Source organism: Melozone crissalis, unplaced genomic scaffold (assembly GCF_028551555.1).
Source record: "Melozone crissalis strain CALT ecotype California unplaced genomic scaffold, PUWL_Pcris_2 ptg000008l_1, whole genome shotgun sequence".
NCBI classification, from domain to species: Eukaryota; Metazoa; Chordata; class Aves; order Passeriformes; family Passerellidae; genus Melozone; species Melozone crissalis.
This window is the reverse complement of record NW_026535786.1, coordinates 10,986,433-11,127,476: the sequence shown is the minus strand read 5'-3', so window position 1 is coordinate 11,127,476 and position 141,044 is coordinate 10,986,433. Positions and strand designations below refer to the sequence as shown.

At 44.8% G+C, this 141,044-nt stretch overlaps 4 protein-coding genes and 1 long non-coding RNA gene across 8 annotated transcripts in view; 4 read left to right on the top strand and 1 right to left on the bottom strand.

The window, feature by feature from the left end:
- The window catches only part of RIMKLB (ribosomal modification protein rimK like family member B), a 40,454-nt gene extending 3,287 nt beyond the window's left edge, over window positions 1-37,167 (top strand). For 2 of the 4 annotated variants that reach the window (XM_054269966.1, XM_054269965.1), the window contains exons 3-7: window positions 4,617-4,837; window positions 28,889-29,119; window positions 31,038-31,124; window positions 34,032-34,235; window positions 35,698-37,167. In XM_054269966.1, coding sequence (XP_054125941.1) covers window positions 4,663-4,837; window positions 28,889-29,119; window positions 31,038-31,124; window positions 34,032-34,235; window positions 35,698-36,161 — 1,161 coding nt within the window. In that variant the 5' untranslated portion in view covers window positions 4,617-4,662 and the 3' untranslated portion in view covers window positions 36,162-37,167. Of the gene's footprint in view, window positions 1-4,616; window positions 4,838-19,021; window positions 19,087-28,888; window positions 29,120-31,037; window positions 31,125-34,031; window positions 34,236-35,697 lie in introns of those variants that run through there. The other 2 variants (XM_054269969.1, XM_054269967.1) reach the window with 2 other exon arrangements.
- A 383-nt stretch (window positions 37,168-37,550) lies between these two features.
- LOC128933098 (uncharacterized) lies at window positions 37,551-47,304 on the top strand. Its single transcript, XR_008482752.1, has 3 exons — window positions 37,551-42,669; window positions 46,786-46,851; window positions 47,103-47,304. It is a non-coding gene; the product is annotated as an uncharacterized LOC128933098 (long non-coding RNA).
- A 20,798-nt stretch (window positions 47,305-68,102) lies between these two features.
- LOC128933087 (alpha-2-macroglobulin-like protein 1) lies at window positions 68,103-89,506 on the top strand. The gene is made up of 35 exons (XM_054269959.1): window positions 68,103-68,153; window positions 69,143-69,305; window positions 69,661-69,713; window positions 70,583-70,600; window positions 71,128-71,287; window positions 71,883-71,967; window positions 72,747-72,861; window positions 73,194-73,308; window positions 73,714-73,823; window positions 74,059-74,226; window positions 74,540-74,770; window positions 75,163-75,226; window positions 75,964-76,109; window positions 77,087-77,236; window positions 77,600-77,716; window positions 78,247-78,394; window positions 78,826-78,937; window positions 80,145-80,370; window positions 80,859-80,985; window positions 81,272-81,393; window positions 81,881-81,935; window positions 82,654-82,737; window positions 83,130-83,306; window positions 83,468-83,549; window positions 83,900-84,056; window positions 84,254-84,328; window positions 85,649-85,811; window positions 86,450-86,667; window positions 86,850-87,065; window positions 87,523-87,647; window positions 88,009-88,099; window positions 88,542-88,610; window positions 88,831-88,933; window positions 89,021-89,062; window positions 89,430-89,506. Exons 1-34 carry the CDS (start codon window positions 68,103-68,105, stop codon window positions 89,059-89,061), a joined length of 4,137 nt encoding a protein of 1,378 aa, XP_054125934.1. The 3' UTR covers window position 89,062; window positions 89,430-89,506.
- A 4,159-nt stretch (window positions 89,507-93,665) lies between these two features.
- LOC128933088 (alpha-2-macroglobulin-like protein 1) lies at window positions 93,666-115,351 on the top strand. The gene is given in 34 exon segments (XM_054269960.1): window positions 93,666-93,724; window positions 94,324-94,507; window positions 95,426-95,588; window positions 96,121-96,173; window positions 98,214-98,234; window positions 98,718-98,889; window positions 99,288-99,372; window positions 100,624-100,735; window positions 101,048-101,162; window positions 101,545-101,654; window positions 102,156-102,323; window positions 103,429-103,496; window positions 103,818-104,013; window positions 104,295-104,444; window positions 104,686-104,838; window positions 105,408-105,492; window positions 106,268-106,382; window positions 106,892-107,117; window positions 107,230-107,356; window positions 107,921-108,042; window positions 108,506-108,560; window positions 109,189-109,272; window positions 110,233-110,409; window positions 110,549-110,630; window positions 111,397-111,553; window positions 111,766-111,840; window positions 112,217-112,379; window positions 112,761-112,975; window positions 113,103-113,318; window positions 113,423-113,547; window positions 113,852-113,942; window positions 114,670-114,738; window positions 115,082-115,184; window positions 115,311-115,351. Coding segments are annotated over 34 exon segments (4,137 nt in total).
- A 1,559-nt stretch (window positions 115,352-116,910) lies between these two features.
- Window positions 116,911-139,643, bottom strand: LOC128933085 (alpha-2-macroglobulin-like protein 1). The gene is made up of 35 exons (XM_054269956.1): window positions 139,573-139,643; window positions 137,142-137,328; window positions 136,641-136,803; window positions 135,860-135,912; window positions 135,537-135,557; window positions 134,696-134,849; window positions 134,176-134,260; window positions 133,502-133,622; window positions 133,273-133,390; window positions 132,300-132,409; window positions 131,781-131,951; window positions 131,107-131,331; window positions 130,917-130,980; window positions 130,272-130,417; window positions 129,967-130,116; window positions 128,950-129,147; window positions 128,186-128,273; window positions 127,415-127,568; window positions 126,400-126,628; window positions 125,920-126,043; window positions 125,619-125,740; window positions 125,150-125,201; window positions 124,671-124,754; window positions 124,136-124,312; window positions 123,743-123,824; window positions 122,734-122,890; window positions 122,069-122,143; window positions 121,742-121,913; window positions 121,051-121,265; window positions 120,554-120,769; window positions 120,061-120,176; window positions 119,323-119,413; window positions 118,971-119,039; window positions 117,650-117,752; window positions 116,911-116,951 (listed from the first exon to the last, which is right to left on the bottom strand). The coding sequence occupies exons 1-35, from the start codon at window positions 139,641-139,643 to the stop codon at window positions 116,911-116,913; spliced, it is 4,404 nt and encodes a 1,467-aa protein (XP_054125931.1).
- Window positions 139,644-141,044: the final 1,401 nt, after the last annotated feature.

The window sequence follows — 141,044 nt, the reverse complement described above, 5'->3', positions numbered from 1 at the left end:
GGTCTTCACTGTCTTGAAATGCATCCTTCCAGCCGTTCTAGAAAGTGCTGTAATGGTAGAGATGATTGGTTTCTTTGGAAATGTGTACTCAGTTGCAAGCCTTAGCTAATTTATGATGAAAAGGAAGTCAAAATACCTTTTCCAGCTTGAATAGCACTGTTCTGAAAATGAGTATTGAGGGATAAACATTAATGGTGTTGTTAATGTTACTCATAGTCAGGCGGGTGCTTGGAGCAATGTTTTTCCTAGTTCTCCTTTTCCCATGGTGGTTGTGACTGTCAGTCTTTTGCTCATTCCTTCTCAATTCCCTGAGATTTTTATTGTCAGTATCTCAGATGTAAGAATTAAACATGTCTAGAGGTATGCTAAAACTAAGGTTAGGTTTTACCTCTCTTTTAAACACTGAAAACTGTGGAGTTTGTGTTATCTGCACAGTGCTGTAACTGAGGGTCTGAGCCAAGCTCTAAAAAAGGGGTGATTCTGGGAGGGGCTGCTGGTGATAACTGTTCCACTAAAGTGTTTCCCAGATCCCACTGTAGGCAGTGGGTGTGTGCTGCAACATCAGATCACAGCTTGAGCAGGTGGAATAACTAGATCACATTGATCCTTGATGCTATAAACATCTGGGATTCCATTCATTATTCCCATAGGGAAGACACAACCCAGACTTTTTAATTTACAAAAGCATTGAGTAGTTGCATCGTGAACAAAAAGAATATTGAATTTTTTTTGCATACTAGATACCTTTTATCTTAAGCATTTATCAATAATACATGAATTAATCAGTATCTCCTAAAAATGGGTTTCTTGCTTCATCTTAAGGGAAATACATCACGGTGAAAAAGAAAAAGAAATGAGTCTATTTTTCTCCTGCTTTTGGGTTTTGAAGACAGGAGAACGAGTAAATGAGCCATGGAGACCAATCTCCCATTCCTGGAGGGAGAGGGAGGTCTCTAATCTTCTCTGAAGAGAACAGCTCCTTCAAGGCAAAAAGAGTGGTCTTCAGAGAAGATTTCCAGATCTCTCTAGACAGCTGATCTGACTGGCTGAATTCCCTGTTATTTCAATAAAACATATTCATACATGATGTAAAGTAGAAAAGAGCACAGTGAGTGCTTTTGTTAGAGCAGCTGCTAGAGGTGTACTGCAGATTGAAGGAATGTGGGAGGAAATAGGTTTGCATGTGCTGGGGAGGGAAGGAAGCTGCTGTGTGATTGCTGGAGTAAGGCCTGCCTTAAGCAGGATAAGGGGGCTACAGCTGAAAGTTGGGGTGAGCTTTCATTCCCTCTATAAATTGCAAGGAATCTGTTCCACGCAGTGTGTTCCTGAAGCAGTTGTGGCAGCATCTGCTTGGCTGGAGTGACACACAGTTTGATTTTTATCACAGACCTTTTACTTTGATACCACCCTTTTTCCTTCTCCCAGTCTGTTACACACAGTTAATTTTATGATTAATTTTTGCCTTCGAATTTCATAAATCTGTGAAGTAGTTATTGGAAGATTGTACTTACTTTGACTGTAGTAGCTTTGAGTGAAAAGTGCACTTCAAGTGGCCATCTTGAAGTTATTTAAACATCTGCTCTTCCCCTTATATATACCATAGTTACTTTGCAGTAGATGCTCTCATGGATTAGGAAGTATTCTTTGCACACCCAGCATTGTCTGAGGCTGTATCTTTTAGATTGAAATGGGTGGAGCTGATTTTCAGGGAAGAATTCTGGCAGTGATATCCAAATTCAGAGCATAATGCTTTTGTGCATCTGACTGCAGGGCCAGCTTTCCTCCTACAAACCATTTTCTTGAGAATGTGCAAGGGATTTTTAAGATGTTTGGGTTAATAGGGTAAATGCAAGTTTTTTTATGTGAGATTTCTTACACAATCAAAATAGATTAGTCGGTGGGACTGAAACTGATGAATATATTCTGGTTTTAGGAGCAGAATGTTAGAAAAAGAAATTCTTTTGGGTAGAAAAAAATATGCTGTTGGGTTGGAGGTGAAGGTTCAATGATTTAGGACTGCTAGTTTCTGTCTCTGCTGCTGGCTTGTTGCTTGTTCTAAAGTGAGCTTCTCAGTCATTACTTGCAGACTTGAGATGTTTACCTGCCTTTCTTATGATAAGATGGGAGCTTTTGTATATACATTTATAAAACCATTAAGATTTTGAGCAAATGAGATGTAGTATTAGGAGGGAGATGAATAGCCATACCCAAGGCATTTTTATACACCTGCTGGTTTAATATCCTCTTTGATATATGGACGACCCTTCTTGACAATGTTGTAAATTCTTTCAAAAGTAGAAGATGGAGGAAAGAGAAGGATATTAGCTGATTTTTAAGGAATTAAGTGCTGAAATGACAGTCAGGGAAAGGTAGTAGTGTATTTAAGGGGGTGGAGGGGGGGCCACGTAGAGAAGAGATTTGGGACAATTTGAAGCAGATTGGCAAAGAAAGCAAAAATGGGGACAAAGTACTTGATTCTTGTATTAGTGTTAGAACCAGTACTGAGGGGGAAAAAGCCTGAAACCACAAAAAGCCAAACTAAAACCCCAAGCAGGCAGAAATATGTGATGTTATCTGATTTATGTCTTTTTTCCTTGGCGCTGAGGAATCGTGTGCGGTGTTTCCCTGCCCGGGCGTTCTCCCGCGGGTGTGTGGGACGGGCCCGTCCGGGCCGGGGGCAGAGCGGCGCTGCCCGGCAGGGGCGGCAGGTGGCGCTGCTGGGCGCGGCCGGCCCCTGTGCGAATGGCGGCGCTGGGGGCAGTGCCGGGCCCCGGGCCGCGCCTGCGGCGGGGGCATTCCTGCCCAGAAACACTGCCTGTCCCGCCGCCCGGCGCTGGATGTTGCTGCAGGAAGTTCCCTGTAAACTACCGCGTCCAGACATCCATTGTTGAGGGAGATACAAGTGGGGCAGGGTCTGAGAGATGTCAGCCATTGCCAGCCCAAGCCTCATCTTGTCCTTTTCACTTCGAGCTGCTTTGAAGAACAAAGAGGTTCTTGAAGAGATCAAAAGATACTCCTTATAACCTCCCACACCCATTTTTCTGCAGGGAGCAAATGCTCTTTTTCCTGCTTTACCTTGAACATCTTGACTGCATTGAAGGGCTGGTCTGGATCTGTGATCGTGTTTCCATAGCTTCTGCCTTTTTCCAGTCTCTTAGTATGAAGAACTGTAGTTCTTGGCTTTATTGCTGCACCTCATTTACCAAATCAATGAAAAAAAAGTCACAGTCTTTATGTGTTGTTACTATGGTTCTCAGTACCAGGAATAAAAATGTCCATTTAAAATTTTATTTTCTTATTAAGAAAAGCTTGTTGTGGTAGAAAAAAAAAGTTTTTTAATACTAGAAAAACCTAGCTGTTTCTTAAGGTTATAACTAAACAATCCTTTGTCCTAAGACCTGCTGCAGAAACTAAAATTCTTTTTAATATCAAGTGATAGCAATTATATACTAAAGGTGGTTTTATATTTACATTGTGTGCTGGCAGCAGTCATTATGACTACCAGGCAAAATTCCTGTTTCTATCTCAGAATTCAGTTCTGCTAGGAGCTCATGTCAGTTACATTGGTGAAAGTAATGATTTTTTCATCTTTACTTTAATAAGAAAGTTTAAAGGTGGTACAGAAAACTGTTCTGGTTTGCTCCAGAATTCCTGTTCCCTACATCATGCTTGTTTTTCTTGAACACAAAGGAGTAGTCCATTTATGCACCTGTAACTGGTTTACAGCTTTAAAAATAATTCAGTAAAAATATATTCAGTCAAAAATAGTCCAAGTGCTCCAAAGCAAAAGGACCAGTACCTTGCTATTTTCTCTTCTAACCCTATTGAAATTCTTCAATTGGAGCTGTGTTTTCAGTTCTTGGGCTTGAATTCATTAGTGCTGTTTATGTATAAAGGTGATTTAAAAAATGCGATTTGAACCAAGAAAGGGCTACCACTGAAACTCTGGCCTAGATTTTGCTTTATTTTACATGTGTTAATGTTCTGACATTTTTTGGTGCTCCTTGTTCCATTGGTTTTTCCATTATTATGTGTTCTGGATACTACTTCATATAGTTCTAAGTATATCTCACAGCAGATGTGAAATATTTGTGAGAGCAGAACAGTCCTAAATAGTTACCTGGAACATTCTGTGGGAATGAATTTCTGTTCTTCTGGTCTGCTTTTTTAACATAAAGAGTTTATCAACACTCTACTGTTCTATATGTGAGGGAAAGAGACAACTCGAGTCTGTCACTGGGTATTTAGCAGTGCCTAGGAGAAGGGCAGAGTTAATAGAAGGAGTTATCCTAATCATGAAGCTGAAATTCTGGCCTTCAGACGTGACCATTCAAATTGTTTTCAGTTACATCTTTGTGTACTTCTTGAGGAGAAAGCTGGGATGAGGACCAAGACCTAATTTCTAGCATTTAGCGTTCATGGAATGTAAATGGATTTGTTTCTGTTGTTGGTACTTTTGTTTGCAGAGTAGGTGTAGACATTATTTTGCTTCTTGGAGGTTGGAAGTCTGTTGAAATGGACTGACTTGTGCAGAGGAAGTGGGACTTAGTAGAGCAGGGATCATGAAGATAAGAGCCTGTGTACTATAACAGAGTCTCACCTTCTCCTCTGTCTAGCAGTTCCACTGGAAGGAGGCCTTGAAGGTTGCAAGACAAGTCCAAGATGTGCAGTTCAGTTGCTCCCAGGCTGTGGTTCTTAACAGACCGCCGCATCAGAGAAGATTACCCTCAGCAGGAGATCCTGAGAGCCCTGAAGGCCAAGTGCTGTGAAGAGGAGCTGGATTTCCGGGCCTTGGTGATGGATGAGGTGGTGCTGACCATTGAGGATGGAAATCTTGGTGAGAATGAGCTAAGGCTGGGAGTGTGCTGAAAGGGTACTTGGAAAAAGATTGTAAAATGGAGCATCGGTACTATTTAATAACAAATCCCATGTATGCCAGACTGCCTGCCATTCATCATCTAAATCATCATGTAGATGTACATCATACAGGTTTTTTTAGAAAGTATTATGTTAATCAAATATAATTGTTCAGTTTGCTAATTTGCATTAGAACCACTGTTACCTTTCCTCTGCAGAAAAGAGAGGAGGATTGTGTAATTTTGGTGAGTTCAGGGTAAGGACTACAGAACCCCTGAATTAATAAGAAATCATGGAGCTTCAGTACTTGAACTTTGTGGGTCACATTTAAGAGTCTCAGAGGGACTTTTTTCTTCTGTTTGTGTTCTGGCTCCAAAATAGAAAACACTGCAAATAATCTAAAAGGAATTTTCAATGAGCAGTACAAAGTGTCACGGAACTAGGGGTTATAATGTGATGTAACTAAAGCATGCTGCTGTACGGATGTGGAGTTATGTGAATTCCAAAAACAGTGCTGATAAAGTATGTGCATCAAATAATTTGAGCTATTACTACAATTTACAGTGTTAAAAACTAAATGGTAAGATTTCTGTTCTATTTTTCTTCTAGCTTTTTTTTTTCCTGTGATGATTAAAAAGGAAAAGTAAAATGTTAAGTTGCATTAGAAATGTTAAGTAAAAGGATTATTACTATCTTATTACTTACTATCTATTACTGTAGATAGTAAGCTTATGTGATGGGAAGATACTAATACCACCAATGTCAAGCTGTGTAACACTTATAATTTATTTCTGTTTCAACATTTTTTAATTTGGATTTCCTAAAGCAAGGAGATTGCAGTGGGTTTTTTTTACCTTTAACTCTTTCATTCCTCTTCCCCATTTATCAGTCAAAAAACATGTATTGCTGGAGATCCAGGGAAGAATTACATTTCTGAAAGTTGTATTAGAGTAATTTTGTGCGGGAAGAAAACATGAAAGTCTCTCAGCTGTGAAGAAGAGGCTGCCATGTAGACCTTGTTCCTCTTTGGGTAATCATGTGTGGGAAGGGAATCATAAAACTGACTCTGGGGAAGAACTTTGGTCAGAATTTCTACCCTATTTTGGCATGAATCAATCAACTAAAAACACATGCATGGTAAATCCAGTATTTTTATTCTGGTATTTCTAAACTTCTGTTTACCTTTTTTGTCTTTTAATCTGAGGAGTCATATGATTTTTATCACAGATAGAAATTCTGTAGGATGTGTTCAAATCAAGGTAACTTCTTGTCAGAAAGTCTGAGCTCTGAGCGTGCTTTCCTTTGGACAGTGTGTGATGGGAACGTAGGCATTGTGGACTGTAGCTGCAGTCTCTGAGGTGCATAATTAGTCCTTCAGCATTTCAGAACTGTTTTTTATTTCTTGGTGATTTCTTCTTTTCTGTCTTCTGTCTATTTTTGGGGAACTAAATAGGGCAAGTGTGAATTGTGGACCTTTCTGCTCTCTTCTGTCTAATGTCTCCTAGCACTGTGTCTATTGCAAGGAAAACAATAAAAGAAATGAATGTTGGAAAACTAATACTGAAGAATGTGTAGTCCGAGAACAAGAAAAATTAAGAAAATTGCTAGAACAAAATACAAGAAAAGGGAAGTTATTCTCATACAGAGTGTTCATTCAATATGGTGTAAATAACTGACCATTTGAAAAAGAGTGAGATAAAAATGCTGAAAAATTGTGGATAGAATTTTTTTAATAAGTAGTCTGGTCTGTCTAATTGTGTTGTGGTTTTTTTTTTTTGAGGGGTGAGAATTGTCTTGTATCAAACAATTCTTTCTCTTGGAGAGCAATGAAAAATCTTCTCTCTTAATTTTCCAGTTGTGTTTTTTCTAGATCTTTTGCTTTGGTAAAGATTTCTGCTAGAGGACACAAGCAAAAGCTTTGTGTTTAATTTTCCTTTTTAAAAACCTCAGTTGGCCTAGAAAAAGGTGTCCTGTAACAAAATCCAGGAGGTAGTGCATTCTGTACCCTTTTTGTTATCTACTGTTGTGTGAGGGATCCAGGTTGAGTAAAATTTTCTATGAGATAGAGGAGTTGATGAAGAGAATGTACCTTCAGTGGATAATCATGTGCTTTTGCTTCCTTTTCTGTTATTATTTGTCTTGAAAGCTTGGCAATTCAAGGCTCAAACTCTGAAGGTAATGCGTGATATTGGAGGAAATAATAGTTGGGTTTTTTTCCATATATTCACACTTTGGAGCTTTTTTTATCCTTTAAAACCAAGAAAATTTCTTAAGTAAATTGTTAGAAGAATGTTAAATTTACACAGTCAAGTTGGATACTACAGGGTGCTATTTAAAACCTCAAAAATTTGGTATTTCTTTAGATGATAGAGTCGGTAATCCTTCTTGTGGACTTGCTGACTGTCAGGAACATGGCTGGAGACTTGAGAGACCAAAAGTTTAGTATAAGATATTTAAAGGCTTGAATTATTTACTTCACAGGGGTAGAGTGGAAAAGACACTTCTAGAATTAGGAAAATTGAGCAGAACCATGGGATATATACGTGTGAAAATTGTCCCTTCCACAAACCACATGGCTTGTACCTTAACAGTAGAGCACACTGATGCAGATATCACTGATGCTCAGGCCAAAGTCAGAAGCTTTTGTGATGCAGAGATTTACAAAACTTGTGTCTGTCAGACGTGATACTATTTGCTATAGCCAAAGAGAAAGGGGGAGGAGGGGCGTTGTTTCGCTCAGTGGATTCAGCAGCAGCCACTCCTTGGCGCAGGTCTCTGCTCTACTGCAGGGCAGGATGGGAAGTGTGGCTGGATTCCCAAAGCAAACCAACAGCGTAGGCCCAGCAATCCTTGCTAGTTCCTTTTCTTTCACAGCTGAAACTCAGGATGACCCAAAATCCCAAGCACCCCATACAAGCCCCGTATCAGCAGCCACATGGTGAACCTGTATGCAGCTCAAGATCCACATTAGATACCTCAACACTGCATGAGTCCAGAAGTGATTGTAAATCCAAGTTAAAAGATGTAGAATTCGTTTTTCTTTTTTAGTCTAAAAGGAGATTCTTAAACTGATTTATGCTTAAATGCTTTTGGAAATAAGTTCAACAAGTGTTTTTTGAAATTAACAGTGGTTTATGCCTTACTTGAATAGGAGTCTGCTTACCCAAGCCATGCACTCCTTTATCTTTTCCACAGTGGCCGTAGTACTCTGTAGATTTCCAAGGAAAAAGCTGAGAAAAAATAAGTGGAGGAGTAGAGCTGTATAAATTTCTGCTTCTCTGGTGGGTTGAGTGTGCTGAGATGGTTACTGAATCAGACATGCACAACATTGTTGCACAGGAGTGGACAAGAATGCATGTGTGGAAAAAAGTGGAGGGTGATACTGGGCTGGTTTGATTTAAACTTGTGCTGTGTAGCTGTAGCCCAAGTTTCCTAAGAGCTAAATTCTTGAAACTAAACCAGTCTAGGACAATCTAAAGTGGAGCATCTGTGTTCCTCTTGTCCTTTTCCAGCATTGCTGTTGCTGCTTGCCTTGTAAAGGACTTCATGTCTCTCTTGACTTGCTTTCATGTTGTACCTCAGATAATTAAAGAAAAAGCTTCTTCTCTGTCTGCTACTTTGCAAGATCTTGCATTTGTGTGAGTTGAGTTGGCCAATCCAATGGAAGATTACCTCCACCAAATAATTAACAGTTTTCTGTTGGATTAGATTGTTGCACTAACCCATTTTGTGGTCACACAGTTCCTAGTTCTGGTACACAGGCAAGGAAGAATGGGGTTGTTCTTTCAAGGAATGGCTTGTATTTATGTTGATTTAGGTATAGTTCCAGAAATACTTCAAAACAGGAATTTTCTTGTGGTTGAGATGTCTGATTGTGTCAGCTTTAGGATTATTTTGTTTGTGCATGGCATTTGGTATTTACCAGATGTAAGGATTACAAACTGAAATGTCTAGTTTTCTAATCTAGTTTGGCAATTCCTATATTTATTTGGAATACAAATAGCAAGCAATGCAACAAAACTCTGCAGGACATTTTTTAGACATTTATTTGAAGTCTTAGCAGTGAGTCCTGTCAAAATGTGTACTTTTAAACTATATGTCTAAGCTTGCTAATGCAGTGATGTAACAGGCTTGAGGAGTTTGCAGCTAAACAAATCACAGCTTGTGAGCAGGGGTGTGTAGTGTGAGATGAGGTGGAGGTGAGGGAAGCTGGTAGGAAAATCCCACCCTATAAGGGGACTTTGTGGACAAGAGACAAAACATACCCATGGGTCCTCTCTTCGTTCTGAATATTCTTTCTTTTTCCCTGTGTCTAGGATTGAGTAGTACCTTTCCCCATGGACTCCAGACCTTACCTGTAGGACAGCATGGTTAAAGAACTATTCTTCTGTGAAGAAAATGTTAGGGATATTTGGATCCTTCCCTCATTAAAATGATATATAGTAATGTTTTCATTAAATTGTTTTGCTACCAGAACAGCAGAAGTTGGAATTCACTGCGTCAGCAATTTACCAATATCTTTATTGTAGATTTTTGGAATCTCCATATTTTCTGATACTGTCCTGTGAAGGAAAATAGTTTTAAGGAAAGTAGCTTTGATGAACTTTGAACTGTTGAAGATGCTGGAGTGACTTAAGTACAAAACAAAGTATTAACTTTTCCTAAGACTTACTTGGCTTTTCCTTTGGGAATGTGAAACCAGATGGTCAGCTTAGGTGAGGAATAAAAAGGGCGTAAGAGTCGTGTATTCTAAAACAGTAATACATTGTGCACTGTCAGCTGACTTTTCTTCAGTCAGATGGGTAGCATATGGAAACAGATCTCTTACCTTCATTTTTTCTGCAGAGGAAGTATTAGAACATAGATTCTTTTAATTTGGTAAAGGTTGGTGTGCTGGTTTAGGCATGTGATTTAGGGTTTCCAGTGTGGGCCTGAACTTTGCAATAGAAGGCAGTGTCTTGTTTAAGTCTTTCATCTTGCAAGATGTGCTTTTGTTTCGTGTGATCTATCCTTCATTTCTTATTTAGTTTGAACTAGTAATGAGTAGTTGTGATCTCTGATTTTTTTCACACACTGGATTAGATGTAATTTGAAATAAACATGGAGGAATTGGCTTAGTTGAAAGATTTCTGTAAAGTATAGAAAGCTGGGGAGAAAAAGGTAAGGATGGATAACAAATTCTTGTGTTTCCATGTAATGGTAAGAAAAAACAAAAAAGCGCTTTGAATCAGCTAGATCCATGGCAAGAGAGGGCTTTTACGTATATGAAATGGTTTCCACATCAGAATATCAAAACTCTTAATATTTTTGTAAGACAGTCACCTAAAGACTGTCTTCTATCATACAAGAGGGAACATAGTCATGTCCTCTTCCTCTGGCTCTTTCAGTAGTCCCCTGGCACTTGTTAGTCCAGCAGTGCACCTTAATGTAAGAGCTTTTCCTGCAGCATGCAGCAGTGGCTTTGGGAATGATGGAACAGGAGCAGGCAGCCTTGGCAAGGTGCCTTTTTGAGCACTGCAGAGTTGGCCTGTTTCCTGCTATTAACTGCAGCCAGAGCAGCCATTACTTCCTCTGCAGAGTTGGGAAATTGGTTTGTGACTCAAGTGAGAGCAGGAGAAGGAACGGCATTGTGTGCAAAGGACTGCAAGTTGGTTAGACATGAGATGGATTTTGTGCTGTGGAAAGTGCTGGGCTTAGAATCACTTGAAACTTCATTTTTGATGTTCTTTCACTGTGGAAATTGATCACTTCCAGTCTGATTGATGCTAAAACAGTAAGGATTACTGTTAGGCAGCTATGGACTATATAGAGGAGATTTTGGAATGGTAGCTGTGTTTAGAGGTGGGTGTAACCTAGTATGTGACACCCCAGTATTACATACCCAAGACAAACACATCTCTACTAGAAAAAAAGTAACACTTGCTTTATTATCATGTTTTAATAACAGTGCCTTTCAACAGCTGCCATGTATGTTAAGAAGAATTGGTTTGGTTTTTTTCAGAACTCTGACACCAAAGACAACTTTCTTACAATGCATATAGAAAGAAAGGATTTGTACTCTGTAACCATCCTGGGTGTTCTTGCAGTTTTCTTCCTTCCTGTCAGGGATTTCTATTCTTATATGAATGATTGTCATCTTAAACTGATGCTAAAATAACAAAGGCTAACAGTGAATTTGATCTTCTCAAAATTGTTCTGTTTCTTCAGTATGTCACCAGTTGTAGATACAGGCTCAGTCCAAAGCCACCTTGGCAAGGTAGAGGGGTAGGAATGTTTCTGCAGGGAGGTATTTTATTATGTTAATTTCAAAGGGCTGTGTTAAGGTCTGAAGTTTTTCATTTGCATGTGTTCTAGAACAGCCAGCCAGGAAAATGAGACTTGTAGGGCACATCATCTTGAACATACGTGCATGTCATCATATCTGAAAATGCCAGAAAGCATTGCCAGATTTTTAATTGTTGTAAGAATTCTCAGGAGTGACCATCTGGATGATAAACAATGTAAAAAGGGACAAAAGCAAGATGAAAGAAGTGTTTCCATACATCCTAGATGAGAAATGAAAATTAGCCTAGCGTTTCACAAGGCAGTCTAACTGGTTGGGGGTTTCTGTGTCACTTTTCCAACAATCCCTGTTCCAGTGCTGGGTCACCTAAGCAAGTTTTGCTGGCACATTTGTCTGAGCAGTTGTATTGTGAACTGGGTCTGCATACTGATGTGGTTTTAAACCAGTGTGTTCTTGGTGGCAGGTGTTTTTTTTAGACTTCATCAGCTCTCCGAATCAGGGAACAGCGTGGCTGCACAAACAGTTCTTCAGCACGTAAATCAGAAGGGCAAACTGTGTGTTGGAGTGGGAGAGATTAGAAGATAGCCCAAGTATTGATGTGAAAAACTTTTTTTATGGAACTGACGGCTGTGCTTGCTCTCCCAGATTTGTGATCAGAGAAGTACCCTTATCACTTGTTCTTTAAGCAATTGACTTTGTCCACCTTTTCTCAAGTCTGGTAATTGTCCATTTGTGAATGATGGGTAGTTGATTCTCAGTGATTGTGAATGTGAGACAGACTGGTACTGCTGAACCTTGGCCAGTATTGAGATGGTCTTCCAGTGTGAGGCCTGTGTTTGGATTGATAGGGGCTTCTAGGAGTACCAGTGTCCATGGACAAGTCACTTTATTTTCATATTTTTATAAACTCTTATGTGTGAATTTTGGTGAAATACCAGTTTTAGGAATTACAGTTTCCTTTTGCATCTGCCCTTTACTGCATGGAAGGAGGGGAATGAAGAGCAGAACAACAACAAAAAGAATGTCACTACTGAAATGATCAATTATTTTTTATTTCCTTTTAGTATAAATTATTAACATTTACAATGTCATAAAAATCTGTAATGGTGTCCTTATAATGATTATTCTTTGAATGGTAGAGCTTATATGATTTCCATCTCTCTAAAAATCTAGTTCATTTTAGGATTAAAAGTGTGATAAAATGCCTTTTTATTTGTTAAAAGTAAAGCAAGTTGAAGCAGAATGTGTTAGAGCTCTGACAACTTGAGCAGAATACCTGACAGCAAAGATATCCTGCTTATGTTATGAGAGGAACCCTGCTTGAATTGCACTAATTAATTGTGTTAACTTGTAGGAAACCTTTCTTATTACACAGAAAAGTTTACTTGCTCTGTACTTCAACATAGGGCAGGAATTGAGCTGGGGGCTCTTACTGTGTTTGTTACCCATCTCGACACGTCTGTGAGTAAAGCATGGGAGAACAGATATTGGAAGAGACACACTAGTGATTTGATCCTTTTTGTTAAGATGTGAAGTAAAAAAGACTAGGTATGCCAGTGCTCTTGATTTTTCGGTGAGAAGGGGGTTGGACTCCACTGATACAGTTATTAGGGTCAAAGATTTTGTTTATTATAATAGTTGTAATGTAACACCCATGAAATTATATGCTCGAAATCCATGCTATCAAATCCTGTTTCTTGGCAGTTTCTGTCTAAAGAATAATTAGATCTGGTAGGGAAACACAGCAGTCAGAAGATCAATAAATATTTCCCTCGAGTTCTAAGAACTTGATTTGAAAGTATCCTCTAGGTGTCATGTCAGTTGTCTTGTTGTGTTGATACGATGCTGGGGAACTTTGAGGGGGATGATTTCCTTTTAATTGAAGTTTTTTCAAGGACAGAAGAAGAAGTCTTTTGTAAAAAGCTGTGTAAGTGTTCTCCTTAGTTCAAAATATACAGCTATGAATTGTTTGACAAGCAATTTAGAAATAGAGGGTAGACAGAGCTGTTGGAGCACAATGCAAAGGTGATTCTCATTACAGGTCCTTTTGATATGCTCTCTATCAAAACACTGGGCATTCCCCGTCCCTGGGATTTACAGGGGTTTAAGTCAACTTGAGCCCATTGCTCTCTTCAAAACTCTTTTGGCTAATCATTCTGTTTTTATCCTCTAGGTTGGGCTGAGCCCTGGATACACTCCCCCATGCTGGTTTAGTTACCTTGGGGAGACATTCAGGCTCTTGCTGCTCTCCTGGACAAACATTTACACATGCAATTGATTCACTCAACTGAGAGTCAGACAGTCTCCTAAGTGTTACAAACCTTTATCCTAAAAGCCACCTTCTGGTCTCTTTTGTCACAGAATGGTTTGAGTTGGAAGGGACCTTAAAGATCATCTCATTTCACCCTCCCTGCTATGGGCAGGGACACCTTCTGCTAGACCAGGCTTCTCAAAGCCCTGTCCAACCTGCCCTTAAACACTTCCAGGGATGAGGCAGCCACAAATTCTCTAGGCAGCCTGTGCCAGTGCTTCATCACCTCGTAATCAAGAATTGCCCCTAATATTGAAAGCAAACCTCTTTTTCAGTTTAAAGCCATTCGCCCTTATCCTGTCACTACGTGCCCTTGTAAATACTCACCATCTTTCTTGCCGTCAACTTTCAGGTACTGAAAGGCTGGAGTTTGGTCACCTGAAAGTCTTCTCCAGGCTGAACATTCCCAATTCTCTCAGCCTTTCCTTATGGAAGGGGTGCTCCACCCCTCTAGTCATCATATGATAAGGTCAACTTGCTTAGCCACAGCTGTGGTCAGTCGCTTCCCATATTTTCCTAGAGCTTCACAGGCACATCATGTTTGCTCATCTCTGCTGAGCCTTCCCAGGAGTTCACTGATCCATCGTGTGGAGAAAAGAGCTGTGAGTACATAGAATCTGGAGTTTGGGGCATTTGCCTCAATGTTAGACTTGTTTAGCCTCTGTCTTTGATTGAAGTAGTAAGTGCAAGTACATTTCTTCCCAGGTTCATGCCCTGACCTTAGAGATAGAATATTTTCATCTTTGACGTGCTAGCTGTATGCTTTATGTAACACAGAGTGATATGATACAGAGAGAGATCAGCCTAGGAGGGCTCTGTGGTCTGATGGCTGTGTCAGTATTTGGGTCCCATATCCAAGTAGCTGTCCTTGAGTGATGAGGTAAAAGGGTATCTTCACCACCAATTTGGCTTACTGTGAAAAGTGCCAGAATCCCTTTGTGAATCTAGTGTGAAAAGTCAAGCTGCTTCTTCCAAGGTTCTTGTCATGCTCCAGATAGTACTGTGAAGGTCTTGAATTAATGAATAGATTATTTTGGTTTCCCCACCCCCAATAAAAGTTATTTGCTTTGACATCTCAATGGTTGACCTAGCTGCTGAAATTGCTGATGTCCTGACATTATGCTTACTTCCTGGTGAAGTCAGGATTTATTTAAAAGTATAATTTGAGACACTCAAGATGGTAAAAGGATGACAGGTCCTAATTTATAATGCCTTCTTCCTTGCTTTCCAGTAAGAAGAGCATATTGTTTTGCTTTCTGTCTTATATATGAAACAAAATAAAAACATCTGTTGGCCAGACAGGTGACACTGGTACAAAACTGCTACTTCACCTAGTTTGGGCAAGGAAATTTTGAGTTTTAGTACTGATTATGTTTTAAGTGATGCATTTATGTCTGATAAAACATTGAATGAGGATTTTTTTGACATTGCAGATAGGTCTCACATCACCTATCTTAATATAAGAGTGGGCTAAACCTTTGCATCAGATTTTTATTGCTTAGAATTTGTCCTTCCTTATTAATAATATATCTGACTCTTAAATGGCTCTTTGAGGCTGTCTTGTGATTTTTTTTTTGCCAAGTCATGCAGTGGAAGGAGGACTCTTCAAGGAAAAAAGAATGTTTTACCCCAAATCTGTAAGGATCTTTTTGGATGGAAAGGCTTGGAACAGGAACTCAGTTTGGCTGAAGTGGCTTTTGCTAGTGAAAGTAGACATAAATTTGTCCCAAATTGTTACCATTTCAAAAAATAATCTGTTAAGTGTCTTAGAGACTTGTTTAAACTTTACAGCTAAACCATTTGAAACATAGCTGTGTATTATGGAAAAGAAAGATTCTCTGGTGTTGTGGCCTTCTGTCTGCAGTGAGATGGAGGATACAGTTTGGTCTGAGCACACAATTTAAAGTAGGGATCTTCTTTCATATTGGTTATACCTCTTCTCTCTGACACAAAGACCTGAATGGCCCATCCAAATATAATGGGGGCAAGATGATTGAAGTTGGTTTGGGGCTGGGGACTGAGGTGCCAGTGAAGAAAGATGTGGTGTGAAGGCAGTGTGCTTGGCAAACATGCTGGAACAAGAAACAGTAACAGGAAGTGATTGTGGAGAAACTCTTGCTAGATAAGGAGTTGCTTCCCTCATGAAGGAAATTGGAGACTGGAACTGGTGGGAACACAGGTTTTGTGATGAAACTTGCAAAATGAACTAGGAGACTCAAATGGGAAACAAGTTTGAAGGCAAAGCAGGCAAGTGAGTGGTTACAGTGGTGTTCAAAATTGCAGTCAGAGAAACTACGTGACAGTAGGAGAAATCCATGGTTTGGAAACTAACTGGAATGTCTAAGGGGATCAATTCTATGGGGAGGATGAATGGGAAGTGAGAATTTGGGGCAAAGCAAGCTGGTGTCACCCTCACATGCTATTCCACCATGTCAGGTGTTACTTAGGTGTCAAGGGATGAAGTTTGCTTTTGATTATCTGCAACTATGAAGATAAAATTCTCTTATGAGTAGCAGCAGCAAATGACCTAAACTTACAAACTGGCAAAATCGTATTTGGAATTTTGTCTTCTTTGTTGTGTATTTGTTTTCAGCTACTACATTTTAAATTACTTAATTGCTTGCTACTTTTTTGTCAGCCTCCTTAAAGTACATGGTGTTCTGCTCTGGAAATATTACTTGCAGTATGGTGGAGAGGACAATTTGTAGGATGCCTTTTTTGTGATTACAAAAATTTGTGACAATTGAAGCAGAACATTGCTGGAAGAAAAAATGTTAGTCTGGTGATTTAAATTGAACTGCTCAGAAATTGCCTTTAATTGCATGTTTTTGCATTTTCTGAGTGCCCAGACTTTGGATGATAGGATCAGCTTGATGAAAGAGCTGAATACTTAGATCCACAAATGAAGTCAATAAGAACGGCATGAGCAACTGAGAAATCATGATGCCTCAAATGTGGCATCTAGAATTCCTTTGTCAACACTTATCTCTGGGTTTCCCTCCCCCATATGGGGGTCAGTAGAATATTCACTGATTTCTTGTGGTGTTATCAAAATTAATTATGACTGTGAAGGACTTAGATATTACTGTGATAAGCACAATTCATAAAACTCAAGAAGAAACTAACAGTGATGTGTTTTATGCAAGGATTTCAGTATACCAATCCATGGATTATACACTAAACAATGTAAAAGAAAATACAGTCCTCAGTCACTACTTGTTAAATGAGTGCTGTACCTTCTATGCACATTAGGTACCTGCTGTGGGGAAAAATAATGTTTGTTTGTGTAATTGAAGACAGTATGTGTGTGGGGTAGTAGATCAGTGCTACAGACATCCTTAGTTATGGCTTTTTCTAACCTTTGTGGCTGCAATAGTTTTCTCTTAATGTAGCTTTTGAATGTAATATTGAATACCTACATTCTTAGTAAATAAAGTATGTGCACATAGGGACTGTGCTGGATGCATCAACACTATTTACTATCCAAGTTTTGAAAAATGTAGATGTAGGGGAAACCAGGAGTGCTGGAATGATAACTAATTACTTGGGTGACCTAATACTCATGTTTTTGAATAGTAGTCCATGGATAAATTTACCTTGAAGATAATGTGTATTCTGTCAGTGAGACCAAGGAATTTTACCTGAATACCTGGGAGAGTTGCTCTTATACTTTGTTCTCCCTTCTGCTTGTTTCATGAATATGTAAATTGGCATGTCCCCATTGTTATTGTACTCGACTACTCTGGAAATTGGCTTATTCCACTCTTGGAATTCAGTTTGCATTCTCTTGACAGCACTGCTTTCAGTGTTTATATTTCATATTTTATGAGGTGCCTTGCAGGCTTTTTTCATGGTTCAGGATATCTTCATAGATATAAAAAAAGTAATATATTACTTTTGGACATCAACATTAAGTGTTGGGCCTTCTGTTCCTGGATGAGGAACAGACTCACAGGGTGAACTACATTCTTAGTTCTGTGGTCAGGCAGGATGCCCTGCTTTGAGTTGAGATTTTTCTTAATATGTAGGAAGGGACCACTAGTGAGCCTGGCTGAGCCTGCAGTGACAGAGGCAGCTGGTTGTTATGATAATGAAATTATTTTTTGTGAGCTTCAGATTCCTTGCACCAACCACACTGTTCTAGAAAGCAGAGCCATGCAAATCTTGCCTCTCCGTGTTGTGGGGCAGCTTTCTTTCCTATGTCATGCCTTTTTCTTCAATGAATGTTGTTGTTAATAACAGGAGAGGCCATACCAAGTTCTCCTGCTAGTGTTACTATGTGTCCTTGTTCCCCTGACTCAGACAGCATTCAGGAATATCCTGTAGACTCGGAGTAAAAGTTTAACTCTCCTTTGTCTGGCGTGCAGTCTGTTGCTTCTTATTCCCAGTGAGACAAAGTTTTGGTAAGTGTATCTTAAAAATCCTTTTAAGGTTCGAAGTAGCTTTTTTTCCACAAAACTAGACTCAAACTCAACTCAGGTCCTAAAGGGTACTACCCTTTGTTTCCCTGACAGCTTTCTGCACCTGCATCTTTCTGTGAAGGCCTGTCTTGTTGGATGACTACATCCACCAGGAAAATGAAATGATGATGTGTGAGGCCCATTTTCAGTTGTTTCTTTAGAGCTTAAAAAAGAAAGCTTACAACTTCTTTCCCCACTTTGTTACTTTGCTTTCCAGACAGGATTTGCCTTTACCATATATTAAATTTCTTCTTTGATGTCTTTCCAAATTTCCTTGTGGTCAGAGAATCAGGCCTTTGGTCCTGTCTCTCCTCTACAACTGTCAAACCTATAAAAGCACTTTCCACTTCTAGCATGAAGAACTTGATCTTTAATTTTTAATGACTAAAAGAACTTGTCAGATGATCTTGATAATGCAAAAGAAAGGATGCTGCCCAGTGAACCCACATATCTAGTTTGAGATATGAAATAGGGCATTGTGGAGCAAGCATCCTACTGTTACAGCTGGGCATAACAATAAGTAACTTAAGAGCCCAGGCATACTGCAGGAGAAGGCCCCAGAGAGTCAGGGGGATAATTGAGTTTGAAAGGGACTTTTAAAAGACATCTGGACCAACCTTCTAGTTACAGAGGCCAACACGAAAGCTAGAGGCAGCTCTGAAGTTAGATCAGGTTGCTTGGGGTATATGAAGTCAGGTTTTGAATATCTCCAAGGATGAAGCTGCCACAGCCTCTCAGTGTGTCACAAAGTTAGACCACCCTCATGGAGTGGGTGGTCCAAATATATGGTCACAATGTGTTAGCGTGCTGTATCAGTTGCTGGGCTCTTGTCTAGCTCTGTGCACTCCAAAGCAGAGCTGCATGTGTGTGATCTGCTCCTTTGTGTGAGGCACAAACCCTTCTCATATTCACAGCCTGTCCTTCTAAAGGAATCTTTATCCATTCACCACAGTACCTCAGGCATGCAAACTATCCAGCTGCCAATTGAGGAGAGATTATGGGTTGAAGTCATGGTAAGTGCAGGTAGAAATAACTTGGTATTGACTGGCAATTTTTGAAATGTGCATGTTCATATCCTGCTTCCTTTTCTTTTTCTGTCAATCTTCCCAGGATCATTCTGGCCTAAGACTGAAATGGTTCTTTGTGCACTCCTCCTTACATGCTTGGGACTAAAGGTGAGGCAGGATTCTGAAAGTGCATGCCCTTTGTGGATGCTTTGAGTTGAATAAAGTTCAGTGGTTGCAGGCAGAAAGGATTCTGTACATGTAAACTGCATGTCTTGTTGCTTGTAATTGTTAGTCCTGCTCAAACAACTCTGGCCACTGGGTTTTTGTAGCAGTTTTGCTGCAAATTTTTCTTAACCTGAGAGCGTGGAAGCCGCTGGAGAATGTATTACCTGCATAGGACAGGAGTTGGAGAAACAGAAATCAGTCTGATTGGTTTGGTTTTACAAAGCTGGAGGCTGGGCTAGCATAGTGGCAATCGAGTTGTAAATGCAGAAAGAATACCCACCTCACTATAGATAATTCTAGTCTCAAAACAGCACTATCTTGACAATTTAAACTGTTGAGATCTTTGCTGTCCTTGCTGTGATCCAGGTTTCTCTGTTGCAGTTGACACCTGGATTCATCAGATCCTGCAGTGAGCTTGTTCAGCTTGAAACACCTGCAAGAAATTGAATTCCACAGAAGAACAGAAGAATTTCCTGCTGGTGTGGGAAGCTTACAAGCTCACCAGTGGGTCTGTGTATGAGTGATAGGGAGTGGGTGGTACTATATGCCACTCTAGGATTGCATGGAGCTGGAGAGTAAAACTGTTGGCAGCAACAGTATTTAAGTCAAAATTGTCTTAGAACCACAACCTTATGTGAGTGCTTTCTTCAGCACGGGAATTTCTAAAGAGGTGCTCATTTCTTCCCCTTTCTTGCTTAGGTCTTCCAAGGTTCACAGCATGCTGTCAGACCTTTTCCTTTCAGAGTTTTTAATCTTTTTAAGTCGTTAGAGGCAGAGTCTAGGAATGAATGTAAATTGCAATTCAGTAACTAAGAACAGATCAAGAGTGGCATTTGGTAGTGAAATTCCATGATTGTGTTGCTGTAAAATGGAAGAACTTGAAGAAAAATGTAATCTGCAGATATTTAAAGGCAATTCTTTGAGTAATCTGTGGAAGAGCTAAATGAGCTAAGGAGACTTAGCATACCTGAAGTGGTAAAGCTTTTGTTTCTCTTCTCTGCCATTGACTTGTGATGAGAGCTGTAGATCCTTAGTGGTTTTTATTTCTTTGTTAATTGGGCGGGTGATTATTTCAGACAAGAGAGCTTCAGATCTTGTAGTGTAGACGAAATGTTTATAAAGATACTTACCAGCTTGTAGGGATTGGTAAACACAGAATTACCCTTACAATCTAGAGATTAGTGGTAAATTGGCTGATCTCTTAAATGTGTTGCCTTCAAAAGTCAAAACAAGCTGACAGTGGGAGGGCTGTCCCATCTACTTGCTTTAGCATGGTGTCTGTGAGTAAGGTACTACCACAACATGATTTTTGTATTTGACTGGACTGGTTGGAAGGACTGTGTAATAATGAGGAACGTTTTCTTTCAAGAAGAACGTTATAGATTGTATGGAATGTATTAATTAGGGAGCATACTAAGTAAGTATCTTAATTATTAACATGTTTTTGTGACTAGCTGGAAGCTTCTGCATCCAGATCAGGTGCAAAATAATACTGCAGTGTTACATCTGTGTTGTCATTACAGTATGGGCATGGAGCATGTGTACAGCTATTGCAATGTAGTTTTAACCCTGTAAAGTCAGAAAGAGGAGGCAAGCTCAGTGAGTTTGCTTACAGAGGTGTAGGAAAAATGGATTTCTTGATTCTTCATTCATATACCTTTGATTTGTGTATGGTTCTATGTTAATGTCTGTCAAAACTAAGAAATTTTGGGTTATAGCTTTTTTAGAACAACTTTTTAGGGGACTGAAGGTGTTTGTGGAGGAAAATACTGTACTCACAATGACACTTCAACTGTTGTATACTGTATGTCCAAGTACCAGGTTTTCTCTGACACATTATAAAAACCCCACAAAACAACAGACTCTCCTAATTGACAGGAATTGATGTTATCTCTGCAAGCTTTAGAGTCAGTTTCAATGCAATTTTACCCAAAATACCAGAGCGAAATTCCTTCTTTTAAGAAGGATACATTTGTTTCCAAAACAAGTGCTTCCAATTCATAAATTGAATGCAGTTTTGATGAGGAGGGCTTTAGACTACAGTGACAGGTCAAAACAATAAACTGAGGGGATCTGTCCAGTCCCCAGAATTCAGGCTCAGCTAAATATATTTAGGAAAAATTGGAAAGGAGAGGGAGTTGGATAGAATTTATTAAAAGTTTTTGACAGTGTAGACATTGTTTTATAAGTATCTTTTCTGTTATGGGAGACAGATATGAAGGATCTGTGTCTTCATTACAAATTGAATCTCGCATTGCATGCTTCTCCACTTTGCTTCAGCACTTTGCTTAAGTAAATAAACGGCATCTCCTGGTGTCAGAAGGTATTGTTTGGTAGCAGACAGAGATGAGGTGCATTGTGGTAGGCATTTTAAAGGTATTTAGTAGGTTTTGATATTACAGGAGAAAAAATCTGATTAATCTCAGATGGGAGGAGAACCTGTTATGGGTGGCTTGAAATCTTCCTTGGGATTTCTGCTTTTGGAAAGACCTTTTCAATCAGCCTTTTTATTTCAGGTGTATCCTTAACTTTTTTTCTTCACCTGCTATTCAGAATGAGCAGAAACAGCACATGTTTGCTGTTTCTGCTCATTCTGAATAGCAGGGAATGGGAAAGACTGACTGAGTGTTAAGAGTGGAGTTAGTTTACAGTAATTTATGTATATTTAGCAATTCTGTGTTAATTGCTGGACTTGATTTTAGAGATTTTTTACAGCCTTAATGATTTTATGATTCTGTTCTTGTTCGGTAACACTGAATTAGGATGGGATTGTTTAGTGTTTGACTTTCTGCATTTGAGTTGGGGAAGAGATTCCAGAACTTGTTATTTCTAAGGCTCTCAGTATTGGTAGGCTCTGGATAGATGATACAGGACAGATACCTGCCACAAGTGGGTGTTCTTTCAGTTGAAGATGCCTTAGACTTCTAAAACTCTGTCAATAATGCTTATTTGACTCAGGAATGTTCTGAGATCACCTTGTGGAACTATTGTACAAAAGTCCTAATGAGATACAAGAGGCTCACCATGTAGAAACTAAAATATCATGTCTGGCTATTAAACAGATGTCTGCTTTTGAAGTGCAATCTGTGCTGAGCAGTGGGTTTAGGTAAAGGTTTCATCATAAGGGCTTGCTAAATCTACAGCTCCTGATTTCCAGAATACATTTTTTTCAGAATACTGAAAAAAAAGTATAGTACTGTTCTAGTACTGATCAGTTTTGTCTCTGCTCTGTGTGACTTCCTTGGTACTGCTGAGCTGTGGAAGTGTATCCTGGTGGGAAAGCCTTTCTGGCAAAGTTTTTGTGGAGAAGTAGGGTGAGGTCATATTAAATACATAGGGTTGAATGTTAATTTGGTTTGAAAAAACTAGTGAGCAGGATAGGAAAGGAGAGAATTTGGGCTTAAAATACCCAGCAGAGAACTGTTGGAGAAATCTGTTTCTGTGGACACTAGGATAAAAAATAGCTTGGTAATACTAGATACCAAAGAGGGTTTTACATGGCAGTGACATTTTGGAGGAATTGTGACAACTTAATGATCAGACTAATAAACTGTGGCTGTTAGGTGATAAGTGATAGAGGAAAAATTCCTGTGCAACTTCAAAGGGGGAAGTTCAGTTTGGTGTTAATAAATTTGTGGTTCTCTAAAATTTCAGTGCTTAGCTGCCTTTCAGAGGTTAAGTTCTGGTTCAAATAAAATTGCATTTGAAGTGTGATACTTTATCTAGCATACAACTGCCACAAGCAGCCACTTCTCAGAAGAGGAATTTAACTTCAGTGACTGCCTCTGTCTTTGGCAAAACCCCCAGGAATTGCCAATTGCTCCAAAATACTTATATATTTCAGTGAAATTGTGTTTTTCAAAGAAGGTTTGAAAAAAGAAGTTGGAAAAAAAAAGTTTATCACCCAATTTCTGGACATTTTATGTTGTTTATAGTTGGGTTATAAGATAGATACATAAAGTTAAATTAATATAGCAGCAAGCTTTTGAGATATAGAGTGGTATTTAATGGATATTAATTCTGCTTCTGTTAATTATTCCTTAATTCTGACACAGTCTTGGCAGAATGTATATTTGAAGTATGCTGAGTTTTGAAGATTTTAGAGATTTAGTTGTGAGGGAATGTATAACTTGTTATTGCAGTAATCTGGTATTTAGGTTTGGGATATCTCCCTTCTGAGCTTTAAGCTTGCTTTAACATCGCAATTAGGGTGAAACACATTTAATTCCCTGCAAGTAAACTGTAAGTAATTATTAAACACTTTATAATGATTTAATGCAAATATTATGCAGTGTCTTGTGGGTGACAGATATTGGGAGGACAAATAAAATAGGAATGCACTGATTTGAGAGCAGGAGTGAGTCCAGGCTTGTAGAAAAATTCAGTGATGTCTGTGAGAACAACTGATGAATTGTGAAGAGCAAGTAGCAGGACGTAATATCATCAAAATACGAGGAAAGGTTTGTGTGGTAGAAGGCTTGCCTGTTTCTCCCAGCTGACTGAGTTGAATTCATTATAGCCTGCTTGCTGAGTGACTGTTCATTTGGGAAACGTTAGCAGCTCCATGGATGGGTGGATGAATAAATTTGTATAACAAAGTTCTGAGAGCTAGAGAGTTTCAGGGTAGCCTACAGATCTCTGAGGAAAAATCTGGGTAATATATCTGGAAGTTCCCAGACCCTGCTAGCTCCTGTTGGAAATGGGGTTGGGAGCTGATGTACGTTTTATGCTAGTGAAATTTGATTCAGATTTTATTTTTTGTAGTGCTGCATGCATGATGACCAACCACTTATATGCTGTATGTCTGTTAGAAAAAGTATTCCACATACTGGATCTGTCTTAATACTGAAACACTTTTCCTGCTTTGTTTTACTTATGTATTTCCGAGAGCTGGTGTTCATTGGGGGTTTTGCTAAAGACAGAGGTAGGCACAGCTGAGGCCACAGAGTGAGGATTTTTTGCATAGTTATCCATGTTATACATGGAATTACATGTACATTAACTGTGTTGTCATGTTTGGGAACTTCTCATAGCCACACAGTTCTCAGACAAATTCTGTGAAGTACATACAGGAAGTCAAATGAAAGATGCACCTTTTGTGCCTCATTCCTGCTCTTTTGATCTGTTTGATCAGAAATGGATTTGATAGGTCATGAGCTTCTATGGGTAGCAAGGCAGTGTATCAGCTGTTTCCAGGCACAGTGAAAAGCTTAATCTTTTATAAATTTATTTAATATTACTAAGGTTTAATCTTTTGTTAAAAGTGCTTGATGTTTGCTAAATCATCATGAATATATTTTTAAGCATCTGAATATATTTTTGATGTCCTTGCAATCTTTGAGTTTTTAGACTTACATTCTGAAACTACATTCTTTCTGTGAAAGCATTTGCATTGTTTCAGCTAAAAGTACAGTTGTTTGTAGCATGCAAACTGGACATGAGCTATTGCTTTGCAGTAGTTACTAATCTGCTGATGAATGAGTCTTGTAGAGATTGGAAAGGATTTGTGTAGGTTGCAAATGGAATATAATGAGTTTCAAAAATGTAAGCAATTTAAAATACTGCTTGGATGTGAATTAAAATGCTCAGAAGCCACACACAGTTGCTTGAAATCTCAATCCTTTTTAGCCATCCATAATGGCATCATTGTGTGTTTTTTCCCAGAGTATGTTTGTCCACCCTAAAATTGTAATAAATCAGGTTTTTGAGAGACATCTATCATCCTGAGTATCTTACAATATGAATAAGCTCTGCTGTGCTGGAGGTTAGTGTCTCAGGAACTTTCTAAGAATGTAGATGCACATTTTCTGATCTCACAGGTAACATCAGTAGCTATCTCTGCCTCTTTCTTCTGTCTTTAGTACAGTTTAATGCTCTGTTTTCTGTGGTTTTCACAGGTTTATGTGATGGCTTCTACCTTTTGGGTCAAAATAATCCTTTTTAGCAGAGACCAGCTACTTTGCATTTTAAGCTTGCATACTGTTCTTTGGGAGTGAAAAGCAGGAGGAGTGGCTGGGCCAACTGATGAATAATCATGCATTTACCCACTCAGTTCTATCATGTGCTGCTTTGAGCTGTTTTTGAGAGAAACTTGAGGCTCTGACTTTGAGGTGTTGCTGGTGAGGTTTATTCCCAGGTGATTACAGTTCACATTGCAAAAATTCCTTTTGTACTTTGTCTGAATACTGTGATGATTGGTGTCTAATGTTATAGGTGTGCCACGTTCCAATTTGGAGAATTTTGTCTTGCAGAGGAAGAACAAAGATAGCTGGAACTGAGTGAAAGAATAGGTCTCGTTGAAGAGCAGGGTTTACATCTGTTTTTACTATGAGATATTCCAACCCATGAGTCTTTACGTCTTAGAACCAAAGAATACCCAAATATTTTGTGATAACCTAAAAATTGTTCCTCAGGCTCTGGTAAAGTGGTTGTTATATGATGAGTTATATGAAAGTTCACGGTATTGGATAAGCTTGAATTTTCCTTTCCTGGCTTATATTATTGGTGTTTCGAAGGACTGTATAGCTGTCTCTTTGCTGTGTCTGCAATGTCATGGGCAGCCACTGAAAATGTCAACGAATGGATTAACTTATTATTTGTCAAGGTATTTCTGTATGATCTGAGTGTCTGCCTTCTGTGTGTTTGTGAGGTCAGCTCATTGTCCACAGGCAACAGTGAGTGTAACCTGCTTTTCTGTTTTGGGATCAGGATGACCCGATAACTGCAAAGAAAAGAGGGTTCATCTCAGCTGTGTGCAGTTTTGTGTGCCACACCGTGAAAAAGGTCACTTGGTTTGTTCAGCCTGGAGAAGAGGAGGCTGAGGGAAGACCTTGAGTGGTCTGTAGCTTCCTCATGAGGGGAAGCAGAGCCGCAGGCACTGATCTCTTCTCTGTGCTCACCAGTGACAGGACTTGAGGGAGTGGCCTGAAGCTGAGTCAGGGGAGGTTTAGGTTGGGCATTAGAAGCAGGTTTTTCACACAGAGGGTGTTTGGGCACTGGAACAGGCTCCCCAGGAAAGTGGTCACGGCACCAAGCCTGACAGAGTTCAGGAAATATTTGGACGATGCTCTTGGGTACATGGTGTGGTTATTTGGGCTGTTCTGTGCAGTGACAGGAGTTGGACACGATGAGCCTTGTGGGTCCCTTTCAACTTAGTACAATCTATGATTAAAAAAAAAAAATTACCTCTAAACCACTATGTAACATCTCTGTAGTCTTTTTTTTTTGCCTTATTCTTCTTTACATTCATGAATCAGTTCTTTGGAAAAAAATTACCCCTACACATTAGTATCTGTGTTACAGCTTTCAGCACATTATAGTGAATAAATATTATTTTATCAGCCCACTTGGCAATAATGACCATTAACCTGATTCTTAACTTATGGGTCTCAGATGGAATGCTGAATGCATGCTTGTTCCAAAATGGCAGAATCTGCTTCTCCTTTTTACTGTAATACAGCTGCTTCTGTTTGCAGCACTGTGTTGCTGGGAGACTGCAGCTAATTTTTATGGTGCATATCAGTAGTAATGATTCAAATTATACATTTCATGTAGTAGCTCTTCTTTCTGTTTGTAAACTGCCTTCTGTAAGGGGAGAGAAATTTTGTTCTGGGGAGAACAGTATCCAGACCAGAGAATATGACTGAATCTGAAACAAAAGCTCAGACTGTTCTGTTGATAGCATCATTGTACTTCCAAAGTCACTTCAGGGGGGATGGTGACCTGGCTAAATTTACAGCAGTGTGATAGTCAGGTCTAACACAGGTACTCAGAAGAATTCCAGGTGAGACAAACACATCTCCTCAAACTGCTATTTTTCTTTTTCAGAATCCATGGTGCAAAACTTCAGCATGTGGCGTGACTTTAAAGCAAAAGAACAAAATAGACTGAGAGATTATGAATTGGAAAACTGTGTCGTTTTGGTTCACAACACAGATAACGGTGGCAATTTGGGGCTATGTAGAAAATGCAGTCCTTTTTAGAATGATTGTTGCACAGCTTGCATGTGGATCAGGATGTGCATGCAATTACATTGGCAAAAAGTGGATGTAATCGGGCATGCACCTAAATGGAAAAATACACGTGTAAGGTGGAATCTGACTAATAAGTAAAAAAAACCTCTGCTTGCTGAATCTGTACTCCTTTTCTGGCTAAAGGAGATGGTAGTCCATTTTGTGCTGTTCACAGTCTGCTTAGGTTTGTAGCCATGTCTTGTTTTTAATCTTGCTTGAGATGCCTCTCTAAAATGGGGTGTGTGTGTGTCTGGAGCCTGCTTGCTTAAACACGCGAGTCATGTCAGCTGCAATGCGGCAGTGCTTGGTGCTAATGAGGTGAGCAGCCAGAGCACCCGTCTGCTTATGTTTGCTCATCTCTGTGCAATTATGGCTGTGGGGATTGGAAAAAGGGATTTGTATTGGATGTGGCTCTGTTTTGGCCTTTCCAGAGTGTGGTTCTGTGTTCTCCTGAGGACTGGGCAGCACATTTCAACTTCCATTTTGGGAGTTAGGTGGTTGCTTCATTATGTTTAATGCAAGGTCTAAAATACATCCTGGCTGGGAGAAGAAAAGAAAAAAGGGAAGTACAGAGGGGGAAACCCCCCCCTTCTTCTCTCCCCCCTCCCTCCCAATTCTCCCCAATTAATTCTAATGCACCTTGAAATGAAATATATCGCTTGGCAATCAGTGCCTTCATGCAGAGTAGATACAAGTCTGTATTTGTAATGTAGCATCTTTGGAATACAGTAATCAGGTAATAAAATTTGGTTAGATCTCACAAGTTACAGGTGGCCTTTGGCAGGCACAAGATGCAGATGCACTGTGATTTCTCAGCTCATGTTTTTTGGTTGTTTTTTTTTTTAACCCTTAAGGTGCTGGTAGCAGTGTGAGCTGAGGTTTTTTTTGCTGAAGTCATAAATTTTTGCTTTGAACATAAGGCAAATAAATATCAAACCTTGTTTGTCTTTTCCCGTCCTCAGATGCCAGATTGTCTCCATTGAGCTTGATGCCTTCCTGTCCAATCCTGTCGTATGCCTATTCCCACAGCTCGTCTTTCAGTGTTTCTTTTTCAGAGAATTAGCCTGTAAAACTATAGGTCATGATTAAGTAATATATTGATCTTGGTGGCGAAGCTGGCTTTCCTTCTAGTTCCTGCCTTTGTCACAGGGTGCTTCCCTGTTAGCTGATAAAATTATTTCTGACTACTTAATTTAATATTATTCAGATTGTTGAAATGACCTGTTAAAAATACTGCTGGTTTTTTGTGTTTTTTTAAGGATCGTATCTAGTCTCTGTTATTTTGGCAATATGTTGTGTAACGTGGTGCCCCAAACAGAGGGATCAATACAGCTGGGACTGGGAAAGGTATGAACTGCATCCTGTAGGCAAGAACCAGCGGTGGGAGGCAGGAACCTCCTGAGCTGTTGATGCAGTAGTGTGCAGCTTACACCCATAGAAGAGGTGGAGTGTCAACCTGTAAACAAATGTCCATCACCCTGGGAAGGAGCCCAAGACTGTGTGCCCTAATTAAGTCTGGTTTTTGCTTGGTCCTAGTTTTAAGTGAGTTAAGAGTGACATGAGTGAAACAGCACAGCTGACAAGATGCGTGCTAGGGAGAGTTGTGCTGTTTTAACACTTACTGTTGAAGTCTGATATCTCTGATCACAGATAGTGCAGTATCTGTGCCTGTTTACCTTCTCCTGGAGACCTTATGACTTAAGACTGGGATGTTTTTCCTCTTCCTTCTTTAGGTCTCCGGGTGAAAGGGGAGCTCATTACTGCTTACCCACAAGTGGTGGTTGTGCGTGTGCCAACACCTTGGGTCCAGAGTGACAGCGACATCACAGTCCTTCGCCACCTAGAGAAGATGGGCTGTCGATTGATGAATCGTCCTCAAGCCATCCTCAACTGTGTCAACAAGTTCTGGACGTTTCAAGAACTTGCTGGCCATGGTGTGCCTCTTCCAGACACTTTTTCATATGGTAAGGCTGTTGGATCAAAGAGGTAGCATGGCTGCCTAGACAACTTGTGCTTTTGCAGTGCAAAAGATGTAAGTTTTGGAAATCCATAGAAATTTAGCCATGAGGCCAGTTCCACGGCTAAGTGTTGAGTAACCAAAAAGGAAGTTAAAGTCGTGACACCCAGATTCTGGTTTTGTCTTTGTTGATTAGCTTTTGATGCCTTGAAAAGAGTACTGGAACGGTACCTCAGCCTTCCAAGTAACTGACTTTGGCTGTTAGTGCTATAATACTTTCTGTTCTTTTCCAGTTGCCTAAAACAGCAGACAAGAGCTTGGGGTACTAATGTCATAAGTACTACAGAAAACTAGACTTACAACCTGAAAGTAGATTAAACTCCTATATGAATAAAAGTGTCTGCAAATACATTAGTTTTTGGGAAAGGACAAGAGTAGCAAGGAGTACGAGCCCTTGTGTTCACCTTTTAACGATAGTTTAGGCTTTGTTTCCCACCAAAACAGTTAATTATAGTTTATTGTGACTGCCTTTGGAATCTCTGGTATCTCTGGTTCCTGACAGAATGCTAGATTAGAGGAACCATTTGTCTGAGCTACCCTGATGCTGTTTCTGCTTTTAATTGCAATCTGTTAAAGAACTGTAGATACTTCTCAACCTCCTGTTCCTTCTGGGAATACCAGTGCTTTCCTCCCATTTGTGTGGTTGCATCAATAAGTTTTTATAATGGGAGTGTTACAAAATGAGAAAAAAGATTGACAAAACCATGGCTTTCTGTCACTTACTATGAATTACTATTTCCATCAATCACCATGAAAACAATTTGAGAAGAAACATACCCTTTCTTTATACATGTGGCTGCTCTAACTTGTTGAGAAAGGAATGAGTTTTTAATTTTTTTGGGGAAGGGGAGACCATGAATGATGCTTAATAATTGTAGAACATACCAGTTTGATCATAACTCCCTCCCACTTCTGTTGGTGGCTGCCTCTGGAATTTGACAGAAGGATGGCTTTCTTTTCATTTTTGTTTTTTTAAACCACAAGTGTCAAGTTATCAGTGAGAGCTGACTTGGCCAAGTAAAGCAGGGTGTGCTGGATGACATGTTACTACTCCATGACATGCATTAAACTCCATGGCAGGGTTGTGATGGCTGCTGCTGGCTTTGTGACTTTGTGTCTTGACTTGACTTCTGCACTTCACTGCATGATGTGTTAGAGGGGGCTCATACCTTTGTCTGCTGACTTTTCTCTTCTGTATTTCTTGTGCTGTGGTCAGCCTTCTTTGAACTGAACTCAAGTAACCTTGAAGTATCAACCATAATTGTGTGAATGGCCATTAAAAGCTACACTCTAAGGTCCTTAGAGATGCAATGAGATTAAAAGGCTGAAGTACTACTTCAGGATATAGAGAGAATGAGATACAGGAGACTTAAGCCTTCAGAAGGGGGGAGGTGAACTGACCAGGTCTGGGTTGTTGCAGCTCTGTGGATTATGCCTTGTCATCACGTTCTGTGTTGCTTTCCTGGTTAGTAGTTTGGATGGAACTGTTACTAGTGTTATGTGTCTGCTGCTTTCCTGTTAGACATTTGAAAAGATGGAATTTGATAAAGTAAAAGGAATAAAATGGAACAAGATGGTTGAATTGGGGCATTTGGATTTGGAAGATTAGATCGAGCCTTTTGGGATTGTGATCAAGAGGCCTTTGTCAATTTGTGTCTTCAGTTCAAAAGGAAGTAGGTCTTAATATCCCACACATCACAAACACCTTCAAAGTCTGATCGTGCTCCATGACCAAGGTCCTCCTAACTGATGATTTCTCTGCATTATCTAAGCTGTAAGGGTGGGAGGAATGTATGGCAATTACATCCCAAATTTGGCCACAGCAGACCGGTGGCACATAATGTTGTTGGTTTTCTTTTTGCCAGGTGGTCATGAGAATTTTTCCAAAATGATTGATGAGGCGGAAGTGCTGGAGTTCCCTATGGTGGTGAAGAACACGCGGGGTCATCGAGGTGGGTGTGAGGTCAGGGGTAAGGGCAAGGACTATTCTGAGCAGCACTCCAAGATTTTGTCTCATCAAGGAATAACAGTTAAGATCTGTTAGGTGTTGGACTTCTTTCCAATACATCTAAATTCTACCACCCATGAATGCTGAATGTTGAATAGGCTGCAGCACTGGGAAACAGTTTTAGTAGAACCCAGCCTTGGAAAGGCAGGGGGCAAAGCGTTCAAAATTATGGTGCATTGGTGACTTCTATGGGGAAAGCTTAGAACTGGAATAATGGGACGTCCGGAGTTTGTGAAGTTGAAAGAAGCCTACATGGATTTTAGGGATGTTTTTAAATAGGCCTAAAAAATGAAATCTCAGTTCATTCAGTGACTTCTTTCCTACTCAACTTCATCTATAATTAGGATTCCAATTTAATTAAAATCTTATGTATTGTTTGTAAAACTGAATCTCTGTTTTTCAGAAAAATACCTCTGACAGTGTCAGTGGTATTACTGCAGGTTCGGATTAAATTGCGCTGTTTTTAGTATTTTGTTTTAACTGTTGAATATAAAACAAACATCAACTTAATTTAGTGTTAAATAGTGGTTACTAAAGGGAAACCATCTTTAAATCAATTCCAGAGGTTATTTGCACAGGAAGTTGCTCTGTTTTTAATATATTTTAAAACAAATTTTATAAATATCAGATCTATAAAGAGACTAAAAATGAAGTTAAGGCACAAAACCAGGAGTTACTTCAAACAAAATCATAACTAGAGGACACCACTTCTTTCTTTCTGTCCGTCAGTTTGCTCTCACTCTCTGCTGCTCCTCTTCTACTGGCATGAGTGCTTCTGTAGCCATGTAGTAAATAGATTTAGGAACTGATGTCAAATGGATCTGGATAGGTTATTTTTACTCCAGTTAGTTTTTTACATGACTTAGCACTTCCTTGCACAAATGCTCGTGTTGACGTAATGGAAGGGAGCAAAATTCTGGGGCTGAGGAACATCAGACCTGCTGCTGATAGCAGCAATACCTGTTAGTGTGGTTTTAAAGTGTGAGTGGAGCTCCAAAGCCAAGGTGGAGAGTTTGATGTTGCAGCAAGGTGATTTTGACAGCTGTGGAATATCTAAGACAGTGGATTTGACTTAACACTGCCTTTAGTGGAGATCTACTAAATAATTTTAGAGTTTCAGCCATTGATTTTCCTCTCCCTTTTTCAGCCAAGATTCCTGTAAATCTGTTTATAAGTTTTGCTTTAGAGCACTTTAAATTCCAGGCATTTTAATGCAAATTTATGGAAAGTACATATCTTTTCACATTAAGAGAGCTGGGGAAACTTTTTCAAATTAATTGAAGAGCAGCCATTTGCAAATTATAAGTAAAATAAATAGGTAAACGTGGTCATAGGTACTGGTTGATGAATAAAGGTCACACTCTTCTAGCCAGTTTTTTGTGCAGCTTGCTGCTGCAGCAGATGGGCCAATCCTGGTTTTACCAAGATGTCATGATGGTGGATGATTTGCAAGAACTAAGTGGCTCCTCTCCAAGGCATCATTCTTCCTTTTCCATTTCAGGAATACAGTAGGATTATTAATTGTCTGTACAAGAGTTAAAGTTTGGAGTGGGAGATAGGACATGGAGGTTTTTACTTTTTGTGAATTTTAAGCTTACATTCTCATGTCTCTGTAGTGAGAAATTCCATGTTCCTCAAGCAGTCTTCTGTGTTATGGAGACCTTAAATCCTATCTAAACAGAGGCTGCTGTAGCAGGGTATAGGAACACTTGGTGGAATTCTTTACACATTATTTATCCTAGTACTGCTACTGCTGCATTTCTGTTCTCTTACTTAAGGAGGGCAGTTTATCAATTGATGTTTGTACTCTGTTAGCACCATAACAGAATTGATTGACAGTTCTGCTTCAAGATAAAGTGGGCACCTTATTGCAAAACATGAATCTAATATGACATAGAACCGTTAAGAAAGGGGAAAAGAAGTTGGGAAATGTAGGTAAAGATGGAAAGGGATGCAGTCTTGTGCGACTGGAAATTGGATAGAAAGCAGTTCAGGGATGACTTTAACCAGTATGAATACAACTGGAGAAGAACAAAGAAGTCTTTGGTGTAGTCTAAAAATAAAAGGGAATGAAATTATTTATTTTACGTTAAAAAATCCAAGTCCTAGAGATGTTTGCTTTCAGAAAACCTAGTGATTTGTCAAGAGGGTTTTTTTTCAGTTGTAGGATAATCCATTCATTTTATGTCTTGTGGAATCTTCTGCTAAATTATCTTGGATACTGTGGAGTGGAACATTTTCCTCTGACTGTAGTTGTTCCACTGCAGACCTCATTCTGGAGTTGTGAGTCCTTTTAAGTATTGGGAAGAGCAGCTCTCAGGAACTTCGTAACAGAGAAGTGGGTGGTTCTGCAGGGACACACTAGAGACTTCAGAGTTCTTAGATGCCCAGTGTTCAACAGTTTCATGTTGTTGGTTCTTGTGTGTCAAAGCTATAGACTGTGGGTCCTGTCCTCTTGGATGAACGAAATTGTTATGAATTACATGTTGGCTGCTCTTTAAGTATTTCTTCCTTTTATTTCCTCTCACTAAGGACTTGTACCAAAAGAAGTTGAAACTGCAAGACCATCTCCTTTATCTAAAGCTTTTTTCTTTTTCCGTGCTTCTTTCTTTCTCTCTCTATTTTTTTAAACTCATGTCTCCTCAGCTGTCAGTACTTGAACACTTAAAAGCACTGAATCAGTGGAACACTGTTGTCCATGGAGGAGTTTGTAAATGGATATAAGCTACAGATGGGGCCTCTGAGAATGGACAGTGTGCCGGTCAGAGGTTTTGCTTTCACGTGCTGAATCATTGATGCTGCTCAGATGGGCAGCTGCTTTCAACACCCTGATGTTCTTTCCTCCATACAGGTAAAGCTGTGTTCCTGGCACGAGACAAGCACCATTTGGCAGACCTAAGCCATTTGATCCGTCACGATGCCCCGTACTTGTTTCAAAAATACGTTAAGGAGTCTCATGGCAAGGATGTGCGCGTCATCGTAGTGGGAGGCCGTGTGGTGGGCACCATGCTCCGCTGCTCGACAGATGGGAGGATGCAGAGTAACTGCTCACTTGGTAGGAAAAGCATTGCTCATAGTTTTGATCAGAATATTTCAACCCAGTTGAAAAATCACAAAGCTGACTGAAGTAAGCTGCAGGTGTTATTTTGTGTTAATTGTGCTTGCTGCTGGGGGTTTAAAGGGGAAACATGAGAGTAAGGATTAAGTAAGAAGCATGTTGAGCAAACAGAGAAGGAGAGATGATCTTTGCTCAAAGTGTTTGATAGATGGGATGATGACAAGCATGGGAAAGTTCTAGAACACAAATGGAGCAACTGATGTGGTAATGGCATTTTGATGCTAATGCTATGTTATCATTTGTTTCATCCTGTTGAGAGCAACAGAAAATGAAGGAAGAGAGAAAGCAACACTTAAGGGAGGTGGAGGAGTCAGTCATTTGGCAAGAGAGTAGAAGAAAATGTTAAGTGAGAAAGCTGTTGAAGGCAATAAGCAACTGGAATGCACTGTTCATTTTCTATGCTGCCTTAAGTCTATCAGATTTCTACCTGCTACCTCTTCCCACAAAGACCATACCTGGGAGAAAGAGGAGGTTACTGCATTGATTGTAGCATGTTCAGAACCGAGATTCTGCATAGGTTTGGATGTTGGACTTGAGAGTTTCTGAGGGTAAAAGGAGGCAGGACGCTTGAGGGTGACTCGCTGAAACTGTACCGAACCTGAGCAGGGATGGGATAAAATGTGTTCATGTATAGTGCAGTTTTGGTTAGTCAAAATGCCTAAGAGATTTTAGTTACTACTTCATGCAGAGGAAATATAGCCTGAAAGATTTTTCTGCTAATTTTTTTTTTGTTTGTTTGTTTATTTGTTTGTTTGTTTCTTATTATTTGGGTTATTTTTCAATTTAACTATTGCGATAGATGAAGCTTGAGCCAGATAATACTTGAGTGATGGACTATGACCCTGACAGCTGAGGTTCAGACATAGATGTTCCCTAATTCTTGCTTTAGAGACAGTAACCTGTGATAGCAAGTAGAGAGGTATGTGAGCAGATGATGATGTCTTAATTCCCATTCCTCTCAATTATATCTACAGTTACAGTTGTAATCTTAACAAGAGCTCTAGATTTAATTTTGCTGAAATATTTCTTCTGATCACGTACAAACATGTAAGGAAAGCCTCTACCTTAGAAGGAACAAGGGTGGTTTGTTAGTTCATTTTTTTAATATCCTGGGGTCATAAAAATGTGTATTTTTTCTTGACTAAAAAGTCATTGCTTAACTGTTTTTAAACAAGTCATAATCTTGACCTGCCAAAGGCAGGTCAGAATCTTTTGAAATCCTGGTGTGGCATCAAGTTCATTAGTAGTCACTGTGGAAAGGAGGTCACTTTCTGAGTCATCAGCAGTGCGTTTGCAGGCTGACTTTGAAGCTTCCCAATCGAAAATCACGGCCGGTTGAGAAGGATGTCAGTCCCTTGTGACCTGAGTGCAGACAGCAAGTTCTTTTCCCTTTTTCCAGGTGGTGTAGGAATGATGTGCTCGCTGAGCGAACAAGGCAAGCAGTTGGCAGTCCAAGTGTCAAACATCCTGGGGATGGATGTGTGCGGCATTGACCTGCTGATGAAGGACGACGGCTCATTCTACGTCTGCGAGGCCAATGCAAATGTAGGTTTCATTGCCTTTGACAAGGCTTGTAATTTAGACGTAGCTGGTATCATAGCGGACTATGCCGCTTCCCTGCTGGCCCCCGGCCGCTTGACGCGGCGCATGTCCTTGCTCTCCGTGGTGTCCACGGCCAGCGAGACTAGCGAGCCAGAGCTGGGCCCTCCAGCTGGGGCCGCTGTCGACAACATGAGTGCTAGCTCCAGCTCTGTCGACAGCGACCCTGAGACCACGGAGAGAGAGTTGCTCACCAAGCTCCCGGGGGCTCTCTTCAACATGAACCAGCTACTAGCCAATGAGATCAAGCTCCTTGTGGAGTGATGCCACGTGTAAATAGGTGACCAACAGAACTCTCTCTTGTAAATTTTTTTTTTAAACCAACTTGCAATGCTGTTTATCAGAGACGCTCAGAGGAATGAGGAAAGGGGGGTGGGTGTGTCAGTTGAGAGAGCAAAAGTAAAAGGCACACGTGCTGTGAATGCTGTCCCTACTCATTTGCAGAACATTAAATTGTCTTCATTCTTAGTCAGTTTTACGGTGGAGATACTCAGTTAGTAACCAAGCAGCAATTTTATTTGGATGCTGCTTTGGTCCCCAGATATATTGCAGTTCATGTGTCTTCACAGGAAAGCATTGAAGCATGATTCACACTTGAAGATTTTCAGAAAGTTGTCTGGCAGCTCTCTAGAAACTTCTGTGAATTGCTGCACCAGTTAAGTCTCTTCTACCTCTGTAAGGCTTGATCCTGTAAATTGTTTAGTGCCTCAAATTCTTTATGTGAGTTGAAGGTGTTAAATACCAAGTATTTCAAAATTCTTTGACACCTACTGTTCCTACTCTTGCAGATGGGAGCTGTAAGTTCAGGATCCTTTTAAAGTCATCACTTTCTGACCTTGCAGGATATGGCCTTTCAAATGATGAGGCTGAGAGAAGTGTCAGTTGACTTAATGTGAACTTTCTGTAAAAATCTGTAAATTGTACCATCTTGATATTAAGTGGCAGCTTTGTGTCTAAATTCCTTTTTAAAGGAGGATACTTCTATTTTTCTCATTTCAAATCCTGATTTTGGAAGGTATATAGGGGAATTGGTCATATTCTATTTGTGGGCAGAAGTGGCACGTTTTTACCTACTTTTTGCATGGTTGGAGGAGATAAACAGCACTGTAATGTTTGGTATACAAAATGATGTTTAATCTGAAAATGTGAAAAAGAATTACACTAGTTTAAAGCAAACGTGCATCGACTTGTATTTGTTAGTGTTTTAGTCTTTCTGAGAGAGATCTGCAATGTTAATGTTCCTTTTTCTTTAATACATGCTAGTCCAACACTCCCTTCTCTATGCCTGCATCTTTAACAGTGGCCAAAGTGAAAACACCGCAGACTGTTTGTTAAGAAAACACTGAGTTATAGCCTGTACATTGGTGGGGGGTTGTTTGTTTGTTTTTGTTTGCTTTTTTTTGGAGGGAGGAATGTGTTAAGGTGTGGAGGAGGGAAGAGCTGGTTAAAAGTGATTAGTCATCCAGAGGAACTTTAGAATAAAGCTGCAGTTCATACAATACTTACCAGGCTTACTTTTTCCCCACTGAACATAAGAACTTGATGTTGGCATAAATCCAAAGAGTATAACTGGGGAGAAATATTCAGTTCTTAGCTTTGGAAAACGTGGCAGATTTGAAAAAGGCAAAAAAAAAAAAAAAATAGAAGGAAAAAGAAAAAAAAAGAGAGCTCAGCCAGAGTTTGAAAAAGAAACAAAAAAACACCCTAGGTCCACAAACAATTAAGGGATTGATCCTAGACCCTTACATGTGTGTGGTGTGAGTGCACACACTCGTGTGTGTTTGTGTGTGCACAATTGTTTTGCTTTATTTTTTTGAGAGTGTTGGCTGTTTAGCTCCTAATTTTTTTTCAGACTTCCTGATTTTCCTTAATCCTTCTGGCTGTGCGTTTTGTCATTGGCCTTGAGCTGGTTTGGAAAACAAATAACCAAAACAGATACTGAGTCCATCTTTCAGTCCCTGTCTTCCTCCTCCTTTTCCTCCTCCTTCTCCCTTTTCATTCCCCTCTTATTCTCGGGGTTCATAAAGCCCTGCAACTATATATATATATATATAAATATATATATAAAGATAAGCCTCTTTTTTAAAAACAAAAAGTAAAACGTTTACAATTGAAAAATCATCTTGTGAAAATAGGTTTGTTTGGAGGGGGGTTGTGTGTGTGCAATGCTGCTGTTTTCTGGATACTTTAATGGAGCATGTCCCATGTACCCTCTGAGGTTCTGCACTGCCCACCTCTGTGGCCCTTCCTCACCTCTCTGCTGCTCTGCTGTTTTACCTTCACTTGGACCTTAAACACAACTCACGGACACTATGCAGAGAGTCTTCAAGAGGCAATAAACAGAACAGTATTAACCTACTTTATGGAGGTTTGATCATGCTTCTTTGTACAGTTTGGTTTTTTTATTTTGAAAGGAATGTAATAAAATGACTTTTTTTTTTTTTTTTGTAGAATTAAATATTATTATTAAAATCAAGTGAAAGGTTGACTGTTGGTGTTAAGCAGGAGGGTGGACCTGCTGGTCCAGCAAAAAAAAGATCATCAGCAGTAAAGGTATTTTCAAATCCTTCTTACTGAGCCTTCAAGTGCACAGGTTATACCTGAAGAATATAAAGGTCTTCAGCTTCTGTGAAGAGTTACAGAATGACAGAACATGAAAGTAACCTAATTCTCTAGTCACTGAGCAGTAAATTGTCTCTTCCACGAGCTCTACTTCCCTTGCTTGTTTATCCAAGGGGAATTTGGGGTGGAGGGTGGCTCTTTTTTGTTGTTGTTATTTTTTCTTTTTTTGTCTCTTCCTTTTTACTGGTAGGTGCCTGCATTCCTTGACAGGCTGATAGGGTCAATCCTTCCCTTTCTAGCTGTGACATACATTGAGCACATGTGGAATAACAGCAGGGAGTAAACAGGTGCTAGTTGGTACACAAAGGGCTTTTCTATCACAGGAAACATCTTTTGGATGAAAGTTAACTGAATATTCTGGATTGTTTTTTTGAATCCCCATAGTATCTTGTAGTTCACAGGAACCTTACATTTCTAGCACCCTTTCAGAATGTCTGGGTTACACCTCACAGTTATAAAATTCGTGAAGTAAATATAAGATTTTTTAAAAAAAGACCAAGCCGGCTTAGAGATTTGCACTTTGACTCCCTTCTGATAAGTTGCTCCTCTGTTGGTGCTTCCATGACTAGTTTGGAGATAAGTCTATGCATAGTGGTCACAGAGGGAGACAGGATTTGAAACATCCTGTGCATGTGTTTATATATCGGGTACTGATGCCGAGTGAAAACCTTGCTTGAGGGTTCATTTGTACAAATGGGCACACTTGTCTCATGTATTACTCCCTGCTTAACCCATTGCTCCTGAAACAGTGAAATGCAAAGAATGGCCTGGAGGTGCAACGGGTGGTGTCTTGTTTTTACTCAAAGGGAAAAACACCAACTAAACTAGTCCATGGTAACCAGGCAGTGTTTCCCATTGAAGGTGAACTCCACAGATATCAGCTTTATACACTTTATTTTCTTCAATTCCATCTGCTGAAAATCACATGCTAAACTTCCATACAGTTGCACTAACACTACCTCCATGTGTGGGTTTGGAAGCATGGGCTGAAAAAATGGTCAACATAGTGGTGGATTACAGTGGTGCCAATACAGCTGATGGTGATACAACTATTTTTGTATATTTTAATGTTTGAAAGAGCCACTTAGAAATTTGTTTGCAGGAAAAAGTTTCTTAAACTACATCTGGTGAAATTTTGTTCTCTGTAACACTGGAGATTTTATTCTGTTCAGCTTACTGTGTTTGTAATTGATGTCTTGCTGTCAATGTATGAATTGTATCCTAATCCTTGTATTTAATGCTTTAATGTGTTTTATAAAATCTTTTCTTGTAATGTTACAACACCTTATCTGTAAAACAGTGTCAATGCTTGATGTTTACATTGACTGTTACATTTTTTGTTCTGAGCTGACGGTCAGTCTTGAAGCCTTTTCTCCCACTTCGTGTGCTATCTTTGCTGTGAGATATTTACTCGGGAAATAACCTCTGGAACATCTGGGTATGTCAGACGCAAAGGAGATACTTCTTCAGATGTTATACCCGACTACAAAATCCAACGAATGAAACCAGTGACGCTGGCCAAATTCCCTCATTGCAAAAATCTGTCAGTTAAATACATAAGGGACCATAAGGGCTTAGAGAGACTTTGAAAACAGATTGTACAGTATCTTTCTCATGGCTCACTCTTTTTGAGAAGGTTTATGGGCTTTATGGCTGGTGTGAGACACACGACCCACTCCTGTTCTCTCTATGGAATAGTAGGTGCTCGGACAGGTAACTTCTGTTGCTACTGTCTTTTTTAATTTTTAATTTTTTCACTGTTTTAGGAATTGTTTTAAACTGAACACTGCAGTATTTATAACCAGGTGTTTGCTGCCTTTTCCTTTGTTTTATTTATTTAAATCTTTCTTAACCTTTGAGGGTGACTTTTGGAGAATTCTGATAGTGGATCTGCTGTTGGAAGTCTCCAAGCCTCCCATGTTTCTAATTTGAGTTGAAAAGCTTTTGTTTTTTTTTTATTTGTTTAAAACAATGACACAAATTAACTGTGCGTATTTCGGGTGGGATTTGCTGTTGTGCTATTTTGGATGACTTATTCTCCCTTTTTTTACAGAAATGTGTTCTAACAGTTCACACTTTGTTACTGTTCTTTGCAAAACTTTTCAGGAGCCAAAAAAGTCAAACAATCCAGAGAAAACCCCTTCTCCCCTTTCCGATGGCAAGAGTGAGAACTTATGAAAAATCCTTGCGAATGTTCCTTCCTAAACTTTTCCCCCCAGTAATGCAAGCGGGTAAAATGGTAAATGCAGCAGTTTGGTGACATCCAAAACCGACCTGTTGTCAGGTAAATTGACACTTTTCTGCTCTTACTCTAACCTTGATAAGTTTGCTAACTTGTCTGCCTTCCTTTCTTCCCATCAGTTCATTTTGGTGATACTTGTTGAATGATTTCTTTAACCGGATTTAGAGAAAACCCTGCTTTACTTCCTTATTTCCCCTCCTTGTACTTGTTGACTTGTAAGAAAACTGTCATTGTGCTTTACTGAGGTGAGACAAAAGTGAGTCCCCCATGCAACTGTATGAGGAATAGTTTTGTAATACATTAATTCTCCTTCCTCTTTATCAATTTTAGGTTGTCTTCAAGTGTACTGTTTTAGCTTAGATTTTTGAAAGATATGTTGCTTTCCATTTGCTAAGTGAACATAAAATATAACTGCAGAAGTAAGTAGCTGATAGGAATGAATGAACTAGTACTAAGAATGTTAATTCTATTAAAATTCAATAGACAGGATCCTGTAAAGAGGACAGATGGACGAATATGTGTGCTGCAGAAAAAGACTGTTGAGCTGATGATTTCTGTTTGTGGAGGATGGGGTGACACATTTTATCTTGCCCTTACTGCTGTATTAAAGCACTTGTACATTTTATCCTTCTCTGGTAACTCTCTCCCTTCATCTCAAACAATGTAAAAGTACTGGGTACTTAATATTTTTTTACTTAATTTAAGGGGGAGAATGTTGTATTTTACTCAGAGGTAAAATGTCAGACAATTGGAATACCCTTCCAAGATGAAGAATATTAGCCTGCAAACAGGCTTCCAAGTTTCCTGATGCAGTATTATATTTCCCAGGACATCTGTAAAGAATTAGCACTTGTTTCAGATTATTTTTCTGTGTACATTAATTACTCCTCTATACCATCATAAAATAGTCAATGTTTCATAGTCTCAGTTTGTATTTTCCTGAAAGAAAGCAAACTTACCAGCAACATAATAAATTGTAGCTTCAAGTTAAGGTGGGAGGGAATAATTTTAGAGCCAAATTTTGCTCTCAATTACACTGAGATAAACCTGGAATCACTCTGTGAAAGTCATTGGAGTGATATCCGATTTCACTGGTATAATTGAGTGTATAATTTGTGTCTTTTAATTTTACTTGCAAGGTAATTTTACAAACCTGTTATACTTATGTTTCCAATGCTTTTTCCTTTCAGACATACCCACTTCTTGCGTCTCAGCATTGGGCAGGCCTATTCCTTTATTTGTGTATATTTTTGTGCATCAGCTGCTATAGGACACGGGTGTTACACTTTCAGGCATGTGGTTGGGTGTCTTTTTGGGGTTTGTAATAATGTCTAAAAATAAAAATTTCTTTTCCTCAGATTTATTCATTAATTCATGTTGGATCACAGTTTTGCATCTCTAACCTGATTTTAGATACATATTATGTGAAGATTTTCTTGAAAGAAATACAGTACTAGTTCTTTGCAGAGTCTGCAATTCATCTTTGGTGGGGAGAGTTTACCAAAGTTTACTACATTCTCTAATATTTCAAGTTTTAATATTTAATGTTGCTTGAAAGGTGGTTTTACAGATCATGCTCCTTCCTCTTTATGGAATGGCTTTCAAAGCCTTGTGTTGATCTTGGTTGTGCCCAGTGCTTTGCCTAGAGTATGGGGAAATGTAGAACTGGAATAGGCCATGACTTTTAGACAAGGGATGATGATTATCTGCATGCTGAACCAGAACTTCTTCTATATGCCCTTCTGCTGCAACAGAATAATAAAACTGGTAGGTGGCAGCAGCAGCAGAAGACACTCATGACTGTGACCTGAGAAACCTCCAGTACTGGGAGAAATGGATTGCAAAGTACTAACTGGAGTAAGGGGAATGGAGAAGAGAGGCAGAGTCCCTGAACTGTCCCTTTGAATGGTGAGTCTGATTTACAGAATTCTGACCATCAAAAAACTGCTTGTAATACAAGAGGCACATTGATCTATCTCAGTTGGTGTTTGTTCACCTGATGTCCTAATTCTCTTCTTTGACTGAACAATCCAGTTTCCCTTCTGCCTTTATAAGGCATAGTACTTGTCTTAAAAATTAAATTTCACCAAAATCATCACATTTATAGAGTACTGGAAAATAAGGCTGAAAAGAATGCATCTAGCCCAGTCATTCTCTGCTCCACAGAAGACTGTTCATATTTGTGCCATTGGTGAAATGTTCATTGTAACCTAGTTTAAAAACCAAGGAATAAATGAGGAAGATTCTGCAAAATACAGAATTTTATTTTATGAAGGTAAAAAACATCCTTACTATCAGCCAATTGTCAGCCTCATAGGCTGACAGTCTGACTGCTTTTTTTGCTACTTAAGATATATGTATGCCTTAGAAATGCCATGATAATAAAGAACAATGTTATTTTTGGAGATTTCCTAAATCTCAAGGTAGCAAAAAAAGATTTGAATCACCAACAGTTAACATTCTTTTTGGAAGTGGGAAATACAAATTATATAATGGTTCTGAGTTTGTGGTTAAGAGTTGGTAGTTTCAGCCATCTCTTCAGTTCTAAATGGCTCTGAAACTTCTTTGATTGCCTTTGATTTCCTATCAGGAAAAACATTTTGAGCATGTGCCCCAATCAGATGTTTTCCCAAGGTACATATGTGTATTACTACATATGTTGTAAAACTTCCATAAACCCAAGAAGTTAAAAAGGATGAGGTAAAGATTAAATAAAGACTATTTTGAAACATTTACTTAACTGTATTCATTAATGGTGAAAAAACCATTTTCACCCTGCAGCCTTACAGATTGTCTTGCAAAGCTTCCTGGGGAGTGTGGGCTCCTCTTTGGAGACCTCTGATGTAGACACCATAAATACTTACTGTTGCAGATGTCATCAGGATGTTCCACTGTTACAAAACCTCCATGCTAAGTAATTATCTTACTAGAGATTAAAATGCTGACTCTCTAGTAGGATGACTGCTCCTTCTGAAAAGAAAATAAGAGGAGAGAGCAGCACAGGAAACACTGATGAACTGCCTGACACAGGAGAAGTTTGTGTCTGGATCAGCTGATAATATGGAGAAACACTTCCAAGTGGATTGGGAAAAAGGAATTGGGTCAGAATATATACTAATACGAAGAATACAGCAGTAGCTTTTATATTTTCATACGTATTTCTACTTCATTTACAGCTAAGTATCAGTAGATAAATTCCAAATTCTGTTTTCTCTTGTTACCTAGAGTAGTCACACTAAAATCAGGAGCAACACTTATATACAGGAGCTAAGCTGGATCTGAATTTTGATATCCAGGCAGCTAAATAGTCTCCAGTGCACATCAGGTACCACTTAGGACCGTGGACAACTGATGTGCTTTTCTCATTAGCTTCTTAGCTGTCATACAGCCTTTGAAGGTATTCTGTGGGCCACAGGCTGGAAATCCCAGAACTGAATTTTTACAGAGTGAGATTGCATGTGCAAAATGGAAAATGTTTTGGATAGAGAATTGATTTGGATCTTGTTAAATATAATAATGAGCGAAGTCTGTATATGAGATGAAGCTCTTAGAGAAAGAGTTTTAAATCCAGTCAGGCTGGAGATGTGATGAAGAGAAATAATTTCTGATAGTAGAGGTAAAGGAATATGAAGCTCATGTCAGTGTGTCATCAGAGATAGAAATGAGGCAGGAAAATAGATTTTGCTGATCTTGAGCATTCCCAGCTGTTGCTGTAAGGAGGAATCTCACCAGACTTGCCATATGTAATATATGCCAGGCATACTGGCCCTTGGGAACTGGATCTTGGGGAGAAGAGCTGAAAGTTCCATTGATGCACAAACGAAATGTAGCACCTGCCTACTTGAATGGGTGTAAAGGTGTAACTGTAATGGGATTTAAGGTGTAACTGCACTGAGTTTACATGACAGTAGCATTTGGGAAGAAGGGTGTTCCTCTGGCCCTGGACATGGGTCTGTAACTGCTGCTTCTCAACTTAGTAGGAGAGAGAGGCACATAAAGATATGTCAGCTTTTTTGATGAGCAGAGACCAAGGTGACTTAGTCACTGGTCAGGAAAGAATTTTTTTTTTTTTTGTTATAAACAGGAAGGCATTTAGAACACTTTCAGATCCTCCACAGTTCTCCATGTGTCTGTCAGTACAAAAGAGTTCTGGTTTTGTTTTTTTTTCTTTTAGATGTGACATACCCCAAAGCATCCTGTTTTCTGCAGCTTTGATGTGGTAGAGATTTGAAGAAGACAGATTATTTTCCATTCTTGTCATAGACTTTCACAGGCAGGCAAGGGGTGATATTTGTGAAAAGAGGAAATAGATAGGTTCCTCATGCTGACTTAATAGTAGGTGATGGATTAGGCTGATAAAAAAGTTAAAATTCACATTGCACCCATGCAAGGCATTTTCAAGGTGTTTCTGCATCCCTCTTTTATTCTCTTTAGAAACAGTACAAGTGTTACTGAAATATACAGTCTGCATAGTAATATGTCTGTATTAAACTCTGCCAAGTCTGTACATGAAGGGCTTACAAAAGATTTATGGGAATTTCTGTGTCTGCTTTTTTATTTGGAGGCAGGTTGCAGCTATGTACATGCATGGTATGCAGCTATGTACAGTATTCTGTCTTAGGGTAATAGATATTTTTTGCTTATTTGGAAGGAGGAAACTGTGTTTGGACAGTTAAATATATAATACTGTTATCCATTTCTATAGGAAGCAGAACAGCTAAGAAAAAGCATTTTTGTGTTAGACAAATTGCAATATAAATGAGGGTTTTTTAATACAGGAACGAAAATTAAATGTTTCATTAAAAGGTCATTGGAATTTTTTTCAATAAAGTGTTCTAATAAGAAGAAACTAATTTCACAGAATCACAGTATTAGTTAGGTTGGAACAGACCTCTGAGACCATCAAGTCCTAGCCTTTGAACAAACACCATCTTGTCAGGTAGACCATGGCACTGAGTGCCACATCCAGTCTTTTCTTAAACACCTCCAGGGATGGTGACTTCATCACCTCCCTGGGCAGCCCATTCCAATGCTTGACAACCCTTCTGTGAACAGATTCCTCCTCATGCTCAATGTGAACCTTATTCACTGTTGTAATATCTAAAATTTAATAATAAATTAATTAATTTATCACAATTGCTAATTTCCAGAATTTATTAGGACAATCCCTCTTGTACAAATTACCATTTGTTGTTGGAGAGGGAGGGAAGATCCATGTTACAAAAGCCAGTAACTCAGTTGTTGCTACCTCTTTGGCCAGTCATGCATTTCTTCTGTGCAGATTTCCTGGAAACAGTGACAGTGCTGAGCTTCCTTGATGCTTAGTTTATCTGTGTTGTAAAACAGTTACATTTTGGGGAGAGAGAAACTGAAGAGGTGAAAACTGTCCATGGTGTTACATGTACTGAACGGGAAGTTGCTCTGAAGCAGAGAAAGAAGCCTAAGCAGTAGCTGTATGCAGTTACCCTTTTGGTTCTGTCATACCAATGTAGTGGGAGGCCAGGAGTCCAGATGAATGTTTCGGTTACACCTTGATGAGGAATGGGAATGTCACACTGACTGTGCAGCTGTATATATTTCATCTGTAAATATTTCATTTGCAAGAAGTGTGGTTTGTCCAAGAGGGTGTGTGCAGTTTCCCCTCCTGGCTGCTACTGTGCAGAGCACTGCCTGGTAGTCTTTATTCTCTGGATTCTTTCTGTTCAGTGGTATTGTGCATTAAACCTGAAACTTGCATTTTGTGAGTGTTAGGAGGAAACTCAGTGTGCTTGTGTATATATTTTCCCATGCATCTAACCAACACAAGGTGACAGAAACAACACCGACCTTTACAACATTGTATGGGAGGGGTAGTGCAGTTGTAGTGTCATGTAGGAATGCTTGTCCATGCCCAAATAGAAATGGATTTTTACTGGATGGCAAGTACTGAAGTTTTATCAGTGGGAGAACTAATGAGGAAAAGTCTGCAGTTTGACTTAGCTAAACTTTTACACAATTTTTCCTCCAAATGAAATATTTCCACAGGAATCTAAGACGTGTGGAAGATGCTGGATCACCAGGTGCAGAGATTGAACTCTACCCACTGGAAAGGTAACAGGAACTAGATTTTATCTTCAGAACACAGTCCACACTGCATCTCACTCCTGTATCTGGAAAGGCCTTTTCCAAGGTTAGAAGAGGAGTTTGGTACCCATGGCGTAGTTCTTGGTGTGTCTGTGTTCCAGCTATCAGGGAAGCCAGATAGGTGCTGGATACAGAGATTTCTGTATGATATCTGCTTGCATTTCTGATGTTCATATTTTGGAGCAAAGACTAACTTTTTCAATAATTTATTTCTTTAGGTTTTTCTACAGCAGCAGCAGGTCTTCTCCTGCCTCTCATGGGGACACATAGCCTTTTGATAATGCCTCCTTCACAGTGAAGGGAAGAAAGGATGGATCAGCAGGGATGTGCAATGGAGTGATGTCCACATGTGGTGTTAACAGTCATGATCCCTGTCCCACTAACTTGGAGAATTGAATAAAAAAGTTGAATTGTAATTAATGAGAGTGTGAGATTCTTTTTTGTACCTTTTCCACCATCTCCCCTTTTTTGAAGGGGTGGTTAACTTGAGAAATCTGTTGAGACTGTATCAAAGCTGCAGCTAAGCCAGAAGAGTAAAACCTATTGGGTATTCTTCACTTTATTAACCATTTTTTCCTTCCAGGAATTTCATTCCTAAGAGAATTTCATTCCAAATACTTTATATTGACATGAATAATCTTCCCAAATGCCTTAGATATTTTAGTATCAGGCCTTTGGCTTTATCAGTCATGTTATGAGTTCACCTAAGTCACTGAGGGTACAAGTCTCCTGAGTTTCAAAAGTGAAGTCACCATACTGATCATGCTGTACTTCATGGTCACTTTGGTGACTGCTAGAGAAAAAGAGAAGCAACTTGGTTAACCTACAGAGGTAATGTGCCTTTGGGTTTTGAAGCCACAGTGGCAGGGCTTGTTACAGACATGGGCATGGACATTCTTACTATCTGTTGTTTCTGAAGACAGCTAATCTTACCATGGGTTATAGATCTTGCACATGGCTCTCTTGGTTTGTTGTTAGTGAAGCACTGCAAAGGATTAGACACATAGTGATGGCATTTTCATGATGTGCCTACTTGAAATTTGTACAGAATTTACAAAAGTGAAGCAAAAAAAAAGTTATTTTTTCTCAAGATGCTGAGTTGGTACATTATCAGTAAACACCTCTTATCCTTGACATTCTTCCTGTTCCTTTCATTTCATGTATTCAGGATAATTATTTCATGTAAATTTTAATTCCTGCTTTCTGTGTGCTTGTTCTAGTAATTTACACATGAATGTACCTAGAAATGTGGCTGGTAGCCTGTCTGCAGCTATGCCTTTGCTCCAGTAGCTGCAGTTTATGGTTGGATTTTTTGCAAGTCTGTGTGTCACACCATTCCTCTGGCACTTCTGTGAGTGGGTGGAATGGCTGCCCCAACACAGTAATGGACATTTCATCTCTTGTGGTTCAGTGCCTGTTTGTGTGCTGATGCATATGCTGATGCTTCCTTAAGTGCTTTTCTGCCTTAATATTTCATGCCTAAAAAGTAGAACAGCTGAGAACTTTCTAAATTCCTTCTTAGTTTCATATATCCCATCTTGCTAAGCTTCTTCCAGGCCCTGTATGTATTTCAGTTCTCTTATTTTTTTGTGGGTGTTCAGCAGTGTTCTCTGTTCTGTTGCCTCAAGTTTGCTCCTCTTGCCTTTGTAGTCTTTTTTTTTCTTTTTTTTTTTCTTTTTTTTCCTTTTTCCCCCCCCTTGTCTTTTTTCTGCTTTTAACTGGCCCCACATGTTTTTATCCTTGTCCCAAGCACACACACACATATGGTAGCCTAAGAATATTTCTTACTCACTGTCTATCACTGATAACCATTCTTTGTACTACTCTAATAGTGTGTTTTCCTTTTTTCAGAGTGAGAAATGCTCTGTTACTACACATTTCCTTTCAGCATTTCACAACCCTAAATGTGTTAGAAGTAGAATAGAAATTAAAAGAAGTTTATCACTGTGTAATGTCTTAGTAGTGAGTGAAAGTTAGCAAATTGCAATACTGAGGAGAAAGTTCCTGGCTTTTGGACTCATTTATCTGTCTTTGTTGAGAGGGATTGGTCCTGCAATCCACTGGTCCTGCGATCCACTTAAAAGCTCAAATTCTAGATCTGTGGTCAAGAACCTGTTTGGTGTCATGTAGAGTTTTGCTTTCCTTTGTCTTTCTTGTCTTCCTTAGAATTTAAGTACTGGGTGTCAACAATTAAATAGTGATTGGATATTCATGATACAATATTCTGATATTACTTGTACAGCATAGTGAAAACAGAGTAATAACAGTTCAGTAGTGTTAATAGTGACCTGTGCTGAGATGATCAGGGTGTAAACAGTTCCTTTTGCACGTCTGCATTTCCTGTTAATTGGAATTGCACTGTTGTGCCAGCTACAGAAGTGGAGTACTTGTAAAACTCTGCTTTGCTTAGTGTGATGAGATCTTGGGGTGGGGTATATTTGTATTGAGGCCAGACTTGGAGAGAGGTTGTGATTTTGTTTAGCATTAGATCTGGAAAACCTCTGTAACTTGTCTGGACTGCATTCCCAGTTGTGCATGATGTAAACAGACAGCTATGTCTTGACCACTGTCTTTTATTTTTCTGGGTCATTTTCCTTATATTTTGCCTTATCACCTTGGTTGCTTCTCCAATCCACTCTTTCCCTGTCTAGACAACTTGGTTTATCACTGTGCATTTACCTCTAGGTGGTCTGCAAAATCTAGGTTTGGAATCAGACATTGCATCATCATCTCTCTGACCCTGTCATTCCATGCTGTCATCACTTCAGTGTTTTTCCAGACACAGCTTTGGAGGCTGCCCTGCTGCCATGGTAATGTTGAGAAGGGAGAGCGTGCAGTGCAACAACCAGGTCACCTCAAAGGCCCCAAGGGTGGAATCCTTGGGAGAGAGGCTGCCACTGTGTGCTTCTTTCCCCTGCACTGACCCCTTAGTTTAGCTGGTGGTGCACAGGCCAGTCTGATAAGCACAGGCTGATAAGCTCACCCCTACACTGCTTCCTGGCTTGGGCACTTCAGCCTAGACATGGGCTGGCTGTGGAGATCAGCCATCAGTGGGTCACTGCTGCTGTGCTCTTCTGTGCTTTGCACATGTGCCTGGTGCTGAGATGTGGGCAAACTCCTTGGTCTCCTGAATGCTGGCCCTCATCTGCTTTGGATCTACTATCCCAGTTGGTGGAAGGGAGTTGAGCAAGTTGTACTGGGCTCCAAAATCATGTTAAACACATTAGGAAGGGTTTCTGTCAGAGATGGAATACACCTCTATATTTTTATTAGCATTTTAATTCATATTTGTATGTTTTATAACAACAATTTTGAAGATTTCTAATGAAGGCAAAAGTCTTCCTTCTAGTTCTGCTCATCTTTTCCTTCCTGGAGGGCGTATATAGCAGCTGCTGGAGCTGTCTCTAGGGAAGAATCTGCTGCTTCTTCCCTACAGCCCCCAAGAATCAGGAGAAAAAGACAGGGATACAGTGATGTTCTTCCAAGGGAAAAGACTGGGAGGCTGCTCTCTAGCATTCCTGGTAACCATCCATGTTCAGTAGCTTAGCAGTAACAACAGTTGTACCTAGCAGTCTGATATAGGAAGCAGGGAAGGAAGGGACAGTATCCCTTACAGCTGTGATGTCACTAATGCACAAGAAGTCACATTCCTGTAGGGATGAGGGAGGGTGGAGAACTCAGGCTTTTGGAAAAATAAAAAACCAATCTCCACAGTTTTCTAGTGTCTTCTTTCCAGACTTGTGGACAGTGCTGTGTTAGAGGGAAGAATATCTGCCTAATCTTCCCTATAGCATCCCTCTGCGCAGCTTTCTGTGGTCCTATATGCAAGGTAAGACTGAGGGAAGAAGTGCTCTCAGAATCATTCAAAGTGCTCTCTGCAGCCTGAATACTTTTGTGTCTTGGATTGGGGATCTCTGGTCTTAGCCCAGTCTTAGTAACAGCTCATGTATTTTGAAAACAGCTGAATTTGTGAGCAGTGAATGGAAATGAAGAATTGCAGCCCAGTTATGAGACTTCACTCTGGAACAAGCAACCCTTGAAATAGGAGAGGAGGCCCAGTAGAGGGAAGGAAAGTGTTTTCAGTATCTAAATTTCCAGATTTAGTTAGGGGTATGTGTGCAACTTTCTGTTATAACACTGCTGGATCTGATACCATCAGTTGTCACATGGAGTCGCTTCAGGTGGGAGATGTTAAAGGAGTCCAGCCTTGGTTAGATGCAGGGGACTGTTTGGTGTAAGAGCAAAAGGGTAAGATGGGTTCCTAATGATGCTTTCCTGTTTAAACTCTACTCCTCCTATTGCTCCCATTGCTCTACTGAGATACCTTTTTGCATTGTGATTTGGTAGGAGGCTTTTTTGCTATAATTTCCAAGGTTGACAGTTTTTAACTGTTGCAGATTTCTCTCCTGCAACCAAATTAAGGTCTTGAGACTGGCCATTGTTTTAAAGATATTTATGTATCTGTTACCTCACCTGAAAGGATGGGGTTGGGGCACAGAATTACATATTTCTGCTCAGTTTTGTGGGCTGTGGTTAATGTCCCTTTGTGCAAGGCAGTTTTGCATCACTGGTGTGGAGCCCCTTCTGGCTTTTACACCATCTGAGTTAGCTGTGTTTCCTTGGAAGTTTAGTTACTCATTGAGGCGAAGCTGGCATTCAGCATGTGTTACTATAGACTGTACCAAAGATGAGCCTACTCTGGAAGGCAAATAGCCAAAGCAGATGACAAATGTGACAGGACACAGGAAGAGAGCATGTCGGGAGCTATGAGTTGTAACTCATCTGTGGTGCAGTGACAGATATCCATTATGCTGTAGAGCCCTTTGGATGGAAAGTGATGAAAAACAACCAAGATTCTGTCTGTTGGCTGGCCACTATGCTTTGCATGCATCCTGTTTTTCACCTTCCTATAGGGAATTACTGCCAGAGTCACACCACGCTTGCAGGTAGAAATGTTTGTTCTTGAGCAACTGTGCAGCGACAGGAAGGGCAGCAGGGACCCACCTGCCCAGGCTTAGGTGCAGTTTTCTGTCATGAGGGGAGCCCCCAGTGAGCTACCTGCAGCTGAAGATGCCAGCAACAAAAGCAAGGATGCAGCCCCAGGAATTTAGCACTGAGGACACTGCAGACCCATTTTTGAACATGTTTTTAAGGTATCCAAATCTTGCAAAATTACTAGTCACAGCCATCAACTTTTGATTAAACTTCCATCTCTTTCCTCTAGCTCACATGATTGGTGTTTAATGTCACTGCATTCAGTATCCCTTGGAGCAGAACACACTGTGGTGCATTGTTTTGTTTGTGTAGAGCTGGAAAGCAGGTCATAATGTGTTGCTTTCGTTGCCTGGAGGAGTTCAGCATCTTTTAATTATGTGGTTTTGGAAGTTTCCTTTAACAGATGTAACCCTTAGGAGCTGGAACAGTGAGGATGAGAAGCAAGCTGGTTTGGAGGGATTTGGAAGCAGCTGTTGTGAGCCCAGAATGGTGAAGTGCTTTCAGAGAGGTGAAATTCGTGCTCATATGCAATGCTACTCTTGGAAGCTTTTTCTGCAATTCCTGTCTTCCCCATTGGTTCTGGAAACCCTCCCAGAGTTTTGAATACACCTCCTCAGGCAGCAGTGCTCCCCTGTCACTGAACTTCTGATAAAACCTATCCTAACCCTGCACTTGTCTTTTGCATGGAGAGGGTGTGGGCCAGCAGGGTTTGTTTTTCTCACTGGCATGTCAGAAGAGCTGCCAATCGTGTCTGTTTCCAGCTGTGGTTTTGTCACAGGCACCTACCAAGGACTGGTGTTTAAATGGCATCTTCTGCGGTGAAAGAGGTGAATTCCAACATCCCTAAGTCACTTCTAACTGTGCTGGACTTGGATCTTGTTTTGCCAAGTGCACATTGGACCCATTAACTTAATGGAGAGTAGGAAACACAAACATGGAAAAAAAATCAAGCCCAAGATGTCTGAATCACATATTAACAGATACATCTTGAAGCAAAGATCTCTTTTACTTATTTCTGTTGGTGTCCTTAGTAAATACAGGAAACAAGACAGCATATCCTACTGCATCACAACAGGTTTAATTTATCCCTGCTTAATCAGTCCATTTCAGTGGATGTGATGGGTGAAAAACATCTCTCAAGAGGGCAAGTTAGTTTTCTTGAGGCTGTGTTTCCCTCTGCTGGTGTGGAGTTAATACTGCTGATAGTTTTTTTCCTCAAAACCAAGCTTCTGAAGCTACTTCTTTCTCATACTCCCAAGAAACATTTAAATTTGTCCCTCACCATAAAGATTTTATTCCTTATATGAAATAATGTGCAATTTAAATCTACTCTCTTTCAGTTTAAAACTTTGACCCTTGTCCTGTTCCAGTGTCTCACCATCCTCACAGTAAATAATTTCTACCTAATATCTGATCTAAACTGGATCTCTTTCAGTTTAAAACCATTTCCTCTCATGCTATCACTGCATGCTATCACTTGTGAAACGTGTTTCTCCAGACCTTCACCTCTTGTAGCATCACTACGTACTGGAAGGGACTCTAAGGCCTCACTGGAGCCTTCTCTTCTCCAGGTGGAACAATCCAAACCCTCTTGGCCTGTCTTCACAGCAGTGGCTCTCAAGCCTCCTGATCAGCTTTGTGGCATTCTCTGGACTCTGAACAACAGGTCCACATCCATCTTATGCTGGGGGTACCAGAGATGGATGCAGCACTCCAGGCAGGGTTTCATGAGAGTGGAGTAGAGGGGGACAATCTCCTCCTTTGACCTGCTGCCCACACTGCTTTTGGTGCAGCCCAGAATACAGCTGGCTCTCTGAAAAAAAAGAAAAAACACTGTATGTAAGAGCCTGGACTATCTGGCAGCATTAAGCAAGCACACTCTCTATTTAAGTTAGAGAGCTAATGTGTTTTGAGATCTGAATATCATAGATCCAGTAAATTCGCTGGCTATGCATCTCTGCAGGGAGGGCAAGCTGTTGGCAGAGATCATCTAAGCAAGGCAGCCTCTGTGTTCCACACAGGAATGATCTCTGCAGGTGTCTTTTGATCCTGAAGCACCTAGAGTGCCCTGGGTATTCCATAGATACCTACCTCCTCCAAGGTGGGCTTCTGACCTAAGATAATGCAGATTGTCTTCCTTTTGTTCTTAACAGAACAGCTCAATATCAATAGCAGGTAATTCAGAGATTTCCTTGGCTGTTACACAGCACCTCTCAGTGTAAGTGGGTTCAGGGAAGGAGTAGAGAGGACAGTGCTCAGTGGTATCAATGTCAGTTAAAGCCTGAGAGCTCTGGGGTTTGTATTCTCTGACACAATCAGCAGAAGTTATTACTGCCACTCAAAATCATAGTGTGGTGCAGAATTCAGAATTACTGTTCCATAAAGACTGGAATTCCTGAGCTTATAGTGTGGAGTATTTCTGAGGGACATCTGTGAAAACAAAATTGTTTTACAGATACCTAGACAATGCTACAGCAAAGCTCTTCTGTGCCAGAACTAAGTGGAAATATTTTTCAAAGCTGAAAATGAAAATGCTTTAGACAATCTTCACATTCAGTTGCTTCAGAGTGTTTGTCATTGTTAGAACTTATTTTGCTGTAGGAGAGAGTTACATTCAATAGCGATGTCTGCCTGCTACTTACCAGTGCAATAAAAATCCAGTGTCTCAGACCAAGCCGGGAAGATTTCATCCCTGTAGCACTTCAGGTCTTTCAACCCTTCACAAAAACATTGTTTGAACCACTATTTTCTTCTTCAGTTTATTATTTATTAACAAAGGTGACTTTTTAGTGGTTATTATTTCAGCTTGCAAAGACAAACTGTTTGTCAAAATCAAAGTTTCCAAAGTATTCTATTCAGAACCATGAAACATAATCCCATATTTATCTAAAAAAAGGGTGTCAGACTTTCGTAATGATCAAGACTTAGGAATGCCTTCGCTTTCAAGTTTGTTTTGTGTAGTTGAGTTTTTTCCCAGTGAGCCTAATCAATCTGAAATTGAGCAAAACTGTCACACCATTATGGATTGACATTCTAAGCCCTAAGACTCAAACAAAATGAGACCACTTAACAGGTTCTTTGATTGTACCTTCTTTGGACAGCACAGAACATTTGGATCAAAGGCCAGCAGACACATCCAGTTGGAACAGCTTGTTCCATGAACAAGTGGAATCTTCTGCTGCATGGTCTCCTAAGCAGTTTCCAGAGCTGCTGCAAGCGTTACCTGCCAGCTGTAGGGAGGGTAGTGTTCAGGTGAACTCCCAGCTCAGTGCACTGCCAAGACCAGGCTGTAGCTCATTACCATAAGTGGAATCCACAAAAAATTGGTTTGTTGTGAATTCCAAGACTTACTGTTCTATTACTGGTTTTCAGCAAGTGAAAATCCCATGACACATCTTGTACTTGGCCTATGACTTGAACATTCTAGAAAAATAAGAAATTAAGTGAAGACAGAAAGGGTTATTCTACTCCTTGTTGCTTGAGAGTGGGACACAGAAGTATGTTGGGTACACATTATCTTTGATGCAGAAATATTTCTAAGCTGCTGTGTGTGCAGCTCCTGTGTGTCTGCAGATGCTTGAGAAGTTGTAGCTGAACATAGAGGTGGTTCAGCACAATTGTTTCCCTGTTCCCACTGGTTTCTAGCTGAGAGCTCCTTGTTCCCCACCTTTGAACGGTTTTCTCTTTCTTAGCTTCTGGCTGTATACATAAACTTCCCAATAATTTATTTCCCTCTTTCCCTGTAGCCTCAGTCCTGCTGGTCCTGGTTCTTGGAGAGTTCTGTGGCCAAGTCTGGCAATTCACAGTCACTGCTTGCAGGCTGTCCTGCAGCCATCCACCCCTTGTGTGTGCCTCTGGGTGCTGCTTTTGACACTTCTGCAGCTGAGCATCATCTGCCTTTCACTTACTGAGTGGTGATGCAGAGAAGGAGGTGAAGGTTTTGAGCAGACAAAGTCAATACCTGTCTCAACACAAGCATTTGCTTCTTGCTGTTGAAGCAAAAATCTCTCCTCACTTTTGGACTGCTAAAAAGGGATTAGCCAAGTTGCTGTGTGGGGATGGTACATGTGGTGGGTTAGTCAGCACTGCAGGGAGGCTTCATCAACCTCTTAAACTCCAGCACATTCTGGAGAGCCTGTGCTTGTTTCCAAGCTGCAGTTCCAACGAGAGCCAGGTATAAGGAAGGATCTCTGGGAAATTTTGATGTTGAAATTCAGTGTTAGAGCTCAATACCTTCATACTTGGGAAAGCCTGCACTTTGTGGCAGAAGCTTTCAAAGTGTTTGCTGCAAGGAAAATGCAGCCCTGGAGAATGTGACCCAGAGCCAGTAACTGCAGCTGAAACCAGCTGGTTACATTGAGGTGAAGGAACCTTAATGAGGTGCTACAGTTGTGCTTAGAGTTAACCTGGACTCTCAAGTAATTTCTGACCTGTGTGAGAAACAGGTTTTGCATGGTCTACGTGTGTACAAACACACCCTGTGGTTACTGTGCACATGGAATGAACCCCAAATTTGCCCAGAAGTAAAAGTTGCAGCCGCAATCATGGAATCTCCTCAGGTAATCCCTTCTGGAGCAGCAACTGCTCAGCACTTGGGTAAAGAGGGCATGTTTGCCTGCAAGGCACAGCTATATTAGACATTCCTTTACTCTGGAAAGCAGATGTTTCCTGGGGAGCAAGCTGCCCAGCAGTTCCTGATTATCCACATTTCAGTATTTGAGTGGAGCCAGCTCTGGGCAGAAATCCCAAGTGCCAGGTATTTTGCTTATGCCATAGATGAGGAGAAAGAGGATTCTAAAAGCCCAGTAAAGATTTCTGTAGTAAAATGCTCCCTTGGTTTTTATTATCTGATGTTGTTGTCCGACTTCAAAAACATCTTTTGTTCTTGTTAATTGATTCAACATCTCATTATTTGTCTGCAGCTGATCTCATTTTGCTTTGAGGCAGAGAAGTGCTTTGCCTTCAGAGCTGTCTGTCTTCCAAGTCTGTTGTCTGCAATTTCTGAGCATGCCTTTGTAGTTTCTAAGTCCCAACTGAAATGAAACTGTAAAATTATCAATAGTTTGTTCCAGGCAAAGTCTTGAATGAAAAGCAATGGACTTAGGTTCTCTAAATTAAGGAAAACTACTCAAGAAATTCCCTGTCCTTAGGAATGTGCAGCTTTTAGACATCACAAGGGAAGACAGTGATGCCAGCTACAAGTACCATGTCAGCAATGAAACTCTATGTCTTGTACCCATGACTGGTGGCAGCAAAGTGTATATGAATGCTCTCTTAGAGGGGCCTGTGGGTCCTTTTTTCCTCTCCTTTTTGGGTGCCTTACTTTGTGGAGACAAGGTGTTCAGTGCAAACAGCCAATAGTTTAAGCACTTTCCACTCTCCCCTATGGCCATTACAGTGGCTGTGAGCAGTTTCAGAGCAAAGAGCACCTGGAGATGCTGGGGACAGGACATGTAAGACAAGATGGCCACAGTTCCCTGCATGTGGAAATTGATATCAAGTTCCCAGAGCTTATTTGCAGTCATTGTGGGACTCTTGCCTTAAACTATGAGGGTAAGTGCTCAGTGGAGGTTTCTTGGAATCCCAGTTTGTCAGAAACTTTATTCCACCTGCTGCCTGCTAGGTTTGTCTCCTAAGGAGATCTGAAGTGGGGGCAGAGAAGGCAAAGGACAAAACATTAGAGAATGAGGAAAGGCAGCTCAGGGAAAAAGATGTGCAAAGAGACACTGTGAGCAAAACATCCCATCTATTGCTCCAGGATTGTGGTCTTGGGGACCTGCCATAAAACACATGAAGGTCTTTGAGTGGACCACACTTTGACTCAAATGTTTTTAAAAAAACTTCAGGATAGGATCTCCTTCTCAAATAATGAAGGGGCAGTTTTCTTAATGGCTTTTATTGCTCTTACCAGGATTGCTGGGAAATCCTATTGCTAAATAGGATTTCTTGACATTCAGCCTGAATTTGCCATCACCCTTCAGCTTTACCTACTCTGCCTGTTCAGCTTTACTCTAAATATTTTTCTGCTGCCTTGATCTTAACAACTTTAATATAGTTTCTAGGTTGTGATTCTGCTTCCCTGTCTTGAAATTCATGCTCTTTTTATGAAGGTAAAACCAAGGCCAAAAAAAAGTGTTGTAAAAAGGTATAATCTTTATCTGCCCCTCTCTGGCCTTTCTGACTTTTATTGGTGTTTCTCACTGTCCTGCCTCACTTTCAACTGGAAATCCTCAGGGAGTTCTGCCAGAGCTGCTTGCATGCTAAAATAAATAAAATAGTGAAATGTGGCTTCATGGAAACTCTAATGTCCTAAAGCCTGAATGCCAAGTTCCGGTACACAAGTTGAAACAAAAGAGATTATTTAGGCTGGACAGACATTCTTGGTATTTTACAACATGCCTGGGGACACACTGGGAACACAGTATGGAATTAGGGTGCCAGTGAGACGAGTAGAACCATTTTCAGAGCCTCCAGTTTTGTTTAGCTGAGAGAATCAGGCAGAGGTAGTTAAAAAGTTAAGAGAAAGACTCATATATCTATTTGCAAGCTTTTTTTAAAGAAACCCAAAACCAAACAGCATCCAACAGCTGGTGGTAACTGTGTCTGTCAGCCTTGCAATGGGGTTTAAAACTTTCTTGAACTCTTCCCATAGTTCTTGAGATACTTCCAAGAAATCACTCTACCGATATGCAAGGACAGGAAAAATCAGAATATGCTGGTATGGACTTGTCAATACCCAGAAACAGAACTTATTTCTGAAACTTGTGTTCCTTGATTCATTAGCTGTGGCTGAAATGTGTTGAAAGAGGAACTTCCCTGTTATAAACTCCAACAACATCTTGATTTCCAAATATTTGTGACTGGAAAATTGCAGTAGTGGTCGTTCAAGTTACGGTGCTGTGCAAATATGCAAGAACACTTTAAAAAAGCCACAAAGGAAATCATAGGTCTAGGCATATGTGTACATTCAGCATGCAAAAAGAGGGATATAAGCAACTTTTGTTGGAATCCTGGAGCTTCCAGGCTACCATAACACCTACTAGAGGGCAGATGAATAGAAAATAACCTGCATACATCAATAAAACAGACTTTTACTTACACTATGTGAATCTCAGCAAGCAGTAGACCCTCCAAAATTTAAATCTGTAGATAATCTTCAGAAAAGGCTCATGCTGAGCAGTGGATAATTGTTTCCATTGTTCTCTCTCAACTTTTTGCAGCCTCCCCTTTGAACAGCCTCATTCCAGCAACTGCTTTCCTCTGGCTAAACGAGCAGTTCATCCAGCTGCTTAACTGTTTACTCATTTCTTTCCCAGTTATCTTGCTGTCTCTTTGGGAGTTATTAGCATCTGAAAAGGTTTCAGTCTGTCCCACCTGCCCCGTGCAGGGCCTAACAGTGACAAAACCTCAAACTGTGCCCTGGCTTCTCCAGCATCACACTGGCACACTTGAAAAGTCAGAGCTGTGAGGCCAGATGGAATTGATTCCTGGTGACACTCTGATTTCCCTCAAATCAAGGTATCTGTGAGAGATCCCAGGAAATTGTGCTCTGTGTGTCTTGGAATCATGTTTCCTAGGTGAGGCAATCTGTACCTTTGAGCTGTCTGCTAAATCTCACCGAAATGAGCCATCAAACGCCATACCTGTGATCTTCTGCCACTTCAGGCTCACTGGGAATAGCAGCCACAGCACAGAAGTTGTTCCGCTGTGCTGGTGAGTTTTAGACAGAGCTTGGTCTGCTGAGAGCACCTACCCAGTAATATCCAGGAATTTTTCCCACCTCAAGTGCTTTACAGCTTTGGATAAATGTTGGATGAAGGGTCTGATGGCAGAAACATAGTAAAGGCACAGGGAATACCGTGGGAAGAGGAAGGGAAGGAGACTGGCAGCTTGGTTTGAGTGTTCATATATTATTCTTCACTTAGGGGGCTGAGGATAATGGTAGGTGCCCAGTGGGTGTACATAGTTGGATTTAATGTGATATGGGAACCACAAAGAGCAGTTATGGGATTTTTTCCCCCACAGGTAGTGCAGCCAAAGGCCTAAAGGAGGGAGAAGCTGGACATTTTTGTGATTTAGCATAACTTTTTGGGGGGGATTGCAGCAGGGTTTTGAAAAGCGACTAGCAGTCTTGTGCTGAGAAATTTTTCATAGAGCTACTTGAGTAGATACAATTTTCCCTCTCCAGTTTCACCCTCTCTTTCCTGTTCTTTGTATGGTAGAAACAGAGGAGAGGGATAGCGAAAGCTTCCTTCTCTCATTCCACTTGCCATGGGATTTTCCCTACAAGGAATAGGCAGTCACTGCCATGGTGTCACAGAAGGCCTAAAGAATTAATTCAGATGTAGCTGCTTGAAGATGGCCAGGATGAATGTCACGCTCAGCAAGTCATGCTCTCTCTGCATAGCTGCTGTCTGTAGTTATTTCTTTTCCTCCATTTTCTTTTCAAGAGGAGTTTGCACGTTTGTTGCAGAATGAGCCATTTGTCGGGGATGAGCCATTTGTCGGGTGCAGGGAAAACTTGGGACGCTCAATATGAGATCAGCAAGCTCTGTTTATTGAAGAGAGCATCAGACACTTACACAGCAAGTAATAAGCTCATGAATATTCTGTAATTTACACCGTCCATTGGCTACACCACAACATCAGCTCTTCTCCATTCCTTAGGGGTTGCATTTCTCTTTTCTCATGTCTCTTTCACTATTTGTTATCATACTACAGCCAGGCCCAAGGACACGCTATCTTGCAGGTGCAGGACCTGGAATTAGCTATGGCCTTGTACTTTTCCAATTCCTAGCTACTCTCCCAACACACGTAGGAATCATGTGAATGAGCTGGGCACATACTGTCAGAGGGGCTGTTTACCCCTGCAGCCACAGTGCAGCACCCCAGGAGACTCCTCAAAGCCGGGGCGTGCTCTGGGTGCTGGCCTGTGCTGGAGCAGGGGCTCTGCATGATTGTGATCCTGACCCTGTGGATCACTTCTTCTCTGGGAGAGGTGGGAGGGGGACTTGTGCATGAGGCAGTGGTGGCCAAAGCCAAGATGCTGTGGGCAATGGCAAAAGTGGTCTTGACTGCAGCTCTTTGCTCTGTGCTTAGCTCAGACAGCCCTGGAGGGAGGTGGTTGTTGGAAACAGTCAGCTGTCCTATCCCACAGTGCCAACATCACAGCAGAAGATGGAGGCTAAGAAGAAGAAGAAGAAGAAGGAAAAAGGATAAGGCAGGTCCAAATTCCTCCATCTTGGGACCCCGAGCCCCCATTCTAAAAACCTCAAAAATCTATTTTTCACCCCATAAAAAATTCAGTATCATTCTACTTAAACTTTTGTGGCTTGTAATTCTCCATATAAGGTTGGTAATTGTTTTTTCCAAGGGCTAAATCAAAGGCACAGGGGTCTTGGGCTCTGTGCCAAGGTCTCTGATCCCCCTGGGCAGGAGCTCGAGCCCTCCAGGGCAGCCAGAGGAATTTCCTGGGTTCTGACACCACAGCATCTCTCCACCCCTTCGCGCTGTTGGTTCTCCTCTTCTTCCAGGCACAGTAACTAACTGTGACCTCTGCACTCATTGTGCAAAGATAGATAGTTTGGATATCCCCAAATATTCTTTGCAGCTGCACTTCTTGTTGTCTGATCTCGTTGTATTTTTCATGGCATCAATAGAGGATGAAGGAATGGGAAAGATTTTCAGAGAGGGGAGTTTTCAACTGGACATGCACTGCACTTCTTCCCCAGGTAGTGGGAATGACAGGCTTGTTGTGGATCTTCAGAGACTCCTTGACCATGAGAAGGATGTTGGAAGTATGGAAAGTTGCTTCTGAAGCGAAGGGCATCCTTTTGAATGCAGGAACACCTCTGAATTAGATGGCATAACTGAGGAAGGCGTGTCTTGGTGGGCTGGGGAAGGACTCTAGGAGGGGGGAATAGTGTTAGATCTGGCTGATTAGGCTCTGACTTCCACCTGTCTTTGTCCTAGCTCTGAAGTTATTTCTCTCCATCCCTCTTTCCTCCTCTGACTCTGTTCCCAGCCCCTCACCAATAGACAGCAGATTTCAGTGCTGGGAAAAGAGCTGGAGTCACAACTGCAATGTTTCTGAGGTCAACTGATGCCAATTGAAATGCTATAAATTATTTGATTAAATAGATTTCAATGAGCAAATAAGAAGCCTTTATTTAATCAATTTCATCCTCCTTTGAGCTGGTAACCAGTACACACTGAACAAATATTGTCAACGTTGCCTTTTAAACGTATTTTTGCTATCCAAAAGAGTGTGCTGTGGCTGTGCATGTTTGATCAACCCTGCTAAGTTAATGTTTTAGAGCATTCACTTTTGTAGTTTTTCATGGCAAGAATATAATGAGATAAATATAATTTTTTTTTCATTCCACAATTCATTCTGTACAACTTAATGGAATCTAGACTTCAATTACTGCACAAATCCCTCAGCACCTAAAATTCGTCATTAAATAAAGCTGCCTTAGATGTTTTGGATTCACTGAAAGTAAGCTTGTCTAAACATATTTGACATTTACATGGATTCAATTTAAACAAGGCAAGATTTATCTCTCAAAAAATAATTAACTGATTGTTTTTTTTTTTCTGGTCAATGTGTTCCTCAGTGTTTCAGAAATCATAGAGCTGAGCTCCTCACAACTAGTTCCTATTTGCAGATATGGAGGGCAAAAGAAATTTCCATGCTTTTGCAGTCCCCAAAGGCTTTTTCAGTTTGAATAAGCTAGTCAGTACTTTGAACCAGGTGAATAAACAGGGAAAAAAAAGGAAATATTCTGTGGAGGCATGAACAGACCTCTCTTGTTAAAAACTGGCTGAACACTTTTGTGAAGTGTTTTCTGGGCATTCACCACTGACTTTTGCTTACTCAATAGTCTGCCTTTAAGACATTGTAGGAAACGTGTAGAGCTTCATTAACTTTTTTACTGTAATTACTTGATTCTATTCTAAAACAAAACGGTGTCTCAACTGCCTCATGGCAAATAATTTATTCCTTATGTCCAAACTAAATCTGCCTTCTTTCAGTTTAAAATCTTGCCCCCTGTGCTGTCACTCCAGGCCCTGCTAAAAAGTCACTCTCCACCTTTCGTTATAAGCTCCAGTTAGGTGCTGGGAGGCTGCTCTAAGGTCTCTCTGGAGCCTTCCCTTCTCCAGGCTGAATAACCCCAGCTCTCTCAGCCTGTCCCCAGAGGAGAGGAGCTCCAGCCCTCTGATCAGCTTGGTGGCCTCCTCTGGACCTGCACCAGGAGGTGAATGTCATTCTTGTACCAGTGTCCCCAGGACTGGATGGAGCACTCCAGGTGGGGTGTCACTACAGCAGGGTAGTGAATAATGCAGGTGAACATGGAAAACTGGTTCTGAGGTCTGAACCTGAGCCTGTAAAATTGCATGATTTTTTGTTCTTTTAGTCCTGCAGGCCTTTATCCTGGGGTCTGGTTTCTTCTCTGCAATGTCTCAGGTCAGTTTGCTAGAACTATCCCCATAGAAGATGAGTTTTGTTAGGTTTTTCCACTGAGGAGTTCATTGGATGTAATCAAAGTTGCCAGTTAACTGAGAAAGTAAGTGGCCTGGTCAAAATTAAGAATCTAGCCTAAGACCTGACAAATCTTCCCACAAATTCATTACAAGTAGTTAAATCCTCACCACAGTTTTTCAAGGTGGAACTTGCTTTATGTAGGACCCCAAACTTTACCACTAGGGTCCATTTTGGGTTTTGATTCTTTGTTGAGACTAGAGATGATTCCTAAGCCACTGTGTTATGATCTGGAAATTGTTGTGGGCTTGGCTGAGCCAATTTATCAATTTGTAAACAATTTTCAATTTCTATAAGTGCATATCTTCTTGATGGCCAGATTTGAATTAACAAGTCAGGATGTTGTGGTTAAGAGAAGTCACCATGCCCAGAGTGCTGCTGAGATTTCCTCCCTTTGGTGGGGTGAGTGAGAGAGGTGAAGCAAGAGCCAGGGGTTTGGTGTTGGGCCAAGGAGGTTCAGAAGGGAACAGACTCTTTCAGTGGCATGTGTGGATTTTCTGAGTGTTAGCTGGTGCTCTAGTTACTGCTCCTTTTTGTGAGAAGTATGCAAAGTTGCAGGTCTCAGGGTTCACATGTGCTCTTTGGAGAGAGATCCATGCCTTGCCTGTGGTTTGAGCACATCTCATGACAGTTTCCAAAATCCCTTGGGCACAATTTGAAATTGTCCAAATTGAATTCCAACTAAAGAAATTAAAGCCTACAGTCTAAAAGCTGGGGGGAAAAAAAAAAAAAAAAGAAAGAAAAAAAATATTTGCAGCTCTTTGAATGATCTTAGTATAGAGGCCAAGCATTGAGAAAGGCATAGAACAGTTTACACTGTGTTGCCTTCAAGCTTTCTGACCCAGTCAGCTCCTGCTCCTTCTGCTGTGTTTGTCCAGGTGTGTTCTCAGCTCCTTGCTTGGTTTTGGTGCAATGGACAAATCTGCTGCCAAGGCAGCAGAAAGAGGGTGCAGCAGTCTACTTTGCCATTGTGGAGAGATTCTTTAGAGGGATTCCATTATGTCATGGATGCTAGTCAGGTTGCAGAAGCACTAAAGCCTGGCAGATTTTTATGAACCTTACATGAACTATGAAATATCCCTAATGCAAAAGTTTACTTCACTATCAGAACACAAGGATAACAAATCTCATTGTCTTTGCTACACAGCACTGATGGAGTGAGCATGTGTGTGTGTAAGAGGCGAGTTGGAAATGTCAGTCATGAGGAGCATGAAATTTGTGATTGGAAAGAAGGCAACAGCAGAGGAGGCCCAAGGCCTGTATGACATCGATGATAAGTGTCTAGAGGAGGATGTAGAGTGATTCAGTTGCTTTGATGAATTACTCTGCTCTACAGGCTCTCCAACAGATGTGCTTCTTCAAAGAAAGTGAGGACTTCCTCCCCTCTGCACAGTCTCCTATCAAAGTGCTTTGCAGATATGGGTACTTCTTCAGTACTCTCCTCATGCAGTTCATTGAGACCACTGCCTTTTTATTTTCTTCAAAGATATTAGAACACAGGAGTGATTTCCAAGGTCCTTTTCCTCATTCTGAACCATGGACAATGTTATCAATTTATCATATGTATGACCTTTCCTGAGACTTCCCTTCCTTTTCAGTTTTTGATTCAAGTTTTAACTGTAGAGAAGAGTTTATATGTGGTTTTGCATTGCCAGAATGGACTATGTTCTCTGCTCCCGCTGAAGTGTATTTTCAGGAGGAATAGATCCCTTACTCCCCATGGGAATCTTGGCTCAACACTTCTGTCACAAAGGCCTTCTTGGAGCCCATTTAGAGAAAGAAAATGAAGATCTAGAAAGGCCGCACAACCTTGCTTTGCTTTCTCTGTTGCAGAGACTTTGTCTGGGTTTGTGACACCTGTGCAGCTGTCAGTCACTGCCTTTGATGCAGATCCTTCAAATGTATGTTCATGTGACCAAAAGCCAGGTTTGCCAAAGCTAAACAAGGAATAGAGAGCACACCTGGGCAAACACGGTAGGAGGGCATGGTGGGACAGGGTCAGAGAGATCTCCTCAGTGCTGGCCCCAGTGGATGCAGCTCCTGCCAGAAATCTGACAGCATCTGGACCACTCTGGCTGTGATTTGTGATCGATCTGGCTCATGCTTTTTGTGGGAAAATTTGGTTTCAGACAAAAAATTTGTAAGTTTGCCTGGCAGACTGTTTTCAGAAGTGCTAAGCAATAGGAAAAGAGGCAATGGGCAGAAACTGATGCATGGGAAATTTCACACAAATATGAGGAAGAACTTCTTACTGTGCAGGTGACTGAGCACTGGAACAGATTGCCCAGAGAGGTTGTGGAGTCTCCCTCACTGGAGATCTTTGAAAACTGACTAGATGACATCTTGTGCAGTGTGCTCTGGGAGGAATCAGCTTCAGCAGAGGGGTTGAACCTGGTGACCCACTGTGGTGCCTTCCAACCTGACCCATTCTGTGACTGACACCCTCAGTAATGTGACCTCTTTCTTTGAGAAGGACACAAAGAGACAAGAATGGGGAGAATGTGTTCTTCAAAATAAAAAGTGTCCAGTCTCCCTTGCCAAGGAGCCTAACAGTGATTTAGACCAACTCAGAGTTGACTTCTATCAGCCTCTGGCCAGTTATCTCAATCAAGTGAAAGGTGAGATGTTCACTTGAGACAAAGGCAGTATTAGCTGGCACTAACATCCTGTACATAATGTGCAGCCCTCATGATGCATGCCACTCTTTTCAACTCCATCTGGGAAGAGACTGTGGAGAGCCTTGGGAGCAGGGCTCCCGAGTTAGCTGAACACTTCTGTGCATCCTGCTGTTTTTGCCAAGTGAAGAGATCGCAACTGATTGCTTGAATAACATCGTGTTGGGACACAGGTATGGAAAGCTTAGGCTGCATTGGCACTGTTAAACAGCACTGGGAAATATTTCCAGGCTGTCTGTATTATTAGGATAGTCCCTTGTACATCTCAGCTCAGGCTGTCTCACATAAGACTCTGATGTAGTTTGTGGACTGCTCACAGCAGGCATTTTATGTGGTGACTCTGCTTTTCTGGAGCAAAACTGGTTAACCAGGACAAATGACTACCCACTGTACAGGCTGCCATCAGTGCTTACAAGATGTCCCACATATTTAATTTGTGAGTTTTAACCCGACCGGCAGGTTCAAAAGCAGAACCAAAAGGCTGTATCCCTGGATGCCAGACCTTTCAGACCCAGGATAATGAAGAACTGGAAGCTGTTCCTGAGCCACCCCCCTTGCAGATGATGCCATGACTAATGGGTGTTGCAGGGCACTGGTGGAGACCTCTGTGGGCCGGGATTTGTTTCCATTTTCCTCGTGGTGTGCAGGGAAGGAAAAGTCATTAGCTCATTAGCTCATTAGTGGTTGGTGGCTGGTGGCAGTGCTGCTTCCTTATGCACATGGAAGGATGTGATCCATTCTCAAGCCAAAAGGCTGAGGAGATCCACACCCCTAATCTGGTCCAGGGCTCCTGAGCTCTGTCCCCAGTGAGGACACTGCATGTGCAGGGGGCAGCTCTTGCTGCAGGCTGCACAGCAGCAATCCATCTCCAGCTGAAACAAAGGGATGCAAGTGACAAGTGATCAGGACCTGGCCTGGGTCACTGGTCAGCAAAGTTCTCGCTGTTTTTTTGCCTGAGAAGTCCATTTGGTCAGGTGTCTCCACGGCAGCCTTGCAGGAGGGCATGTTCTGAACTGGTGGCTGGCAGCCAGGGTGGCTGCTATTGGCTAAGGGACACTTGGCACAGAGCACTCATCCTTGCAGCTGCTGTGTGGAATCTCAGGAGACAGGGAGAGGTGGGGAGAGGCTGGCTCCTCCCCACATCCCACCTCTTCATTTAGGCTGTGCTAGAAAAAAAATTGCCCCCCCTATAAACAGCCTCAGAGATTTCAGATGAAGAGAGCCACTTGAGACTGGGCAGCAAGAGCCCCCAGGATGAGGATAGCCATCCTCCTGAGCCTTCTGCTCCATGCTGCAGCTGCTTCTCACCAACTGTGAGTGATGCTGAACTCCTCTTTCAGTCTCTTTCATCAGTCTAGCTGGATGCACCACATCCCATGCCATCAGCTCTCATGCTTCCTGCTCTATCAGTCACCCCAAGGAGTAGCTGAGGCATACACCTTGCCTCCCATGCCTTAGTTTGACTCCTGCAGGTCAATACAAGCTTTTTGGGGGTCTTTCAGGTCAGTCCTTAGGCCCAGAGATGTTTGCTCTGCAATTGCAATGCAGATCAAATAACTGATGTCTAGACTGCAAGGTTATGAACCCACCTCTTCTGAAGACAGCATGGGATGTTTTTGGAGAGTTCAGGAGATTACTGGAATAAGGGGTTTGAAAAAGATTAAAGGGCTATACTTAAGCTAATCAAACAGAAACTATTTCTCAAGTTTCAGTGAAACAACTGCTTTGCTGGGCTCACTGTTGCTTTTGAATGTTGAGGGAAGCCATGGCACATTGCTGCAGGATTCTGCAGTAGTGGGCCACAGCAGAGCAGCTTTCTTACACCTCTTGAGACCTCAGACTGATACCACCTCTGCTGTCTGTCCCACCACAGACATTACCTGGTGGTGATCCCTGCAGCTCTCCGGTACCCATCCACCCAGGTTGCCTGCCTCCACATCACCTGCCATGAGGCAAAAATTCAGGTGAATCTGGCCTTGGAGCGCTCTGCAGGACGGGAGCTCTTAATGCAAGAAACCATCCAGAAGAAGAAGACTTTCCTGTGCACTAAGTTCTGGGTGAGCCACCCTAGGCAAATGCCATCACTGATTTTCCTTTCTGGAAATTGCTTGTGTTACTCCCAACCAGGGGTGACATGGCTGGGGTCTACTTTGTCCTAGTGTGAGCCTTTCAGGAAGGGAATGGGTGGTGTCCAGGGATGCACAGCTCAACACAGCCTGTTGGTTAGCACTGAATTTCCTTTCTGAATCGAATTTTGAAATGAAGTTTACATTCGTTAAAATCTGCCAGAGTTCTGGATACCACCTGTGTCCCTCTCCTCCATTACAGACCAGATGAAGCAGCTTTAGCCCGTTCTGAAGGACTTGTGCAGGTTCACAGCTAAAGCTTGGGGAAATGGTGTCTTGCAGGACATACTGCAGTTTCTGTAGCACCTGAAGTCAGGCAGCAACTCAGCTCTTGGGAGCTACTGAAGACTAGTTGGATGGAAATTAATATTCTTGTTTTTCTAAACAGTATCTTAGAGGTTATTTATTGTTGATGAGAACTTAGCAAAGGTCTGGGATAAAGCAGACATGTCTAAGCAATATCCCTTCTATTATACTGTATATTCTGTGCTGAGGCTGCTGGGGTCCTTGGCATCCAGAGTCTTTCTGGTTGTGTTTTCTACTTTGGATTTCTTGCTTGTAAGTGCTGGGTAGCTCTGAAAGCCTAGCATTTGAGGCTGTGCAACTGCTTGATCTCTCTCTTTTGATTATCTGCTACCATCTCTCACCTTTCTGTCATCTGCCCATCTTCCTGAGGAAGTCAAAAGACCGAAAACTGTCAGGTGCTTGCTTGTCACCAGTGGGAAAAAGGAGAGATTCCATGGCATGCAGGGCCTCCTGCTGTTCATGCAGGACTGTGTGAGATCTGGATGTGATCTGGTTTCAGAGGTTGTTGCTGATTGCTCCCTCCTGGCACAGTGGGAGGGAACCAGTGAGTTGTTCCTCTTTACTGTCAGAAGATCACCTGGGGCCTGTGTGCTCTCCTCTCTCTGTCTGTGCAGGTTGCCCCTCCAGCTGATGGCACAGAGGAGGTTGCCACTGTAAAACTGACCATCACAGGAGATGGGGTCAATGTTGAGGAGCAGAAAAAGGTCCTGATCTGCAAGTCCAGGAATGGCACCATCATCCAAACAGACAAGCCCATCTATGAACCAGGGGAGACAGGTGAGATGCAAATGGGAGCAGCTGAGGGTCCCAGGCTCTTTGCTGGTTGCACCATGTGGAAAGACTGTGATGCCCTGCAATGCATGAACTTCCCTAGCAGAAGGCTTTGGGACCACATCTCTTGCTGAATGGTGTTTTCAGTGTTTGTAATGTCTGGTTTGTGATGGCTGTGGAGTTGCAGGAGGCAGTAGATAATGATAACCATGTCCATGGAACCTTCCATGTGGGAATGTTCGTGTCAGACGTTACCACAAGTGTGTCTAGAATGGAGACAGGAGCTGGGGAAGCACAGGGAGCAGGGATCTGTAGGGAAAAACTGAGATCTGATAACATATTCCCTGATTTCCTTCTTCAGTGAAATTTCGCATTGTGACCCTGGATGAGGAATTCCGTGCACTCAACGATTCGGTAAGCGCGTCCTGGGGGCTGCAGGAGAGGCTGCCTTGTACCATGCATGCATCCTACCTCCCTTCCACCCTGCTCAGCTGCCAAAGCTCCAGCTTTTCCACATTCACCCCTGGCAGGCTTTATGAGAATGCAGAGGGCAACAGGAGCTGCCAGGGAGATGGCAGAGGTGTGCATGTCTCTTGCCCATCTTGGTAGAATGGTCAGGCAGCTGCAAGAATGGGACATTGATTCCTGATGTGATGGTGTCACAGGGGGAGTGAGCAGATTGTAAATCAGATTTTCCTTCTTGTGGGGAAGGGCGCTTTTAACCTGCACCCTACAAGATGGAATGTGGGAAGTGCTGCTTAGACATTTTTAGGACAAACTTTTTGATTGCAACAATGTGGAAATATGTCCAGAAAATGAATTTTCATCATTGGAGATGCTCAGAACTCAGCTGGAGAAGGCTATGAGCAATCTGCTCAGGAAGACATGTTTCAGCAGGATGTTGGATTAGGTGGCCTCCAGAGAGTCATTCCAAATTATGTGATCCTATACCTCTGTAATCCTCTTAAGACCACACCTGAACCAAAATTAGGTTTGTTTGGGTAGTGACTTCTGAGTTTTTCTGTCAGGAAGTCATTAGTAAGTACTGTGTGACCTCCAGATTAGTTTTTCCTTTCCCTTTCTTCACACCTTACTGTAATGAACTCACCTGGTATTTCTCCTTTTTTTGTGGCATTTGTTTTACTTTGTATTGTTGCCAATACTCTTGTGTTTCCAAATCACTTTGCACATCCTTCAGAGAGGGTCCTGAGTCTGAAGTACCTTGTGTGTGGTGCTGGCATATGTTTCTCTCTTCTAATGTTTTCGCATTTTTTCCTCCCCAGATTTCCCTGTTTCTCCTGGTAAGTGATGCTGAAATCTCATGTTAGAGTAATGGTGATGGCAGTAGTTTTACTGTGCTGTACACATTCAGTTTCTGGAAGATTTTACAGACCTCTGAGTGGAATAGTAGATCTTCTTTGTTTTTTTGTTGTTGTTGTATGTTAAACTTTTAAACTAACATCCTCCTTTCAGCTTCTTTTTTATGCCCCTCTTTGAGGTTATGCTCCCAGGCACTTCAGGAGAAATCTGTCGTTCTAGACTTGCAAGAGAATAAATAGAAAACTTAGAAGCTTATGAAAGAAAGTTAGAACTGCGAAGAATCTTTGCTTAAAATCAGAGTTTTAACAAGTGCAGAAGGAGGCTCAGATGCTGGGAGCAGAATCTGACCATTATGATGTCTTCAAATTTTCCAGATCAGTCTATACCAAACCTCATTTCCTTAGCTATAGAACCTGGTAGTCCACAACACTGAAATCCTGAAGATCAGTTTCTATGGGATGGGGATCAATGAGATGCTGGAACAACTCCCTCTTTCTTGTGGGTGCAGGACCCTAAGAACAACCAGATAGAGCAGTGGCAGAAGGTGGTCCCTCAGGATGGCATTGCAGACCTGTCTTTCCAGCTGAGTGAGGAGCCCCAGCTGGGAACATACGTCATCAACGTCACCAGCGCCAGCGCCTACGGCAGCTTCTCCGTCAAGGAGCGCGGTACGAGCACACGGGGCTTTGTCTGAGCTCCTGACAGCACCCTGCACTCCTGGCCCAGGAAGCAGGGTGTTTATTCCTCCAAACCATCCCAGGAGCAAAAGTGGTAGTCATAGAAAAGAGTCTGAGCTGAGGCTCAGGGGAGGAGATTGCGTTGGGACCTTGGCTTAGTGTGTGGGAGGAGTGTTGTGCATGGCCCCAGACCTTTGGCAGAGCTGATTCCTATGGATCTTGGAGTCAGATAAAACAAAGCAATTTAGGATGGACATTTCCAGAGCATATGAAGTCCAGTGGCCTTTCACTTCACTTTCATTCCCTAATCAGCTATATTGGGAGGCTAGCCTTCTCTCATTGAAAATATCTGTCAGAAATACCAGGGTCATGGGCGTGTTTGGTTTTAGTTTGGGAAGGAGCAAATCATCCAGGGCCTACACACAAATCTGTTAAAGATACATGGAAAATCTTTCCTTTCTCCTTCTCACCACCTTCCTTCTCCATTTCCTGTCCCTTATTGCGCCATTGTCTGCCTTTATGTTAATTCTTTGTGAAGGCTGTCACTGGCCCATGTTTCCTACAGTTCTCTGTTTTTCCCTTCCAGTGCTGCCAAAATTTGAAGTGATCTTTGAGGCCCCAAATCAGATTTATGCACTAGAGACAACCTTCCCGCTCCGGGTATGTGGCAGGTGAGGATCTGACTGGAGGGATGGCCCTGTGCTCATTTCTGGCCTGATGTGCACAAGCTGGATGGGAAACCATGAGGAGCTAAAGGGCAAGTTTACTACACTTCAGTCACAGGAAGCCAGAACCTTCCATGGCAGCTGTTTGCACCCTGAGGCAACACAAAACATTCCTGTAACTATCATTCTGATACTCTAATGCCTCTTTTCTAAAAACACTCCACAAATCTCCACACACAAAACCTGGGGGAACAGCCTGCCCTTTGATAAGCAACTGTTTGTGGGACAGGACATGACAGACATGTGGAGTTCATCTCCCTGAAGAATAAACTCATGGGAAATGATGGGAAGCTTTTCCAGATTATGCTCAAGTGGAAACTAGAGGGAGGAAAAAAGGAATTGCCCCAGGTATAATCCAAGGACAATGCTACATTTAGCCCCATGTAAAGGTAATTTTTTAATAGAAGACACTTTCTTAATCGCCCATGTTTCTGGCCATAAGATGATGAATAGCTTCAGCACATCCTGGGGTTATTGCAGGTGATGCTGATATATAGTTACAACACTCTAGTTACCCAAAATAATTTAGTTTGGTGCTAATTATATCATAAAGTCCTTGATCTCCTACCACTGCACAGACCTGTCCTGGGCGTGCTGTGTGGCTGCCCCTCTTATGCTAGAGTGTGAGTATCCAGCAGTGAGAGGTCTCTGGGGCTGTGCAAAGCAAGCTGTGTGTTCTCCCACTGTGTGTGACTGTCTCTACCTCTCCCTGCTCCCCCAAACAGATACACTCGTGGGAAAAGCGTCCAGGGGATGGTTCATGTGAGCCTGTGTCAGAAGATAGCCCCGTTCCTGCCCAGTGCTTCCAAACCTGATCTGTGTTACAAATTCAGCAACCAGGTGAGATGCTTAGGAAGAGCTGAGCTGTGTTCAGGGGCATTTGTGCTCAGCCTCAGGATAACACAAGGCTGCTGAGTCTTTTAGCTGAAGTAGCAGCAATGTTAATGCTTTGTTTTGGCTGCTTGTCCACTGCTACTGGTGCTGCCTCTCAGCAGCTGTGCCTGATGATTGTGACTGGGCTCGTTGTGTGCTTGCTCCACATCCTGGGCTGCAATGCCAAAAGGAAAAGCACCCTGAGAGCAGGGGTTCCATGCCACTGCTCCTCTGCCTCTTCCATAACTTCTAATGCAAGTGCCTCTCTCGGAGCTTGTTTCTCCTCCCTGTACCTTCAGACAGATGAGGCAGGCTGCTTCTCCACAAACGTGAGCCTGTCCCCCTTCAGCCGAGACTTCCGCTACTATCGGGACAGCATAGCTGCAGAGGCCTCGCTGGTGGAGGATGCCACAGGTAACTCTGGGATTTCTGCTGCTTGGGAGGAGGCAGGTGAAAATGTGCTAATCTGACCAAAAGCACTGGAGACTTTCAGGCTAGCAAGGGATCTGAGCCTTCTGAGCCCATTGGGGCCTGCTATGTAACCTCACCGATAGAGACAGAGATAGCCGCTCTTGATGGCGTGACACACTCACTCTGAGTGTGGTGTCAGGTGCTGAGGCTCTCTAAAAGCTAGGAATTAAATGGGAGAAAGACCAGATCCCCAGAATCTTGGGCAGATCACCAGCGGGATGTGAAATGTGTGTGCAGCTGAACATGTCCATCCCTATTACCAGTGGGTCACTCTGCAGGGAAATTGCTGAGGAGTGCTTGGCTTTCTTGTTCCCTCTCTCATGTTTCTGTCTTGCTGCTTTCATTCAGAGATACAGGTCAATGCCTCCCACAAATTACTCATCTCCAGGATTGGCGGGATGGCCTTGTTTTATGATGTGAATTCTTACTACCACCCTGGACAGGTGTACAGAGGAAAGGTAATTCCAAGTTTCAGTTCTTTGAAGGGGAAAGCGTGAGCAATATTTCTGTGAATAAACATGGTAGTGCAAGTGGTAATAAGACAGGAACAGTGGCAGTGTTGATGAAATTATTAGCGACTGAAAGAGTGATCTTGCTGTCTTTGGCAACACTGCTTCTGACTTGGGGAAACCAGAGATTCTGTCTGCTAATCAGATTCTTCTGCACTTCTTTTGCTCCCCATGTTATTCTCAGATTAAAGTAATGGATTACCAAGGCAAAGCACTGAAGAACAAAGAAGTTCTCCTTGTAGTAAACTGTGCTGAGCAGCAATTTAGGCAGAAGTACATCACAGGGGACTCTGGAACAGCTTCATTTAGCCTGGATACCTCTGCCTGGAACAGGACCTTGGCCTCCCTGGAGGTAAGTGAGGAAGGGTGGTCTTGTGGCAGGGCTACGTGCGCATGTCAGAGCTGTTTACTGTCCCACAAACATCTTCCTTGCTCCTTCCCAAGGGAGAGTAACTCAAACCTGAAACACCTCAGCATGCTCTAGATCTTGGCTGAGATCTTTGTTGTCCCTCTGAGAGCTTATTCTCCCGGTCCTGGTTGCTTTCATCATGACCTCTCCACAGAGAGACCTGTCATTGGCATTGCTCAGATTGTCTAACAAAGGTGATTTGCAGCCGAATTGTTTAACTAGAGAAACTAACTGGTTTGGGTTTTTGTCTCACCAGGCAAGTGTCCTGCATCAAGATTCAGACAGAGAGCCTGGGACAGCTGACCTGAGTTACCAACGAGCCTCTTATTTCATCCATCCATTCTACAGCACCAGCAGGAGCTTCCTCTCTATCATCCGTGTGCCAGAGACAATGCCCTGTGATAAAACACAGTCTATCCAGGTGGACTTCAAAATTTATGAGGAAGACCTGGAACATGGGCCCAAGCGTGTCATTTTCTCCTACTTTGTGAGTTTCTGGGGAAGCACTAGTGGGTGACAGCTGAAGGCCCAAGATCAGCATCTCTTAGAGGTTCAAGCCTGATATTTTATAGTCTTGGCTCAGGCCAGGACAGGGAGTTCCTCTAGTCATCATGGAACTGGTTCTGATTCTGGTACTGCAGAAACAAATAGCAACAAAGGCAGAACCTTTCTTTTAGGCTCTGCACAGGTGCAGGGCAGGTGTTGGCCTTACCTGTCCTGCCCCACTTCATCTCTGAGCTCTACTTACCAGCTGAGAGCAAATGAAGCTAAAATTCCTCCCCCAGCCCCCATTTAATATCCCAATGTAATTTCAGGATTTCTTAGTGATCTCAAAGGCTATGTGACTATGTGACCATCCCTTTCTGTGTTCTTCTCTAGGTCACAGGGAAAAGAGGCATAGTCCATGCAGGTCAGCAGACTGTTTGGGTTGGGCTGCCAAGAAGTAAGTGCACTCCCCAGTGTCATGACATAGCAAGCACTCAGGGGTCTGTGGCCTCCCCTCTTATCTGGACAAGTGGTGTAAGTCTCCCTGCAATGCAGGGGTGGCTCACCACTTGTGTGCTCTGTCAGAGCCCTGTGCCTTTCCAGATTTCATGTTCCCTTTGCCATCCTGCTTTGTACCAAGAGAATATTCAGCATTTCCCAGCCCATAGGCTCAGTCTCTGTTGTCTTCAAGTCTCCTTTTGCTGCTGCTCCTGCAAGCAGCACGAAACTGCATCTTACTCTCCATGGCAACAGTGTCTCCAAATAATCTGGATGATTAGGATGCCACATTTTAAAATTTTGATGGCTGTTGACCCACTGTTGCCTGTTTCTCCAGCTCTTGTTTTTTGATTCCTGAATTATAAGTATTCTGGGATAAGGTCATCTCTTTGTTGCTGATGGGATGGGAGATGTTGGGTGAGAGGAGGCTTTGAAAGATATCTGAGAATCTCACTCTTTGTGGAGCCAAGCTTGAACTCTAAAGTACTGTTTTGTGTCCCCAAGGCAATAAACAGAAAAGTCTTTTGCTGGTCTTGAATACCAGATCGAGAGATGTGCTGATTGTTTCAGCAGTCTCCAGAAATCTCTTTGGTCTTGAAAGACTTCAGTAAAGGAAGAAAGGGTTTAAACACATGCAGAATGGCAAAGATGATCAGACTCAATTTTCATTATCAATCTTCTCTCTTCTCCATCTAGTGCTGGAAGGCTCCTTCTCCATCCCTCTTACATTCAGCTTGACCTATGCCCCAGCTCCAAGACTTGTTGTTTATGTCATCTTCCCTAATGGAAAAATCATTGCTGATTCTGCCATCTTCAGTGTCTCCACGTGTTTCAGAAACAAGGTAGGGTTTGTGTCTGAGGCTGTGACTAAATGTGTGAGCAGGGATGTGTCTGCTGCCATGAAAGGAGAGCTGTGTTGCTGTGTGTGGCTGACACTGTGTGTGATGCTGTCACAGGAACTGCAGTTTGTGACTGGTGAGGTGTGCTGTGATGTTTGGAGAAAGTGTGTGCTCAGCATTGTAGGGGCTGCTGCAGTGTTTGGGAAAGGCAGAGAGTTGCTGTCTGTCTCCATGGGCAACTGCAGCCTGGCAGGATCATAGATAATCCAGCCCAGCACAGATCATTTGTGTGGATCTCAGGAGAGCTCAGGGCTGCTCTGCTGCTGCAGCAATTAGAATTGCTCATATGTAGTATTGGGATGGCGTCTGAAAGTGGATGATGGAAGAAGTGGATTTCACTGGCCATCCAGAAAGGGCTGAGTGCATCTGGTCATTGTGACATCCTTGGCAATCTGCTTTCTTGGCTGTGTCTTGCACTCCAAAGGTGAATTTCTGAGAGGGCATTTACCCCTGCTGCATAGCTCCACAGCTCCACAGCTGCTTGTCTGCCATAGAAAGTCAGATTCATTCAAGAGCAGGAAGAGTTTCAGGAAACTGAGGCCAATCCTACAAAGAGCCTGGATATAAGGACTAGGCTTATTTTTTATCTGGGGCCCCAGAAGAAGGGGCTTCATAAGACAGCTGTGAGGTGTGTGACCATGGCTGGCTGGTTTGCTGGGTAAAGAAGAGAGAGCTGTGCTCTGACACGGGAATACCTCCATGTGCATGCTGATGGCTCCCCCTCTGGCATCTTTCCTGTTAGAACCTCACTGTTGTCTTTCTAAAATACCTCCTGGGGGTCCCTGGGAGGTTCCTTGGCTGTCTATCCAAGGCAGGTCCTTGGAAACTCTCTTCATGTAGGTCCCTTCCCTGCTTGGGAAGTGGTGGGTGGCCACCCTTAGAAATGTCACTCACGCATTGCCTGCATTCTTCCCGTCCAGGTGGAGCTGAGCTTCTCCGTGCCAGAGACTCTTCCTGGCTCACAGGTTGGCCTCCGCCTGCAGGCAGCTCCTGGCTCCACGTGTGCAGTCTGGGCTGTGGATCCAAGCGCCTTTTGGATGAAGCCAGGAAAAGAACTGAGCAGCCACTCGGTGAGGGAGCCTGCCCTGACGTTTTCCCTTCCCTCCTGATGCCATGTGGGAGGGAGGCCACTGCACCTGTACAGAATTTACCTCCAGGAAACTGAAAGCCCGGCCTGGAGGGATCAGCAGTGCTCCCAGTGTGGATGGGTAGGGATTAGGGATTAAGGAAGATGTTGAGCATCACTCGGTGGTAAAACAGCTTCTGTGCTGGCACTCTCAGAGGAGAGCCCAGGAAGAGTGACAGCGATCCTGGGCTTTCTGGCACATGTTCATGTACAGTAGCCAGAAGCAACTCAAACAGGCCTTGGATGCGGGAGAAGAAGGGAATGCCAGGTTTAATTTGCACTGATTTTTTTCCCCTTGCTTTCTCAGATCTATGGGCTGTTCCCATCTGTTTATACTGCCAGGTATCCTCGCCAAGTGTCTGAAGATGATCGTTCATGTGGGCTCCCAAATTCCAATGAGCCTGATGTGTTTACAGCATTCAGGGTAAAAATGGTTGATTTGGTGGGTTGAGATAATTCATGAACTGAGGGAAATGGGGGCCCTGACTTTACCAATATCCAAGGGATGGTGCTGCAGATAGGACAGTGAACAGGTGCAGTTTAAGGCCTTGTTATTTGAATAGGTGATTTGAAATGCATAAGGAAAAATCATTGCGTGGTTGCCACACTTGGGTTGTGTGACTCAGGATGCCAAGGATTATTCATAACTTTAATTGGATTTCACACAATTTGTTTAATCTTCATAGCATGAGCAATTGCACCCTGCAGGCAGAGAAGGCATGGTACCCAAATGACCATATGTTTGAAAGGAATAAATTTGGCTGACTCAGGCCAGATGAATTTCCTTAGAAGAGCTTGTTTGCCCATTGCGGGGGATCTGAATTATTCCTTCTTAGAATGAAGCAAGAGAATACAGAGGACAGCCAAGCCCCACTGTGTGAGGGGACAGGAAGGCACAAGGGCAGAGGGCAGAGAAGAGAGGACAATCTTCTAAAGATTAATTTTTTCCTACAGGAAATGGGGTTGAAAATTATGTCCAACACCAATATCAAGAAACCCAGAGTATGCCCAACCACTCCATTGACAACTATGCTGCGGGGAAGAGGAATATCTATTTCCAGGCCCATGTTGACATTTGCCCAGCCCCATAAACTGTATAACAGTAAGCATTTGACAGCTTTTTCTTCTTACATGGGAGGCCTAGTCTTTCATGTGAAAGCAGTCCTGGACTTGAGCCAAGAGGCAGCACTTGTTGTAAGTGCAAATGGAGGAGGAAGAGGGTTTCCTGTCCCTAAACCTGTTGTGCTAATGTGAGGACTGTTAGTGGGATGTCTGATCCCAGGTTTTATCTCTGGAATGAGGGAAATGTTGCCTGTCCTATGGTGCCTCCATGTGCAAATAAGCCCTAAAGCACCTCTGACATTTGAAATGAGGCAAGGGATTTTAAAATTTGGGCCAGCACATTCTGTTCTGTTGCCATGCTTCCCAAGAGCTGACTGCAATTGCTGCAGCCTGAGGTGTGCTGGACTCCTCTGCTCTTAACCAGGACCTGAGGACCCTATGGTGACTATAGGTCTTTGTTCTTTCCAACAGAGCATCTGACATCAACCTACCAGCCCACTATGTTTCCACCTTTTTCTGCAGCTGAGGAGAAAGCACACAAGCATTTCCACCAAACCTGGCTGTGGGATTTGTATTCTGTGGGGTGAGTAAACTGAGCAGTGGGGGTTTAGCCTGGGTCATTTTGTGTGGCTGGGAGAGGCAGCAGATGCAGCTGAGTTTAGATCAGAGGCAGCTGTGCAAGACACTTAAGGACATACACCATGGGGCTCATACCTGTAGGCTGCTCATTGCTGGAGTCCGTGTATTCATTAAATGCATTTTCCTCTACTAGGAGTGCTGGTCATCCATGAGAGGTGGCTGGATAGAAAGATAGAAAAGCATGAGGTGCAGCAAACCAGCTTAGTTTACTGCCTATACTCTGCCTTTGGTAGTCCTGTGGGCTTGCATTTCCCAAAATGTGCTCACAGATGTATCCTGGAATCCCGGGGGAGCTGATGTCCATAGAAGTCTTTCACAGGACTGAAAATTGTGTCCTGTGAGAAAGGCTCAGTGTATACACAGGGTCTGCTGAGAGAGCTTTTGGAGATTTTTCATCTGAGACTTGAAGATTTTCTTGTGTGGCCTCTGAAGACTGAAATCCCGAGTATATTTCTTATCAACATCTGCCCTCTCCCACCTCCACTGTCCTTACAGATACATCTACCTCTTCACCCCTAGCAGCAGATATTTCCTCTGTGTCTTGTTCACCAACCTGATCCAAGCCACCAAAAGTTTCTGTGTTGTGTGTGTTGCCTTCCTGTACATGCACAGTGAAATAAGCTGAATAATACCAGTACCTTTAGCTGTATCTGCTTTTTGTGTTGGCTGTGGTGGCAGCTGCAGAACAGTCTGGTCCTCTCAAAAGCTGGGATGTGTGCACAGGACAAGTCTCTGCCCTGCCCTCATACTGGGCTTTAAGCTGTCAGTGTCTCACAGGACAGAGAATGGCTGGATCAACCTTATCTGCTAAGCCCTACTGCTGCTCTGTTGGTTTCTGGTTCTCCACTTCTAGGCCAGAAAAATAAGACTGCTGACATCTGTAAGTCATTTTTAGATGTGCAAAGAGCAAGTGCTGTCTGTGATTGATGGCATCTTGCAGCCATGTAACCTATGTGTTACAGTGCTCTGTCAATATAAGCACCTGAGGTGGGGTCCCCACTTCTACAAGGACTTGTAGCCCTGCAAGGGCTGCAAGTTCAGTAAGGGTTGGACTGAGGGGATGGGGTGCTCTGCAGAGAAGAGCACAGAGCAGGTCACCTGGCATGGCATCATTCAATTAAATGTTTCTTTTGTTGTCCACTTCTCCCCAGCCCCAGTGGGAACAAGAGCATCACTGTCACTGTGCCTGACGCCATCACAGAATGGAAAGCAGGAATGTTCTGCACAGGATGGAATGGCTTTGGGCTTGCTCCAGCCTCCTGGCTGATTGTTTCCAAGCCCTTTCTTGTGGAGCTGCCACTGCCATCTTCTGTGGTCCAGGGTGAGACCTTCAACTTGAAGGCCACAGTCTCCAACAACCTGCAGCAATGCATGAGGGTAGGTGAGCCCTGATAGCCTCTGCAAGGAAATCAGGACATGGCTGACACCTGTGGCCTGTGATCATAGACTCACAGGGGAAGGGACTTCAAAGATCATCCAGTTCCATATCCCCTTTGAGAAATCATGGCAATTCAGTGATGTTCCCTGACTGGAAAAGGCAAAACATTACTCTCACTTTTAAAAAGAGAAATAAGGAAGCATCCTTGACATGCTTGAGAGTTGTGTCTGTGCAAGCCCATGAAGTTCAGCAAGGCCAAGTGCAAGGTCCTGTGGGCTGGGGCAATCCCCAGCACAAACACAGACATTGCCCTTGATAACCCTGGCCAGGTTGCCAGGAATTTAGCTTTTCCAACCTGATCCCTGGCTAGTCAAACAATCTGTGTGTATTCCTCTCAGGCTGTGCCCTGCTTCTACCCTCTGTAGGCTTCCTTTTTGTGTTGTTGATGTTTATTTATTGCCACCTGCCATCCCTTCTGCCCCTTCAGATCCAAGTGACCCTGGAGGAGTCTGCACGCTTCCAGCTGAAGCCATGCAAAGGCTGTGCCTACAGCAGCTGTTTGTGCGCCGGGGAAGCCAAGACCTTTCAGTGGAGTGTCACAGCTGAGCAGCTGGGTGAGAAGCACAGGGAGGTGGGGTAATGGAATTGGGAAGGGATGGGACCAAGGTGGGGGTGTTTTGTAAGAGCTGACATAGAGTGAGGAGCTGTTTGCTCTGCTACCCAGAGTACTTATTTGCACTTATGCTATGGTCGTGGTTACTCACAAGGCTGTGTTAGGAGGTACAAAAACATATAGGACTCTGATCAATTTTTTTGTTGTCAGCAGGTGATGTCTATTGTATTAACAGGAAGTCTTTCCTCAGAAAGTGTCTTATGCACCTAAATGTGTGTTATTTTCAGGGCTTGTGAACATCACCCTCAGCACAGAGGCTGTGGCCTCCAAAGAGCTCTGTGGTGAGGAGATACCATTTGTCCCAAAGCAAGGACAGAAAGACACGATCACCAAGCTCATTCAAGTCCGGGTCAGTCAAGCTGCTCTGTTACCTAAGCCTCAAAGTAGGCTTTGTGCAATTCCCAGACTTTGCGCATGTTAATTTTGGGAGTTACTATTCAAAATGCTATTCAAAATGTGCAATTATCATCTCAGGGCCTGGGCTGGGCTCAGCTGTGAGGGCTGATGGATGTAGAAGGTAAAGGGATGTCCTCCACTTCATACCATGGGAAACTTTAAACACTCTTTTATGTCCTTGCCTCCTGAGTTCTCTGCTGAATCTTATGGCAACATTTTCACAGATATTCAGAATTTAGGATATTGTGAAAATGCAAGCTGGTTTCTGATCTGAAGTGAAAATGGTTGAAAGTAGTTTGTATTTTTGTGTGATAATGATGGTACTCCAGCTGACTGTCCACCCTGAACCAGAATTCTGAACATACCTTCTTCTAATCCACTTGTAATCCCGTTTCTCTCCTGGGTGCTCATTAAAATGCTACTTTTATGTGCTCCAACAGCCAGAGGGAGTGCTGGTAGAAAAGGCTCACAGCTCCATCCTGTGTCCCGAAAAAGGTAGATGGATTGCTTTCTTCTTTCACCCTCTTCATCCCCCTCTTTCTGTCCAACCACCTTCTGGGTATTCAACCCAGAATAGTTCAACAGGCGGAAACTTGTTGAACAATTTCCTCTGTCCGCATGATGAAGTTCCAGAAGCGTACTCTAATTGTGGTGCCAGCTAGGGCTTTCTCCTAGGCAGGGACGTGGGGAGGTCTGCTCTTTAACCATCAACATCCCTGGCACTATTGTGACAGCTTGAGGCCTTTTTCACCTGTGGAAATAAAACCACACGACTGAACATGGCGAGGCTGGAGGTCATGGCTTAGGATTGCTGTTCCTGTCTTGAATTTTATGGTGTATGATGGGGCCATCAGCTGATTTTGAGAGCATGAGGAGCATTGAGGAGACAAACCTGCAGCTGAAATCTTAAATGAGATGGAGTAACTTCTGTAGAGAAAAATAGGTGACTTTGACCCCTGAGGATTTTCAGGAGAAAATCCTCTCAACCTCTTTATAAAGAGGGGTGTTAGGACAGCACAGTTACCATGAGGTGGATGGAGGAAATTAAGGGTGGAATGTGACATATATTTTGGAAGTGATTTACAGCCTCTGTGACAGAAAAATGGGAAATTATCACAAGACAGCCTTGAACAGTTTCTGGGGTTTTGAAGGCTTTTTTTCATCAGAATCTGTTTCTTTTTGCTCTCCCCACAACTTACTGGACTGGTGTCAGGGAATCCAGCAGAGGAGTCTGTGTCCCTGGTGCTGCCTCTAAATGTGGTTGAAGGTTCAGTCAGAGCCACCGTCTCAGTCACTGGTAAGGAGTTAAGCTATGGTGGTACCCTTGCAAATCCCATATCTCTTTCCTTTAGCCCAAGGAAAGCCCAAATTTCCCCACACCCCACTTCTGAGGTTTCCAGGGCTCCACTGCCATGTTCTCACATGTGTGGCTGTGTTTTCTGATCACTGACAACCTAAAACATGCAGCAAGGGAGAGAGTGTTGTGTTGATGAGCTTCCCTGCCAGGGTGGGAATGTGTACAGCTCATATGAGGGGCACAGTGGAATTGATAAGGTGGCTGGACAGAGGTGTCCCCACACTGCTGTGCTGGGCCTGCCTTTCTTGGTGCACTGCTGGGAATGGTCACAGGTGGGAAGAGGTGAATCTTACTGCCTAGGAGGTGGTCAGGGCGCTTATGTTTTGTCTCAGGGGACCTCATGGGGTTGGCACTGCAGAACCTGGACCACCTGGTGCAGCTGCCCCACGGCTGTGGGGAGCAGAACATGGTGCTGTTTGCCCCCGTTGTCTATGTGCTGCAGTACCTGGAGAAGACGAGGCAGCTGAGCCCTGAGATCAAGGCCAGGGCAGCAGGATTCCTGCGCAATGGTGAGTGCAACAGAGCCACCCTGCCCCTCTGCTTTCCCCTGTGTCCAACAGTCCCAGGTTCCCACTCCCCTTCCACCTGGAGCACTCAACCACCCCATTCCTGCACAGTGACTTCATTGCAAATACCACTGTGAGCACTCATGTCCCATCCTGCTTCCCAGGGTACCAGATACAGCTGCAGTATCAGCACCCTGATGGCTCCTACAGTGAATTTGGTACCAAGGATGAGTATGGTAATACTTGGTAAGCCCTGGGCTCTCTCCCTGCTGTCTACCTGCTCTCTGACAGCCAGGAGGTGGGCAGCTTCTCGCTTCCAGCATGAAATCCTTGCTGTCCTATTGGATCCAAAGTGTTCTAGAAGCTTTGTAGACTAGGGCACCCCAGTCCTGGGGATGAACTGATCTTGAACCAGCACATTAGAAATCGCACAATAGGTGAAGAGAGATCCACCAATTTCAAACTCCCACTTTCCCCCCCAACTTCTGCTTAGATTCTTTCTTTCCATTCATTCTTCCTGCTCTTTCATGCACTCCACCTTTCTCTGATTCTCTCTTCCTTCTTTCATGCCTTTTTTTTCTGTTCTCCTCAATCAGGCTGACTGCATTTGTGGTTAAATGCTTTGTCCAAGCCAAGCCATACATTTACCTGGACAACCGGATTATCCAGGCTGCTCTCAGCTGGCTGGAATTCCACCAGCTTCCCAGTGGTTGCTTCAAAAATGTGGGACAACTTTTCCACACATTCATGAAGGTAGGAGCCAGTGTACCTTGAAGGACAGCACCAAGCAGTTCTTGCCATGTGTGCTGGTAATTGTTTAAATTCACTTGCCTGTGTTGTAGTGCTTTCTTGAGAGGGAGCAAGCTAGGGACAGATGAGACTTCTCCTTAAAATCTTCAGTATTTGCCTGTTAATTTTCCCAGCTTTTTGGATGTCTATGCTTTTTTTAGGGAGGTGTAGATGGGGAAGTCCCCTTGGCTGCCTACATCACTGCTGCATACTTGGAGGCAGGAGCAACACCAGAGGTAAATCCTGGGATTCTTTGCCATGCTCTTGTCTTAACATCTGAATCTTAAAGAGCTTAGTGGTAACATTGGGGCAGGCATCAGAGCACCTTGGAGGGACTTGTGGGCAAAGTAATTGAGTGGGTGAGGAGGATTTTACAGCTTCTCAGGAAAAACTCTCCCTTTGAGGATGACATCCTTGGCAGGGAGAACGTGAGGTTAAACTACTGGGAACCACTGGACTTCATGGCTAGATACCGTGTTGGCCATTTCCCAGGAATGAGTTACTAATTCCCACCACTCCTTCCATGCCCTTGCTGTTCCTACCCAGCTGAAGGCTGATCATGAGGTGGGTGGAGCTGCTCCCACAGTCAAGTAAATAGACATAATGTAATTCCTAATAGGGTTTAGCTTCACAAATAAAGCAGAAGTCTGGGAAGGGAGTGCTGTAGGGCAGCTGTAACTGCATGGTTAAGTAATGACAATAAGAGGGAGCTCTTACAAGTGCTAAGGATTGTAGCTAGTCACTAGGCTGTGGCACAGGCAAATAAAAAACCAATTAACTTGATGGAGAAACACAATTGAGAAATGAAGCTCTCTAGAAGTCAGAAAAGTAAATGAAAAAGCAATGCTTTTTAGTGGAACAGAAAGCAGTGGGCTTAGGCAAAAAAAGGGAAGACAGATGGAAATTATTCTTCTTTCTGGCAATAGATATCATTCAGGTCACCCCTTTTTCACCATCAGTACAATTATTCACTGTGAAGGTGAATTAAACACAGTCACCCTGCTCAGCAGGCTGTGTGTACTCATTGGCATATGGGGATGGTTTATCAACCTAGCTGTGGTTTATCAACCTAGTCACAAAACAACTAATAATACCCCTGGACAAAAAAGGACACAAATGAGCCCTAATTTTAACATCCCTCATAATCTTCCTCCTACTCATTAACCTTCTAGGACTGCTACCCTATACATTTACCCCAACCACCCAACTATCTATAAACTTAACCCTAGCCTTCCAACCAGTTCTGTGGTTTTGCTGTTGTTGTGTTTGGCCTGGGAAAGTAAGACATGGTGGTGTTACTCCCTCAAAAAAGGTGCTCATTTCATTGAGAGAGCACTGCTGAAGCCCAAACCAGCTCAGGGGGGAGGTCTGTCGAGCACCTTCCACTAAGGGCTGAAGACGCTGCTGCTGCTGATGGAGAGAGTGCAGGCCCAGGCACAGAGTCACCGCAGTGAATGAATGGGGTGCTTTCTGTGCTGGCACAGGAACGTGTGCATGCTCCTGCTTGTGTCCCAGGGGTTTGTGTGTGACCAGCAGCGTGTCCCTCTCCCCTGCAGAGCTCGGTGGTGCGCAGGGCTCTGGGCTGCATCACTCCTGCCCTGCCCAAGGCTGCCAGCCCTTACACCCAGGCCCTGCTGGCCTACACCTTTGCCCTGGCTAAGGACTCCCAGCGCACACAAGAGCTCCTCAACGTGCTTGACCAAAAGGCAATCAGAGCAGGTATGGGGGTCTCGGAGCCAGGGGAACGCCAGAGAAGGGACAGGTGACATTTCTGAGCCCTTGGTAAGGTGCAGATGGGGGGAGCACGGCCTCACCCTCCAGGCCCTTCACCAAGGAGAGCTTTTAGACATACACTGAATGAGCTCATGGCATGTGCTGCCAACACTGTGGTGTGGGTGCTGATTTCCTTCAGATCTCTTGCCCTTTTCTAAAGTGGAGGTTGGGGTTTGGGAGACTTGGGCATTCTTGTGCAGGACTGCAAAATGCCAGAGAGGAGAGCAAGGTGCCCCATGTCTTGTTAGTCCCTGACCCTCAGGGCTGGCCAGTGGACAGCTGGCCAGTACCAGGTTGTTAGTGGACCTAGCAAACAAGGCAATACAGAATTTGGACAACTGGGAGGTAATGCATATGCAGATTATTGCCATATTAGTTTTTGCATGCCACCTTGGTGTGGGATATGGAGTTTTTGGTATTGCAAAACACATTGATTTTCAGCTGCCCTGGTGATATGATGACCCAGTCTAAAGGTGTTTACCCAGTGGTCTCTGCAGACACAAGCCACTGTGTCTAGGAGGCTAGGCCACAAGAGTTGTTCCCTCATATCCCTTAGGAGTCCCTCTGCTACCTTCCTTTCCCAGATGGGCAGATCCACTGGAGTCAGGCCTCATCCAAGCCCAGAACCGATACCAGCCCTTGGTCACAGCCAGTGCCTGTGGATGTGGAGTTGACAGCCTACGTCCTCCTGGCCCTGCTCTCCAAGCCAAATGTCACAGAGTCCGACCTCACCATGGCCTCTGGCATTGTGGCCTGGCTCACCAGGCAGCAGAATGCCTATGGAGGCTTTGCCTCAACACAGGTAACTGATGGCCAGGAAAGGGGATGTTTCTTGAGAAAGAACTTCTGCAAGATATGTACACAATGTATGGAAGTGTAAATGCTTTGGGCAAAGGAGCCCTTGTATGTGGAGGTCCTCAGGACGCTGGTTTCAAGTGTCTCTGGATGTCAGAGACACAAATGTAATTGTGTTTTCCTTTTCAGGACACAGTGGTGGCCTTGCAGGCACTGGCCAAGTATGCAGCACTGACACACAGCACACAGGGGGATGCAGAGGTGAGGGTGAGGTCCCGTGGAGGCTTTGGGAAGAAGTTCCAAGTCTCCTACCAGAACCGGCTGCTGGTGCAGGAGGCGGCACTGACAGAGGTCCCGGGCAAGTTCTTGGTGCAGGCCCACGGCAGCTGCTGTGTCTTTACTCGGGTAGGTTCCCTCATCCCCTCATCTTGTCAAAACCAAAATCCTGCTGCACCTCTGTGGAAGGAAATGTGCACTGACTGTGCCTTAACCCCAGCCTGGTGCCAATGCAATAAACCTGTGTGTGGAAGGAAACAAAACCTGCCCAAATATGAGGACCATGATGCTTCCATGGCTCTCATGAGTACTGGAAGATGAAAATGCTTTATAGTGATCCCACTGCTGTGTGTCTGACTTGCACAGTCTCAACTTAAAGTTTGAGAAGGAGCCCATGGAAGGTTTCCAATCTGAGTGACCTTTATTTTGGGTACTGGGACAAGTGTGCTTACTGCATATCATTTATCCATTTACTGTCTGGGGTTGAATCTTGAGGAGTTGAGTAGCCAGTGTTAAAAAAAGGTGTCATAGATGACATAAAGATAATTATCAATGTTTTAGTTTGTCTTTTTGTCTCTCCCTGCAGCTGGTGCTGAGGTACAACACACCCTCCCCACAAGACTCCACATCCTTTGCCTTGCAAGTGAAAACCGAGCCTGTCAATTGCACCAAGGACAATACACGCTCTGTTACTGTCCATGTCAATGTCAGGTGACTCTCAACATCTCATCCCACTTGGGAAGGAAAGCTGGGCATGGCTGGAGAGCTGAGGGATGCTTCTTGGCTGCAGTGGAGGCACCAGGCAGTTTCAGCAGGAGGGAGGATGCAGAGCCTTGCCTCTTGCTTAGAGATGTGTGCAGTATCAGCTCAGACTGGGGATGCTCAGAGCAGTGCAGCCCCATCCTCTGCACCCTGTGAGAGGGAGCAGTGACTGCCTGTCCCCAGCCCTGGCTGGGCTGCCTGGCTCAGGGCACTGCACACAGGGTCTGCTGGTAAAGGGAAGGGAAAGCTGGGAGAGATTCTCTTTTTAATGTTCTCCCCCAGAGACACTCTTTTTCATCTTCTCCCCAAGGTACAATGGGAAGAAATCCACTTCAAACATGGTGATTCTGGAGGTGTCCCTACCGACTGGATTTGCCCTGGCCCCAGGATCTGGGATGTCTGTAAGATGTGTGGAATCAGGGTGGGGAAGTGGTGTCAGTGGGACCATCTGTGCCCAAGGAGAGGGGAAGGCTCTATGGGAAGGTTGTATTGGAAGGTGTTGCCTGTCTCTTCCGTGAGCAATCTCACCATCCCTTCCTCTCTGCCACACAATGAACTTGAACACATACTGTTGCCTGTTTCTGTGAGTCTTGAGGATGGTGATACTTCTGACCCAATCAGCTCAGCATTCCCCTGTCAGCTAAGTGCCCTAGGCTCTTGTACTTGGGGTTTGCAGGAGCTGAGTGGCCCTGCAGGGAGATCAGCCTGAAGAGATAAGAGTCCAAAATACATTTGGAAATGAGTGAATGAGAATCTGCCAACTCAGATAAACCTTGTTGGGATGTCTCACACTTTGCTTTCAAAAGATTAAACTTAATTGCTTTCTGCTCTCTCCTGTCCTAGCTGCAGCATGGACACTCAGTGAGAAGAACTGAGAAAACACAAGGAGGTGTTGCCATCTACTTGGACAAGGTAATGTCTGTGCTGCTAGAGAACCTGAAGGAGTGGAGGGCAATGCCAGAATTTTTGGGAGAATCCAGGACTGGGACTAGCAGATCAGTATACTCAAGATTCATCTTGAAGTCCAATGTTTGAGTCTACAGAGTTGTTATTGTCAGTTAGGAGGATCAAATTCAGGTGAGGAATAAAAAGAACAGCTCATAAGTGAACTGTAATTTATTTTCTTCCCCAGCTGAGCCATATCTCTGACACATATATCCTGCATTTGGAGCAGGAGATTGAGGTGATCAACCTGAAGCCAGGCCATGTCAGGGTCTATGACTACTACAGCCCAGGTCAGTGTGCAACCATGGGGTGCCAGGGCTGCCTGGGTGTCTGCACCTGGCTCTGTGCAAGGATAACTTAGGTCTCTTCGGTTGCAGAGGAGCAGGCCCTGGCTGACTACAATGTCTTCTGCATCTGAGGTAGGTGCAAATCCCCTCCTCAGTCCCCTGTGCAGACCTTCCTGTGCACCCCATCCACTTCTCTGTGTCCGGCTGGAGCCCTGTGTATCTCTGGTTCAGCATGTTCCCTTCATCCAGGACTGTATCTGAAACTCCCTAAGCAGAATTTATGGTACTAGTTTCAGCTTATTATATTTGGGTGTGGAGAGTTTGTCTTACTGGGGAGGGGCTGAAGTGACACAAAGATAGTGGATCAAACAGAAAACTCCTTTCCTTTAGAGTCCTTAGTGAGAGTCTGTGCTCCCTAGCTATTACATCCCAAAGTCAATAATCTGGGTCATATTATTTGCTCTCTGGGTTACTCTCTCTTCTGCTCTCATTTCTCCAGGGACTTGGACTGCTTCCTTACTGTCCACTGCTTCAGCTCCCAGGGATCCCACTCGTGCAAGATGACTTAGGAGAGTGGGGCTGCTGCATTATTGCTCCTGGTATAATGAGACACCTGGAAAGTCACATCTCAGGCTTGGGATTTTGGTGCTGGGACACATCTCAGGCTGGATTTCAGGACTAACTCCAGCCTAAGCTATGCTGCTCATCCTGACAGGCATTACCTGGTGCATTTTTTGGGGTGTCTGATTAATTCTGATTGTTTTAATCCAGGGATCTTCTTGCTTGCAAAAAGAATGAAAATAAAATACAAATCACAAATCTGGCTACTGTGGTGTGTGTTTGGACTTCGTGACAGCCTTTACCTGGGAAGAATGAGCAAACTCTGTATCTCAGCTGTGTCACTGGCATTAATTTCCTCCAGCACTGGATTCTCCTCCAGCAGTGTTATGCAGTTATCAGTATGGGGTGAGGACTCCTAGTCTTGCATGGAGACTGATCACACTGGGCATCATCTCCTGCACACATATGTAGCTGAGCCATAAAGTCTAGGCTGCTGGTGCACTTTATGTGGATGTAAACCTACCCTTCTGTGTATGAAAAAAATAGAAAGCAGAGAGGGAGTGATTTTAGTTTCTGCACCTCCTGTGGAGCTGGATCCTGCACAGGACAAGTCAAACATGAATTGTCAGGAAGGAGTGGTGCCCTGGGGCTGAACCCCCTGCTAATGAGGGAGGAAAGTGAGCAGGGTCTTTGCCCCATTACAAGGAGCTGGACAGGCAATTCAACAGGCAAAGAGTAAATGAAAATTCAACATCTATCCCCGCTTTTTAAAATCAAACCTCACTATTTAAGTGCTGGTGATCACAGATCTTTGAGGTTGAAAGTGACAATTCTCTGTATAAACAGGTGAATCTCCACAGACCTTCCCTAGAGCTGGCTGTAAGAGTGTGATGGTTAAGTGCAAAGGCAGGCTTAAGAGTGGAAGGCCTGGAAGACAGGTGAGGGTTGAGGGTCAGGATTTGGTTACAGCCCTGAAAGCTCTCCCTACCATGCAGCAAGGCTGGGATTTGTGGTGCTTTAATGGGAGGGATTTGGAAAGCGTTTTTAAATTTTAACTATGATGCTCCAGAGTAATCCTGAAGATTCAGCAAGTCCTGTCTGTGAGACAAAGACATGAGCATTGCAAGTTTGTTTGTTTGAGAGTGAACACACTGAGGAGATGTGCCAGCAAGGCAGGCTGCTGACAGCCTGCTCTGTGCTTCGTGTGCACTTTAACAGGGCTAGAATGAAAGCAGCAGCAGCTGGATGGTAGCAATACCTTGTGCAGCACCAGAAGTGGCTGAGCTGATGTTGCACCTTTGTTTAAACAGGTGCTTTTCCTCCTCTCTTTATTCAATTTCTTCAGTAGTCCATGAGCAATGCAGATCTCAACTCTGCAGAAGAGATTTTTTACTTACTTTCTTTGAAACTTTTAAAAAACACTTTGCAAATATTTCTGCTTTCTTTGCAAATGTCTTCTCTCTCCTTTGCCTTTACCACTGGCAAACTCTGTCCTTGCTGATACCAAAGAGCAGAACTGGAGCCAGCCAGGCCTACAGCTGTTACTGGTATTTGGAGAGTGCACTGCCTAGAGTTTGGAGTCTTGCAGAGAGGGAGGAACTCCACCTACCACTGCCAATGCCACCACGTCCTTACAATCTGTTTTGCAGAGCTTAGCAAAGCACAGTCTGAGAAAAATCTCTAGTACAGAGGATTATTGGGAAAACAACTCCTGTGGTGGTTATACACACACAGGGATCCAACCTACCCCTTGCTGACACCATGAGGGGTAGCTCATGCAGGAGCCCTTTACTGCATAAGGAGGTCACACACACACAACCCCCAACTCCTATGCCTATGTGTACACACACTCTGGGTAGAAATGACACATACTGTCACTTTTGACTCAATATCCACTGTTATTTTTATTCCACTTTCTTAACAACTCTTCTGTTCCTTTAAAATGTTCTTTATGAGATTTAAACAGTAATACCTGTGATGGTATTACAGACAGTAATACCTGTCTGGCTACTAGAGAGCATTTGGAAGGAGGTGGCTGTCTTCCAAGAGAATTTAGACAGGAAAAAAACCCACTTTTCTACAAAACACATCTATTTATTATTTATCTCTCTGGCTTAAACATCCCCTTCTCTGCTTGGAGCAGCAGATGTCAAAGGTCCCAGTCATTTTTTTTTTTTCTTCACAAAATGGAGGGGTAGTGGTTATTCAGGCTGGAGCTTGGTGGTGTGCATCCTTCCGTTTAGCTTGTGATCAGCTCACTGCTTGAGCACTGAGAACTGCTGGCTTCCAGGGACACAAATCACCTCTGGATGTGCCTCTTGCCTGTCTCTGGGCCAGCTGATGAGTGGATCTGTGGGCTGGGGAAAGATCTCAACACAGGACAGCACCCAGATACTGTGTGCCTTGTCACCAAGTCCTGGGGGCTGCAGAGCCCTGCGAAGAGGTGCTCCCTTCCCCAGTGCCTCCTGCCCACCGGCAGCTGGTCACTGTGCTGGCAGTAGGAGATGGAGATAGGACTGAGGCAGGTGAATCACACACACCAAGCCTGCCACTTTGTTTTTGTGGCTCCTACATTTATTTAATTCTGTTTCACTGGGAGTTAGACTGGATTGGGTGCTCAAGTGTAGCTTTCCAATCAGTGCCAAGCCCAGAACCTCAGAGGTGTTTACATGCCTGCTTTCACAAAACAGCTGCTGGAGGCAGTAGGAGTCAGGACACCCTTTGTCATTGTGAGCCCCTGTGCTGTTCTGAGGGATCTGGCTGTCCCCTGGAACTGCTGTGGATCTGCTGTGAACAAACAAATGTCAGCTGGGATTGTTCAACAGGCACTGCCTGTACTTTTTGAGACCCATGGAAAGAAATGAACGGCAGCTCAGTGCCAGAATGATTCACATTCTTGCTCCAGCTCTTGTTTGCTTGTTTGTCCAGGTGCATTTATGCATTTTTCTCAACTGCTGGCACCAGCAGCTCTGACCTGAACAAAGCCCACAGAGAGGGAAGGGAGAGAGAGGAGTTGTATCTGCCCATTACATGTGTGTGCATGAGAGGGTAAAAGAAAGCCCCAAAACTGTTTCCTTGTCATGGTCAGCCTGTACTAAAGCGAAGGAAGATATTACCAGGCTCTACATGTTTAAGAGCTCAGTTAGGTACTGAAGAATTTTGATATGAAATTACCTTGATACTAAAATTGAAAAACTCCTTATTTTGAGAATGAATAATTTCAAGAACCAAGTTCTCCTTTCAATTATGGTAAGATACTCAGGGAAAAGTTCAGTACAATCAGTGGACTAACATACATAAAAATAGCATGTGGAAAGAAGGCCCCAAACCAGATAGTGTGTGTTCCCATCACCCAGGGCTCGAGCACAGCCTTTTGGTAGCTAGGCAAGACCCTGTAGGACTTCAGCCATGCAGATTTTCACCTGTCTGACCAATACTTAACCCTCATTTCCTCCGCTGGTGAGGGTGTGAGTAGGTTGGCCTTGAACTGTAGCACAGAGCAATGTGATACAGCTGGGGTGAGTTGCAGCTGTTCAATTTTCTCTTCAAACTGAAATGTCTGTAGGGTAGAGGCAAAGTGAGGAGTCCAGCTCTGCCTGCTCCCTGTGCTTTCCTCTTCTGTGAGGGAGCAGTGAGCTATGCAAATATACTGAATTTGTACAAAGCCTGGTCTCCATTTCAGGACTGAGACCTGCCTTGGGTGCTAGAGACTTAGCAAGCCTGGGGACAGTATTACCACAAGGGCTCACAGTGAGCTCCAGCTGGGTGCACATGCCAAGGGGTCATGGGACAATCCAGCTGGGGGCCAAACAATGGGACTTGGGCTGCAACTGGCCCAGGGAGCAGGGGCAGTGCAGTGAGCAGGAAACAAGCTGCTGGTTGGCAAAATAAAAGGCACATTTGTCTGAATGACGCTGCTCCATCCACAGGGGAGTAGGAGAGCAGTGAGGCCAGAGAATCCAGAAGGACTTGGATTGGCTGGGGAGCATCCTGGATGGTACAACCCTGTGCCTGCAGCACTATAAATCCAGGAAAGAGGTGGAGGGAAGGAAACCTTGGGGCTTTGTGTCTGCTTCCTGGGAGAAACAGCAACAACAGCAGGTGTTCTGGAGACTTTGGAAGGAGAGGAGCAGCCCTCCCAAGGAAGCCACTCCTTTGGGGTTCTCCCATGAAAATGTGGACTCCCTTCCTCCTGAGCTGCCTGCTCTACACCCTGGGGATAGTGGCACAACCGTAAGTGCCAGTTAAAAATCTAGTGATTGATAAGAATGCTGAGGGAGGGGCTAAGATAACAGGGAGAGAGTGTGGGACCCTGTGAGCTCCTGGAAGGAGGGTGGGGTGCAGAGCCTTGTTATGAATGCAGGGCCCTCCTGAAGGTGGGAACCTCTCCCATGGACATCTCTGCAGTACAAGAACTAGGTGAGCACTGGTGGTGGGAACAAGAGTGAAGGAGTGCAGGATGAGGTGGGGTGAAGGGAAATATATAGATTAAAGTGAAGGGCAAATGAAATCGGCTGCAAGGCAGGGGATGGATAAGCAGGAACCAATCTGCTGTCAGGGTAGTGGAGGAGCCATGTCAAAGCAATAAGGGCAAATTCTGTTCTGTCACCTGAAAGTATTCATCTTGTGTTTATCTGAAATGAACTCTATACTTTCCATCCCCGTGTGCAAGGTTCTCACTCTGGCAATCTGTCCCAGTCTCCCCAGCAGAGCAGCACCTCCTAGACTCAGAGAGATGGCAAACTCTCCTGTTTCCTCAGGCCAGCCTTGTAGTGCCAAGAGTGGGCGAGAGGGCTCCCGAGATGTGATGATATCTTGTTTCCCCACTGCAGGAGGTACCTGATCATCATTCCAGCTGCCCTGCCCTACCCCTCATTCCAGAGGGCATGCTTGGACCTTCGTGGGGCTGAAAAGCCTATTCGTGTGGCTTTAACCCTTGTGCACCCATCTGGCAACCTCAGCCTCTACCGCAAGGTCGTCCGGAACAACTGGATCTTCGAGTGCACCAGATTCCAGGTCAGAGACATACTTGGCAGGGACCCCTTGCTGGCAGCTCACAGCCTCCTCATTTGCCTCTCACCAAAGAGAGAGAGAATGAGGAAGACAGAAGATAAGGGGACATGGAGAGAAGTGAATGCAAAATCACAGGGAGGGTTTAGTGGCAGCCTGGTGGCTTTGCTCCTTGCCTTTGTCCGTCTGCATGGCACTCTTCCTGTGGGATATCCTGCTGGCACACTGGGGAAAGGCTGCCTGGCCAGGGAGCAAAGGTCTGAGGAGGGTGGATAGCTTAGAAGCACCCAAGTGGCAGTCGTGCAGCTTATTGTCTCCCCTGAGGAGCATGCAATGTCACAGCGTGTTGTTTGTGAATCTGTGATGCAGAAAGAGTCACACCTCTCATCTCAGACAGCTTCCCTCATGTCTGCTTCTTTCCAAGCTTCTCTTTCTGGGCTTGAAAGTGTACTGGAGGATTAGGAAAGACATGGGAGGGTGTACACACAAGTTCAGCATAAATCTTTCTTATTTGCCAAACTCATGATCCTTATTTTCTTAGTTTGCACTGATAATAAGATGGGATTTCAGTCTCTCTGCCCCTCACACTCTAGAAAATGGAATTCTCATCACCATAGATGTTTTCTTCCCTTGAGTTAAATCTTTTCCATCTTGCTCCATGCAGATTCTAACAGTGGTCCCACGAAGGAGTAAACAATTTTCTGTGTCAGAACAGACTCCTTTTTCTCTTGTTCAAGATCCATCCCAGCTGCTAAGCCCTGTTCTCTGTGCTTCCACAGACACAGCCTTTGGCCACTGAGGGGACACCATGTGCTGGCCTCCAGAGTAAGAGGGCAAAGAGTCTGGCCTTGCAGTGCAGCTGAAGCCAGAAGAGCACTGCTCTGATGCCTGCTAACCTCATGGCTCTCCTGTTCTGTGTCCCAGGTGCCTCGACCTGCAGGCAGCCAGGAGGTGGCCACTGTGCACCTGCACATCTCCAATGGCCACTACTTCAGTGCAAGTGAAGAGAAAAGGGTCCTGATCCGCAGGGCTGAACCAGGCACCTTCATTCAGATGGATAAGCCCATCTACAATCCAGGACAGACAGGTGAGCAAAGCACAGAGCACCCTGACAGTGGTCCTGCCTTGACCTCCCAGGCTTGGTTCCCAATTTCCCGTCAGTGGAGTGCTAAGCACTTTGTGCCATGTGGCCTCCATGGGGACAGAGCTGCAGTGAGGGATCCCATGTTTTGGCAGCAGGAGGGGCCTGGGAGGGGAGGCCTGACATGCTCTAGGAGCAGAGCTGGCTTGGAAAAGGGAGCAGACTTGAACATGGTCTCCTTGGCCAGGGCTAGGTGGGACTGGTGTGCCTACACTGCAGACAAGGAAATGTAAGGGTAACTCTGGCTGTAGCCCATGGAAAACCCCTCAATTGTGAAGCAGCTGTGCTGCTGCCACGTGCTTGGGGCAAGCAGAGGTGAGTGGGGCTGAGCAAAGGGTGAGAGGGGCTGCAGGGCAGGCATGGGGCTGCCACTAGGGCTGGGTGTGAGCTGTGGTTCTGGGGTGAGACAAGAGTGGGGCAAGTCCATTCCCATGTACACTCTGTCTGTAATGTGCTTTACTCAATTTTCTCCCTCCAGTGAAATTCAGGATTGTGACACTGACTGAAGATTTTGTTCCTGTTAACAGCAAGGTAAAGCCTGTCTAAGTGGAGGCAAGGAAGTCTCCAGGCTTCAGGTGGTTCTGCTTCCTCTACCAACCCCATGCCAGGGAGAAACAGCAACAACAGCAGGTGTCCTGGAGACTTTGGAAGGCGAGGAGAGGCACCCTACTTTCTGGGACAGTCCCAGCACCCAGGGTGGTCAATGCCAACCCTTGAGTAAACCAAATTTGAACAGCAATTCCTGTTGGCTGATGGCTCTGCTGTTGCTGTTGTAGGATTGCTGCTGGTTGATGGGAGGGTTGGATGGTGTTTGGGGAGTGTGCCAGCATTCCCAGCTAGCTGAGCTACCTGAGTGCACCTGCCCTTGCCAAAAAAGCAGGCAGGGCTTCTGGGGAGCAGTCTGTGGGTTGCTGACTGTGGGCATAATTATCAGACAAAGTTGTGCACAGACATCACAAGACTCAAAGATCCCCTCCCACAGCTCTGGAAAGCTCAGTGATTTGTGCAGTGTGTGGCACCTGAGGGTGGCAGGAGAGCCTGAAGCAAACTGCAACATTTTAAGAAAAACTAATTAATATGGGGAAGGATTCACAGGAAGTGATCATTGAAAAAATGAGAGAAAACAGTATAACCAAATTATACTGACGTGCTGCTGGCAGCAGCTCATTGTCCCCTTGTCAAGGGAGTGAAAGGTTGCCAGAGACTTACATATGTGGTGGCCAGGAAACTGCAAGGCTAGCGCCATTCCTCAGTAAGCAATTATATCTGCAGCCAGCAGCTATAGCCATTTCACTCCTCAGTCCTCAAGCAATTTAGGGAGAGCCAACAGGAATTCATGCCATGACAATTAAAATACTGAAGGGCACACATTAGGGGAGTTGGACCAAATCCTTCTAGACTAAAATAAAGGGAGAGATCCTTCCAGCTTCTTTATTACTGACTTAATTTCCTCTTTCTTGGGCTATTGGTGAGGTTCTAGGATCAAACACTCTTTTCTTCTCCCCAAAGGGAAGGCATATACCTTATATTAATAAGATAATGAAGTATAAACAATACATTTGCTTCCATGCCTACAATTGGCTCATGTACATATTTGACTGTAAAGGCTTGATGTCTGTGTGTGAGTACAAACAAATTAACATTGTAACTGTTAATTATGCTGTGATGGAAATTCAAAGAGATTGTGTTTAGCCAAAGCTATTATAAAGGCTTGAGTGCACTGCAGCACTGAAGCTATAATATCTAGTTTGTAAAATAGATGAGTTGAAGTTAATATGGGTGGTGTTCACCAGAAAGGTAATCTGCACTTTTTTTTTATTTCAGTGAAAACAGAGCTGCCTCTGATAACTTGTATCAGAGTTCTCTGATACGCTTTCTATCAGAGTGGAAAGCTTAGAATGATGAATAATATGAATTACATGTCAATTGCATGTTTACAGTCTGGTTACTCTCCCGAGCCCTGCTCCTCCCTCTTAATGTGTTGTGATCCCAAACTCTTCACCAATACTGCCTCTTGGATAATAGATGCAGTGATATAAGGACAAACAGAGAATTAATGGCCCTAGAAGGGCTGAAGGGTATCCTCTCTTGTCTCTGCCTGTTACTGTCAGCTGCAGTCAGCATTAATTCATAACTTCCAGCTTTACCTCCTATGCCAGGGATTTTAAAGGAAGATTTTCTGAGTATTCTTCCTATAGGTGATGCAGTTTTGCTAATTATTGGGATATATTACAAAACTGGGGCCATTTAATATTTGTGAACTTGGGATGATGATATTTAAAAGTCTTCTAACTCTTCCCCATTTTATTAGAGCAAATTCTAGATTTCATCATTGTCAAATACCTACCAAAATGCATCTTAAATATTCAGGAATCAAAAAGCAAATCTGAAGAATACCATAGATTTTTTACTATTCCTTACTATTGCAAAGTAGCTGCCCTGCTTTCCGTAGGATCAAGCTTCTTGTACCATAATGTTGGTCATAGCACAGGGACTGGGTGGGTAAGAGAAATTTATGTGCAGGTTGCTGTGTCATGACAGTTTTTGATGTGCTGTCTGTTTGCTTTGCAGTACTCCATGGTGGAAATCAAGGTGGGTGTTCCAGACTCCTCGGGTGTTATGAGGGAAGGTATTTCAGTATGGATAGTGGCTAGGATGCTGTCTTACTGGTTCAAGTTGCTTTTCTTAGGCTCTATGCATGCACATTTTCTGTCCAAATGCTTCTTGTTAACAAGACTTGATGATACAAATGGTTTGACGTCATCCATTTCTACATTCAGGAATGTAGGCCAGGCTTTAGCTAAATTTTTATAGTCCATCTTTACTGGAGGCTGGAGGGTCTAAATGTCAGAACCTTCCATACCTTCTTTTTCCATGGCTGTGCAGAGCAGAGCAAACCTGGGTGGGTTGGGTTCACCTCTGTTGGTGCTCCAGCATCACCATCTGGGCTAAAACCAGCAGGAGCCTGTGAAAGCCTCTGAAATGTCTGACATGCCTTTGAATCCAGTGGGCTCTGGGTGGAGAACAGCCAGCATTGCTGATGACTGCCTCTTCTTTCCTTCCCTCGCACTGCAGGACCCGAACCAAAACCGCATCGGCCAGTGGCTGGATGTGAGACCAAAACAGGGCATTGCAGATCTCTCTTTCCAGTTAGCTGATGAACTCTCCCTGGGGACTTACACCATCAGTGCTCAGTCCTTTAAGTCCAGCTCAGTCCAGTCCAGCACCTTTCAGGTGAAGGAACGTGGTAAGGAGAATGAAGAAAGGGATGGAAGAAGTTTGATGCTTGTTTGTTGCTTGTCTGTCTGTATAACAATGTAAAGCCACATGTTGTAAAATGGGATTTACTGACTGAGAGCTATGACTGAACACAAATTTATGGGCAATATAGAAATGAACACAAGGGAGATTGTGCTGGAGATTTCTGGAGAAGGTACCTTCTGGCAGATTGAGAATACACTAAAGACCTCTGCAAGACTGTTGGGGGAAAAAAAAGGATTCTTTCTTTGGTTTCCCTGTTTTTAATTAATACTTGCTTTTACCTCATTAGCATGTTCCTTCATGGGAACATACTCTTCTCTTTTGTGATCCTGTGCCCAGGTAGTCTTCTGCCCTTGTGGAATAACTCTGAGGTTTTTGTTCCAGTGTTGCAAAAGTTCGATGTTTTCTTTGAGGGACCAGCTCAGATTTATGCTTCAGATAAAACCATCCCACTGCAAGTGTGTGGCAGGTAAGGAGAATGTTCAGGGGAAAGATTCCATCAAAACTGTGTCTCTCCTTCCATATGTCTCCTGTCTCTTCAGTCCATCAAAGACAGGCGGCTCAAGAAGGGTCAAACAGAGCCATTCCTTTAGAAGAATCCCAAATAGTTCAAGAGTTAAGCTACACAGGAGAGAGAACATCCAGCTATAGGGAGACTTGCCCTAGGCCACAGATACCCTCCTCTGGAGGATGTGTCTGTCCAGCATTGAAAGATCTCATGTGGGAAAAACACTTACCAGATAAGGGACAGACATGTGGAGGTAAAGGAGCAGGAGCTGGCATTTCTTTAGGAGTTTATGCCTTTCCTTCTCACTTATATGCTAGTGAACTTGTTACCTTAGAAGCAGTAGATAAATTTCCCTAGTTATGTGGTTATCAGCAAAAAGGGAGCAGATGAGGGTGGGAAGGAGGGCAGAACCTCTGACACAAAGTATAAACACAAAGAAGGGAGGACAGTGAGCTCAAAATCTGGTGAGCTCATTTGTATTTGGGGCTGCATTGTCTGGAGACTTTTGGTGTCTCTTTTGCCACTGACTGGTCTGACATAATTTCTCATTAATTGGGACAGTTACAATCAGGTCATATGAGGCTGTAGTAGTAAATAGTGCACACCACTCCACATCACCAGGATGGGTCACAGACATCAAGTTTTTACTGATACTGTTGGGAGCATTGCTCCTAAGGGCAAGTCAGAGAGGAGTCAAAGCAAGAAAAGGCAGCAAAGCAGGCAGAGGAAATACCTAAAAGTCTAAATCAGCAGGGCAGGTCTGACGATGGAAACAAGAGCCCTGATCATGAGATAAACCCATAGTGAGGCTAGTCTGAGGTCACTCTGTGGCTCTATTACTGCAGTTTGCTGTCTGCAGGGACACCCATTTCTGCTGCTTTCCCCTCCAAACTAATATCTTCACTGGGTGGATAAATCAGGTCCACCACTGTGTCTGCCTGCAATTCCAGGACAGCAAGTGCCCGGAAGTGGGAGAGGCTGTGGGTCTGCTCCTGCCTGTTTCTGCATCTATTCCTTTACTCCTGCATCTGTTGGATGACAGACCACACTATTGCACCCCCAAAGTACTCAAAGTGCTTTATTTTAATTTGTGCCTGCCTGCTTGCCAGCTGCAGTAAGACCTTCATCACTAAAGGCACATGTGTGGAGTGATGTGCTGGACAGAGCAGGCAGTGCCTCTGCCCAGAAGCTCCTGTGGCCTTCTCCCTGCAGGTACAGTTTTGGGAAAGCAGTGCGAGGGACCGTGCGCGTGGCTCTGTGCCAGAAAGTGAGGAGGTGGCCCCAGAGTGCCAGCAAGGACATCTGCAGGGAATACCGTGGTGCCGTGAGTAAAACCCTGGAGGCATATGGGCTCTAAAGAAGCACCACAGAGGATGCAGTGCCAAGGGCTGAGTGAACAGAATGAACTGCTCAGAGCAGTCTGACCTTGAATGAGCTGAACTGCTCCAGTCTGACCTTGAATGTTTCTGGGAATGAAGCATCCACCACCTCCCTGGGGAACATGTTCCAGTGTTTCACGAGTTCTGCATTATTATTTGTTGCAGTTGATAGTTATGACAGAATGACTAATCCCTTGTACTTCTGGCCCCTTCTCTTCTCCCCAGCCCCAAATAATAGCTGTCATTCCCTATTGCAGACAGCAAGCAATGGGTGCTTCACCCCTTCTGTCAGCACATCAATCTTCAATCTGACTCCCAGCGAGGAAGACAGCAAACTTTATGCAGAAGCCTCTCTCATGGAGATGGGCACAGGTACCCAGGGGCTCAGCAGGGAAAGAACAGGGGCAAGAGGACCCATTCTGGGGGTTTGAGGATTAGAGAGGGCACACATCCCCCTCTCCTCTTCCCTGCTGTTGGGATCATCATGGGACGTGGAGAGCTACTCTGCCAGCAGCAGGAGGATGAGGAGTGGCTGGGAGCTGGATGAGTGGTGTGGGTCCACGAGGCTTGCAGACAGCGTAACTAAAGAAGGAGCTGCCACAGGAGGAGCCTCCAACCATGAAGTATGCTGGTTTTGGGGAGGAAGTTACAGACACTGCTAAGAAGGTTGGGAATAACAAAGTGAGATTAAACTACAGTGCAGTAGTCACCTCTGGTGCTGATCCTGCTTCCCTTGCACTCTGCATTTCAACAGGGGTGCAGATCAACACCTCCAGGCAAATCCTCATCTCCAGGACAGCTGCCAGGGCAGTATTTGAGACACCCAATGAATATTACATCCCTGGAGTACCGTACAGGGGAAAGGTGATTTTCTTCCCTTGCTTTTTTGCTCCCTTTCATTTGCCAAGGAATATGGCATGTGGTAAATCTAACTGGCCCAAAGCATTTCCTGCTCCTCAGACAGAGTACTTTACCTTGCACTGTGTCTCATTGCTTCACAGTGTAGCTACAGCTGCTGCACTTCAGGTTCCCTGTTGTGTTTGCACCTCCCGTGTCTGCTGAGAGCAATGAGTGGTGTCTCAGCAGGGATGCTGGGATGCAAGGATGTCTCAGCTGTAGGCTAGGAGAGAAACTCCTCATGTTCTAGCCACACACACCTTTTGGAGCAGACAGATGTGAGCCACGCTCAGCTTCATATCAGAGATGAGGGAGTTGTACAATTCTCCTGTCTTGTTGGGGCCAGACCGAAGTCTGTAGGTGACCTACACAGGAAGGTCTATGCTTGTCAGAGATAGGAAGGTTTTGGGTATGACTTTGGAAGAAACATCTGACTTTGGCTTTCCTGCCTCACCCTGTTGTCACCAGATTAAGGTTCAGGATCACTATGGAACTGGTATGAAGAACAGGAAAGTTTTTCTTGTGATAAGGTTCATGAGGCGTCGATTTATCAAAACGTACATCACAGATGACAGTGGAATAGCATCGTTCAACCTTGACACTACTGCCTGGAACAGCTCATCAGTCTCTCTGGAGGTAAACACCACCTCTCCATATGGGACAGTGAGAGTCCCTGAGCTCTCCCTGTGCTCCCCCCTCTGCCCTGCAGCCCCCCTGCCAGCTCAGCCTGGGCTCACCACACAGCTCTGCAGAGAGCCAGCTGGAAGGCACCAAGCCAACAGCGTTTGCAAACCAAGCTGATGGCAGCCTAACAAAGCACTGAAGCATGAACTCCTCATTTCTGTGTGTCTCTGTGCCCTTCCAGGGGAGGTTCACTCTGGAGGAGTTCATGCGCGCTCCTCGAAGGCCTGACTTCCCTTACACGAATGCTTACCATCACCTGCAGCCCTTCCATGTCACAACCAAGAGCTTCCTGGACATACACCCACCCATGGAAACACTGCCCTGTGGGCTGAAGCACAATGTCCAGGTGACCTTCACACTCATCAGGGATGACCTGGGAGAAGACACCAGCCGTATAAGTTTTGCATATTATGTGAGTAAGGGTGGTAGACTACCTGGGGGGAAAGGCGGCACTGACAGGACCGGACCTCAATGGAAAGCTGAGGATGTAATTTAGATCATCCATGGAGGGAGAGGCTAAACCTTGTTCTCAGGGGACTGGGTGAATGCTACCTCTGGTAGGGCTCAGCCTGGTCACACTGTGATCCTGGTGCTGGGGTTCCAGTCACCTCCGTGGATAGGAGGAGGTTTCTGTCTTTGTAACCCATCACCCCCTTAGCCTCTGCCAAGGCTGCAGCTGGAAGTTTATTCTCCCTTTAAAACAGGTGCAGTATCCCTTTTCCACTCTGGTTATCAAACAGCTGCTCAGTGGATTTTGGTGTGTTCCAGAGGCCAGCCTACCAGAGGAGAAGCACTTTAGTTATCACTCACCAATCTGCAGTGAACCCACTACCCATACATTGTCCTCACTGAACAGACTTGACCAGAGACTCCTGTGTTAAAGCCTCTCCTCCCAGCTGTGATGTCTGCAAATCTCCTCAAGTCTGGGATTGGACTGACCCCACAGTTAATTTTGGGGGCTTTATTTTGCTTTTGAGAACCAGAGGCATGTAGGTAAGTGTGGATGCACTCTGGTGGCAAACAGCAATCTGCTCATCCTATGTCCCTCCTCCTGCAGGTCACTGGCAAGTCTGGAATTGTTGTCAGGGGCCAGAGGATTATCCAGATGGGGAAACTGAACAGTAAGTCATGGCAGGGAAGTGGAAATGGTTGCACCCAGTTGGTTTCTAGGTTGGTCATGAGAATTGCTGGAGTTTCTCCCAAATTTCTTCAATCTATAGTTCTGGAGCAGTCAGCAAAGAGGACAGAGGCAGGCTGAAGAAGCAATTGTGTCAAATGTGAAAGAGGGCAAAAAGACAGAATGAAAAAATGATGGGAAGAGAGACTTGGGAGGATGTAGGGGAAGATGGAATACATAGGGTCAGAGAATGGAGGGAGAGGGCAGACAGTGCAGCAGCATGAATTGATTTGACATTTTGAGAGTATATAGCACAAAAAGAAGGGAAGAGAGGTCTCAGTGGGCCTATGGTGAAAATATTCTGCCTTTCCTTCTTCAGTGCTGAAGGGCTCGTTCTCCATCCCTTTGACCTTCACTGCCGATTTGTCCCCGTCACCTTCCTTAGTGGTGTACTCCATCTTCCCCAACGGAGGGGTCACAGCTGACAGCATCCGCTTGGATGTTGCCTTGTGCTTCCAAAACCAGGTGAGACTCACCTCTGTGGCTTGGGGAGAGCTGGTGAACAGAGTCAGGAGGCTTGAGGGAAGGAGACCCTCAGATCCTTCCAAGAGAGAACTGGGCAGAAGAGATGGAAGGGGTATCTGCAGCACAGTGCCCAGAGACCAGGAAAGCTTCAGCAGCGACTTCTGATAGCAGTGGCTGAGCAGGGGAGATGCCAGTCTTCCTCTTTCTGCCTGTGCCATCTGTCTGTCATCCTCCTCACTCCTCTTTCTTTTTCATATTCCTTTCCTGGTGTGTTGCTCCAGGTCAAGGTAGGATTCCCAGGTAAAGAAGCCCAGGCAGGGTCAGCAGTGCAGCTCCAGCTGCAGGCAGCGCCTGGCTCCTTGTGTGCAGTCCAGGCAGTGGATGAAAACATGTTCTCCACCAGACCAGACCATGAGCTGACCAGCCAAATGGTGAGTGTCAGTGCAACCAGGCAAAACCTCAGGAGTGATGGATGAGCTGGGCGAGGCAGGCAGGGGCTGTGGCAAGGGGAGCTGGAGGCCAATGAATGAGGAGGTCTGTGTGTGAAGGAGAAAGCAGGGCCTGCCTGGGAAGAAGGACAGGAACTGATGTGCATGCTAGGGGAGGATGGAGTGAAGCATCTGGAGGTATCTGCTCCTTGCCCAATCCTTCCCTGCCTGTGAGTTTGCCTAGGTCTATAGTTTGTTCCCTGCTGCCTACCGACATGGATACCCTGCCCAAGTAGAAGAGCATCCAGATCGCTGTGCGCAGCCTCAGTCCTTGTCGTCTCTGCTAGGAGGAAGGCCACAGCATTCCTTTCAGCCTGACATCTTCAACCTCTTCCGGGTAATCACCTCATGATGTTTCCCAGAGCTGGTGCAATTATGAACATCAGAGGTATTTTCTCCCCAAGCAGTCTGAGAGGCTTTTCCTCCTCTAGACTGACCCTGCTGTCTGCCCTGACTGAACTGTGTTGTCTCAAAAGGTGTACAACCCCATTGAGTAGGAATATCCATATTTCCCTCCACATGTGCACAAAGCAAGGTGATGAAATCTTGGACCATCAAACTCCATTTTTTTTTACTTGAATGGGAATGAGGAATGAGTTCCTGGGCTGTGTACTGTTAGTCTACAGTATTAGAAAAAAGAGAGACAGGGACCAATCCCAAGCATTAGACCATGGGTTGTTGCCATGGCTTAGTTGTTAGCGGCTTTTTGCCACTATTTTGGGCAGGTCCCAGGCAGATCTCCTTCATGCTTCCCTCAGCACTGTGTCTGCTTGGGCCAGTGCTGCTCTGGGCTGCCTGGGCACTGCATTGTCTCTGTTTTTCCAGAGTAATTTGAAGAGCAGCAGTCAGTCTTCCCCACTCACAGATGCTTTTTTGCCTCCCCTGCTCTTCCTCTTTTCCTAATAGAACATGGGACTGAAAGTCTTCTCAAACCTTGTAATCAAGAAGCCCTCTCAATGCTCCCGTCGGATGGATAGGAGGCCAATCATAGGTGAGCTGCACTTTGAGCCTACCTGGGACATGAGCTCTTTGGGGTTTGTTGGTAGTGAATATTGTCTCTCTTAGGAGTACTGGGTGCTGCTGCCACAGTCCACCAGACTTAGTAGGAGTGACCCAGTCCCCATAAAAAAGGGCTCTGAAGAACATCACTACCTGGATGATCCCTGACACTAAAGGATGACACTCCTTTTCCTCACAGACAAACCCAAGCAGGGCCCAGGATCTGTTTCCCAGTGTCTATTCCCAATCCTCAGGCTGTACTGAGACCCAGCTTCTGTCCCCATTGGTAGCCACAGAGACAGCCTCATGTTCTTCCTCTGTGTCTTAGTTTGCACTTGATAACTGTACTAAGCTGGCTCATGTGCCTGCCTCTGTTTAAACCATTGCTTGCTTTGCATTGAGCTTTGTGCAGCAAGCAAACAGTTCTAGTACTCACAGAATTATAGAAGTGTTGGTTAAAATGGCTCTCTGGAGGTTCTCAGTCTCTTAAGCAAAATCTCTGGGTCACATCAGGAAAGGACTTTGTCTAACCAAGTCTTGGAAATCTTGCAATCAGCTCACTGCAAGCTGCTTCTCCTGCTATCACTCTTTTCCCTTCATTTCTAATCTCTCCCATGAAGTCAGTCCAGTCCCTTGTGCTTTCCTCTGCCAGACTCTCCCATGTCTCTCTTACTGCTTGCTTTGCCTCCAGCCCCACTGCAAGACTGTCTATGGTTGGCAGGATTCACCTCTCCCACTCTGGTGGGACTCTTTGCTCTTTCCTTCAGGGGTGCCTTCTACAGAAGACCAAAGAATCAATGAGGAACAACCCCAATTTACGGCTCACAGAAGATCTCACCACTATTTTCCTGAAACTTGGATCTGGAATCTGTACTCTGTTGGGTAAGTGATTTCTGACTTTACAAATGGACAGAAGGATGACCCTTTGCTGTGGAGACTTGGTTGCCTTGAGTTTGTGTAAAAGAGGTGCAAAGAGACCTCTGCATGCAAATTATGGGGCTCTTCCCTGCATTTGTAGAGTGTCAAACTAGTAGACTTTGAGGTGCAGAACTGAAGTGTACACAGATTTAAGGAACAGGAGTACACTTCCACACCAAACCACCATGAGTGTACAGAGCTGGAACGCTTGGGCAGTGTCTTGCTCAGAAGAAGGACATAAAGCCTTTACTGATGGCATTTAAAGAGGGTTTATGGCTCTGGGGAAAAAATTGCTGAGAAGTGCCTTGCTGTGAGCCACTGGAGCAAAAGTTATTGGCAATACAGCAGAAGTTGATCCAAGCATGAGGACCTGTGTCACCTCCCTTAGCAGGGCCATGAGCACTCCTCATTGCACCTCCTTCCCTCTCCCATAGCAGATAAATCTCTTCAGGCAAGTTCTCTCTTCCTCCCAGCTCCAATGGCAGCAGGAATGTCTCAGTCACAGCACCTGCTGCTGCTGCAGAGTGGAAAGTCAAGATGTTCTGCTTGGCTGGGAGGGGGTTTGGCCTTGCCCCAGCCATGAGCCTCAGAACAGTTCAGCCCTTCTTTGTGGACATGACGCTGCCATATTCCGTCATCCGTGGAGAGACCTTCCTGATGAAAGCCACTGTCTTCAGCTACCTGCAGCAGTGCATGCAGGTGTGTCACTGTGTGGGACAGGCCTACTCTGCCCTCCAGTTTCAGAACTCATGGTGCCAAGCCATGTCATCTGAGCTGCCCAGTCACTCACCTGCATCTGTCATTCCCGCAGATCCAGGTGGCCCTGGCTAAATCCTCAGACTTCCAGGTGGAGCCATGTCTGACTTGCAGGGACAAGGAGTGTCTGTGTGCAGAGGAGTCCAAGACCTTCACGTGGAATGTGACAGCAGTCCAACTGGGTATAGCAGCAAAAAGGGACTGGTGATGGGGAACCCTAAAACTGAAAGAGTGTGGGAGGCCCAGAGAAGCTGGCAGAGCCAGGTCTCCTCTGGATCCTGAAGTCTGTCCTTAATGGTGCAAACATGCAATCCATTCTGTTTGCTTTCTTTCTCTCTTCTTAGACAGACTCATGAGAGAGGGCAGAAACTCCTGAAGAGAGGGATGTGGGGCCAGCTGGGGAGGAGGAGGCTGTGTGGATGTGGGTGGGGGAATTTTGTATTGCTGGTCCTGTGCTTCATATGCAATGGGAAGGGCATGCTGGGCTCTGAGGGTTGCTGGACCCTCTGTTGTTCAAATCATATTGCAGTGCAGTGAAGTCACTGCTGGGGAGATATTACTGAGTTTCCTCATGCTCAGGGTGTCTAAACAAGCTGTCAGCACTGGCTGGCTCACCTTTACTGGCCAAACCACCGAGGCCATGAAGCCCAACAACCCAAAGCATTTCAGGTCACTATGGGTTAAAGAAAGTTTACTCCATTTGGCCGCAGGTATAAGAAAAGGACTCTGTTGAATTTATTTGCTAGGGACTCTGAACATCTCAGTGAGGACAGAGGTGCTGGACCCCACGTCACGGTGTGGGGGCAGGAAGCCCTTGCCAGCTGCCGTGAGGGGGAGACACACACTGACCAAACACTTGCTGGTCCAGGTCAGTACAAGAATAGCTGCATTTCTGTCTATGATATCCCTGCCCAAGGGGGAAGGCAGCCTGACGTGGGCTAAATAGTTTTATCACCTCAGATTTTGGCCAGCAATAGCATACCAAAGCTGTGTCTTAGTTCACTTTATTTCTCCCAGGACCTAGCCAAGCCTGTTCTTGCAGTACTCTTTCTTGAGCTGCATTCCCATGTCTGTGTTCTCCCTGTACCTTTCCCTGCTTTTCATGCTGTACCTGAGCTTTTGTATGTGCTCACTGGCCAGAGAGCCCTGTCCCTCGGGCTAGCTTTTGATCCTTTGAGCAGTGAAGCAGGCAGACCTGCCAAAAAGGAGGAGGGTGGAGTCCCTGACCTCTGAATTCAGACTTGAACTTTCTCTGAAATGTTGGTGTCATTTGGGAATTTTATGTGTATTTTTGTTTCTCCTGTCCCACATGCATGTTTGTGCCCTGGCAGCCAGAGGGTGTGTTAGTGGAGAAGTCCTACAGCTCCCTTCTGTGCCCAAGAGGAGGTATGTGCCTGAGACGAGGTATGTGCACAGCCTCAATGGCTTCTGCAGCCTGAAATAAATATACCTGAAAGTAGAACTAAACTGTGGGAGGGCTCATGACAGAATGTTTTGAAATTATTTTTCACATAGGAAATTTCACTTCCTATCAGCCACGAATGAATAAGAAATATTACTCCCACATGCACTGTCCTACATGTATTTGCTGCTGAGTATAAGTGGCAAAATCCTGCTCTGTAGTCTCCTTCCCACAGTGCGACTCTGAGATGTTCCTGGGGCTTGAGGAACACCAGTGAGAGGTGCTCCAACCCTCCCAGCCCAGCCCTGCAGCACTGTGCTTCTTGCCAGGATGTCCTCCCTTGAGTGATGTCCAGCTGTGATTTGTCTGAGCCTCCTGAAGTGCAGTGAATTGAGCTGAAGTGAAGCTTGGTGGGCCCTTGGCCCCACCAGCAGCTCTCATGTATGGCCTAATCTGAAAAGATTCCAGGCAATGCACTCGGTGCAAAGACCAGGACAGTCAGTGTGAGCAGGATGTAGGCAGTGTCCCACTTAGTTGGGCAAGTCTTGTCTCTCCAGTTAGGGGCTTTTGGCTTGGTTTTTCATGCTACACCTTTTATCCTGCTCTTCTCAGGAAACGTGGCTGAAGAACCCGTGTCCCTTCGCCTCCCTGACAATGTAGTCAAGGCTTCTGCCAGGGCTTCCATTTCCATCACAGGTGAGTGACTTCTACTGTGGGCTCACAGAGTGCTGGTCTGTGTCAGAGCAAGGCTTAACTTGGTGTCAGAGGATCCACTTGGCATGAAACTGCCCAGAAGAGAGGATGCTGTGTTTCTATTCCCTGTAAACACCAAGCTTTCAGATTTTTGGCTTTAATGGAAGAGTAATCTGCACAGGAGAATAATCCTTCTTTTTCTAGCTAGGATTTTGGAGCAGAGACTTTGGACCTTGGCTATTTCTGTGTAGATACAAACAGTAAAGCTCAAAACCATGCTACAGCAGAAGGTCCTGGAGAGAAGAAATCTTTCTTAGCATTATAAAGCTGCAAATGAGCACTTTGGAGAGGGTACTGGGACTGGCCATACCTACCATTAAATACATCTATTTGTTTTGCAGGCCAGACTGGTATGAAGCCAGGCCTGGCATAAGTAGCCATAAATACTGTGCAACAGAACTCCAACAGAGGAAAACACAAGGCTTTTCTGACTGGCTGGAGGATGTATGGACACCCTCACACTATCTGACTAGCACCCCTGCTGGCTTCTTCACATTTTCATGCTTGACATATGGCCAGGTAGAACAGGCCTGGCTAAAGACCTGGCATTTCAGCCTTTCCCTGAGTGCTGCTACATTTGCTTGTCTATATGACACAGACTGAGCAGGTGCAGCTTGCTGACAGCCCTTTACAAACAGTATTTGTTATAGCTGGAGCTCTTCAGAATGCAAAAGCTGATAAGGGGAACTTATCTCTGGGGACTCCATAGAGTTGTCATGATGCCAAGCTGGAAAGAGGCAAAACAGTCACCACTCTCCATCTTGCACTCAGTTGTTTACTTCTCTTTCCTCCTTTCTCCGGTGCTTTCTCCCTGCTGAGATAAAGCACTGTTACCCCTGGCCTGGCTGAAAAGGCACCTCAAATAATATTTACACTGTCTTTGTTTTTTGCACCCTTGGATAGGTGACCTCATGGGGTTGGCACTGCAGAACCTGGACCACCTGGTGCAGCTGCCCCGCGGCTGTGGGGAGCAGAACATGGTGCTGTTTGCCCCCGTTGTCTATGTGCTGCAGTACCTGGAGAGGACGAGGCAGCTGAGCCCTGAGATCAAGGCCAGGGCAGCAGGATTCCTGCGCAATGGTGAGTGCAACAGAGCCACCCTGCCCCTCTGTCTTCCCCTGTGTCCAGCACACCAGGAACTCTTGCCCTTCGCCCACTCTGTCAGCACTGTCCCCTCTGTGTTACTGTGCCACATTAATCACTGTTCCCATCTCCCCAGGGTATCAGACACAACTTCTGTACAAGCACAGGGATGGCTCCTACAGCTTCTTTGGGCAGAAGGATGGAGAAGGAAACACTTGGTAAGCGCTGCAAACATCCCTCACTTCTGATGGGTTAGAGCACCTCATGGATCTGAGGAAGCTGACAAGATGTTCCTTCTTTGGGATGGAGACAGAAGGAACTCTCTGACAGGGACAGTCTGAGGCACCTGAGCCACTTGAAAAAGCAGTCAGGAAGGGCAGCAGAGTTTTTGGGAAAGTGGAACAGCAAAGATGTGGTCCCAGGGAATGAAAGATCTTTTTCTTTGTCTCTATGCCCCTGCTGTTGGCCCACAGACAACATCAGGTCATGCTGCTGATGACCTGGCAGCCAAGAGGGGTACACATGTCTGGAAAAAAATCAGGTGAGATCTATAAAAAATCCTCTCCTCAGTGAGTGGAGGGGAGCTGCCTTGGCACAACTTACACCTATGGTGCTTAGCTAAGATGAATGGAGAAAAGAAGGGAGGAAGAAAAGGGAGAATTCCAGATTGTCTCAGTGATTTGGAGGACATGAAGTGGAACAGGTAAAAGTAGAAGGAGTGGGAGGGTGAAATTACTGGGTAAAGTACTAAGTAGTATGCAAGTAATATATCTGTGGAGACAGAAGCAGGGAGAGGAGCCATTGGGGTGAGTCCTGTGGACCATTTACACTTTTAGATTGACTTTCTTTTTGAAAATTACTCTTTTTTTGTACCCCCACTATGTCACTAGTTCAGGGGCAAGTGCCAGGAGACCTCTGACTTTCTCTTTGCTTTTTTTTTTTTGTTTGCTTGCCTCTTTTTCTCACAACTCATCCTCTTCCTAGGTTGACAGCTTTTGTACTCAAGAATTTTGGCCAAGCCAGAAAATACATCTACGTAGATGACAAGAACATCCAGGATGCCCTGCGCTGGCTAGAGCAAAACCAGCTCCCCAGTGGCTGCTTTGCCACCAAAGGGAACTTTTTCCACTCCTCCCTAAAGGTAATGGTGGGCCAGGGCAGGTAGCACTGCTGGGAAATGCCTGGAGAGATTTTTGACAGCAGAAGATTGTGGGATCCCAAAGGATCCTAGAAAGTAATTCTGCAACCTGTGCAAGCCCTAAAGAGAGGGGAAACATGAGAGGAATGCTTTTCCTTCTGAGGAGTGGGCCCTCCTAACACCCTGTAAGAGTGAAAGATGTGTTCCCCTCACAGGGCAGCATGGATGATGAAGTCTCTCTGGGGGCCTATGTCGCTGCAGCACTGCTGGAAATGGGTCTGCCCCTGCAGGTGAGCATGCTCTGCTCCCTCCTGCTCCCTCCTGCTCCCTCCTGCTCTCCTGGGCAACACCACGGGGGTGTGCCAGCTGGTGATTCTGGTCTTCTCCAGGCCATGAACTGGGAGGGAGCTTCTGGGAATGAGTCAATGTTTGGTCAAATGAAGTCATTCCTCAAAAGAGCCAGTGAGTGTTGTGAAACTGGCCTGATGCAGTATAGTGCTTGGTGGGAATGGCTCCCAGTGCACATCAGGGCTGCACTGCCTGTTTTCTGAAACAGTCTGTAAATTATTTGTTTTCTTTGGAGCTATGTTGGGAAGACATAGTGTGGCTCCTAGCCCCCTATTTCACCCCTGTCAGAGTTTGGCACGTTGTCTCCTCCCAACACAGGCCAAGCTGATGCAGACTACTCTCCGCTGCCTGCAGAAGGTGGTTCACAACATCACCAACATCTACACAGAAGCCTTGCTGGCCTATGCTTTTGCCCTGGCTGGGGACTATGAGACAACCCAGGAGCTGCTGTACAAACTGGAGGAACAGGCCATCAAATCAGGTGCTGCCTGCTGGGATTCCGGACCAATGTGTGCCCAGCTACAGCAGTTGAAAATTATACATGTATTTATAGATACTCCTTGTATTTGTGCAGTAACTGCATTGTGTTACTGAAAATACAGTAAGGTATTTCACAAACTGTGAGAATGACTTAGAAATAGTTTCCTCAAACTGGAGGATTTCAGGATCCCTTTGAGGGAGGAGGTAGAAGTCTGTCAGCTAAAATGAGGTGAAGCCTTAGAGAATAAATTCAAGAAAGCAATCCTGGCCTGAGTATAGGGAATGTACTGAAGGAGCCCTGAAAGCACTGTGGGGTTTGTTTCCTCCAAAACCCAAATTATGCCCTCCCTCAATAGCCTTCATAATCCTTTTCCTTCTGCAGGAGGACAAATCCACTGGAGCCCCAAGCCAAGCTCTCCAGCCTCCACAGACTTCTGGCCTGGCACGCAGTCAGTGGACATAGAGCTGACAGCCTACGTGCTCCTGGCGTACCTGTCCAAGGCCCGCGTGCACGCCGGTGACATGACAACTGCAGCTGCCATTGTGGCCTGGCTGACCCGGCAGCAAAATGCCCACGGGGGCTTTGCCTCCACCCAGGTAACAGCAGCTCCTGTGGAGCCTTTTATGGCCTAGCCTGGCAGCACAAGTCCTGTCGAGGAATTCCTGTTCCAAGCCGGTGCCATTACGGCTGGTGCCTTCAGAGGAGCCGTCTCTCCCTCTGCAGGACACGGCTGTTGCCTTGCAAGCCTTAGCGAAGTACGCAGCGAGGGCGTTCAGCACCTCGGGGCAGGCCGTGCTGAGGGTGCGGTCCCAGAGGGCCTTTGGGAAGGCGTTCCCGGTGAGCCGGCAGAGGCGGCTGCTGGTGCAGCAGGCGGCCCTGGTGGAGATCCCGGGGCAGCTCCTGCTGCAGGCCCACGGCAGCGGCTGCGTCTTGGCTCAGGTGAGCAGGTGGGATGAGCGTGGGGAAGGGAGGACTCTGCCTCTTTTCTCCTGCATGAGATCATGCCTGGCCTGTGTTTTCTGCTCCTGGCCCTTATCCTGCAGACAGTGCTGAGGTACCACGAGCTTTCCCCACGGACTCCCGTGACCTTCACGCTGCGTGTCAGCACGGAGCTGAACAACTGCAGCCAGGCGAACCCGCGCCTCCTCACCGTCCGCATCCTCACCAGGTGACTCCAAGGGCTGCTTCCTGCTCCGGCAAGATGGAGTGAGCCTGGGGACTGCAGCCAGGAGGGTCTCAGGGCTCTGATGGAGAGACCCGGCCCTTGGGGTGAACAGGATGGAGGGAGAATCGGACAGGTGGAAGGCTTGGAGGGGAAGGTGCTGGCTAACTCCTGTGAGAGGGAGTAGTGGCTGCCATGGCCCCAGTCCCACATGGGACACCTGGCTCAGGGCGTGATACTGGAGGGAAGAGGGGCTGGGAGGGCACTGTCCTCACAGAGTCAGACCCTCTGTCTGCTTTTTCTTCTCCAGCTACATCGGGAGCAGAGTCACATCCAACATGGTGATCATAGAGGTCTCCCTGCTATCCGGATTCATCGTGACTTCCAGATCCAGAATGTTGGTAAGAACTTTGGAATAAAAAAACCCAGCTGTGGTAAATGGATCCTGCCTGCTTGCTGCTGTTGAGAATTGTTCATTTCGGGCCAGGCAGTAGCTAAACTTGTAGCTAATTTTGGTGCAATTGCAACCTTTGCTGTTGCAATTGCACCAAAACTTCCTGTTTTCCTACAGCCCCCACAAGGGAGATCATCGGTGGTTCAGCTTCTCCCACTGGCAGTATTTGGACTTGGGCCAGAAACAAGGTGTACTGCTGGGTGTGCTGACACCAGGATCTGTTTGTCAGAAAGTCTAAGACAGGATTTCTCAGAGATACTCTAGCTCTAGCTAAAAAGATTCTTTTGTTTTCCAATTAAATCATAAATTAAATCACAGCCCTCATGCAGGTCTTTAAAAGCAGTTGAAGACTCAGTGAGATGAAATAAGAACCTCTACTGGTGCCTGCACCCATCTGCTCACCAACCTAACAGTCGTACATACTACTCACACAGCCTTTGGTCTCCAGAGGGGGAGATTTCTCTGCCCTGGGCAGGGTCAATGGGGTTCACACATGAGATGCTCACAAGGGATGTCCAAGAGAGACTAGCAAAGATAAAACCACTGAAAAATGCACAGTTCCACACAGAGTCCAGAGTCTATACCTTCCCTCCGTAAAACACTGGCTCTCTCAGGTCAGGAATGCCTAAGGAAAATGCTCACAAATTTCATTCCTTTGTTGTTTCCTATCCTAGCTGGAGAACAGAACCATTGTTAAGAAAATAGAAGTGAAAGCTAATGTGGTCTACATTTATCTGGAGAAGGTAAGTGAGAACAAAAGCGTTTGGTGAGAGCAAAAGGTCAGAGGACAAGGAGCTGTGTGAGAAGCCTGAGGCTGGTCTAGGTAAGAAAAAGAGCACTGGTAGAATTGGGGGCAGAGGAAGTTGGCCCAATTTCATTGTCATTGGATTAGAATATTCCTACACAATACTGTGAAAACTCCTAGCACAATACTGTGTGCTATCCCTCACACAATACTCCATTTTAAAGTCTAGAGTCTCTAATGGATTGGAGAAATGTGGTGCAGGAAAACATTCAAATCAGGGAAGATGAAGATGCTGTGACTTTTCTCCCCATTCCTTGCTAATTTCCTTCCATCTCCACTAGCTCAATGATGAATCTCAGACTTTCACTCTGCAACTGGAACAAGTAATTCAGGTGAAGAACTTGAAACCAGCCAGCATCAAAATCTATGATTACTACCAGCCAGGTGCGTTGCAGATTTCCTATTATTTGGGGGTGGGGAGGTGGGTTCCTGATTCTCTGGCTGGGAAGAGACATGCAGCCTTCTCTGTGTGCATCCATGTGTAATCACCTTCCTCATTTCCTTTTGCAGAGGAGCGAGCCTTGGCTGAATACAGGGCTGTCTGTAGTTGAGGTAGGCAGCAAGTTCCTGTGTGACACCAACAGTGGCATGAGGAAATGGTGGGTCTTGGGCAGGAAACATGGAATATAAGCAAAGACAGGAAGGGGAATGGTAAGCAGTGGGGAATATGTACCCAGCTAGAAACATGAAGTATCTGTTTCTAGGTCTATGGATCAGGTTATTTTAATGCTCTATCTCCTCCTGTGCATGTCTGCACCTGGAGGGGCAGAGTTTTGTACATGAGCAGAGGTAGAGAATTTATTTTTCCCTGCTGCTCTTAAATGTAATTTTCCTGGCTTGGGAGAAAAACAGTAAACCTGAATAATCATTCAATCAGACAGTTCTAGTCTTCTACTTTTAATAAGATGCCACACACAGTCTGAGCCTTCCAGGAACTAACTGCTCAGCAGGAAATTCCAAGCATTTTCTCTTTTCTTCGTATCTCCATGAGGTGACAGTTGGCAGGGGTGGCAAAGGACTGATGGGAGAGTCTGCAGAGGAGGGATCTATCCTTGTTCCTGTGAAGACAATAGAGGACAAAAAAAAAAAAAGAGTTCATGAAGTATTAAAACTAACTACTGGGAACTTAGGGGCCTTTTTTGTACCTTGTGGCTGAATGGCACTGTCAGGCCAATAAGGACAGAGCTCTTATCACCCAGAGGGTGTTTGGGCACTGGAATAGGTTTCCCTGGGAAGCAGTTACAGCACCAAAACTGATGGAGTTCAAGAAGCATTTGGACAACGCTGTGAGGCACATGGTGTGACTCTTGGGGCTGTCCTGTGCAGAGACAGGAGCTGGGTGATCCTTGTGGGTCCCTTCCACCTCAGAATGTTTTATGACCTAAGATTCTCTCTCACTTTATCTATACAAAGCTTATGTCACAATCTCTGGTAAGGGTGTGAAACCTGTGGCAGACATCCCAGGACAGGGCTGTGTGCCTCCCTACAGGTGATTCATGCAGCAGGTGGTTTTCCCTCTCTTGTGGGCTGTGGGCAGGAAAGCACACAGGTGCAAGTGAAAGTTTAGAGCAGGGGTAGGCATTGGTCAAGCTTATGCTTTGTCTTTGCTCAGCCTGGAAAGAGGATGGGCAGGTGTCCATTCCCTAGTGTGGATCAGAAGCCAGGCTGAGATGGAAAAAGGCTTGGCACTGAAACCTGGCCTGGCCCTGCAGTAAAGATGAGCATGGCACGCTGTGTGCACAGGGCTGGAGGGATGTGAAACTACAGGGAAAGTGCCAGAAAGGGAACAGTGGTGGCTTGAATAAAGTGTATGTGATGCAAAAGGCCAGGACTGGTGACAGTACTTGGTATATGCAGTCCTTGTTTTCTTGAACATATCTCCAGCTTTGTCATGATCTTGTCACATCAAATCATCTACTTCAGTTCTCTTCCCTCAGTTTAACCACTGGGGTACAGGAACTCACCCGTACTTGGCATTGCAAATTGCTTTCTACCCTGGACCTGCAGTCTGGCAAGTTTCTTGAGCAAGGGCCTTTGCCTGCATCTCCCTCCCCCTCCATATTCTTCAGGACCGTGCCTGTGATAACAAAAGAGGTGTTGGGCCCTCACCTCACTTGCATGGAACACTGTAGCTCATCACTGCAGTTTCTTCTGAAAGACAAGAAAGAAAATACTGGTGAGACACACTGTCAAAAACCCACAAAAGGAATCCAGCATTGAGCCACTGTTCCTAGGAGAGGTGTTCCCTCTGTTTACAGGCTACAACTCCCCTCCATGTGATATGTGAAACCACGGGTGTGTGCCCCTGACTCTGCAGCTGGTCAGGATTCACCCAAGGCAGGAGGCTGCAAGTCCCAAAGAGTTCCATCACCGTTATGAATGCTATGCAGTTATGAATGCTTCACTTTCTGGAGGAATAGCAATCCCTGACACATTTCTAGCTTTTCTTCCCACTAGGAACCTCACAGAACAGAGGACAAGCTGGTTTTGGTTTTATTCTCCTAAGGGGGCCCTTACTCTTCTGAGTCATCCCCCCAGTATGGTCCCTCTGCTTTTTCTGTCTCCCACAAAGCAAGTGCTCAAAAGCACAGCTCCTTGCTCCACTCTTGTTGGGAGAGCCAGACCCTCAGTGGTTCTACACACCAGCTTCAGGCTGCAAGTTCTGGAGCCAGAGGGAGGAGGACCTACCGTTTTGAACACCAACAGGTTAAGTTCATGCCTAGAGAGCTTCTAAGGGACAGTCAGATAACAAGGTGAGAGATGGTATTGTCTTAGACTCAACAAAATTCAGAAATTGTCTTTCCCGAAGTACATTTGGGTCGTTTTTGCAGTACAGCATCTGAGCTCACCTGGCATGTAGTAATCATAGATCTTGATATTGGCTGGTTTATGATCCTTCACTTGCATGTCCTGCTCCACCAGGAAAGTGTAGGTTTGAGGCTGTCTAGTCAGCTAAAACCAAAAAATGCAAGGATTAAAAACAGAAAAGGACAGAAAACTCCTGTAGGACAACCCCTTTTACGTACTTGCACTCAGGCTCTGTAGAGACCTCACCACTGTAACACTGTTCTGCTTTCTAATCCATCTCAGAAATATCTTTTACTTCCCATTCTGTGACTTTTGGGTCACCAAATTTAACTCAGCTCATGGGGAACATAAAAAGCCTACAGAGTCAGTGTGCACTACCTATATGGTGTGCTAGTGTTCCCCACCAATCCCACCTTCCCATCCAGCTCTACTCTGAGCTCCTTCATGCACCTGGCCTCAGTGGCTACTTTCTTATTCACAGTGACATCAGCTCTTATTCTCCAGTCTCACATAACCCTCATCATTAAGCAGACAAATACAAGCTGTGTAGGGTAATAGTTACATCTGCTGTAGGGTTGTAGTTACATGATCTGCTGTTGATTGCAGTGCACCTTGTGTTACCTGGCAGCTTGAGCTGAAATATTTCTCTGCATTTTCTGCTCTGTGCTGTAGATGTAACGAAAGCAGCAGCTCTGCAAGCCTAATGCATCCATGTGACACTAACCCACCTCCTATGGGGCCAGCTTAGCTTGTCCTACTCACAGAAACTGAGGATGAAGGATCATAGAAATGCTCCTTAGAAATGCTGGAGTTTTAAATATATGCCAGGTCTCATTTCTGGTGCTGTTTAGGTATTCATGGAGCTAGAAAAAGGCTGGAGTGGCTTTTAATCTGTTGATTCATGAGGCTGTGGAGCGAGCACTTCTGTTCACACAACCATCTGGTTTAGTTTCAAAGGATCTTGGCAAAATCCATGAGCAATCTTGCATGCTCTCTGCTGCATTCAGGTTGCTTAAGAGCTTTCTAAGATTTCAGGCTTGCTTGGATTTGCTAGATGGATCTTACTACTACTCCTCAGTCCTACTCAGGCACCATATATATGGACTATCAATAGTCACTTAACAGTGCCAACAGATGTAGGCTTAACATAAGAGTTTGCTGTGTTTCACTCAAGTTAAGTAGCCCTGTAAGTGGCTCTACAGATGAACAACTGCCAACTAACACTTTTCCAGATCAACAAATGTGGCGGGTATGCAGGAACAACAGCTCTGGACGGTTAAAATAGTAATGAAACCGGTAAACGAGTAAAAGCTGTCAGTCCATAGCCCCTTTAATGATGATGTTAGCCCAAATTACACTCACTTCCTCCAGGTAGAGAACGACTTGGTCAGCTTTGCTTTCAACTTTCTTCACTAAAGGCATTTTCTTTAGCTGAAAATAGGGGGAAAATATCAGAAAGGCTTTAATAAAAAGCAGAAATATTTAGGGGTGTTTGTCCTTGTGATAGTACGGGCAAATATTTACATGGCCAGGGAAGCTGTTCATGTAGGGAAAGGCAAGGTGCAGCTTGGAAGAGACTTTGAGTATAAGGATTTCTTAGGAAGAAAATAACTTGTTTCTCTGCCCACAGGAATGATCACATTTCAGCATACAGTCCTGCATGATGGTCATCCATCACTGTTCCCATCCCAGCTGGACACAAATTCAGTCTCACCTCTTCCAGTGAACCTGCCACGGGGCTGTATCCAGACAGCAGCTCCACTTGGATCAGGACCATGTTGGTGGACACACGGTTCCCTGTGTAGCTGCAGCAGGAACCCAGAGGACAGCACTAATGTTACTTTCTGAGCCATGATCTCCAGATACTCCAGCCCAGCTTTGGTACTCAGGTGGAGGAATGTGCCTTTCTTTCCAGTGTTTCTCCTGGAAGCATACCTGTTTCTACACTGTAATAAATCTTTGTGCTTCCCTTGTTCTTGCTTTTAATTGTGCCAAGGAGAAAAAGTTCCTTGGAAGCCTTATGGTATTACCTTCTTTAGGCATGGCAAGGAATATCACATCCTATGCCTGTTCTCTTGGCAGTTCTGTCCCAAGCCATGTGGGAGTACAGCAGAGGAGAGTGGTGTGACAGCCAGGAGCAGAGGAGGGAACACTTAGGAGTATGTGGCAGTCCCACAGTCCCCCATCATTAGTGTTTTGAGACCTAATCCTCGACAGGGATGAGACCCACAGACCTTGGGAGGATTGTGTGAGGGGCAGGGGACAAGACAGGACTACAGCCTGAGCCACCCCTCTGGGGCCTTGTGCCTCTCATCCAGCTGGGGAGAGCACGGTGGGGTCACCGCAGCACTTGGACCCCAGGAGTGAAGGGGAACCCTGCCAGCAAGAGACTGGTGTGGTGCCAGAAGCCTCTCAGCACGGGGGAGGGAAGGGGCAGCTGAGTGTCTCCTACCGAGCACGGATGGTGACAGGGAAGCGCGTGGCGTCGGGCACGGCGCACTCCGTCTGCACGGACACGGCAAAGGTGGCCTCGCTCCTCCGGAGAGGGATGTGGTACCTCAGGATGGCCTGCCAGGACAGAAAGAAGCTGCATGGCAGAGAACAGCAGGGTTTTCTTTGCTAGAGTGTATTCTTGGCTAGACTCGTATTGGTGTAAGAGAAAACCATGTGGCAGAAGCAGAGGTTCTGCTGGTAGTGCACTGCTCCTGGTGGATTTCTTGGAGGAGAAGAGCTGCTCTGGCTGGATGGAGATGATCCAGATTTCATTTGGGGAGTAGATGTTACCTTCCTGCTGGATCACGGTTACCCCAACCAGCCTTGAAGGCCAGATTCTTTCAAGTTACTACAGCAGTTTGTGTTCATGGTTGGCTAAGTAGCAAAGTAAGATATTCTCTGGCTTTCAAGGCTTTTCACCAGACAGAATTTTTTTTCCTGGCTGGGCTTACCTGCAGGAAAAGACACCCATGGCCCTGCACACGCAAGGTATAATCTTGGGGAATGGCTGGCAGCTCCACTGTCTGTAGCAGGAGGCGATTGCTTTTGTCTACTCGGAAGTTTTGGCTGAACTCCTTGGAAGTGAGAGAAACCTGAAGATCAGGACTATCCTTGCTGAAGACGTTGGTTGCATACAGGGCTAGGGCTTCCAGAGCAGCAACTGTGTCCTGAGGAAAAAGAAAAACATCAGGAAAAGTGGGATTCCTGCTTTCTATGCATGTCCAGACCTTAGCCTTTTCCTCTCTCATACTGCAGCCATAGCACAATAAGGGTTGAGCTTTTCCCTTTGGCTTTTAGCATGGGATTATCCATAACGCCCAGGATCTGTAAAACCATACACCCTTTTGAAATTTATTAATTTTTCTTTTTTTACTATGGGCTGTTAGAACCCATTGCTTTCAAAAAAATTGCATCAAATCTGATGATGATGATGGCTCAAGGGGATTACCTGGGTTGAAGCAAAGCCTCCATATGGGTTTTGCTGCTTGGTGAGCCAAGACACAATCTTGGATGCCTTTTTGATTTCATCTGATGACAAACTTGACTTTGTAAGGTGAGCCATGAGGATACTAGATGTCAATTCCACATCAACAGATGGAGCCCGATACCAAGATAGGGAATCTTCTTCCTGTTTGGACTGTTGACTCCAGAATATTTGGTCATCTAGAGGTGGAATGGGAACATTTATGGAGTGTGTAGATGCATCTAGTGACCCTGGGGTTCTACTTAGCCCCTGTACATAGGTACTAAACAAACACGTACATTGGGCATAATAGAGTTGGACAAGATATATGTGCATAACTCCCTGTTTGCTGCCCACACCCAGTATTTTCCCAGTAACACCTTAGGCCTGCAGGCTGAGGAGGAGCTCCACAATATCCTTGAAGCTCCCCTGGTTTGGGTGACTGGGAGGCCAGGACTGTGAGATGATCCATAGAGACAATGTGTCTCACAGTGTGGATATAACCTGGGACAGCTTGGCAAATTGAGGCTTGGATAGACAAGCCCTGGACTCCCCACAAAGCTCTGGCAGTACCCACCCCCCCTACTCATTCCCTCCATTCCAGTGGTGGTTTAACCCAAGGATTTCCACACAGTTCTGCCAGTGGCCCTCCCTCCTGCCCCAGAGTCCGTGGTACCTGATATTGTGGCAGCCTTATCCAGTCTTTTGAGGATTTTCTGCCTGAGGGCCTTGTCCCCGGCCACTGCGAAGGCGTTTGCAGCCAGTGCCAGGCTGTAGAGGTTGGGACTGCCAGTGTCAGCATGGACCAGGTCCCTTATACACTTCAGAGCTTTCCCCACAACTGGGTCCTAGGATACAATTGAAAGCACTCTCGTTATGGGCAGGGTGTTTGGGAAGGGAATGCAGATTCCAGTGTGCAGAAGAGGGTGGAATCCAAAGGCAGAGCCCAGGCATTGCCTGTGAGAGGCTGCGCACACAGCCCGCTCCTGCTGCGGATACTCACGGAGTGAGGCATCCCCGAGCGGATGAGAGCTATCACAATCACAGAGCTCAGCCCCAGGCCTTCCTCCACCGCACCCTGCAGACACCACAAAACACAGATGAGGGATGCTATGAGAAGGGAGAAGGGAAAGATTTTCAGTGCCTTCTGGCCCCCTAGCAAATGCCAGCACAGGAAACAGTGCTGGCCCTATTCCTTCTCCTATGGAAGAGACATGAATGGTATCCACTTTTAAAGGTCCTGCTTACCAGAGCACTTCTCTGCAAGGGTGCCCCAATCTCCTCTGGGCAGCTGATTCCCTCCCTCTGCTGAGCACACTTCCCTTTCTCCTCCCAAATGTAAGATTTTCAGTAGCAGATTTCAATGCCAGGAGGAAGTGATGTTCCCACAACCCCGCTGCAAGGTGGCGAGTCTTAACCCTTGATATGGAGGCAGGGCAGGGCACTGTTTCAGTTCCCAAGTGCACATCATCAGATGCAAACCTTCATCATTCATAACTTGAAAAAGTGCCACAGTGACTAGGCAACCCTGAGTGCCACCCAAGGGTGACCCTGGTCACTTCAGAGCCTTCCTCCTGCAAGAGTTCATTTGTTCTTGGCACCCAAACTGGACTAGAAAGTGAAGGAGCTCTGAAATACCTAATGAACCACCATTGACACACGTCATACCATCAGACCATTGTTGAAGAGCTTCCCCACACTCTTGAAGCAGCCAGATGGAGTCTGACTTTTAATCAGGGCACTGGCAGCATCCTTTATGTTTTGTTCATCTATGTGGATGAAGTCCCGGGCTTGGCTGAAGGTCTTCAGGACAAGAGCAGTAAGCCTAGAGCCAAGGAAGGAAGGAGGATATCGTCACTTGATGCACGTCTCTAAGAGGAGACAGGAGTCTTTGTGTCTTCTACTACATTCTCCCTGTAGAAATACCAGCAGACCAAAGCCCCTGTGCAGATGGAAAACTGGAAGCAGTGCACATGAGCTCAAGAAGCTTGAGGTCAGAGCCATGTGCAGCAAGAGAGAAAAATTTCAGTTCTTCAGACCTTCAGAGCTTTGCTAATTCCAACAGGGTGCTTTGCTGCCCTGGAGGGCTGACATTTAGTGAGCTCACTCAGACCCATTCCCAATCCTGTTTGGGCACCAAGCATTCTGAAAACCTGTAAAAAAGGTGCCTTTTCTGCCAAGTTTTCAGAATCAGTCTTGTTTGGGGTGCTCAAGAACAAACAATCCAACAGGGGTACTTCAGGTTAGCTCATTGTCACATTTGACAGAGATGTCCCATAGACTAAGAGGAAGATTTTGTATATTTATCAAAACAGATAAATAGGGAAAGTGATGGCATATTGGGGAGTGTGAAACCTGACATGACATAAATGTTATGGAGTAAGAGATGGATATTGTTCTGGTTTCAGCTAGAGTGGAATTGATTTCTTCTCAGTAGCTGTTACAGTGCCATGTTTTGGATTTGGCATGAGGACGGTGTTGAGCGAACAGCTGTGTGGTGCTTAATTTCCATCTGGGCTTAAGACATGACACCTTCCAAAAAGTCTCAGGAGTAATTTCTGTTCACAACTCCACGCCTTCAGACTGCCTCAGTTTCCCCAGACCAAAATCCAAGCCAGCTTGAGCCTTACCAGGTCAAACTGTTGTTCCTCAGTTATGTCTGGATATTGTTGCTTACCAAGTGTTTCCTGGCTCGCTTCCTTCCCCAAAGGCACTGTATGAGCCATCTGTGTGCTTGTACAGGAGCTGCTGCTGATATCCTGCAGGAAGAGGCTGGGGATAGTGAAGATGCTGTGTGCCTGTCCTGTTCTCCAGGAGCCAACCTGCCCCACCAATCCTGCTGATCATTACACAGAGCATTATCTCTGAGAAATTTAGCAGAGGGGTGCTGTGTACTGTGTGTTCCGCTGACATGCAGAACTGACTAGCCTGATTTACACTGCTGCAATTACCATGATGCCAGGCAAGGGATGCTGCACACATCCTGCTCAGCACCAGGCCTCTGCTGAGGCTCCTTCCACACAAGTACTGTGGTGGACACCACCAGCTTAACAAGTAGGAATTCACTCACCGCTTTCCAGGTAGCCAATGGCCTTCTGTTTGATTTCTGGAGTCAGCTGTCCTGTTTCTTCAAGGTATCGTGTGATAAAGACATTTGGGGCAAAATGAACCATGTTCTGCTCACCACAGCCACTGGACATCTGGAGAAGCTCATCTATGTTGTCCAGTGCTGTTCCCATAATGTCACCTGTAGGACAGAACCACAGCTTTGGGAGCCATACGCATTCTTGCACGTAAAACAACTCTGGTCTCACAGATTCTCCAGGGAACCTGCTAGGACTGATCTCAGTTCACCTCTGCCCATGTTATGTTTACAGACTGCAGGAACAGTGATTTGCTACCTGGCTGTCTCTCCCCTGCTTTGGTGAAATCATACATCCATCCAGTGCCACTTGTATAGGAGAGACAGGATACTGCTCTGGAAGACAGCATCACACCTTGCTGTACATATTCCCTTTCATTACTTTATTTGCTAAAGAAGACACAGTGGCACCAGAAGACATGTGCATGGCTAAATATTTCCCAAGACTCTTCTAAAAACTCACCTAAGAAAGAGATGTAGGCTCTCTCTGACCCAAGGACAGTGTTCTCTGGCAGAGTGAAAGAGATTGTCTCTGAAGCTGAAGTTCCTGCAAACAGCAAAAACATCAGAACAACAGGCATGAGGAAGATGGCAGAGTCACAGGTGTCCCCCAGGAGATGGTGTAAACAGGTCTGGGACCACCTCATCAGTTGGTGAAATCAGCATTAAAAAGAGAGGATCAGACAGAGATCCGGCCACCCATGGATGAGGGTCTGTGATGTGGTTAGGCTGTGGCTTGATGTTGCCAGGAGCTTTTAGTACTGGGTAGGGCTGAATGGCTTTGCCTACCCATAAAAGCTCCAAGATCCCTGACTTTCTGCTCCCTACACACCTCCAAAGAGTCCTAGAGTGCTCAAACACCACACTGCTTCCATCTGATCTCTCTGTTCTGTGCGTAAGCACAGCCCCAGTAAGACAGTACTTGGGGCTCTCTGCACCTACCTTCAGGGCACAGGAGTGAGGTGTGGGTCTTTTCCTCCAGCTGCCCCTCTGCCTGGTGGGGAAAAGGCTGGTCAGCTCAGAAGGGAGAGCGGTAAAATCAGAGAGCAGCTGTGCAGCACTCCACCTTTGTGCAAGCACCTTTTCCATCCTCGTGGGCCTTGGCAAAGGGCTTCACACAGACAGCAGAGACATCCATGCCAACAGTGAAGTTGTACTGGGAAGCAGGTTTCTAAGCTGCTGTGTGGCCTTTGAACCCACTGCCCTGCCAGCAAGCAGTTTTGACATTTCTGTCCCTTCCAGGGGAGGAGCTCCAGTCCAATCTACCCTTAGAAGCAATTGCTCCTTGACCAGTCTCCCTGAGAGATGTGCCCACCTCCCCAGCTGACTCTTCCTTCCCAGAGCCACCCACCAGGCTGTCTTGAGCCCAACCAAGCCCCAGCCTCGCCAGAGCCCTGCAGTGCAGCCTGACCTTCACCAGCAGGTGTTTAACCACCGTGTCCTTCCCTCCTGACTCTGGCACAACCGCTGTACGCTCTGTGCAAACATCTTCCTGCTCCACCACCTTGGCAGTGACAGTAAAATTCACCTTCCCTAAAAAGCAAAACATCAGAAGGCTGGCTGGCACATCTTGCAGATGTTTTAGTTTGCTCAGCCTTGGGCTGCTCACTCATGCTTTGCATAGAAGGCCAGTCTCCCTTCCAGCCCAGCTCTGGCTTCCTCAAGCAGCTCTGCCAGTCCTTCCCACCCGTGCCCCTCCCTTGATCCCTTACCTAATTTTGTAGCCTTCACATCCCAGGAAAATGTTTTTGCTGAATCAGGGCACAGGCAAAGAGTGAACCTGACATTTTCATGAAGAAACTCAAAATCCCCAGAGTCCATTAGGCTAAGCTGGAGCTAGAGGTGGAACAAAAGGGAGTTCAGGATACAGAGCTGCTGCTGCTGCTGTGTTTTTCCATTCAGGTCCTTGATTCAAATAACAATCAATCCCACAAATCAGGGGTATTTTGATGGGCTGTTGCAGTATCTGTGGGACACCAGCAGTGTCCCACAGATATGCAATCCACATTTGTAAGGTTTAGCTTCTGGGGAGGAATAAACTGGTCAGTGATGGCTCTGTGTGGAACTAAATTGAACAACTTCTTTGGTGTCTTCTGCAAAGTGCCTAAGCAGGCAGCCCCTTTGGGTCTCTACTAGTAAAGGAGTTCCCACACATTCCTGTGCTCCAAAGCATCCTGGAGGGAGCCACTCACCGCCATGCACTGCTCCAGGTAGCTGAAGACTTTGACCTTCAGGGGAAATGATTCTCCCCGGAAAACAGAATAGGGCAGAGTGGGTTCCACAAAAAAGGGCTTGAAGCTCCGCAGGTTGGTGGTCTCTGAGATTCCCAAGCCATGGCGCTCTGAGGTGCAGAAGGTCATGGCTCTCCAGTCTGTGATACTGTCAGGTACTGTGACAGCTAGCTCAGCAGCCCCTGAATCACTGAGGAGAAAACAGAGTGGAAAAGCTTGTCCCCATCCTGGATAGATTTCTCTTGGGAAGACAAATGCGGAAATTCAGACTATGAAATCGAAGTGCATGTGAAGGCATAAGGATTCCTGGCAAGTAGGACAGAAGTATGGGAAGAAGAGCAAATAGGTGGGCAAGGAATGACTTGAGAGGAAAATGCAACCCAAAATTTGATTCTGAGCAGTGCTGCACCTGAAATTCTTCTTTTGTGTGGGCACAGAGGGCTCACAGGGGTGTGTGTTATACATCCAGTCTGTGCCATGGAGTATAGTGTGACACTTTCTATTGGGAAGGTGTGGAGACACTGGAACATGTCTCTTCTGAGGTGCATATTGACAGGACAAAAGGTAACACACAGCTGGAATGTGGGAGATTCTGACCTGACATGAGGAAATACCATGAGGATGGTCAAACATGGAAACGCAGTTTGAGGAATCTCCATCCTTGGGGACACATAGTACTTTACTACAACTTGATCTAACAGGACCTGCCTCGTGTAGAACGTTGAGCTATGGATCTGTGGAGGCCTCTTACATCCTGCAAGAGTGTGTGATGTTAAATTCCTAGAAGCATTTGGAAAATCTCAAGCAGAGACAGGAACTGAACAAAAACTCCATTGTCCTTATCCACTTCTTCATACCTCCCTCCTTTACTTTGTGCACAGAAGGCAACAATGCCCTGTCTCTGCTCCTGCCCATTCCCTCTACTGTGTCTGGTAGAAAGTCTATGCCTGTGGAGCCACAGCCTGTAGTTACTCACTTGATGGGAACCAGAGTCCAGATGAATGTCTCTGGGAACCAGGTACGTGCTGCTGCTGACTCGCTGCCCAGCTCGGTGTGCTCTGCCTCAGCAGCTTCAACAGCAGCATCTGCTTCTGAGTACAAGCTCTCCAGGTCTGCCAGCTCATCAAAAGCTGTTGGGAATACAAGCATTCATTCAAAGGCAGAGCAACTGTGAAACCAGGATAGAGTCCAGCCAGGAAAAGCTCAGTTCTCCTTCCCTCCCACTCCCAGCCCAAACCCCCTTGTCCTCTCCAAAATGCCCTCAACTTCATCATTGTCTTCCACAAGACAACTCAGGAGGCCAGGGAGATTCCAATATGTGTGTGCTCCCCCATGAGACATTTTACCTGCTCACAGTTTTGCTCACATTCCCTGCAGAAAAGCCTAGATACTCCCCAATGCCAATCTTGGTTCATTCTCTGGTTTCCAAAAAGACCTCTCCTAGTCTCACAAATAGATTTTCTTTCCTGAGACAGATGCCCCATTTCCCTCCTTGACCATATTATCTCCCTGCTCACCAGCTGAAGCTTCCAAACAGGTTCAAACCCTGCAGCCACCTCTCTGCCCCTCCAGGGCTCTGGACACACACTCCTGCCAGGGCTTTTCCCTTCTCCCTGTGGAGCACAGCTCCTGTACAGCCTCCCACTCATGCCTGTAAGCCATCCCAGCACTCTGCATGTTCAGCTGCCCATGTGCAGCCTATATGTTACCCGTGCTCTCCAAAGAAACAGGAAAAATGGAGATGTACACATGTAGTCGTAGTCAAAAGTGGTCTGGGTGCGGCACTCAATTGGAGACTTGATTTTAAGGCTGGTTAAAAATGTTAGACCTGCATTCTGGAGGAAAGAAGGGGACAAAAGAAGGCATATTTCTGTGGAGGGGTTGGTGTGTCCGAGGGTCTGTCTCTTCCCCCTCCTCCCAGCATACCACAGCTACTCTGTGTTGTTTGCAGGTTGTGCACCTCAGCACAACCTGCAAACTTATATCAGGCAAGAAAGCAGAACTGTCCTGCTCCCAGAGCCTGGTCCTCATGCCAAAGGACTGTGGGGATGACCACTTGCATGTGCATGCCTGTGCACAAAGTCATTATTTTGGCACCACAGTTTGCTGCCCACCCTAACCCAGACTTTTCTTTATCCTTCACTGCCATTCCTTTCTACTGTTCTTTCTCTCCTTTCCTTGGGCTCCCCTTTTCTCTCAGGTGCTTTGCTTCTCCAACCTCCAATTTTCTCTGACACAGGCTGACAATTCACACTGCTTCCAATCCATAGAAAGTCTAAAGGGGGCCAGTGGGGAGTTAAGTTCTAGGAATCTGCCTAATCAATGGGAATTTATCATGCTGGGAGGACAGAGTGTCATTGATCTTTTAGTTCAGAAGCTTGGCAAATTCAGATTGTGAAGTCACCAGCATTTACAGGAAAGACAGTCTGTGAAGCTACCCAGTGCTGACCTGGGATACAAAAGGGCTTGGCTCAGCTCTTATATTTCAGCCTTTCTGGAAATTAGATTTACCTTCAGAAGTTCATAAACATCTGGTTGGGACACTGCATAAGAGTATCTGTTGTACATGAACGGTGACATCATTCCTGGTGAAGGGGTGGCCTTAGAGGCACCAGTGATGCCCGGGCTCTTGTGGATGGTGCAGTAGTCACTGTAGATGTCTGTGAGGGTGCTGAGCTGCTCCTGAGCATAGCTGAACATATTATACACCTGTAGAGAGAGAATGAAAACAGTACAGGTCAGTGTGAGAGGTGTGAAGATTTTCATTTCTATCCAGAGATTTCCTGTCACCTCAGAGGCCAAGCTCAGGTCCTGCCTGTCACAAAAACCCAGCCCCAAGGGTTTTGAATTTTATGGAGAGCCTCCACAAATTTTGGATGCATAGCACCAGAGAAGAACACGAGCCCCTCTGGGGTATGGCTGCATAGCTGTGGCCACTTCTAGCTTAATAATTGTACCTGTGAACTGAATGCAAACACTGAGGACACCTTCCCTGCATGGGAGGAACATTGGACAGCTTCTTGTCTGACTGAAGACACATCCTGGATCCACCAAGCCAGTGTAAAGAGGCAATTCAGGTGTCCTTAAACCAAGGTCTAGAGGAGAAAAGGAACACTTCCACTGCCAGTACACCACCTAGAGCCCACTCTGTGAATGGAAGGACTGTCTGGTTCATGTGAGCTGGAACAAAGACATGGAGCCTACCCCATGCTTGGCTTTTTTTTTTTAACATGACTTTTTTCAGACCACTGCCATGTATCAGTTCAAGAGATGGATGTCTCTTGCCTTCTTCTTGCCACTGTGGTAAAGCACTGTAAGTTTAACCAGGATGTGACTTCAGGCTGTAGCTGGGGACGACTATGGGTTATTTTAACAGAATACACCCTCTAGACACTGAAAATTTTGGCTGGTGTTTGATGTTGGCCCTCATTTTTTCTCATTAAGCCATGCCCTGTCCCCATTCAAGCACTTATTGGTATGTCCACCGTGTCTTATTAGCCAGCAAAGGTCAGCACTGGAGTGACTCACACTATCCCTGGACAGCTCAGCCTCTGGCCTCAGGAGAAGGACACTTTTGTCAACTGCACGGATGCTGCACAGGGAGCCTGGTGCAGCCTGCAAATGGACCTGGACAGTCGATCCTGGGAGTGCCACTGCTTCTGAGAAGCCAAGCTTCACCTGAAACAGCAGGAGAAAGGGGGGCTGCAGACACTGAGAGACGAAGGAAAGGTGAAGCTGTGGTTATTGGATTCTGCTGCATATCTACTGCCAGTTTGCAGATCATTATCCCCCCTCCAGCCTATCTGCCCCTCTGTGTTTTGTGCACTGCTTACATGGTTCCTGAAGCAGCTGGAGACTTTCAGACGCAAGGTGTCAGCTGCCACTTGTCCCTCAGGGAAGGCAATGTAAACAAAGAGGGTAGCCATGGATGAAATGAGGTCAATGGGCAGAGTGATGTTGAAAGACCCACTGTACTGACCTGAAGGATGAAGGAAAAATTGAAAAAGTATGGCAAGGTGCAAGGAAGTCTTCAATTCAAGGATGACAGCAGCAATGTGCTCTTCCTCTGTAATACTTCTGTACAGATTCTTGCACAAAAACTATTCTGCCTTGCTTCTGGGGAGGCCACAGCTAGGCCAGGATGGAGGTTTTTATAGCAGTGACCTTGTATCATGACACACCTTGGCAACAGTGATAGTTGGAAGAAAAATGAGTCTTTCCACTTGAGCTCAGAAAGACTCCATAAGTTACTTTGCCATTTTCCTGCTTGGTAGATAAACTCTGACAGTTTCATCATTTGATCAGAAAAAGAAGGAAATTAAAAGACAGAAAAAAGATAGCATATTTCCTACAGGTTTTTTGTGCCACCTCTGTGGTTTCCTGTTAGTGTCAGATCTCTTTTGACTCCTTCTCCATCTAGGCTGGAAAGACTCTCTCGTTGGATTCTTAATCTGTTCCTGGCAGTTAGATGCCCTTACCTGATGGTGGATCAAGAAGCACTGTTGTTTGGCCATGATGCACAAGGGACCCTCTGGCCATAACCTAAAGGGTAATGAACAGAACGAAGGGTTGAGAGTGCCTCTGCTCCACGTTTCTGGGCCAGCAAAGGGCCCTGTGCTGACACAGACCGGGCGCAGAGCTGAGCTCGCTGGCGCTGCCCGCACTCACCAGGTGGTAGAAGTGTGCTCTGGCAGCCCGGTGGCCCAGCTCTGTGCCGAGTATGTGGTAGTGCACAGTGACCTGCTGCACGTCCCCACAGGCTGGCACTGCCTGCAGGGGCTGGATCCTCACTGAGCTGCGGCTGGAGGAGTAGAAGGCCCTGAGTGGGAGCGATGCGGTGCCGTAAGAAACCTTCACGTTCCGGCCGTTCGTGTCCTCCGGCTGGGACTTTGCCTGCGGCACAGAAAAAAGTGTCTGAGGATTTCCTACAGCTCTTCATACACCAAAACCAAGGCTGACTAAACAGTGGGCTCTGAACTATCCCAGCATAGGGTGTCTACTTCCACCTACACCAAGTTCAATCAGTCCTTTTCTGTGGAGCTTGGCATTTGCCTGCTGTCCCACACTCTGGGATAACTAGTGCCTAAACAGGAGCAGGGAGCAGTACACTGCTAGGGCTTTAGCTGAAGTCCGAAATTCTGCCATGCTGCTGTTACCCTGAGAGCAAGCCAGATCATTTGACTATGTAAAGTGGTTTATCAGCCCCTGGATCAAACCACTGAAGCCTTTGCTTCGATCTGGTATATTTGGGTAAAGTATTAGCATGGATCTTCCCTTATAATGCATTTCGATTCTAATGATCTGCTTAGCTCCAGACTGGTTTGCAATAACTGGTTCCCAACCTGTAGTATAACTTTACTGCTGTTGTCCCATGCTGATGTCTCTAAGACGAAGGAGGCCATCCCAGTGTCATCTGTGAGGTAGGTCTTGGTCTGCTTCCTGCTCCCATAGGACACTGTAAGAATCACCTTCTTGTTCTGCAGGGGTGTCCCACTGGCACTTCTGAGTTCCAGCTGTAACAATGCAGAGAACAGTCAGAGAGCTGGAGGCCTCAGGATTGAAAATCCACCTCCCAGTAGAAGTCCCAGTCTCCCTCTCTGTAAAGGGACTCTCAGTGTGAATTTTGACATCTCCAACCCTTCCCCATCTATGCAGCAGCCATCTCATCTGGCAAAGCCACAGATCCTGCAGTCATACCTTTGGATAACCTCTTGGTAGATATGTCAAAGGAGGGATTGGGACAGAGGATTGTGCTGGCAGCTTTGGGCAGCTCAGAACAAGGGGACCCGGGGCACTTCTGTGCCTACCACCTGCTTAGGCCCAGCCACTGGGATTTCCATGTTTCTTCCCTTTTCACTCACATTTCCATAGTAGGGAGCTCCTTGCTGATAGTAGTAGCTCGTCCCCCAGAACTGGAGAGTTGTGATATCAAAAGTGACCTTGCAGTTTTCAGTGGTGTTGAACTCCACCCCTGGGAAAGACAGGAAGCACATGCAGGTGAGCAGAGTGTCTAAGCAGGCATCAAGATTGGATAAACTCAGTGAAGGGGTGGACTATCACTCACAGGGCACTGCAGTTTCTCCATGCAGCTTCAGGAGTCATTCAACACACACGCACTCAGCTAGAGTGCCTCCTACACTCTGACGTGACAGAATGACAGCAGTCTGTCTGGAGGTCTCTGTCAGACACTTCTCAAACACTCTTTCCCACTTTAAGATGGTCCAACTCACAATTGTCCCTTTCAATTCTCCTTCCCTCCTCCCAGCAGTCACTAGAAGGCAGCATTTTACCTTGCCTTTCCCATGTCAGTTCTCAGCCTGATGTCTCCTCCCGTGTGCCCATCTGAAATCACTGCAATTGTTTGCTAAGTGAATGTGTGTCACTGCTTCTGGCAAGGGGCCATGAAACATTTTCTTTGCAGGAAGAAAAGGAAGGCTTTGCAAAATCTTGTGAGAGTGGTAACCTTATAAGAAACCTTCTCTCCCTATCTGGGATGTGGAGATAAATCTAGTGAGGAGCTAATAACAGTACACAGTCAGGGCTTTGGTTATGTCTAGTTGCTCTGAATAACATCTCATTCCAATGGACTGTCCTAAAATGTGGTTTATAAACAAGAGAACCTGTCCTGGCCCACCTCTGTACACATTTTTAATTTGATGAGAGGACAAGAGAAAGCAGCTCTTGCCTATCTCTGTCAAAACAAAATTACTGCCAGAGAAGGCATCAAGACTGGATGAACTCAATTGTCTTATAGATAAAACCCCAAAGACAAGTACATTTTACAAGTGTAAACCAGAAGATTTTCCACAAAGTGTAGAATCAGTTTTTTTCTACCTGTTCCACTTTCTTTCAGAAAAGCCTCAGCCTCCAGATTGAAATCATAATTATCACCATGCTTCCGGTGGAAAATCTTAGTATTCACTTCAGTGGAAAAGCAGCCGTCCTCATTTGTCTGGGAATATGAAATTGTATTTGTTAACCAATTATGAAGGCAAAAAGAGTGTTCTGTCCCTTTGCCCTCTCCCCTCCCTTCTGCAGGAGGGGTGGGTGCTCCCGTGCTCACCTCGCCGCTGTAGTCCTTGCAGATACTGCGCTTGGCTTTGGAGGACCTGCGGTTATAGCGGATGTGTTTGCGGCACACCACGGCCCTCACGCTGCCCTGCACTGCCTTCCCATAGCTGTACCTGGCAAAGGGAGCACAGAGGGCTTACACTCACACAGAAACACTGCCTCAGGTGTGAGGCATGTCAGCTTTACCCTGTGGTTTGCAGCCATACAGCCCAGGAGCCTGCAGGATATTCACGGGTCATCAGCTCAGCAGAGGAGGCCAAGAAGTACAAATGGCCTCATCAGATTGAGGCAGAAAGCACTGCTGGGCAAGTTCTCTCCAAGCCAACACCAGCCCCACCAGGCAGGGCTAGGGGACACTGTGCTGGCCACAAGCTCAGTCATTATTCCTACAACCCTGTCACTAACAAATACAGCAGAGGTGCTCGATTGTAGGGCACAGGCTACATTGAGGGAATGCACTGTCATTTTCAGACTCACAGAGAAAGTAGAGAGAGACAATATGGAGAAAGGTGAGAGTCCAGGAGGATTGCTTGGCAAAGGATGACAGGGTACCAAATCTTGGGGTGAGGGTAGGGTTGGCAGAGACCATTTTGAGCTCAGTTATTGATGGCTGTGCATTTTCCAAACCAGTAAAAATGCACCTTCTGCCACGATAAGTCAGCTCACATGCCACAGACGTGGAGAGGGAAGTTTTCCTCAAGGATGGTGACCACCTGAGGCATCTGGATGGAGACACTGAACTTGGGCAGCACTGTGTGAAAGCAAGAGAAAGATAATTCAGTGAGAATAGAAAGACTTAATTTGCTCCAATCCTTCCAAAGTGGTTGTTTACAGAAAATAAAATCTCTCCTTTCATTCCAGCACATGGCCTGGTAGGAATACATCAACAGCCCAGTTAGGAGAATGGGACAGCAGCAGGCAGCTTGAGTCTCCTCCCCAGAGCACAGCTGTGGGACAGTGTCTCAGTCCCATCCTCAGGACATGGGGGAGGAGGAATCCAGTGGGCCTGGGTGAAGGTCAGTGATTACACCTCTGGGCAGGCAGCTGCACTTCCCAGGAGACAGCACAACCTGCACAGCTGTTCACAGCTGCATGGCCCATCCAGGTCTGTGTGAGGGGGTGGGGCTGGAGGCTGGCAAAACAAAAACACCTTTCTCTGCTGCCACCAGCTTCCTGAGACTCTTACCATACTCTTCCACCCTGAAGGTGCGTGTGAGGCCGGGCACTCTGATGGCGTACTCTCCAAGCGGTGCTCCTGCAGCCAGCGGGAAGGACAGATCCACAATGCCTCCCACAGGTGCAACATCCAGCCACTGCGCAATTCGGTTCCCCTTGGGGTCCTGCACAGGTGGAGCAGAGACTAGTTATTTTCCAGTGCAAAAAGACTCTTTTGCAGGATGTCCAAGATACCAGGGCATGGTCTGACCACATATTCTCTTGTCCTGAGGGCCCAAGTCTATGGCACAGCAGCAGTGCTCAGGTGAGCCCAGGCTCAAAGAGCAAAGGACATTGCTCCCTGTCTCATTGACAAAGTAAATCTATCATATCATTGTTTCCTGGTGGCACTGCCATCTCTGACTGCTGCAAAGCTGTTGTTTACTGCCTGCCTGTCTCACTAAGAGAAAGAAGTGGTCCTTCAGACATCTCTGTGGTCACCTGAGCTGGCACAGCCCACAAGGTCACTGTAGAGACATTCCGCCTAAGGCACAAGTTACTGGGGAGTGATGTCTTGAATCCCCAGGAAGGAATGGGGAAATGAGTCCAGACTCCATGCAGGGGAGCCACTGAGGCCCAGTCATGAAGGACAGTGCTCTCCCAGTGCTGGTTCTGGGAGGGCAGGGTGTAGAACTCCAGGTACAGCCACACTGCCCAGCCAGTAGGAGCTTTGTGATGGGTTGATGGGATTGCTCCCATTCATCCTGAGGTAACTGACTTTCTGCATTGATATTTCCCAACCACCATCTCCAAACCTGTGTCCTCCCCAAGGTGAGAAGAGTTCATCACTTACAATAAAGTAGGAGCTTTACCTTCAGTTCCACCAGGCGCTGCTGTGGGGAGGAAACAACAGTCACTGGTGGGATGCTTTCAGATAAGTTATGTCCACCTCCCTGTATTTTTTATTTCCCCAACCATCCACCAGTCTTCTCTAAGCAATTCCCAGGGACTGCCCATAACCCATGAGCAGCTGCTGTCTTGCAAGTGGTGCCCAACACTGTTTGTAAGCACCAAAAGCAATTTTGAGACCAGCTGTACACACATCTCCGGGCTGGGCCAAGTACTGGGTCAAGTAGAAGACATGCAGGCAGCTCATAATATTTCCAGACTTCAGGCATCTTCCCTCTTGACTTACTGTTTCACTGCTGGCAATGAAGTTCTGATCCAAGGTCACAATCCGCAACTTGACTACAAAGCAAGAGGAAAACAGGACTGGTTGAAATGAAATCAAAGCTTTCAATAGCAAATAACAAGAACACATGGCTAAGAAAGATGTGTGCATGTGCTTCACTGAGAGGGTGTGGGCAGTAGATAGAGCCTTCCACTCCTAGGCCTATGCCCAAAGCCCTGCTAGGAGCTGGCAGCCTGCTAGAAAAGAAGGTGTGAGGAGAGGCAGTGTGGGGCTTTCTGGGAAGGCTGGCTGTGCTGGTGGCAAACAGCATTTTTCTGGACAGTGGGCCTGTGGTGGGCCACTCAGTCTTGCCTGCAGTGAAGGCCATCCCAGTGGAAAGTGTGGAGAGGCATGGGGCCAACAGCTGAACCCTGTGGTGATCCGAGCTGTGCAAGGGCAGTGGTGGGACCTGTAGGACTGCAATCCTCACCTGAGGAAGTCTGTGGGGAAGAGAGGGGTTGAGAGCCCTGACAGACAGACATGCCTTTGACTGGAGCAATCATGAGTACAACACTGTGGCTTCTAAATCTTTTCTAACACATCAAGGAAAACAGACAAGCCCTGTTCACAGTGGCATACAGCACGCTGACACAGGAGAGAGATATTCCCGAACCCCGCAAACCCTAGAAGTGATGTGGCCGTCTCCCTTCCTGAGCAGGTCCTGCTCAGAGGACTAGAGAGTACCCCACATTTTGCGGCCTGAGGACCACTCTGTCTCTCACAAGACATGGCATTCTGTCCATACCAATCTGTCCAGGTTTGTACACAGGTTTGTCTGTCTGGATAAAAGTCTTCTTGTCTGCATGCTTGATTAGGACTTTCTGTTTCTTCTGGAACTCTGAGTTGGCTTCCATGACTGTGATAACAACAAAAGCCACTTCCTCAGGGTTTCCAACAGGAGGAGGGACCTGCAGGTATAGTTATAACCATCATTCAGAGTGGATCCCATTCACTGATCCCGAGGTTTTTGGAATAACAATTATGATATAACTTTTGGGTTACTCTAGTTCTTCTTGCCTGAAAAGTGTTCACAGAACATTTCAAAAAGTTTTCTAGAAGGGTAAAATATTAGTGGGGCTACATAGCAGATAGGACAGTGGCAGACCTATCCAGGCTGAAGCAGAAGATTTACTGGCCAATTAAGATGTCCTCATGGGAAGGCACAACTCTTTGCATTCCTGCCCAGCAAGAGCAGAACCCATGCCATATCCACCCTAGTGAAAACCCTGGAAAGTATCTTCCTCACCTGAAAGCTTGTGCAATGGAAGAAGGGGAGCTGAGAGACGGACTGAGAGATCAGAGTCTCATTCCCAGCGCCGCTTTGCAAGGTGACCGACACATGGATTGGGACTGCTTGCTCTCTGCTGAGCTGGAGACACACTGTCTCTGAGAAGGGGTAGTAGAGCTGAGATGGTATTGCCACAGCATAGTTTCTGTTGGGAAAGAAAAAAAGAGAAGAGAGAGAAGAGAGAGAAGAGAGAGAAGAGAGAGAAGAGAGAGAAGAGAGAGAAGAGAGAGAAGAGAGAGAAGAGAGAGAAGAGAGAGAAGAGAGAGAAGAGAGAGAAGAGAGATTAAACTGACCTTCTAAGAAAGCAGGTTTTGACCTGTATTTAGGTACTTCCTAACAGACTTCTGCCTTCTTCACCTCACTGTCATGACACCAGTGGGACATGACACTGTTCTCATCCATGGGTACTGCAGACATTGATACTGAGGCAGTGCTATATGCTGTATGCTGCATGCACATATAAAATTATAAAGTGACTGCCTTACAAACTGAAAGTGAAAATAAGGTGAAGGGACCTCCCCATGTCACCCATGCGATCAGCACCAGCTTGGCTTTCTTACAGGTTTTCCAAGTTTTCAATGTTTTCACGGAACCACACTACATTACCATCATCAGTTTTTTTTGGCTGGTTTTCCCCACTGTTCTTGGGCTCAGAAACAATGCCCTCTGCGAGGGACCCAGTGTCCCAGCTTTATGTCCCAGACACAGAAACTCATGAGCACCTTCACTTCAGCTCCTCTCTCACACTCTTGTCCTCTTTGCACTCTACTTGCTCTCCCATCTCTGCATCTACTCTGAGCTGCATCCATAACACCAGAAAGCTGTTCACACTTTGTTTCCATCTTTTACTGTACTGTATCACCTAGGACCAACAAAAAGCCAACATTCAAGCAGATTTCAAAATTCTTGTCACTGACTCCTCCCACTCACTGCCTCTGGACAGGCTCAGCCAGCAGCATATTTTGCAGGAAGCAGAGGGCAGGGCCTGGAAAGATCAGAAAAGCAGGAGGATGGGAGATGACCTGCTGGCAGTTCTCAGCTGGAGCTCAGCGCCCTGGCGAGACGGAGTCAAAGTCCTGCTGGCCAGGAGCCTTTGACTGCTGTCACACTCGAGCGCTGCCAAGCTGCCTTGAGGATCTCAAAACACATAAAAACAACATTTTGTTTTTCCTATTTGAGCTGACTCATGGCACCTCCCTCCTGCTGATTGTGCCAAAGGATGGGATAAGCACTAAAAATTCACTGCTTGAAACCTCCCATACCCCTCCTTGCTTTTAATGATCTTTTACTCTGGAACATTTTCTTACACCCCTTTAACATTTCATCCTTGCCCTTGCCTTCTGAGCTATAAAAGTAAGAAAGAACATCTCTGGGTCTGTCATCCAAGGGTCCCAAGATCCAAGCTGGATCACAAATCTACGAAAAAAATTGGAATACAGGCAGGACAGCAGACAGCCTATTGAAGGAAGTGGTATTTCCATAAAGCAAAGCTTCATGCTGAGGGTAACAATGGCAAGTAGACAGCAGTAAAGCACATCCTTTGCGTGGGAGCTTGTCAGCCTATGGAACAGGTCCTAGAGGAAGTACTCCCATTGGAGAAGGTTTTTAAAACTAGGCTTGTGCACAGCACAACACATGCAGCAGGACGGAACCCAGCTACAACCCACTGCCGTATTTTTCACTGTAACATCTACTGCTCAAGCACAGTCATGCTACTGTTTGCACTTGTGCCATGGCTGCAAAAGCAAACGCCTACAAAAAAATGCCAGAACGAGTTCACAAGCCAGGACATCATAGCAGTGTCTCCTGGAACAGGAGCTGCATTCCTGACAAAGTATAGGAAGAGAAGCTGTGCTGGGAATTGCCCTTGAGAGAGGTCTGAGGAAAGGCATGGTGGGAGCAGATGGCCAGCCAAGCCTGAACAAATACACTGCTGTACCAAGAGCATCCCTACCAGATACTTGGGCTCATGTTTGCTCACTTTGTAAAGACACTCAGCTTTGCTGGCTAAACTATTAAATGGTGACCTACGTCTCTGGGAAGAAAGGCTTAGCCCAAAGGAAACATGTTCTGGAGCACAGTAGGAGATGTGAGATATTGGAAGGTCAGAATTAAGCACATGCAGAAAGCTGGTACAGTCATTCTGCCTGACTCCTTGCTGAAACACATGGTCTACATCAAAGGCACTAAAGGAAGAGCTAATTAGCAGGGGGAATGTGGGGAAAGGGCACATGGAAATCAAGCAAAACCTTGGGAACGTGAGAAATTATGCCTCTCCAGAAAAACACACCTCACCTTAAGACTTCTGTCCCATTTCTGTCATCTACTGCCACCCCCACCGGGATCCCTCACAGACCAGAGCACATTTGCAAAGCAGTGATGTTCTTACAGCATTGCAGGCATTCCAGCCGTGGTAGGCAGGAGAAGGATGCAGCCCCACAGGAAAATGATCCTCCACATAGCTGAATGCCGGTCGAATTCCTCCGTGGAAAGCTTAGCCACTCCTCAATACCCCCTTCTCCCCTGCTCCTGCTGTCTTCCTTCTCCCCCTCATCCAGAGCCGAAGGAGAACGCAACTCCTGCCCTAACCAGACGCCCGTTCCTCCCTTGGCTTCAAAACCAAGGTGGAGATCAGGCTGCTCGTGGCTGGAATGTGGGCGGGAGAAAGGGGTGGCGACAGCGTTTACTGCCTACAAACCAGAGGCAGCTGCTTCCAGAGTCTGTAAGGCTTGTCGGTGTTTCCCCGGGAGAGGGCTTGTCCGCCTTAGGCAGCACAGCTGCTGGCAGCAGCAGTACTTAGTTACTGTATTTTGGTACAGGGCCCCAATTTAAATAAAATTTTCCCCATTTTTTTACTGGGACGTCATCAGAAACATTTGGATACAAATTAGTTCTTTGTGATGTCCGTGGATTTTTCTCCATGGTTCTTCTGTAGAACTTCTTAGGTATTATTTGCTTCTTATTGAAATTTCACTCCTGCTGGTTGTCTTTCTGTTTTTGTCTCACTAGTTTGGACTTGAACTCAAACCCCATTTTAATTTTGGAGACTGACATGTGCTCCCAGATCAGTGACATACAGTGCTTTAACCCGAGGTTCATCTGCAGTGTCAGTGCTAGGTTAAAGGCTGGTGTGCCCCTGTTACATCAGACTGTGGTCTAAGAGTGTGGGTGCCAAGCAGACGGATGCAGACTGGCCAAAGTAAATCCAAGGATTGCTTCAGCTGGGAGCAAGGCACAGGCAGATGGCAAATTCTCTCTGTGCTTGTGTACCTTTGGTTGTGCTCTGCTAAAACACAGCAGGGGCCAGGACTGAATGAAGATGTGCACCTTCAATTGAGATTGTAACTGGAGGGCAAATTCATCCAAGCCCTGTGCTCCTCACTGCTGCCACTCAGGACATGGAAACACAAGTGTTGTATTGCAGTAAATAGTTATTCAGTTGTTTGCAACACACAAGGGTGCAGTGCCCAGGAAGAGTCTGGAGGAGGGGGCTGGTGGTGTCAGTGTAGAATCACCTTATTGCAGGGGGAATCTGTCGGAAGACTGGGCATCCAGCTTGGGCACATGTAGAGTAGTGATTTGATAAAATATGTGTGGACTTAAAGTGTTCACACATATTTTATTTATTTGGAAAAGCCTAACAGTGGAACTATGAGAGGAGTTGGCATAGGTAGCAGGAACTGCCCTGGAAATGATTCTAGAGTGCCCAGGAGGATCAGACATGGCTGGGATGGATGGGTGGACAGAGGTAGGGATGCATGGGATGGAGGTGATTTGAAAGGATTTTACTCCCAGCTTGGAGTAACGACTGGATGAGGGGAAGATCACTAATGTTACTTTTTACAAACTGAGGTCAATAGC

Bases quoted from the DNA above. Each gene is read 5' to 3' on its own strand.
- LOC128933087 (XM_054269959.1), top strand. From the start codon at position 68,103: ATGCAAGAAACCATCCAGAAGAAGAAGACTTTCCTGTGCACTAAGTTC. The intron at 72,862-73,193 runs GTGAGATGCTTA...CTGTACCTTCAG, and splicing joins GTTACAAATTCAGCAACCAG to ACAGATGAGGCAGGCTGCTT. The intron at 78,395-78,825 runs GTAAGCATTTGA...TCTTTCCAACAG, and splicing joins GCCCCATAAACTGTATAACA to AGCATCTGACATCAACCTAC.
- LOC128933085 (XM_054269956.1), bottom strand. From the start codon at position 139,643: ATGTGGAGGATCATTTTCCTGTGGGGCTGCATCCTTCTCCTGCCTACC. The intron at 120,770-121,050 runs GTAATCCCCTTG...CTTTTTCCTCAG, and splicing joins GAGGCTTTGCTTCAACCCAG to GACACAGTTGCTGCTCTGGA. The intron at 119,414-120,060 runs GTAGGAGACACT...TTCCTGCTGCAG, and splicing joins CCTGTCACCATCCGTGCTCG to CTACACAGGGAACCGTGTGT.